At 46.7% G+C, this 124,967-nt stretch overlaps 1 protein-coding gene across 2 annotated transcripts; it reads left to right on the forward strand.

Moving 5' to 3' along the window:
• Nucleotides 1-57,065: 57,065 nt before the first annotated feature.
• LOC119443985 (monocarboxylate transporter 4) lies at nucleotides 57,066-108,154 on the forward strand. Of its 2 annotated transcripts, XM_049663574.1 has the most exons (5): nucleotides 57,066-57,239; nucleotides 76,697-76,971; nucleotides 84,743-84,886; nucleotides 98,543-99,558; nucleotides 107,062-108,154. In XM_049663574.1, exons 2-4 carry the CDS (start codon nucleotides 76,743-76,745, stop codon nucleotides 98,938-98,940), a joined length of 771 nt encoding a protein of 256 aa, XP_049519531.1. In that variant the 5' UTR covers nucleotides 57,066-57,239; nucleotides 76,697-76,742; the 3' UTR covers nucleotides 98,941-99,558; nucleotides 107,062-108,154. The 2 variants fall into 2 exon arrangements, with proteins under 2 accessions (XP_049519531.1, XP_037564459.2); XM_037708531.2 differs by lacking the exons at nucleotides 57,066-57,239; nucleotides 76,697-76,971 and adding an exon at nucleotides 77,153-77,255.
• Nucleotides 108,155-124,967: the final 16,813 nt, after the last annotated feature.

Here is a 124,967-nt window from a genome sequence, read left to right on the forward strand (position 1 = left end):
CACACCTATGGTCGCTAAAGACCATGCCGAAGACGCATGGGCCACCATCATTAAAACGCCGTAATTTGGTGGCTCTGCGGAACGTTATACTCGCCCGTCATTATACGGCCTCGATTGAACTTTTGCTCACCGCGAAGAAGGCACTCGTCAATTTGCGCTATCTTCCGGGGTCAGCGCGTAGAGGTCGCGCCAGCAGCTCGTCCCCTCGCGACATCATGAGGGTAGTTCCTCCAGTCGGCGATGGCGTGGTCCGATAGAGAAAATATTTCGCCGGTCATCTCTTTCAACAGCCATATGTCTACGCTTTTGCTCACGCAGTACGTGAGCCAAATCATTTGCCGCCTGGAGAGGTGGTCGTTCGGACGGCCGAGGTGGTCCGTGTTGTCGAAGTAACTTCCTTCGCCCCTCTGCCCATCGCTCGTCGGCCCATAAAGCGGTTGAAGGCACTTTTGTGCTCTTGAGGACGACGGGCTTGTGTCAACGTCTGTGACTATTAGTGCACTAACATACGCGTCAGCGAACTAACCGTTCATTTCCTTTCTTTCCTTCCCTCCTCTCTCTCCCTGTCATCTTTGTGTTCCCTCTTCCCATTCCCCCGGTGTAGGGTAGCCAACCGGACGTTATTCTGGTTAACCTCCCTGCCTTCTGCCTTTCGCTTGCTTCCTTCCTTCCTTCGCCCATCTGACCGTGCAGTGCGGCGGTACCGTGTAACTGCGAAAATTGCTTTCGGCATACATTTTGAGTCTTCTTATATAACGTGACCACTTCCCCTTCACAAGTTGGCTTATCCAGGTTGAACCCCAGGTGCTCACAGGGGCCCCAGTACTCCGATGACGCCGCCAGACCTGACCTGGGGCTGGGGCACGGTGGATCAACGAACAGCGCTTGAAGCCGGAGATAGACGAAGCGATGCACGAACTTTTCCTCCGCAGCCTTGTTACACAAGTCTGTGCTCGGAGAGCATAATTTGCCCGCCACGCTGTTTCCGTAGACGAAGGCCCTTGCCTAACTCGTCACACAGCCAGCGCACTGATGTTTTGAAAAGGCAAAAACGACGCTGAAACTCTACGTCGGTGATCTAGGTAAACGGGTCCAGATGGTCATATTGACGCTTGCTGCCGCTGGATGCGATGACACAGGCTGCTGCTGCCACCGCCATGTTCGCGAGTTCAACTCGAGGGAGGTTTCGCGATGTACGAGTTTGACACGAGTTCGCCTGTCAATCAAAACCATAGGTCACGCCCCGCGCGAGGCATGTAACTCTTTTGCGCGCCCACCACGGTAGGGCCACGCCCAATTTATTTTTTCGGCAACACCGATGTGGTGCGGCACTGAGAGGCATCCAACAATCTTGACCGCCGAAATAAAACACACACAAAGCACTGTCATGGTGATGTACTGAGCACCACTATCAAAAGCAAAGCGTCGACTTTCGCTGGCTTATGCTGTGATGGCCCCGCAACACCGTTCATTGTCTGCATTGTGGGGACGTAGCCCACAGCAAATAATTATCTGCACGCCACTGTAGCTGCTTGCAAGGTGTCGATGCGCCGTGGTGGGCGACGGTGCAGTGCAGTACGCAGTGTTTTCCAACGACAACGTATTGCAGCTGTCGTTTGATATGGCTGCTCTGTCATCAGTGATGTGTCGGAGCCGCAATGTCGCAAACACTGTCAGTGTCGAGAAACTCTCGCTTTTCTAGACCCAGTGCGATGGCATTTCTTCATCACATGCACGGCACACTAAACAGTTGCAACACCTTCCTGCGTTCGAAGTCGAATTGCCTAACTGCACACATGAGCCTTCACCCGTCAAAATGCGATTGCTGCGCTGTCGTTACGATCAGGGGCGGATCCAGGTTTTTTCTGAGGGGGGGGGGGGGGTCAGCTTCTGTCAATGATGATGATGATGATAGTAGCCTTTCTTATTTACCGAAATTTACCGTTTTTGCTCACGATAAACCCGCGTTTTAAACGGCTAGAGCATCACCTGTAGCCCTCCGTGGTGGCTCAGTCAGCTCAGGCGTTGAGCAAGCGATCGCGGGATCAAATCCCGGCCGCGGCGGCCGCATTTCGATGGAGGCGAAATGCAAAAACGCCCGTGTTCTTGCGTTGTAGTGCAGGTTAAAGAACCCCAGGTGGTCAAAATTAATCCGGAGCCTTCCACTACGGCGTGCCTCATAATCAGAATTGGTTTTGGCACGTAAAACCCCAGAAAGAGGAAGAAGACCTGTAGCGAAGCCAGGTATCGGTTTCTCCGAGCTTATAGGAAAAGGACGTTACCCAATACAACCATGTGCTTGGCGGCTGCGCCTGATAATACAAGGTGTTCAAAACTAAGCTTTATGGTTTTCTTAAAATTAGGCACTGGGAGGCACGCGAAGACCACCTGTGCAAATAAGTTATGTGTCTAAGGGGGCACAAAGTGAGATGATAATTATCGCTGTGAGAAGCCCAATTAACTAAAATTGAACAATTATTTTTGGTTGACTGCAGTAAGTGGGTATGTTTGTATTGAAAACTTAGAGACAGTCGTGTTTCTAAACAGTATCAGTCGGAAGAATTATTCTAGCGTGTCCGCGTGCTCCGAGATATCCGACTCCAAATTTCAATTGTCGTACTGCGCAGAGTTATCGAGTCGACGCGAGAGCGGTTTATGCCTTGCGTTGCTGTGGAAGGGAGGCATTTTGGACATTTTTAGGGCATTGACATCTTGATGGGTGGAATGTTGTCATGAGATTTGTGCATGACAACACCAAACTTAAAGCGGCAGTATGAAATATTCGTTAGCATAGCTAAAAAGGTTTCTGCTGTTGATGGTGCAGTTGTTGCTCTTGATTTCAATAAAACTTACAATACTTGGAAATCAGCAGTCTCTTTATTTGCGTAGGCCAGACAAGGACCATGCCCGGTCGTCTAGTCACCATTACGCACGCGTACTGCCCTCCGGCTTCTCCGCTCGCGCCATTATCTCGGCATGGCAGCTGCCGCCATCTTTACCGGCTGCGCGGTCGCGTGTTACGACAGCGGTTACGGGTTCTTAGATTTTTTTTTCATTTCGCCAGCCGTGAGGGGAAGGTGGACAGTTATTATCTTTGCCAATGCCTCCGCCCCGTTGTCAGACTAAACGCCGCACGCAACAGCCGCGTCACATCACGGAGGAGCTTATTGCGCCGATCCTCACTCTCTTGCATGCGTAATCATGCGAACGACAATTAAAATTTGGAGTTGGATATCTCGGAACAAAGACACGCTAGAAGAATTCTTTCAAGTGAAACTGTGTAGAAACACGACTGCCTCTAACTTTTGAATACAAACATACACACTTACTGCAGTCAATAAAAAGTTAATTATTCAATTTTGGTTAATTGGGCTGCTGACAGCGATAATTATCATCTCACTTTGTGTCCGCCTGGCCACATACCTGATTTGCGCAGGTGGTCTGCATGTGCCTCCCAGTGCATAATTTTAAGAAAGCCATAAAGCCTAATTTTGAACACCCGCTATATCTAGCCTGTATTGTTTCTTAAAATAAAATTTGGGATGATCTTTTGCAGGTTCGTTATAAATGCGTAAGCACGGGTCCGTCTTTGGAGTTCTGTTGGGACACCTTGATTTCCTTAAGGAGATTCTTTGTGTTCGGCTGAGACACCTTCGTTTGCTTTGGAGGACTAACTCCCGTATTCTCAAACAGCCCTCGACTCGAAGCTCTTACTCCACTCTACCTTGTTGAGCACAGCGCCGCTTCTCGACTGATAAAGACGCGACCAGTCTCAAGAGTTCCAGTGAATGATCATGAAGCTCAGTGACCACTTCTGTGGAGGGATGGCGGTGCCATCTTCTCTCTTGAGTCGTGGTGGTGTGTTGACTAGAGGAACGTTCTTGAATACGGGCGTAACGCTCCGCTCCAACGCAGCAACCACTACGCTGGTTGTTTACGATATGCGAATCCCCGCGTATGAAGACTCACGACGCCACCTACAAGAATAACGATGTGGCGTAGTAGCCGAGAGCGCGAGCCAGCGTCTTCATGTTTTGTTTCCCACGCGACGTCATCCTTTTACACAAGGCGTGCATCTGCTCCCGTTTCTCTAACCACGCGACGCCATCCTAGGCCCGCGCACTGGCGTTGGCCGCTGACGTCACGCTCCCCCACTTCGCAGCTGCGGCTCTAGGCTTCGCCCCGCTCCGCGAGAACGCCCACTCAGATAAACGGATCCAGCGGGCTTGAGCCTCCTATGCTTAATGTAGGACAATAAAACTGCGAAGTTACAATGAAAAACTTGTAGCGTACGAACTGCACTGTGCTCGTACTGGATATTGTCAACGTGTAACTGTGATCACAATGAGTGCTACAGTTAAAGAAAAGTTGCATATGCGTAGTTCTTAGTTTAGCTGTTAGTTATTATTTATATATGAACACTTCAGCGAGAGATCTCTTTCATTAAGCAGGTTGGTCGCGGAACCGATGACAGCCAATGAGGCAACCGTTGACACCCCAAGGGGAAACTAAGTTAATCAGGCGCGAAGGCGCTCGAGCGGACCTTGGCGTACTTGGCAAAAGGGACGTCCCCTTGTTCATTCGACGCCACCGACGGGACGAGTAAGGCACGGCAGGCGCCAGGAGGTCCAAGGTGTTCATTAGAAAAAATAACTACGGCAACTTCCCGACACCACATTCCTACGGAATACAACTAAGCTTTTGAGCGAGCTAGCTTTACTTCTACATGGCTGATACCACTGGTACTCGCGAAAAATGCTGGTGGTCATTTTTTTTGCGACAGGGCCATCCCCCTGTCAGTGAGGGGGCGATGCAGAAATCTGAGGGGGGGGGGGGGGTCAGGACATCCGGACATTCCCCCTTGGATCCGCGCCTGGTTACGATATCCATCTGCGATCCTGGTTAGCCCAGCAGCAGAGGCAATTGGTAAGCACATTGGAGTGAATAACACACTCAATTTCAGCACAATGCGTTGGCGGGCTAGGATACACTCAATTTCTGCGTACGTGCGCACGGAGGCACTTTCACTGGGCAAGCAATGACAAGCGAAGAATTGTGTGGCTGGGCAGCACGCTGTTCATCGCAATGCATCGCGGAGGTTTCGAGCACGCAGATAAACTGGTGCATTTTAACTGTGCTGCGTCACTACGGACCCTAGAATACCGCACAGCTTTTTTGCAGCGACAGCCGTTGCTCCCATCTGTATAGTTAGAATGTCGTTTCTGTTGGTAAAGCGGCGGCCTTAATAGCCGCCTCAGTGAAGCACCTGCGGTGAACAGCCATGCCGCAGCGCTGCGTTGCCATTCCCCTAATAGACAGGGATTAAGACCATTATCATGATTGAATTTATCGAACATAACACTACAGCGCCCCTGGCGACTGCTCACCGCATGAATTCCCTCGTGCGTGCTCCCCTCTAGAATGCATCCGCTTGTAAGCTTTCACCCTCACTGTCGCCCCTCACGGCAAAAAAGTGCAAAATTTATTAATTCGCTTGATCTCCTTTTGTCATCGCACATTTAGAGCATGCAAAACGAAAAACCGATACTTTAAGGAATAAAATGTTCGTCATTTTATTTGTTGTACTTTAACGTATTCGATTGAGGGAAAGTGTAGGTGCAAGAATGCACCGCATGAGCCCTGTTCGCATTCGACGCAGGATAGAAAGATTATGCCCGAAAGAGGAGGCATGCCCTTCACGCGCCCTAGAAAGGCGTGGCAAGCGTCTCAAGGCAAGTGTTCAGATAGACAGTGGGACAGTGACGGCATTGCTAAATTGCGATAATACGTTGATAACAATACGCGGCACTGGCGCGTTTTGTTGAGCAGTCTTCTGTGCTTGAAGCACGGATGCACTGTGGCTCGCAGGGTGGGCTCATGTTGGCTTACACGGCTTTATCTCGACATTTATCTTTGCCTGCTGTTCTTGCATGTTCGTTGCTATCTCCGTTCACTGACTGTCATCGACCAAACTCGGGTAAAACTGGTGCGAACGAGAAACTCGGCACATCTTGCATAGCACCCCAATGTACAGCTCGAACCACAACAAAAGTTTTAGGCAAGAAACGGCACCACACAACTACAACTAAGTAACAAAGCACTATTTAATAATAGCGCACTCTACATTAACTATATACTGAGAAATAAAGAACAACATTTCAAATAGGAGTTGCATAATGTTTATTATTAAGTATACCAACCACGGCAGCAGGCCGTCGATTGCAGTTTAAAATGGTCTTGGGGGAAAAAGTGCCTTTGAAAAGCTTAGTTCTACAACTGTATTCCCTAACCTTGAGCTCGTGATGTTTGTCTGCATTTATAATGTGGCTGAAGAATATAGTTATTGCGGTCTATGCCAATTTGGCCATAAAATATACGGTGAAAAAGTTTCATGCGTAATGTCTGCCTTCTCTTTTCTAAAGTGTCCCATTTTAATATTTGTTTTGCAGTAGTAATGCTAAGATTTCTGTCATAGTGGCCGATTACGTACCGTGCTACGATATTCTGAACTCTCTCAAGTTTATCTCGGTCGGTACAAGCAGGAGGGTCCCATACGATGCATCAATATTCTAAAATGGGTCTAATATAGCTTTTGTACACAAGATCACGAGCCTGCTGGGGAAATAGTTTTGTATTGCGCCGTAAAAATCCTAACACTTTGCATGCCTTTGCTGTAAGGAAATCAACGTACCTGTGACAACTTATGGACGGTGTGAGAAATACACCCACCCACTTTATATATCTAGCAGAAATCATATATGGCTACGCGAAATCGCCAGTGTACAAGAAACTATCATCATCAGCAGTGGATCGAGCGTCGTCTTCTTCCGCAGCTGGCTCGTTGGCGCCCCTCGGGTTACGCTCGTGCACGTGCTCGGCACGCGCTCGTGCCACTGCTCCAGCGTTCGTCGTCCTCGTCTTCCACAGCTGGCTGCATTGCCGCTCATCATTCCACCTTAGAATTTAACTTCTGTCGTCGTAATGGGGAAGCCGCGTTTACGATGGTATCAGCTATTGCTTAAGGTGGTATGAGTCATTTATTGTCTTACAGTAATAGACAGATTGAATTTTGAATCAATTTAATCCCAAACAATCGCAGGCTGGAATGGCGGGCGAATGCTGCTAACCACGCCGCCGAGCAAACTCGAGACATCGAACGCAAGCGACACCGGCGGACGGCGGACATACCGTCAGTGACGTCGTTCTCTCCGTCGCAGCCGAGCGTGTGTGAAACCTCATTATTGAGAAATACTTTAATGAACCCTCGGGGTTAACCCAGTAATCAACGCTGGGGCCTAACCTTTCAGCTTCGCTTGTTTACCAGCTTCGCGGAGTAGAAGGGCCAACGACTTTCTTTTTTCTTCACGCGGACACGATCCTGGGGGAACTAGCCCTTAATGGCTTCACTGTAAGACATCGCCGCGGTATGCAGCTTCTTTCTCAGGCGTACGCACCACTCGTGGTCTTCCCATAGCTGCAGCTGGTATGGAATGTGCGGAACCACTAATCCAAAGCTCCGTGTGTACAACCAACGCTAACGCGAAATCCTCTCACACCCCACTCCTCCGTTGACCAACTTTTTGCCTACACCGCCGTCGGATTGCGCCCCTCACTCCATCGCCCTCCCCCTCCCCTCCCCGAGCGCGGGTATTGGAAGGCATGACTTACGTCAACCCCCCTTCCCGTTCTCGTTTTCGTCTGCACCCTCTCACGACATTCTCACAGGGGAAAAGGCAAGAAACGGCCAGCTTACTTGTTCTTTTCCTTTCCTCTCCCGCTAGGTCACGTGGCCCCTTTCTAACGAAGTCGAACAACAACAGCCCAGGATTCGGATAAACAGCTTCGCCGTAAAAAAGGTTGAATGCGCGCGAATTGGTGGAAAACAAAACACACGTGGTTGGCAAGGCACATAAGCCCATCATTTTGCAGAATTCGGTGGCAGCGCCCCTTTTTTATCTCACCTATCAAATATTTATGCATGTACTATCGTGGATTATTGAAACGCCCACAGCGGAGCGCGTGGCGGATAACGCAATCGGCACAAGCTGCTGGGTACACTCAGTTCAGACGGTGAGTGCGACAGTGCATGTCCAACTGCGGTCTGTTCGACAGCCGTTTCCTGTCGGAGCTCCGCTAACACATGCGCCGAAGCATCTGTTTGTGCCACGCGGTGTTTTCGAAAGGCCGCGCGCACGTGCGAGTCGACCGCGTGCTTTGATTTCTCTCAGGCGTGGCGTTTTATTATTTTTTTTCTTTCCCACCATCGCTGCCTCGCTATCACTGGCGCTTTAAGGGCACGAAAGCCGCACTGCTCGCGCCGCTCTCGGCGAATGGTAGCTTGCTATCAAACCACGCTTGACAGCAAACCAGTGTTGCCAGGTTGGACGAGGCGGCGTAGCCCAAAGCTAGCGAAATTGTAGCCCAAATGTAGCCAGACTCAAAAAAGAGCAAAAAAAATTGTAGCCAAATATAGCCATTTTTATTTGCAGTTTTATTTGCAGTTTTATTTCTACATACATTTATTTTCAGATTTGGCTACGGCAACCCTTTTTTGCACAACCCGTCGTAACAAAATGTCCCTCACGGTCGATCCTTGACATCAACGGCGCCACAGTGCTTCCACGCAGAACACTTTTTGGTTGGCCCCGGAAACTCTCAAGTACCAGTAAATCGCCGCAGAGGGCGAAAAAAGAAAGACGTAGTGAAATCGAAACAATTGGGCATGATGCTTTCGAAGGTGATACACAACCTGACGGGAGAGTAATTAGTAATAGCATTTACTCGAATTAGGTACCAAATGGTAACCGAAATATTCAATAGTTTGCGCAAAACGCACTTTGTCTCATCGTCCTATCTTGTTTTCTCTTTCTCTTCCTCAATTAGCTTGGCTCGGGCTAGCTGGGACACACACTATATCGTTTCTATTTAAACCAACCTGGCCGCCATCTAAGGTCTCTAGCACCCCAAGAACATGCAATAAAGAAAGTGAGAGACGATAGATGCCAATCACTGTCTGAATCGGTGTAAGCGAAGCCGTAAAAGATTACTGCTCAATACAACACATCAGTGTAGAAAGCGTGCAGATGTTTTCGGCGACGAGCACATCCCCAACGTAACTCGATCGAAATGGTTAAAGCCGCGACGGCGCACAAATAGTAAAGGCAAACGGCAAATTCATAACAGTGGTAATCCTGCAAAAACCAGTTAGTGTCAAAAATCAAACCATGTTCATGTTCAAAAGCACGATATGATTACGAACCATGCCGCGGTGAGGGACTCCGGATTAATTTTTGCCACCTGACGTTCCTTAAATTGCCCCTCAACCTATGTTTCCAGGTGTTCCTGCATTTCGCCTCCATCGACATCTGGCCGCCGTGGCCCGCGTTCCGCGTCCTCCAACCAGCAACGCGACACCTCACCTGCTAAGCTAACACGGTGGGTGATGTTCGCGTGACGTGGTGCAGTGATGTCGTCGTGGCAAACATGTTTCGATATAAGCACAATGATTACCTGCATCTGTGACATTACGGGCAAACTATCTCTACGAAAAAGCACCAGGACCCACCTTTGAGCTCGGGTTCTTGCTCCCATTCCTTTTTATACTTCCTCGCATACTTGGCCCATCAAGTGAAATACTTACGTGCGTGCAGTGACCGCTTGCATGCACGTCCCCATGGTTCGACTCTCCTCTAGGGACATCGGTTTCTGTTCTCATCGTCTCGACCGATCTTATGAGAATTTTCAATATCATTCAGGTAGAGCGCTGCATGCCTCTGCTTCCTTATAATGCTTCTTGTTGGACTCGAGTGGGCAGATATTTTTTTCCCGCCTCTCCCACAAGACGGCGCTGAGCAGGAAGATGGCTGAAAAGCTTACCGTGAGAAGCATGGAGCAGATCGAAAGCAGTGCCCGGCACGATACTTCGCCCAGAAGCCATAGTCATGAACACACTGGAGCGTGTCATATACCCGTGCTTCCCTTCGACCCTATTGCGACCCTATTTTACTGCTCTCCCTTTCTGAGCATAGCCACGTTAGTACAGTGTGTTGTAACACCTTCTAATCCCAGGCTCATCCCGATGCCCGGGTACAGGGTGTGTGATGACTGAAACCGATAGCACGAAGATGAGACGGTTACTGGCGCAAACGTTAGCACGGTGTAACTTTAAGTGCATCAAAGAAAAAACCACCGGCTCAGACAACGACACGAAGAAAGGGGGAGGGGGGGATTTCGCGCATGGCCACATGCACAGCCGTGCTGCCGGCTCAGCTAGCTAAAAGATAGTCTTCGAGATTTGTTTCTACTCTATTTGCTTCTACTCTGGAGCGTGGATTAGGGCGCCACTTATAGCGCAAACAAAGCCAGCCAGCAAATTTTCAGTAACCCAAATATAGCCACATAGCCAACTAGCGCAAGTTGACGCCAATTTTTTTTTCCTGTAGCCTTGGCTATATATATAGCCAAACCTAAGTACACGCTCGACTCGCACGTGTGGGGTGCTTTTCAAAAACACCAAGTGGAACGCACAGCAGCTTTGATGACCATGTTCCCGGGAGTCCTTCAAAAAAGAGCTCAACTTCCGTGTAAAATAAGGACAACATGTCGCAGATATCGGCCAAAGTTTTTGTTGCATTATACTGTGCGCTAAGGTCTAAGAACTAAGTGGAACGCACCACTTCAAAAACGTATTAGCTCTTGTGCCCATATTTAACATGGAGGCAATGCCGCTTTCTAACGCAGAGAAAGCGCTCTGGCCAATTACAATGGATGCCGATGGGAATCCAGGATGTGTCCCGTTAACGGTCATTGGTCACTGCTAGTAGGGATGTTTGTCTTCATTTTCAACTCCATCATCGCCATCATCAGCCTATATTTATGTCCACTGCAGGAGAAATCCTGTCCATGTGATCTCAAATTACATCTGCCTTGCGCCAACTGATTCCAACTTGCGCGTGCAAATTTCATAACTTCATCGTGCCACCTAGTTTTCTGCCGTCCTCGGCTGCGCTTCTATTCTCTTGGTATCCATTCTGTAACCCTAATAGACCACCGGTTATCCATCTTACGCATTCAATGCCCTGCCCAGTGCCATTTTTTTTCTCTCAATGTCAATTAGAATATCGGCTATGCCCGTTTGCTATCTGATCCACACTGCTCTCTTCCTGTCTCTCAACTTTAGGCCCAACATTTTTCGTTCTATCGCTCTTTGAGCGGTTCTTAACTTGTTCTCGAGCTTCTTTGTTAACCTCCAAGTTTCTGCCCTATATGTTAGCACCGGTAGAATGCAATGATTGTACACTTTTCTTTTCAAAGACAGTGGTAAGCTCCCAGTCAGGATTTGGCGATGCCAGCCGTATGCATTCCTACCCAATAGGTGATCCGTAAAACGAGCAATCGCAGGGAATTGTGGGGCGCGCCGTCTGCTACCAGCTTCCGGTTCGATGGACGACGCGGCGGCATCGGCGGCATGCATGCCCGGCGCACGTGTTTTATTGCGATAGCAATTATATGGACACTTCTACCGGATTTCTGCCGTCGCCGTCGCCATCGTCGTCGCAGTCGCAGTCGCCGTCGCCGTGAGGTTCCCTATAGATAAAATCTTCGCCGCGCGCCGTATGCCCGAGCGGAAGCGTGCGGGGACGCGCGCTATCACGGAGAGCGAACGCACTCAATCACCCACGCGCAAGCAAGGAAGCTGGAAGCCAGCACCGGAGGCAGTGCGGGGGCGGCGGGGGGGGGGGGGGGGGGCGCACTTATACTCTGCCAACAACCGCGCTCGTCCTCGTCCGCACCGGCTCTTATCTCCACACGGCTCTGACCTTTATGCGCCGTGCATTCGCCGCTCAGTTTCCGTTGAAGCGATAGACCGCACGTACCTTCGCCCGCTGCGGCGCATATGCGCTTGCTGCCAGCGTTTTGACAGTCGTTCTCTGCAGTCATTCAGTGTGATCTATTCATGCTTGTTTGTGCGCGCTCACACCACAGTTAGTATTATTCGGGCCACATTTTCCAACGCACGCTACACATGCAATGCTTGCCGGATCGGCAGTGCAGCGCTACAGGCGTGTCCCTTCGCACGCGCTGCCCACGGGAAGCGCTTCTCATCAACACCACCGTTTCACACGCGCATTCTCGTGGTCATCGAGTCTCTCTTCATGTCGGTCTACTTACGCCGCAGCACACCTGCTTACTTAATCAGCTCATGTTTACTACAATTCATATTGCTACCAAAGCCGCTCACCTTAATTCGTATGACATTGCTGTGTTGCTATCGCATTCATTGCTTCGCCCTTAGGGCGAAACTGTGACATTTTTTCTACGCGGTTTCAACTCTCAGTCGTGCGAAGCATTCCGTCCGCTTTGTCGACCAGCAATGTCGTACCATTCATCTAGCTGATTTCTAGGTTTCAGTTCACTCTGGGCGCGACGATGACGCGCCAAGAAAGGCAAGGATACGCTTTTATATTCATAAAGGAACTCTGGTTTTCGTTTCGGTGGCCTTTTTTGTTTCTGCAGGTTTAGCTCTACGACATTTGCCGTTGCTTGGACGCACCGTCACTGACTGCTCTGCCTGCGGGTGAGTCAGACAGGTGAAAAAGTTATCGTTATCCGATTATTTATCAAGCGTATAGAAGCATTACTTAGAAAATCGGGTGCCGAGGCGATGGCTACAGCGCGGTGCATGCTGTTCTGTGATCGTAGCTAGAAACCGATATTCTCGGTATAGACGGTTCCATGCTCGCGATAACAGCAGCGAGCGTGCCGCCCCCAAGAAATTTCCGGTCACGTGCCTTATCAGTCTGCTATGTTTTATCGTATGGTTGCTTCTTTGCTAGTTACATTTAGCAGCTACGTCAGTGGGCAAAACCCAAAGCCGTGCAGGGCTTATGTTTGTAATCAGTGAAAAGGTCTATAACGGCGCAGCTAGCGCTGAAAATGATAACTTTGCGCGCTGTAAACTGCATTTCTCGGTCGAAACTCTATAGGTTCATTTGAAGTTGTACGTAGTTAGACGTTCTCGCTTATTTTTCTCTACAATGGCCGCATCGCCGTCATATTACGGCTGCGCATTATCTCTATCTGTGCTGAAGGAGCTAAGGAGGGCTAGTTGGTTACGTGTATTATGTATCTCGCTGTCTCCCGCTTAAATTCGCGCCGTAAAACCTCGTTTCATAATACCTCTATATGTGCATGCGAGTACTGACATAGTTCTGGTTACCTGAGTCAATGTTAGAGAAAGAAATATCTTGGGGAATCATTACGTGTCGGCCTTTACACAGCTAATCGCCGCCTGGTAAGTGGCACTGTACGTTCATTTTCTTTTTGTTCACGGATGGTCTCTACCTTGTTACAGTTTTGGAAGTGGCAGCCATTCCTTTGATGCTTGTGCACAGCTGACTCAGCAAGGGCTGCTGCAAGGCAGTAGTTACATGCGTTCACCTTTAACGCTTGAATTTGAGCAGCCAACAGCTGAACAGCCGACGATGGTTTTGCTAGGCACCTGCAACCGGGTAATCTTCGAGTGGGACAAAGCCGGACTGCAAGCGCAAGTGGCTCAGTCAGCTAATGCGTTACGCTGCTGAGCACGAGCTCGCGGGATCGAATCCCGGCCGCGGGGGCCGCATTTTGATGGAGGCGAAATGCGGAAACGCCCGTGTGCTTGCATTGTAGTGCATGTTAAAAAATTAAAATCCGGAGCCCTCCACTACGGCGTGCCTCATAATCAGAAGTGGTTTTGGCACGTAAAACCCCAGAAAGAACGGACTGCAAGCGCATCAATGGAATTCAACGGCGAAGCGGTGGCGGCGGCTGCGCCGACTCGAACCGGAAGCAGTTAGCATACGGCGCATCCCACAATCCTTCGCTATTTTACGGGTAACCTATTTTATTCGTCTGTTAATTTCTTTCAGGGTCCCCTGTGAGTAATTGACGTAAATAAACATACCTCTTTACAGACTCTAGAGGCTCACTGGCCATCCTGAATTCTTGTTCCCTTGCCAGGCTATTTAACATTATCTTTGTCTTCTGCATATTCATCTTCAACCCAACCCTTACACTTTCTCGCTTAAGGTCCTCAATCATTTGCTGTAATTAATCCCCATTGTTGATGAATAGGAGAATGTCATCTGCAAATCGAAGGTTGCTGAGATATTCGCCGTTTATCTCACTCCTAAGCCTTCCCAGTCTAAGAGCTTGAATACTTCTTAGCATGCAGTGAATAGCATTAGAGAGATTGTGGCTACTTGCCTGACCCCTTTCTTGATAGGTATATTTCTACTTTTCTTGGGGAGAACCAAGGTTACTGTGCAATCCTTGTAGATGTTTGCCAATATATTCACGTATGCATCCTGTACTCCTTAGTTACGTAATGCCTCTATGACTGCTGGTATCTATACTGAATCAAATGTTCTTTCATAATCTATGAAAGCAATATAGAGAGGTTGATTGTACTCCGCAGATTTCTCTATTACCTGATTGATTGCATGGATATGATCCATCGTAGAATAACCCTTCCTGTAGCCAGCCTGTTCTCTTGATTGGCTGAAGTGTTGCCCTGCTTCTATTTGAAATTACCTTGTTGAATATTTTATACAATACTGAGAGCAAGCTAACGGGTCTATAATTATTAAATTATTAACGTCTCCCTTCTTATGGATGAGTATAATGTTGGCGTTCTTCCAGCTTTCTGGTACACTTGAAGTCGTGAGGCATTGCGTATAAAGGGCCGCAAGCTTTTCAAGTATGATATCTCTTTCATCGTTGATTAAATCGACTGTTATTCCATCTTCCCCAGCAGCTTTTCCCGTGGTCATGTCTTTCAAGGCCCTTCTAACTTCATCGCTAGTTATTGAAGGGGCCTCTGTATCCTGTACATCACTACTTCGAATGAAAGTAGCTTGGCTGCTTTGGGAACTGCACAGTTCAGTATAGAATTCTTCCGCTGCCCTATGTCAACGAAATTGCTGATGATATTACCCTGCTTATCTTTCAGTGCGTGAATTTTGCCGTGTCCTATGCCTAGTTTTCTTCTCACTGATTTCATGCTGCGTCCATATTTTACTGCTTCCTCAATCTTTTCCACGTTATAATTTTGAATATCCCTTACTTTCTTCTTGTTGATCAGTTTTGACAGTTCAGCGAATTATATCTGACCTCTCGAGTTTGACTCTTCGATGTTTTTCCGTTTCCTTATTAGGTCCTTTGTTCCTTGGGAGAGCTTAGCTACTGGTTGCCTTGGTGCCTTACCTCCCACTGCAATTGCTGCATCAGAGATCAACCTAGTTACGCCTCTATGTTGTCTTTATCTTCCTGTTCTAATGCTGCATTTTGGTTTGCGAGCACCAGCCTGAATTGGTCTTCTTTTACCCTTACGGCGTTTATGTTGGCCTGTTTCTTCATGACTAACTTTATTCTTTCTCTATTCGGATTGAGAGAAATTCTAGACCTCACTAACCTGTGGTCACTGCACTTAACCCTACCTAACACTTCTACATCCTGCAGTATGCTTGGATCGGCAGAGAGTATGAAATCTATTTCATTCCTTATATTTTTCATTTGAGCTTTTCAGGTCCACTTCCTGTTGCTGCGCTTCCTGAAGAAGGTATTCATTATTCGGAACCAATACCTTTCCGCGAATTCTACCAATATCTCTCCTCTAGTGTTCCTAAATTCGATGCCGTAGTTGCCAATCGCTTGCTCGCTAGCCTGCTTGTTCCCCACTGTGGCATTGAAGTCGCCCACGACTACAGTATACTGATATTGCACCTTTCTGAATGCTAATCCAACATCTTCATAAAACTGTTCTATTTCTTCATCATCGTGACTGGAGGTTGGGGCGTAGGCTTGTACAAGCTTCATTCTATACCTCCTATTCAGCTTTATTACGACGACTGCTACCCTCTCATTACTGGTGTAAAATTCATGCATGTTTCCCGCTGTGTCCTTATGGACTAGAAATCCTACCCCGAATTCTCACTTATCTGGAAGAACTCTGTAGCAGAGGACGTCGCCGTTAGTCAGCACTGTATGAGCCTCACCAGTTCTTCTCACTTCACTAAGTCGAATAATATCACATGCAATACCTGATAATTCTTCAAATAGCCCTGCTAAGCTGGCCTCACTCGATAGGGTGCGCGTGTTCAAAGTTGCCAGGTTCAGTTTTCATTGGTGGCCTGTCCGGACCCAGAGATTCGTAGCACCCTCTGCCGTGTAGCAGGTCTGACCAATCAATTTATTATTCTGTTCCACACGTTTACGCGTACATCAACCATACGAACGCTTTTGCCATGTACACGTGCCCACTCACTATTTTAATTTTTTTTCTCCGCTGTAAAGGCCCCTTGTCTTAGTACTTCCGTCTTTTTGTTTTCCTTCCTTCTGTTTTTTCTTTTCCTTTCTTTTAAAGGTCCACACCGACGCATTCGAAAGTCGCAGACGCCAGGATGCCTTTTTCGGCGTCTCGACCACACAGGGTCCCGCCACTTCTGTATTAGCCCCGAGAACGAACTACAGGGGCGCTGCGAGCGCCGTTCGCGTGACGTCACGGCACGGACTCGCGCCTGTCGTCTGCTGTATTTCGGGCGGCATACAGGCGCCTTCTCATGCGTTTGCGTTTGTTCGCTCTCGTTGCCTATTCTTGTATACTGATGACGGTCCTCTGAAATATATTTTTACGACGTCGTCGTTCGCGAAAATTTATTCAAAGAGCGTATTTCCTATACGACAATATATTTCTCAACGGCAGCGCTACAATGCCAGCCGAAGGAGCTCAGACCAGCCCAATGCGGGTTTTTCATGCGTGGATCTACACTTTGCTGGGGTAGCTCACGTGAATAATAAAATCATATCCGCTATGACATAGCACATAAGAATATAGTTAGGATACCATACGTGCCGTGGTTCAACAAGCATGTCACAAACGCTGGCATTATATGGCTTCTAAAACATTTACCTTGACGTTAACCCGCTAAAACATGTTTGTTCACGACGAGTAGTGCATGGTATGATATTGAACTTTTTGCATTTCTTCACAGAAATGCCCAGTAGGAACACGAGGACTTAACTAAGCCTGAAATTTAGATTCTGCCAGCACCACCTGCATTTTTAACTGCTTCTCGAAATTAAGCCGTTCTTCACCGGTTAATTTTAAGTGGAGGTAATTTGAAGCAAAGCTCATTGAGGCTTACAGCTGTTTGCGGCACACGGTAAGGAATGTACCAATATTTATTCCCTTTTGCGCACTACACATTCAACTCACTTGACCAATTTACTGGTGCTTGTTGCTTGGGGAACAGACATGAAGAATCTGTTAGGCGAACTGACACATGTTGCTTGGTACATCTGTTTGAGTGAAATGTGCCTTTTGGACCGTATGACTGCATCCAGCAAGAAGCCGAAGCCTAATGCATTAGTAGTATGGGACATATTGAAGATATCATTATTCCCCAGTGGAGGACAAAAAACAAGTGAATTCATGTGAGGCTTGTAGTGCCTTCTTTATAAGGCGGGCTTGCGGGGAACTCTTTTATGTACCGACCAAGCGGATAATCCTCTGTGTGTCTATATTAAACAGCGCAGAATCGAGACATGGTAAGACAGAAGGTGATTGAAATTTCCTTTTCAATGCAGCCTAGGCTCCACTGTAGTGCCTCGAGTTTACTTTAGGCATTGCAGTCCACGCTGTAAAGAACTACTTCATGGCTTCAATTCGAAGTTGTACTGAATTGATGGGTTCCGCGAACAATGCGTGCCTCGCCATTACGACAGTCGGTTGCTTCCATTGCAGGTGGGGTATGTCATATTGTCGATAAAGGCTAGTGAGGGCCACTATGAAACATTTCATGCTTGCAATTGATTGGCTCTCCATCTTGATCGCGAGAGTTTCTTTCAGGTGATTGCTGTTGCGTTATTCGTGAATTATATACATACTATGCATGACGCGCCCACGTGTTAACAGCCGTGAGCAATGTATTTTCTGGGCGCCTGTTTCAGAGAACGGTGAAAGTAGTAGCAAACAATTTCATACAAAACGCGCGCCTAACTCTTCCTTTTACGCATTAATAAAGTGTCCACATTGGACTAGTAATAAGAACCACGATGAAAGCTTCGCTGTGCATTGCCCTAACACGGATTGATAATGTTGACACCAAATACCAATATTTTTCTGCCACGTAAAATGCACTGTCTCTCTTAGCTATAAGCACTAAGGGAATGTTAAGTGCTTAGCGGAGCATCATAAGTAACTTCGCGTGTTGAATTTCCAGACATTCTTTTTAGGCAAAATTTATGGACAGGCACGGTGGAGATATATATGCATTGCAAAACCAGTAGACCCATTCAAGGTTATATAGCTTGCGATATCTAAGCCGCACGTTTTCACGGCTCACGCGGTTTCGAAGAAGAAACTGCGGGTCACGAACGACAGCAGAAAGAAGCCGAAACATCTTTCAACAAGTACGGCTCGAGCCACCAATACTCCGAGCATGCACGAAGGCAACGAGCGCATGCGGCAGCCGAGTGAGTGGAGTCTGCGCCATGACGTCGCTCGCGAGAGGGCGCCACTCGAACTTCTCGCGGCTAATACCGCCGTGACGACGCCTACGGTGAACTACTGAGGTTAACGTCCCTTGATAGACCGAGCTGCTGCCTTACAACTACACCCCCCCCCCTCTCTCTCTCTAGATTTCGTGTTACCATCTTAACATCTTCAAAATTACCCGACGCATTGCTGCCACGCTACTCGTCATTCTTGAAACTTGTCTCGTTGTTACTCGCACACTGACTGACTGACCGGCTCTTCAAAGCCCCCAACGCACGCCGCCTACGACACCTCTGAACGCTCCCTAACCTCTCGCTCCCCCAACACCCTCGTAGTCGTTTTTATGCCGCTTTCTCGTTTGCCCGATCTTGTCCCCTCGTGTTAGAAACCACGCCTAGAGACAGTCAAACGACAGCGCTCATTTTCGTTTTAGTCTTCCCCTTTACAGTCAGCCGCCACCGACATCGACGTGACGTCACTCTACTAACCCGTTAAAACTAACCTGCCGAGGATGGTGAGGCCGCCTTTAATGAGGATAGGTCCTCCTATCAAAACGTTGGCCAGCCTTTCTGAGGTACCTTAACCTTTATATCACGTGAGCTACTCCATCTGTCAGCCCCCTTTTTTGATTTCGTATGCAATACCAAAATGCAGAAAGACCAATTTGTGCAAGGTGCCTCTCCAATGAATACACATTTAAAGGACGTTTACGATCAGAATGAACGTCAGCCGGATTGGTATACACTTTCCTTAGGTGCGCTTAAGTTTTCCTTTCGAGTTTTTGTCACGATGGAAGCTTTTCATGTGACGTTTTCTTTGTATGTACTGCTCGTTGACCTGTCATTGGTCAAGGCAATTTGCTGCTCATAACATTGTAAATAGTTCTGGCAGATGCATCATTTATTTCATTGCAATAAATACTAGGTGAGTGAGTGAGTGAGTGAGTGAGTGAGTGAACTTTATTGGGTCCACAATAGACGCGATAAAATAAATAGGTAAAAAAAAGAGCCGGAGCGGTCAAGAGGTAACCCATCTGACGAGGAAATCTGTCGGTTCAAAGTTTGAATTCTCCCTGTGCGGTGCTTTTGCTCACTTTAAGTTTTCATAAACGTCTCGGAAAAAAAACTTCCGGATTGTTTCAGCGGACTTCCGACAGACTTGGGTCCTGATAGTATAAAATAAATCGTTTTAAAAACAAAACTTAGTGTGCATGTCGGCAAAACACAGTGAGTGAAAGGGTGCAATTACCAGAAATCACCCTTTCAATTGTGTGTATTAGTTCGCCTAAACACGTTTTTCAATGGGTGTAAGGGTGTGAGTTCTAGCCTCCTGAAAGCACCCTTGGGGGTACAATTTTTCTTTGTGTGTAGTCGGCATGGGAGGAGTCGCCGCTCGACTCATTTGAAGCAGAGCAACCGGCGCGCACGCCCGTAGCCTAATCGAACCGCGTATGTGAACACACGCAAGAAAACTCGATGGCTGTGCGCCCGTAAGGACAACCAAATGAGTCAGGAACTTGCAGTAATCCTTTCTTCCATTCCCAAAGAGGGATATTCAGTTTTCTCAAGGTTGAACAAAATACGCGCTGGCACGACAGCATCGTTCCAGTATGACGGCATCGTTTGCAGCTCATTATCAATGTTACGAAACTCGATCCGACCACTATAAACGACAGCGCGGCAGCAACACGAACTTCTGCGGTCGGCGGCGCAAGGTGAATGATGACGCAAACAAACAGCTGCAGATGGTGCCACCAGGTGCGCTGATGACGTTCCGATCCTTATAAGCCGCTAGCCCTCTTCAGCGCCTTGCCCATCCTCGTCGAACCATTATGAACCGTGATCAACAATTCCTCGGCGGCGGCTGCGCATGGCGCGGCCGCGGAGGCCCTATCTTGAAAGTTATCTGCGATGGGGACAGAATGTGCCGAGTGCTAATAGCTTCGTGTGCGCTGTGTTCTCGCCACTTAGCCCGCGTTGAAGCGAGAGTCATTACCAATGTCATAAAAGTGCACGAAGAGCCCTTTGCTTTGTTTTGCACTATCACAAAATCACGCCAGAAGGAGCGTACGTGTGGTATATGCACGTTACACTATGTGAATGTTCTTCAGCGATTCCCCGTTTTGTGACTTAAAAACCACCTACACCATGATTGTTTCGGGGTCACCTACGAGAGTGCCGGTGTTTAATGAACTGTTATAGCATGAGTTTTGCAGATGCACCTATCACAGTAAACATTTTAACACCCTTAAGGGTGTAAATCAGTTTGTCGCCAGACGGGCACCCTAAGGGTGCCGTTGCCTAGACCCTACAGTTTAGGTGCTATTATAGCACCCTAGAGGAAGGGTGTCCAGCAAAAACCATGAAGGGTGTTAGGGTGTTAGTCCACATTAAAACCCATTTTCATAGGTGTTGGAAGGGCGTACACCCTTTTATTTCTACAGTACACGGAAGGCAGGCTCAACTGTACATGCTTCGAATTACGACTATATGGAGCGATCCACGTATAACTCATGTGTGCTCGTGGTTCAAGTTCAGCTACCAAACACGGCGTCCGATAGCCAATCTTGATGCTTCGATGGGCATACACAACATTTGTACGTGTGGATCAGAATAAATATTAGTAATTCAGGGCCAAACCTGTCTTCACTGCACAAATGCAACCTAGCAAATTCTATGCATCTGAGCGTGTATATTTACATCAATGGTTATTACGATTTACATATCCATATATAATGTAACACAGACCAGCAAGCCATGATACTGCATTTTCCAGGAAACTAAATATATTTATTCCATGATAGAATACATAAATACATAATACATACAATTGTCTAAATAACAACCTAAAACGCTCAATCACCAAACACATTTATAAGTACACGAAAATTTACATTTCCTACAGAAGTACGTTTTTTTAAATATAACTTATGAAATCTGTCCTATATACAGGATGTTTCAGTAAACTTGGGCCAAACTTTAAAAATATGCAAATGCTCCGTAGGTCGACAGAACCAAGGTAAGGTTTTTTGCCGTCGCTTGAAATAGACTTAGAACGACAGAAAGCTGAACTAGTTGGTACTGATTCATAATGCAAAAAAGGTAAGGCGTGCAGACACGGACACAAGAGAAGTAGACAACACGAACGCCTACTATAAGCTGAAGAAAGCACTGAGGCGAAAAAAGAAAGAAGACACAAAACTCATCTGCCCATGCAGCTTTGTCAAACTCCTCATGAGCAGATGAGTTTTCTGTCTTCTTTTTTTTTATTGCGATAGCAATTAAATGGACACTTCAACCGGATTTCTGCCATCGCCGTCGCCGTGAGGTTCCGTATAAAGTCCAAGGGCGATAAAATCGTCGCCGCGCGCCGTATGCGCGAGCAAAAGCGCACGGGGGACACGCGCTATCACGAGCGAACGCACGGCGGAAAGCAAACGCGACTGTCGCGCGAAAGGCCGTAGGGGTATGGGAGGGAGGGAAGCGGGGCGACGCTGTGCTCCGGCACCGAAGGCGTATCCTGCAACCGGGCGTAAGGGGAACTTACCACTCAATCTCGCACGCGAAAGTAAGAAAGCGGGAAGGCAGCGCGGGAGGTAGGGGGGGGGGCGCCGATTTTACTCTGCCAACAACTGCACTCGTACTTTGCCCGCGGCTGTGGTGGTCACCCGCACCGTCTGTTATCTCCACACGGCTGTGACCTTTGTATGCGCTGTGCATTCGCCGCTCAGTTTCCGTTGAAGCGATAGACCGCACGAACCTTCACCCGCTGTGGTGGTAGCGGTTGCTGCCAGCGTTTTGACAGTCGTTGTCTGCGGTCATTCAGTGTGATCTACTCATGTTTGCTTGTGCACGCTTGTTAATTCACTTAGTAAGCGAATGTGTCCAAGTTTATGCAGCCAATAAAACTACTATCCCGACTCCAAATAGCTCTCTGCTAATTTGCTATCGCAACTGATGCTTCGCCTTTCGGGTGAAACTGCGACATTTTTTTGCCTCAGTGCTTTCTTCAGTTGATAGTCGGCGTTCGTGTTGTCCACTTCTCTTATCTTGTGTCCGTGTCTGCACGCCTTACCTTTTTTGCATTATGGAGATAGACTATTTTTTGTATTCCACCTAATTAGATAATTAGACTTCATTATTTATTCAACTTCTCAATTTTATAATTAGATGACAAGTGTCAATTAGAAAATTGTACAGAGTAACATGAGAAACTATCGATACAGTTTTCTGTAGCTCAATACGTGCAAAACAAAAGTGTTTTTCCAAGAAAGATGCCCGCGAATACACGTAAAGTGCCTCGAGGGGCAAGTCGCTCGACAATTTAGCGTGTATTCGCAGGCTTATTTCACGCTCGCAAAAACAATTTTATGTTGCACGTATTGAGGAACAGAAAGCTCTATTGGGAGTTTCTCATGTTGCGCTACAATTTTCTCATTGACACTTTTCATCTAATTATAATATTTAAGAAGTTGAATAAATAATAAGGACAAATTGTCTAATTAGGCGGAATACAAAAAAATTGCCTGAGTATCCCCAAGCGACGGCAAACAACATTACTCTGGTTCTGTCCAGCTACGTAGTGATTTGCATAATTAAAAGTTTGGCCCAAGTTAACTGAAACAACCTGTAACCCTGAAAGAGCCCGACTTTGATGCAGTTTAAATGATTACTGTTTCAATATTAAATTGCAAGCATAAAAATACTAGTTTTGATGGCCTTGAACAAAATGTATATCGCAATGGTCTTTTAGAGAAGTACATGAAATGCTGAGCAAGCACACAAGAAACACACCTGTTATTTTGTACAGCAATGTCAGGTCAAATCATTGTGAAAAGTTCATTTGGAAAGTCGATACAAAGCTTGACTGTGCAACATTTTTGATATACTGAAACAATGTATGTTCCACACATGAAGTTGCTTTAAATAAGGTTTGAGCCAGGAGCATCATTATGAATTTTCGCTCCTCACAAGGTTCCTGGAGCACAGAAAATGTTTTCCCAGCCTAAATCTTTTTTTTCCAAATGTAAATAGGAAGTTCTCAGAGCTAAAAATGCTGTGTAGCAGATTTTCCAATTACAATTCTGGTTTCTTTAAATTTTTGTAACACGAAGGCACTGCATGATCTGTTATAAAATATGTTGCTTGAAAATGTTTTTTTCTACTGCAAGTAAAAAACCTATATATTACGCATTTATTACTGTTTAGGTGCAAAGTGCCGTATCAATGGGGGCCTTATAAAAACAAACCACTGTTCATTAAGGTACTCTGCTGGCCACATGCGGATTAAGTTAATATACATTGCCAATCTCTAAATTATTTGTACTTGGTTCGGTAATGGAATATTAGGGCTTCTAACACGTGAGTACATAAATTAGCAAATAATGTTTATTAAACCAGCCATACTCTGGTTACTGAATGAAGCTTCAAGTGAGTGAGTTCACATTTTTTAAACACAGGCCGTTAAATGTTAAACACGCCTAATATCCTCCAACAAGAAATGATTGTACCAAACAGTGCAAAGATATTAAGCAGCATTTATTAGTTGATTCAAATTAGAATAAAGTCTATACATTTGAGCTGTGAAAATGTAATTTATTCAGGAAATCACCTTTAGCTTTCATAAAAGCGAGAATACTGTTCACGGTTAACCACAACAGGGACCCCATTGTCTGAGCAACTTGACCAATAAGTGCAGTGGATGGCTGTGCTGGAATCCCACTTCTTGCATTAGCAAAATAACAACAGAATCATGAGAGTTCACTCTACATTTCATGACGATCATATACACTGCGGGGAATTTGATAAGGCAACAAGCTTCTGAAAACAACACTCCTAATTATTGTGACCGAACACAAGGCACAGCTTAATTGGGCATGACAAATGAAAGGTAGGCAAAATTTCCAGTTTTCAAATTTAGAAACCGCGATCACGGAGTCATAGTGAAAACAAAATGGCATAGAAGCAAAAATGAATATACAGTAGCCTTTTCACTATGGAAAAATACGAGCATAAAATGTAAAGACACCACCAACGACATCTCTCAACAATGGGTATTCCTCCAGGTGCATGGATGTGACCTCAATTTAAAACTCATTGTAAAATCTGCAACGTAGCTGTGCATCACACTTCAGAAGCACTGCAGCAGAAGACTTCATGGGAGAAAACACAATAAGACTGCTATGCTCAAGGCATGAGAAAATAGTTGTTTTTAACTCAACACTTATACACTTCGAGTCGAAGAGCGCTATTGTTCAGAGAGAGTGCGCAACAGATGAAAATGAAGAAACCCCCAACTGCATTCTCACCTGCCCTGCATTACAGTAGAAAAGCAGTACTTGTATCCAGCCCAACAATATCCAACTCTCCACTGCAGTCTATAAGGCCTTTTCTATATACTGAATTATTTTTATTTATTATTGTGTATTTCCTTACTGACTGAGTAAGAATAAGTGTTTCAGAACATTTCCCTGGAAAATATTGCCACGAGACAGTGAAGGGGCTGCTACTGTCGGTCGGACGAAGACGACGGCGACGAAGTGGCCAGAGGCGCGCGACAGCCTTGCATCCGTCGCTGCTGCTTGTCCAAATCCTGTATATAGCCATACTCCCTAACTAAACGTTATCCCCGTAACAATATAGCATGTTCTGTCTACTATTTTCTGCCCTTGTTCCAATGTGTTAGCTCGGAAATACGATGACAAGTACTATTCGTTTATATATACTCACAATCCTTCCTTATTCTCCCAATTTCTACTTTATGCTCTGAACAGTGACGTACGTCCTTTACGCTGTTTAGGTTGGCTTCCTACAATTTACGTGGTCCTTCATATTATAGCTGCTCAACTAGAGCCTAAAATTTCCTGCTGTCTCCTAAAAGCACTATCTGTATTGAATAACATATCTTACGTTTCCCCCTCACTGTGGGGGAGTTTATTTAAGTGCTGACCTATTTATTAAACCGCAGTGCCACAACCATTTCTCATCCTGTGTTACCACTACATGCACGAGTCACAATGACTGCAAATTGGCTTCCCGCCTCACCCTGTCTGATTCAAGGTCACTCTCTCTCCTAAATGTACATTTTGCCACCTGGAGAATATCCAAAAGCCTTGCATCCACGTGAAAAGTGCTCACGTTAATCTTTTTTTATCTTCTGTAATGGCTGTGTTAAATCAAAGCATGCTTGCGATTTTCATGAGCAGCTCAGTAAACGAAATAGGCGCATGGTCTGCTGAAAAAAGCTTTTCAACTACCATAAGAGTAAAGGTTTCTTATAGTTTCTTGAATTCCCTTGCAGTCTAGATTGTAATCAAGCACATTTTGATTTTGATACTGTTTTCAAAACAATAAGAACAGCCCAAATTTTAAGGTTGTGATAACTACGTGAGAATTAAAGGTAGAGGAGTTTGATGTAATGAGCAAAGAAGAAGCGCATTTCAGAGGGTAAACAAATAGTCCTTTACCGCAAATAAATTGGTAGGAAGAGGGCCATTTGAAATGGAGCACTGAATGGACAATATAGAAGATGATGCTGAAATGCCCCAATCTGTCAATATCCTTGCACAAAAGAAAACTGCATTCTGAAAGGCAATGATGAAATTGCAAGTATATAGTACGGAGTACCAGTCATATCCGCAATGTGCACTGCACCATCGGCAATATCTAAAAACTGCACAAAATATCAACCTATGGCTGCCAAAGGAGCCTCGCAGTATTAAATAGAAACTTGGCTCACAATATTAGACTACATGCCTATATCTACTTACAATGTTGTCTTGTTTGAAGGCAAACATAAGTGGCTTGCCCCTGATGGGTTTCTGATGGAGAGCACGAAGGCTGGGAATTGTGAGACTGCTGCTGTCACCTGGATGACTTGCAAGAAATGACACTTTAAGTTCCACATAAACAAATGCTAGCAGAACGAGAGACAAGATCAGTGGCAATAAGGCTGATTTTGGTTTGCAAGAGAAAAACCAATGTATGGACTAGGTGCAGCTTACTGAGAAACAAAAAACAAGCCTCATACTACAGATGTTTCAGTGAAAGTTCATTGCATTGAAATTTCCGCACACATGTTTGCTTGCCTGCTCATACACTGTTGCCAGTGCTGTGCCAGCATTATTTCCATTGCTTAATACTTCATTTAGTGCTCTCTAAGTTTATTACCAGCTATGAAAGTGGCCGCAAGATTTCTTAAGTTGAATGCCATGACTAATTATAGTTCCAGATTGCAAATGTGTACTCGATCACACTAGTAACTTGCACTACTATGCTGGCTATAGTATGAATGAAACGAATTTGATTAATTATTGTGTATCCTTGCCGATTCTGGCCAAACAGCACCAGCGAGTGATAAAATTCAGTGGCAACTTCGTGGTAAAAGCAAGAGGAATGCGTTCAAATGTCACAACCCCTTGCAGGTCTCAAATCCATTATTTAAACCACGTTCAACACATAGCACACTGTTCTTCAACAGGTCACTTTGCTCAAGTGCTACCCTTTTGAGGAGCGAAGTCTTACACACACACACACACACACACACACACACACACACACACACACACACACACGCACACGCACACGCACACACGCACACGCACACACACACACACACACACACACACACACACACACACACACACAAAAGGCACAGACGCTTTTTTGCACTTCGACACTCCCTACTGATACAGCATAAAAAAAACTTTTCTGGGGCTCACTGCAACCTTCTCAATCTAAACCTCCAGCTCAATCAAACACATTCTCGAGTGCCAGGGAATGCCGTATAAGTTCCATTTTTACGAATAATAATTGGGCTACAGGGGACAATTCTCGAAGGCCATGCGAACCACCCAGAGAGACCTAAGGCTTAGCGCTTCATATCTTCAAATTATTAAAAGCTGCTGAAACCAATTGCTATATACGCGGAACATCACAAATAAACAGCTATTCACAATTTAAGCAGTTCTCTCCTTGAAATTCGAGAGTGTTACGTGTCAAAACAACAATTTAATTAAGGAGCACGCGATAGCGGGTGACTCCCCGGGTGGTCCAAATTTCCGAAATCCCCCACTACGGCGTGCCTCATAATAAGATCGTGGGTTTTGGCACATAAAACCCAATATTTTTTTTATAGCGGGTGACTCTGGCTTGATTGTGACCACCAGGGGCTCTTGAACGTGCCCCTAATTCACGGGACACGGGCGTTTTTGCATTTGTAGGCAAAACTTTTTTTGTGCGGGCGAAAAGCGGCGGCAGCATTTCGCCCGCCGCTGCCTCCATAAGCAGTTGCCTAATTCAAGGAAATGTGGGCTAACCCAAGGTAAACGTTTCACGATCGTGATTCGTTTAATCGTGAAACACAATATTTGGATTTCTGATTAATGTATTTATGCTGTTGATGAAATGTTTATTTCACAACAATCGAGGAAGTGGATTCATCAGGGTAGAGGAGGGAAAAAGGAGGAAACTTACACCTGAAGCTTTCCCACTGGTCCTCCGGCGCCTCCATATATTGTAGTCTTCTAGGGTGGCTCGACATCAAACTCTATTTTCAGGGCGGGGAGAGCCGCTGCACCAATTTTGAAGAGGTTTAATGCGTGTAAAACTACCGACCTTATGCAATACACACACACAGACAAGCACGCACGCCCACTCCAAACGCTCACAAAACACGCATGCACGCACACATACAAAGCGCTCACAAAACTCACACGGACGCACGAACGCACACAGATACACTGTAAACGAAAATACCCCCACATGGGAATTTTAACAAGGTGATGTGCCCTATATACGCCCATCCTTGAATATTTATTCCGATGTATGGGAGGAATACAACGGCATTGCCTCGTTTACTCCGCTCACAACCTGTGGGAGGATAAGGGCGGACATGACGTGATTTTATTCGGCCTTCAAAATTTTGTTCTCCTCGGGAACTCCGCACAGGGAGTTTTAAAAAACTCCCCCACGGGAACAGGTTGGTCACGTGGTGCTTCCCATAAGGCTGTGCGCCGCGCCAGCGACCGCCCGCGTTCGGCGGAGTCGGCGGTGCTCATGGTTGACGGTTTGTTTACATCTGTGAAGTGTCGTTCCGTGCCAGCGTTTCGCCGATTTTCTTTCCTATACTTCATTCCAGAAAGTGTTATAGGCGTGCCTGAAGCTCACTGTATCTCATATTTATGTGCGTTAGCTGTGATCACTCTGCTGACAACGATGAATGCAAGAGCAACGATTTCAAGTGCGGAAAAAGGCTTAGATGTGACCACGAAGCTGCCGGTTGACTCGTGATGTCGGCTCGGGTTTCTGGCTGTGCTTCCGTGTTGCGTGACCTTGAATTGTGTTCCTCAGTGTGTTCAATACCACTTTTATGCCATTTTGAGTATATTCTGACAACGTCCGGTGTAAAGTGCCGCGTAGCAATGGCAACAGCAGCCACTGTTCGAGCGACAACGACCGTGATAGCCGCACATGAATGCCATATTCCGACTTCGTCACGGTGCTGTGCTGCCAGTAAGTTAGACCGTGGTGCAAACAACTCTTTTATGAATCTGTGTACGGATATCCTCGCCCAAGAAATACGGTAGGACGTAAGTACGTACTGTGATAAAGCTTCTTACTGAGCGATGTGAATTGAATTGTTATCGCGCAGTTCTGTTTTGATCACATCGTTGCTTCGGATATTGCATTAACATCATGCTCCATCCAACACACTGATTTAGGAGCATACCTGCTGGCTCCGAGCGTGAGGATTCGTTTGCCAGGTCAGCGATATGGCTCCGTTTCACAGCCGAGAGACATTGCTTGGACGCTGAGCAAGTAGTGCGGTAAAAAATATGTATGACTACGCAATTTTCGCTGCTACGTAGGCTGCTAACGGGTCATGCTCACATGTAATAAATTGTTGTCCCGCCACAATTCTTTCGCACGAAGCTAATTTTGTCATGAAGCACGCGCACGTACATTTTTCTTGCGTACTGTAACTAACGCGCTACTTTTTGGCCGCGGACGCCGGCAGTGTGCGAAGTCGCTTCAGCGCTCACGAATTGGCATTCTAATTTTGAAAAATTATGCCATGAACGTTTTTTTTTTTCAATATTCTAATTTAACAGTTCCGTGTGGATTTAGGTTTCATGTTACTTTCAGAGAGGCCGATCTCATATGTGCGAGCCTGTGAGTCGTAATTCTGAAAACACTACAGCTGCTCGCTAGGCCGTTTCGAGGCCCACATTATCGTGGCTATATATACTGGCAGGGTTGCTTCTCTTGTTGTGTGTCGAGTGTGCGTTGGATGTCTTTCACAGCTTTTCGTCGGGTGTTTCTCAAATGTTTGTGTTTATGTATTGCTTGGTCTGTCTGGTCTGGTTCACTTGTTTCGCAGAATTTGGCTTATTCTTGTGCGTATATTTCGGAATTTGACCCGAAGCCTCTACATAAAATTCTCCACGCAAATTGACGTGTCTTTTTTTATACTCCCGGTGCACCTCGAAAAAGCTCCGTCCAGCTCGAAGTAAAAAAATAAAAAAAATAAAAAACTCCGAAGGCACCACGCAAAAATTCCGCCCGCACGGAGTAAAAATTATACTGCGATCATTCGGAGCATAATAAACTCCCAACCGGGGGGTCGCTAGAGGACAAGCATTATACTCCCACCTGAGAGTTATTTCCGTTTACAGTGTAGATACCCGCATACAAGCACGCCCGCACACGCAAAGCGCTCGCAAAACACGCAAGCGCGCGCGCACGCACACATGCAAAGCACTCACAAAACACGCACGCACGCACATACAAAGCGCTGACAGAACACGCACGAACGCACGCATGCGCGAGCACATAGAGACCCGCATACAACTACGCGCGCACATACAAAACGCTCGTAAAACAGTGCGCACGCACACATACAAAACACAAAACATGCACGCACATACAAAGCGCTTAGAAAACAAGCACGGACGCACGCACGCACACATAAAGCGCTTACAAAACACGCACGCGCGCGCTCACACACACAAACAGAGAGAGAAAGATAGCCCAAAACAAGCGAAAGGAAGCCGTCCGACAAGCAGCCACCGTTGCAAGCAGCAGCAGTACGCAAGCGCGCCAGGTAGAGCCAATATTGCGCCGGTACTTTCGAAAGGCGAAGCCAGTCATCACTTCTTTTTCTACGCGATACAAAACGAACGAACGTGTTACAAGCCGCGCTGAACTCACAAGAGCACCTGCTTTTCCGATAGTTCAAGCGCTAAACAAAGCGGGATTATGCAGGCGCACCACGCCCGACGTGGCCACAGAAACGTTAGTCACACGGGGGCAATCGAGGTAGCCATCTTGCCGTAGTACTTCGTGCAACTACTTTTGCGCTTACATTAGTGAATTATGCTGTGGGATCACAGTGAGATAGTTCTACAGCCAACAATAACACGTAATCAAATAAATAATGAACGGGCACTTGCCTGAAACTTTCCATACTGGCAGTGCTACCGACCGCCGACACCGGGCACGTTGCAACTGCTCGTATCTGCCTCCGTGACTCAATCTTTCAGCGCGTGCCAAGGCTTTGCGTTGAGGTGGGGCACGATTAATACACAACGCACGGACCATGTCTCTGATTAGACCGCACATAAACCAATCACACGTTTAAAACTATTTCCCAGAGCGCGAGACGCGAACAAAGGCATATTGTGAAGCAAGAGCCATTGAGTGAGGTGACGAAGCAGCTTTCGCCTTCCCGCCCGGCCCCGCACCGGGTTGTCTAGGCAACGGTACAGCGTCGTAGCGTCAGTTCCGGTCGCTTTTCATTCGGGAGGGCACAGCCGCGTAAATTGCGCTGCGCCGAACTCAGTCGAACAATAAAAAATTGTCTGCCGCTACCCGTTTATTCTCACAGGTTTGCTTGCTGGCGTGGCGACCTGATTGCTGCCACTTCGTAGTGGACTCTAGCTGTAGCGGTGAGCTGGCAGTTGCGAATACGTTTCGTGTCGAGCGTTACTTTTAAAATGCGAAGCATTTCTTGCCGGCGGCTCTGTCTGTTGTCCCGCGTCGCACACCCCCGCAGCGCTTGCGCGTCCCCTCCCCCCCTCTCTCCTCTCCTACGCTCCCCCCTTTCTCTCCTCTAGGAATCCTGTACGGAGCGGCGCCGGCGTCCCACACCACCACAGCCCATGCGCGTCCCCTCCCCCTCTCTCTCCTCTAGGAATACTCTACGGAGCGGCGCTCGCGTGCCACACACCCACAGCGCATGCGCATCCCCTCCCCCTCTCTGTCCTTTCCTACGCTCCCCCCTTCCTCTCCTCTAGGAATCCGGAGCGGCGCGCTCAACAGGTGGTGCGACAGCTGCATACTCCGCTGGGGTCGCCACGGTAGTTCCGCGGTATGAAAATGACGGAGCGCGCGCGCCTCATTCTCTCTCCTGTGCAGCGCTGCGATGAGCGCTCGCGCCGCTGCCGCGAAACCATCTCCCGCTCAAGCTAACCATCTCCCCGCTGCTTCGCATCCACACATGGTTCCCTTTAGCAGGAGATGGAGTAATTTTTTTACGATCTCTGGGCTGCATCACTGTGAGTGCATCGCACAAATCGTGACCGTGAACGAGCCGATCAGCGCACTTCTACAGGTGCGATCAAATTACCGGCTGCGTCCGATCAAGGCGACCATGCCAGGTCACAGCATAATGTTTCAGCGAGATCGTGGCTCAATAAGGGCGCTCACTTATTGGTCGTGCCACGGTGAGGCGTAAGCATTCACATCACTCGTGCCCGTCTGCCAAAGGAGTGACCGTTGTGCTCTTCCGCAGTACATGTTTCGGTTTTCCCATATTTCCATAGTGAGGAATTCATTGCACTGAAGCAATAAGCGGCGCCAGTTCTTTGCATTCAAAGAACCATTTATGAACTATATCGATGATGGACTTCAAGTAAGTCATCAGGATCCTCTGACTTCGTTGGTTGACAAGTGAATTAGCCTAATTTTTATGCCTGCGAGTCTAATTATTACCTCGAATCGTTTAAAAAGACATCTCATCGTGGTTCGCCCCCTTTTGTTGGGCTGTTAAGGGCACCGCAAGATTCCCGCAAAATATTGCAAGTTGTTTGCGCGTTTTCATTCAACTACTGCAGTTTGTATTAAAAGTGTTTAATTGCATTTTAGTAGCACAGTGGGCAAAATCTAATGATATTTAATGAAATTTTAAGTGAATGTGTGTACTTTTTTGGGTAATACATTTTGGAGTGGCCGTCATACCAGTAACATCAGTATCTTAGAAAAAAATGCTATACATAGACACATGGCTCATTTTGCGGACATATACGCGTTCTTATTCCCAGATTTATGCTTGCATCCTTGTGTTCAACACCCTTCAGACGTCGATTTAACACCCTTCTTTAAGCAACTTCACACCTTATGTGTGCTATTCACCCTTATGATAGGGTGTTTTTAACAAAATTGGTGCTAAAAGGGTGTGCATGGGGTGTAAATGCGGAAAACACCCATTTTAACACCGTTAAGGGTGTTAAAATGTTTAGTGTGATAACGTGCTGATAGTAGACAGAGAGCTGCAAAGCAGGTACAAGAACATTTGTATTGGCGGGGTAAAAACATATGAAACTATTGTACGCATTGTAGCAGAAAACTAGATTGTGCTGCGCTGTTCATTTATTGCACACTATTTGGTCCTGGAAATGTTTTTCGCAGACATAGCCTTTCGGCAGAAGGAACTTTATCAACCGACGAAGGACGTATTAACTCTGTGTGACTTTCTTGCATTTTTGTCACTATAAGATCACCACCTCTTATTAAAGGGGACCTGAACCACCTCTCAGGCTAGGTGAGAAAAAAAAAACACACACACACAGTCCGCGCATAGCGTACGCCGCTATGAATACCTCAGCCAAATTTCACAGCTGTGCACGGTGCGTGGATCTCGAAAGCGGCTCGCGAAGTCACATTTCTCTCAAACGCTCCCTTTTCGACGGAAGCCTACTCCTTGCTCTTTTTCGGCGCTTTCTTTCGTAATATAGCGAAATCCCATACCCTGGCTACTATTGGTTAATAGTTGACATCAATCAAGAAGGGAGTATGGATCAGTTCGCTTCTTCATACTGTTACTGTGTATATCTATTGACGCAGCTTAATAAACAGGTGGAAGTAAACGGAAAATGACTTTGGAATTTCGATAGTAATTACGTACTTGCGGAAGAAGCCGACTATCGTCAAGAAGTCAAGTCAAGGAACTCAAGAAGAAACAGGCCAACCTAGACGCAGTAAGGGTAAAAGCAGACCAATTCAGGCAGGTGCTCGCAAACAAATATGCAACTTTAGCACAGGAGGGGAAGAAGAAGAAGTTTCGGCAGAACACGCTCTTTTCACATGGGCTCCGCCGACTGTCAACGTTTTAGCCGAAAACTCGTCAAGTGCACTTGCCTCGAGTATCCGATCGAGTTCCACTCGACAAACGCTTCGTTTCAAGACCAAATTCAAGTCCGTGAGTGAATTTTTCGTCATCCCACGCGACCTTGAAATTCGAAGCGGCGGAAGCCCTGTTAGGCCTCGACAGGCTTAGCGCGTGAGCGACCGCCTCACCAGTTGTTAATAACAGGATTGCTCCTGCCGAGCGTAGGAGATGGCTACATCAGAAGATATGGACCTCCAAATAACTCCCCCGACTCCGAATACCAACGCGGACGAAAACGGGGACACAAGACTAATTTCCGAAGCGGGGACTAGCAAAAGTCAAGGGATCGCCGCCCACAACCAGGCGACGGACGGCTGACAGTTAGTCGTATCGCGGCGGCAGCGAGAGGCTGCCAAGCACAACGACAGGGAAAAGGCTTCCAACAACAAGAATAAGATTACCGGACAGCCATCAGCAGACGACGCGAGAGGAGACGGGCATAACGGAGAGACAGGCACCGGTCGTCGCAACATGCGCCCGACGAAGTGGAAGCCTCTACCACCATTACCGAAGAATGACATCAAGATAATACTGAAGCCCCACAAGGGACTAATGCTCAAGGAATATCTTAGAACAGAAATACCACAAGCGATTATTCGGGCTACCGGGACGATAATCATAGGAAACGGACCAAACCAACGGAAAATCAAAGGAGAGGATTTCATACTGCGAATCCGAGAGGGAACGAATATCATAATCGTCTCCACACCTTCACTGGAAGTGGCGGACGTCATTCGGCGAATCACATGCATTGAGCTGCGAGGCAAACGACACCCCTTCAACGTGTATGTAGCGGATCCAGAAGATAGCTACAAAGGGGTAGTGCACGGATTCCCAGCACACACCGAATCAGCTGATCTCGAGCATCACCTGCGAGTCAGGACCCAAGGAGTCAGCACAGAAAGGGCAGGAATGCTAGGAAGCTCAAACACCGCTCTCCTCACCTTCTCGGGAGGCACGCGCCCTAAATGCGTGTACTACATGGGAGTAGAGATGCGGTGTACGGAGTACAGACCGACAATCCAAATGTGCCGGGAGTGCATGCAAGAGGGACACCGCTCGGACGTGTGTCCCAACCTCAAGAACATATGCCGTGACTGCGGACTCGAAAATACACCCCCACAAGGACACGAATGTGAACTGAAGTGCGCAGTGTGCAGGGCGGCGGGGCACGAGACGCGTCAGTGCCCGAACAAACTGATTGCCGCCAAGCGCGGGAAGACGACTCGCCAGTCTCGATCGCGGGAGCGGTCGGGACAGAACACGAAAAAGGCACCGGGGCGCTGGTTCGAGTCGACGGAGGAGGAGGACCTCTACCGACGCCGATCGAGATCCAGATCGCCCCACGGAAGCAGAGCGAGGAGAAATACTCCCTCGAGGGACCCCTCCAGCTCCAGGGCTTCGCAGCGGTCGAATTCGCCACTGCCTAAAAAACAGCAGGTGAGCTGGGCGAGGGTTGTTTCTCCCACTGCTCCAAAACAAAATGCTGGTGAAAATGATAAACCTATTCTGAAATTGGAAAAGGAAAACGCGCGACTAAGAGAACAGCTCTCAGGAGAAGAACGCAAACGAAAATCACTTGAGAAACAAATGTCAGAGTTAGAGGCACGCCTCAATAGCACAATACAAGAGGTGGAAACGCCGCGTCAGTCTAAAGAAATAGCCAAAACAAAGGCGGCGGCAGATATAACCTCGGTCTCCGCGCAGTCTCCGACAACCCAAATCTCAAATAGCGCACAGATAACGGCAACGCAGATCCAAACAATGATCGCGGAAAACCTGAAAATATTCATGCATGAAATGATGACGTTAGTTAACCAAAAGCTAACGGAATTTCAGCAACTATGCACAAATGACTTCGAGAAACACAAGGTATTCGTGGCGGAACAGCTTAAGGCAGTCTCGAAGGCTGTTCCCACCAAAAAACGCGCAATTGCGATAGGAGCGGGTTCGGCAAAAACTAAAATAAGCCACTGCGTAACAGAATCCGACGGCTCGGACACGGAAACGTCACGGGCTTAAAATGCAACATGGTTAATCACGCTGAGAAATCCCATCGAATACAAAATTCAGAACAATTACAGATATGGCAGCGGAACTGCCGCTCCTTCTCCAGGAAAGCGGCAATGCTCCACCAGTTTATCAAAAACTCCGAAGTCGCTCCGGACGTGATATGTCTGCAGGAGGTCGGGGCCAAGCCGGCCAAACTGCAGGGATACTACACTCTGAGCGATCCTCAAAATTCAAAGGTCGCCACGCTGGTGAGCAAGTCGATAAACGCTCAATTTTTAACACTTCCGAAAATTGAGGGAGATACTAATTCCATAGTTATCAGTGTGGTGCCAAAGAAACGAAGTAAGGCACACACAATAATCACAAATCTGTACAGTCCTCCCAAAAGCAAAGGTAACGACCTACCCCACATTCTCTCAGCAACGAAAGATTTAGCGGGCACCAGGGATAAGGCTGTGATAGTGGGTGACTTTAATGCGCCCCACATACTATGGGGATACGCGAAAACGTCGCCCAAAGGGTTCCTACTCGAGCGCACCGCAACGGCCTTGGGCTTACGCGCAATAAATCAAATCGGCAAACCGACGCGCACGGGTAACAGCGTCAGCAGAGACACGGCGCCCGACCGTGCCTTTAGAATTAACGTCAGAGAAGCACAATGGGTTTCCTTCGACGAAAATCTGGGAAGCGATCACGACATAATCCGAATAGCGCTCTCGACGCCCAACATACGGAGAACAATAGGAATCACTAGGTTAACCGACTGGCCTCGTTATAGAGCACTTCAGAGGGCGCTGGAGGAGTCGGATGCCACCCCGACCAACATCCGGGAATGGACTCAATTCCTTCAACGAGCACACGGGGACACCACCAAAGCCATTGAGCGCACAGCAGAGGTGCCGGTGATAGATTCTCACTTGGTCAGCCTATGGGAAGAGAGGCGGAAATTGGCCAAGAGGTGGAAAAGACAACGTCTAAACAAACACCTGAGACAACGCATCACTCTCTTGGCAGAGCAAGCCCAAGGCCACACACACCAACGAGCTAGCTAAAAACGAGTGGGCGACGTTCTGTGGAACCCTATCAGGAACTCTGGGAACGACCAGTACGTGGCGAATATTACGGAGCATGCTGGACCCGATGAGCACGCGTACTGAGAATAACAAGAAGCTCCAAATTATAGCAGACAACTTCGAGGGTACAGACCAAGATCTAGTCGATGCTCTTCAGAACAAGTACATAGGATCCTCACCCACGATGGGATCGTCCTACGCGACGAGACAATACGCGGGGGAGGCCAACCCTATAAATTAGACGAAGAAATAGCGTACGCGGAAGTGTATGAGGCGGCACAATCCGCAGTTAAAAACTCGGCACCGGGCCCAGACTCGATCACAAATTCAATGATTCGAAACATGGATTCGGTAGCCCTAGCGAAAATAACAAAGGTTTTTAATAGCGAGTGCTGGGCCAAGGGAGACTTGCCCCAAGAGTGGAAATTGGCTAAAGTAATCATGATCCCCAAACCAAAAAAGAATCCCTCGATCGATACGCTCCGGCCGGTATCGCTCACGTCCTGCCTGGGTAAGCTCTATGAAAGAGTGATCCATAGCAGATTGCAGCGATACCTGGAATAGCGGAGCTGGTTCCCGGACTCCATGATAGGATTTCGCACGGGTTTATCTTGCCAGGACGCGTTCCTCCTACTTAGAGACGAAATTCTAACTAATATACCGTACGGCGACGAGAGATTAGTCCTAGCACTAGACCTCAAAGGAGCCTTCGACAACGTCTCTCACGCCGCAATATTGGAGGAACTCGAACTCGCGGGTTGTGGTGAGCGCACATATAATTACTTAAAAGCGTTTCTTTCCAACCGCGAGGCGAGCATCAGTATTGGCCAAATCACATCGGATTTATTTAAAATGCCTAACAAAGGAACACCTCAAGGAGCGATAATATCTCCTCTGCTCTTCAACATGGCGATGTGTCGTCTCGCGCGCGATCTGGATCGGATACCCGACCTAGGTTACACGCTCTACGCGGACGACATCACGCTGTGGACGAGCAGAGGTTCACTAGGGGATAAGGAATATACGCTCCAAAGCGCTGTATTAGCGGTAGAAAAATTTTCCAGATGGAGCGGCCTGAAGTGCGCGCCCGAAAAATCTGAAGTCATCCGGATACACCGAAAGGCTACAAATCCAGAGGATCCATTAACATCGTAGTTGAGGGCCAATCAGTCCGAGAGGTACGCACGATGCGAATCCTGGGTTTGTGGCTACAGAGCGACGGGAGAGCAGTACAGACGCTCAAAACCCTAAAATCCACAACCCACAACATAGCTCAAATGATACGTCGCGTGACGTATCGAAAAGTAGGAATGCGAGAAGACGATACCCTAAGGCTCGTACAGGCCTTAGTGGTTAGTCGAATCACGTATGGCTTACCGTACCAAATCCTGAACAGGGAGGAGGAAAGGCAGGCCAACACAATAATCCGAACCGCTTTCAAAGCTGCTCTGGGCCTGCCTAAATGTACTTCCACGGAGCGCATGTTAGCTTTGGGAGTGCACAATACTTTCGACGAACTGAGGCAGGCCACTCCAATGTGGCAGAGGGAACGCCTCAGCTTCACAAAAACTGGTAGAGCAATATTGGCTAGACTCAATATCCCAGCATACCCCATGTATCTCACCGAACAGGCCGTACCTCTCCATCCTTCGGTGAGATCCAAAATTACAGTAGCCCCAATTCCGAAGAATATGCATCCCGAGTACAACAAAGAAAGGCGCAAAGCACGCGCACAACACATTCAATCAACGTACTCTAATAACCATAGGTACAACACGTACTACACGGACGCAGCTGTGTATGCAGAGGCGACCGGCCAGCTCTATATCAAAGGAGGTACGCACTGGCAGTCGTGAACGTGATCTGCCAGCAGCAAATAACCGCATCGGCCACGGCGGGATCCCCCACCTCAGCAGAAATATTAGCAGTGGCGATCGCACTCGCTCATGCGGAGCGTTCGCAAAGGGACTCGGTCGTTGTTACGGATTCGCAGGAGACGTGTCGCATGTTTCTTAAGGGGCACGTGACTGCGGCTAGCCTTTAACATCCGTCATTCTTTTAACAACCGTCAACGCCTACTATGGTGCCCGGGCCACGCGGGGGTACAGGGGAACGAAAAGGCTAACGCGTTAGCTCGAGGGTTTACTAACCGAGCGACGGCGTCCTCTTCTAACCCCAACAACTCGCTCTATCCCTCACAAAATCCTACCAATTTAAATGCCAAAGACATGCTTGCTCATCAGCACGGAGTCCGCAGAAAATACCTGCCGCCTCACCCACAACTTAGCGGGGAAGAGGCCGCCGATTGGCGTAAAATACAGACTGGAGTATTCCCCCATTTAAAATTGCTAAATGCCATGTATCCCACTCGTTATAGGGCCAACTGTCCTTGGTGCGGTGGCATACCTACCCTAATTCATGTAACTTTGGAGTGCGCTAGGCACCCTCATAGACCAAATACCAGTGACACAATGGAGCAGTGGGAGGCACAGCTCGCCCGCTCCGACCTGGCAAGACAAAAGTCTTTAATTAGCCAGGTCAGGCAGGCGGCAGAGGCCAGTAGGGCCCTGGACTGAGAGGCTCCGACCACCCCTCCTTAATATATTTTCCATTACAATAAAGTTTCTATTAAAGTTTCTATTATTAGAACTGGAAGATGAAGACAACATAGAGGTAATGAATGAAACCGTAACTCGGCTAATCTCAGAAGCAGCAATTGAAGTGGGAGGTAAGGCACCAAGGCAACCAATAGGTAAGCTCTAAAAAGTAACAAAAGGCCTAATAAAGAAACGCAAAACACGAAAGCGTCAAACTCGAGAGATCAGATGGAATTTGCTGAACTGTCGCAACTGATCTACAAGAAGAAAGTAACGGATATCCAAAATTACAACGTGGAAAAGATTGAGGAAGCAGTAAAATATGGACGCAGCATGAAATCAGTGAGAAGAAAACTTGGCATAGGACAAGGCAAAATGTATGCACTGAAAGATAAGCAGGGTAATATCATCAGCAATTTTGATGACATAGTTAAAGCAGCGGAAGGATTCTATACTGACCTGTACAGTGCCCAGGGTAGCCAAGCTACTTTCATTCGAAGTAACGATGAACAGGATACAGAGGCTCCTTCTATAACTAGCGATGAAGTTGGAAGGGCCTTGAAAGACAGGACCAGGGGAAAGCTACCGGAGAAGATGCAATGACAGTCGAATTAATGAAGGATGGAGGTAATATCATGCTCGGAAAGCTTGCGGCCCTTTATACGCAATGCATTACGACTTCGTGTACCAGAAAGCTGGAAGAACGCTAACATTATACTCATCCATAAGAAGGGAGACGTTAAAGAACTGACAAATTATAGACCCAGTTGCTTGCTTTCAGTATTGGATAAAATATTCGCCAAGGTAATTTCCAATAGAATCAGGGCAACACTTGACTTCAGCCAACCAAGAGAACAGGCTGGCTTCAGGAAGGGATATTCTACGATGGATCATATCCATCTCATCAATCAGGTAATAGAGAAATATACAGAATACAATCAATCTCTCTATGTAGCTTTCATAGAGTATGAAAAAGCATTTCATTCAGTAGAGGTACCAGCAGTCATAGAGGCATTGCGTTATCAAGGAGTAAAGGAGGCATACGTGAATATCTTGGAAAATATCTACAAGGATTGCACAGCTACCTTGGTTCTCCACAAGAAAAGTAGAAAGTTACCTATCAAGAAAGGGGTCAGGCAAGGAGACACAATCTCTCAAATGCTATTCACTGCATGCTTAGAAGAAGTATTCAAGCTCTTAGACTGGGAAGGCTTAGGAGTGAGGATCAACGGCGAATATCTCAACAACCTTCGGTTTGCAGATGACATTGTCCTATTCAGCAACAATGGGGACGAAAAGGGTAGATAATGCTTTATGCTGCCCACATAAAGAGCCAAAACATCTTACAGACAAATAATGTATACATTTTTTACCCGTCTACTGCTTTATCGATCGCAGTACACAGCATACATCGCGTCATATGCGTGGAGATGAGCAAGTGGCACAGTGCTTACGCATATTTAGAGAGCTCCAGTGGAGTTTCTGCATAATATTTTTATCGCAACACGTGGCCGATACCGGCAATGACGCAGGTGTTACGCTCTGCCAGTCAATGGCAAATGGGAAAAATAAGGAAGAATAAGGAGAATGGCTACTACATGCCTCCCAAGCTCAGACAGCCACAGGTTCGGGAGTTCCACGGTAAAGAGAGTAGGCCTACTTGTAGTATAATTTAGCGAGATACGCGTGTCAAACAAGGACCGATATCGCCACTAAATTACTCGTTACCAAGAATGCCCAGACTGGTCAACCATGCTGTAGCAAAGTTGTGCGTGTGAAGCTAGCTGCATTTTTTTTTCAAAGTCTGAACGTACCGGAGTGTAACACATACCCCAGATAAGGAGAACATTGTAGCTTCCCGTCCTGCGTGATAACATGAGCGCAAGAACAGGCAAGCATCGTCACGCTAGCTCTTGAAGAGCCTCTTAACGCGGTAAACGACTGTAGATAGCGGTTCAGCATGCGGCGTTCACATTCACCCTCTTTCTAGAGGCTGAATCACAAAATAGATTGCTTTTTTTTTCTCTCTCCCACGAAGCCATTCGCTTGAAGGGTCACTGAACATCGTGCTTGAAGCCACAGGCCTGCAGCGTTCGCAAGAAACACGCAATCTCACATGACCACGTCGCTTCCCTCTTTTTACTGGATAGCATCGGAGCTATTGCCATCGCGTCGCCTGTCATCTTCCTATGCGTCAGCCACTACCTTCAAGTCGCAAAACCTACAGGTAGGCACATTGAGAGAATATTTTAGATAGGAGCCTTCATTTGAAGAAATGAATCCATCACAAGGCACTGATCGAGTCAGAGATTGATTCTTTCATTGTGTTAAAATGCTATACTGGGAGAACAGCATTTTTGCAATCCCGTGTAGTCTTTACGTACTAAATTTCTTGAAAGGAAATAAATGACACATTAAGTACAGTTGCTATGATTTTCAGTTATATACTGTATTTCCAGATCACGCTGCGTGATCTATTCAGAAACAATCCCTGAATGTTTTCACAATTTGGCAGGCTACGTGTGTGTGTGTTGGCGTGTGTTTGGATTGCAACAGTATAAGTATAGGTTTGCTTTACAAACAGACCGAAACAGACACAGACCATGTCGAAGGTTATATAAGGTTAACTTTGTCCTCATCTGTTTTGGCGCTGTTTGTCCAATATGATGCACCTATAGCGTCTTGATCAATTATTTTTAAATGATAAAAATGTTGCGCGGCCTCGGGCAAAAATGAAAAATCCATCCTATCGTCATGCTGCGTTGAAGGGAAGGTTCCACAGAAGTATTCATTTTAGCTAACTTCTTCTATTATGCTTAGACATGAGTGCTCTGAGAGTGCCAAAGCCTGTCCATGTATTTTGAATTCCAAATGCATTCCTATATAATAGAGAGAAGAAGTTGCGTGCATCAAAAAGAAGATGAAGTCAGAAGGTCTTTGTATAAACAACACGTTTCTTCTTGTTACTCCAGAAATTATTCATAATTTTTCTGCAAATCTTACTCAACTTTTTCACCTTTTCCAAACTCTTACGTTAAATATGCATTAGTTAGGGTACTTTTCTTTCTTTCTTCTTTCATCTCTTGCTAGTGGCACTTGTAATCAATTTTATGTGATAGTGATGTTACATGCATATTTTCACTGCTAGTTGGAGTTTCCATTTCTTGAATAAATTTCTGGCTTTCACTGTTACACTGTTACTTTGGCTTGATATGTTTTTCTTGACTCGATTCTTTTACCGTTGTTATTTACTCATTATTTACATATTTCTACAGTTGGTTCGGTTTTCTATTGTCTTGCTTAAATTTCGATTTTGCAGCACATTTTTCATTTGCGTCTATTAAATATGGTAGAGGGGCCCGGTACGGTTGTCTGACCTTGAGACCCTCTTCTGCATATTCTAATCCATTAATCTATTTAGAGAGGACAGTTGGGCTAGTTTCTGATTATTACAGGCTTGAAAAATATATCGGACGACAGTGGCATGTCGAGAGAAATATTCGAAGCGTTTTGAATAAAAAAAAAGGCGGGCGATATGTATGTAGGCACCCCGTCCCGGGGCTCTCACCAAGAAAGATTGCTAGTATCTGGAAAATAACCCGTTTATCGATTTGTCCCCATAGCTAGTGTGTTACGGGAGGAAACCAAAAATGAATATTGCTTCCCTGCGTCGAGGTTGTGCGCATCCCATCAATCCTATGTTTCTTCTGTTGTAAAAGTTCATTTCAAGTCTAGCGTTCTGTCCCATGTGCTTCTCGCTGTCATCCAATGTCATTTTCGCGCTAGTTATTGATCTCTCAAGACCGTCAATCATCTTTTCATAAGCCTAAACAAAGCTGTAACTTGAAACTACCTTCTTCGTCTGGACCCCCCACACTAAGCCAATTTGCTTATAACTGCTGGTTTCTCGTCCATTCCCCCATAATGGGCTAGTGCAAGTATCCGAGAAACAAAAGCGGACACCTAAAAAACTATAAACAAGATGGTGATTCACTGTGGGAGAAAGCTGCTGTCGCAGTAAATAAGTTCAGAGCCGAAAACATTAATGAAGTCTGCCGTCTTTCTTTTTTTTTTTTTTTTGAGAAGTCGCTGGGTACTAACGACGTCGCAAACTACTGGTTTTACGCGAGGCAGCACACACTCGGGCTGTAAAACGCCATGTTATTTGCGTAAGCGAAAATTTGGCATAAGTCTTTCACCACTCGCTCCACACTTTTCCACAATTGTCGTAGACGGCAGCGGCTGCGTTGTGGCTTTGTGGGCTTCCCGATTGTTTACTTAGGCGCAATTGTTTACACCCAATTAGGTGCTCAATTGACTACGTGTTTAAACCTACTTTTGAGGTTGTCTTACATTGGCTTGTATATTTTCGTTACTCCCTTAGCATTCACGAATGACCACCGCTGTAACCTAATAAATGGGGAATCCTTCCCCGTATTTTTTTTTTTTTCATTTCAGGAACGCCATTGTAGGATGCGTGAATCAGCGCTCTATTGGTCATTAGTAGGGCTGCACGTGTAGTTAAGTTCAAACTCCAATAGAATTCGAATCGAGTACTGCCAGAGCAAGTTAATTCAAATATGGATAATTCCGAAATATTGCCGGAATATTTATTAACGAAGTACTCCTCATGAAAAACCAACGCATCAACATAAACAAGTAATAAGACTTCTTCAGAGCTTGCGTGGCCGCGCATTATCAGAATTATAGGCCTTAAATGGCAGTCTTGTGAACTGTGTTGGCATCTACCTTCGACACGAGCGGAAATGCGCACAGAATGCACCGATGGCGGAGTGACAACATCACTTCAACGGATGCCGGGGTTATATCAAATCATGTTGCAAGGAAGCGTATTCACGGGTAATCTCAAAAAGAACGCTCATTTTGCCGTCGTTTCGGCTGTCGGATCAGTGTAATCTACAGTGACGGCTCTAAAAAATGAACGAGCGACATTTATTTATAGGGCGCGGTGTAGCACACAGGCGCAACAGGCTATAACAATGCCCTGAATACAACCTAAAGAAATATCGCAATCAACACTCACATCGTCCTTTGTAATAGCCTTCCAATCGATCACTCCTTCTTTCTACAACTTACGCGCTATCCTGTCTCCGTTGTGCTCGGAAGGGCGCCGTTTTATATCTTTTTGTAAAGTCCCTGTATGTTCCAAAGCTGGCGCAAACCATTGTTCAAATAGGAAAGGAGAATATCCTCCTCGCGTTCTGCCCCTCTCCTGACTTCATCGCCGTTTTCCGCTCTCCCATTGGACGAGGCTTGATACGTGACGAATAACCTCCGATCGCACCGCGCGGCCTTCGTTCTCACGGGAAAACGGCGCCATTAGTGAGTGTAGAAACCGGGACACATGTGCGCTGTGCGTGAGCGTAGGCTTTTTACATTTTTGAATACGCCCTCGGCTGCAGCACGATGCCGACCTGCTGTGCTGTTGGATGTTCGAATAGTATTGCCAAGGGGGGCAAGCTTTTTGCGGTTTCTCGTGGCAAACGAAACCTCAAACGGCGAGCGATATGGCTCCACCGTATCGGAAGAAAGAAATTTGATTGCCACCGAGGGAGGCTTTGCAAGGTCGATCGCTACTAAACCCTTTTGTGTATACGTGCTCCCGGAAGCCTTTCAGATCAACAGGGGCTTTATACTGACGCTTCGCTTGAACGAAAAAAAAAGCAGCGTCACATTACCGGCCGCGTTTTCTCGTGCGGTTTCGATTCCTATGAAAGCGAGATTGTTGTAGCTCGCTCGTATTGGACACCGGGTACCTGAAACTGCCGACAGTGATTACAGCAGAATCTTTACTGTTCGCAATTTTCTTACATTTGCGAACAGTTCTGCACACGCCCGTGAATCACTTACTAAAGAAGTCTCGTGTCTCGCTCAGCCACCTCGCAGCCCATAGATTTCACGAAATTTGGTTGCCACAAGTCGTTTGAAACGGATTCTGCAAAGGTTGGAGGCTTGCTAAACTGGGGGCTTTAAAAGTATTCACAAGTTATTTTAAGGGTTTATTTTGCCACAGTGCATAAAGAGAGGGTGATGATCAGATGCGTACGATAAAAAAGGAATTGGCACGTACATAACACCAATTCACCAAAGCATTGTAACTTGCAATACAGGCTGTGTCATTTAAGCTGCGCCAAAATTTTTTTTAAATTGCCTGTGGCAGATAGCGCAATTATAATCCTTGATCTAAACTACTCGATGAGGCGGCCATTACTTCCACGAGAAATCGGAATGCCCAATTGAATATTTAGCATAATTATGATAATTAACTCTTTACTTAATTATTTTACGGCAAGTCTTTCAATCTACGAATAATAGCCGCTGTGTTCGCAAGGCGCATCCACTTGGAAAGAATTCTCAGGACTAAACCAGTTGCGAGATAATATTTTCAAAGTGTCCGAGGAAATGCATGGGTGTTGCAGTTTGCTTTTTCAGGACAACGCTGTTTTATACATCGAAGCACAAAGTGAACTGGGACGCCCATGCATTTCCTCGGACACTTTGAAAATATTATCTCGCAACTGGTTTAGTCCTGAGAATTCGTTCCAAGTGGGTACGCCTTGCGAACTCAGCGGCTATAATTCGTAGATTGAAGGACGGGCCGTAAAAGAATAATTAAAATTTTAATTATCGCAATTATGTTAATCATGCAATTAGGCATTCCGATTTATTGTGGAAGTGATGGCCGCCTCATCGAGTAGTGTATATAAAGGATTATAATTTTGCTATCTGCCACAGGCAATTTTTAAAATTTTGTGCAGCAAAAATGAAACACCCTGTATAATGCGAAGCGGCCCATATGCATTTTGGACATAAACAAAAAAAAACACAGCACGTTGGGGTATTTAGCACATAAATGTCTCCGCCGTGTTGTGTGTTCATAGTTTGATGTAGCTCTTTGTTTTCGTAAATGCGTCAGGTAAACAGAACACTATTCGATTCTGACAAACAATCAGCAGTAGTAAAGACTGCTTAGGATTGCGTTTAACTTGTTCTACCTTTCGTTTTCCTAGCCTGAGCGACGCAGATTCTACTAATATTTGAAGCTTAGTGGCTATGGTGTTGGGCTGCTAAGCCCGAGGTCGTGGGTTTAAATCCCGGCCACGGCGGCCGCATTTCTATAGGGACGAAATGCAAAAACACCCGTATGCTTAGATTTAGGTGCGCGTTAAAGAACCCAGGTGGTGGAAATTTTCTGGAGTCCACCACTACGGCGCGCCTCATAATCAGATCGTCGTTTCGGCACTTAAAACGCCATAATTTTTTTTACTAATAATTGAAGGTACTACATATCTTACGTAGATATCTTACGTACAAACAGCCTTGTGAAAATGCGCCCAGAATAGTCGCGTTTCAAGCAAGCGCTTCAACGCGTTGCATGCGATGCAAATGAAGCAGGCGGTAGCGGCCGCTCGCACTTCGCTCACTAATGGCAGCCGAGAGGGAGGGGCGAGGAGGAAACGGGGCGGATAGGAGGAGTTTGCGCTACCTTTGAAAAATACAGGGACCTTATCTTTTTGCCTCGATGGGCACCACCTCGGGGCATTCGCAGTAAGCAGGTGTACTTGCAGGTGGCGTTAGGAATGTGTGTCCCACATCCCTCCAGTTTGGATAAATATAAAACCATGAAATAGCTCAAACAATATATTACGTATCTATTGCTCTTTCCAGCTACCCAATCAATCGTTTTTACTGTGCGCCATCCATATCAATGATATGCACGTCAAGTGGCTGGATGGAACTTCTTCATTCCTGGCATCGCCGACCTGGTCATGTGTTGACCCGGAGTAAAAGGCGCTGTATGCACCGAATCACCTGAAGGGACACCGGCAGTGTTGCGTCTAGGAGAGGTCCTGTGTTCTAATTCGGCAGTCGGACAATTTATTTATTTACCCGCCGTGGTTGCTCAGTTAACTAAGGCGTTGCGCTGCTGAGCACGAGGTTGCGGGATCGAATCCCGGCCGCGGCGGCCGCATTTCGATGGAGGCGGAATGCAAAAACGCTCGTGTGCTTGCGTTGTAGTGCACGTTAAAGAACCCCAAGTGGTCAAAATTAATCCGGAGCCCTCCACTATGGCGTGCCTCATAATCAGAACTGGTTTTGGCACGTAAAACCCCAGAGAGGACAGGAAGCAATTTATTTATTTATTTTATTACCTTAAGTATACATATTGTAATGATTCTCATGAATCAGAGGCACTTGGGCTGGGGAGCTCGGACCGCGTGTGCGAGGAGAGAGAAGAAATAAACCAGGCGTTCGGCGTAACAGCACTTGGTCTGCTTGTCTCCGTTACACCGAAAACCCGCATACCGATAAGCACATATCCGCTCACATTTTTAGGCTGGACAATCTCCGGATAGTGTCAAGAAGCTAAAAACATACCCGATGCTGAAAAGAATGAATAACTCACCAAGAGAGATCTTTGCTTAGAACACGATGGGGTGTGAGCATCGAATAACTGAGCTTGAGCCATCTTTAGTGGCCGCGGCGTGAGCAGAAAGAGCAGGTGTGTCTTCTAACGCCGCTTTACCACATCACACGCTCTGCGCTTTCCAAAAATGAAGTTCAGCAGTACTGTTACCTGCTTGATAAAAGCACATATAGCTCTTGCCAAGTTCTTACCTGAGAGAACCGCATGCTGGTTTTTTAACCTTCCTTCCCAAGGTAGTAAGCGCATCAATTTGAAAAAAAAAAAGCATTCAATTTGCACGTACCCTTTCCGTTCCTTCACGAATTGTATTAACCGATCCATTTAAGACCTCAGTCATTTCTTCCCAATCATCACGCTTTTCCGTCAGCCCATTATGCGACTGCCTTCAGGCCATTCTCAACATAACTGTTCTGGGTCTGATGGTTGGTTTTCCGGCTGGCACCATTTCTGCCTCACTGTGCAGTCGGCCGTGGGTGAAATTTCGCCCCAAGATTTTAGTGGCCACTAGTATGGACAGGACGAGCAGGGGGTGTCGCCGTGCGTCTTGTCTAGCAGGTTGCATACAGCGCCTTTGCTATCGGATGCGGCTTTTAACTTCGGTTCCGTCAAGCTCCCCCCACAACGGCCGTATGTCTTTCGTCCCTATAGCCGCCGATTGCACTTCACTCGCCGTCCGTCAAGAGTTTTGTTAACACTTTATGTGGCGTCACTTGGAGTTCACCTGCTCCTGCTGCATTTCGAAGCTGCGCTTGGAGGCCTTGTATTAGTGGGCTGCTGCACTGCAGCTCAGAAATTATGGCTGTCACTTCATCGGTGGAAGGCATCAGTTGGCTTGAACTAACGCGTACGATGCACGGTGACCACACGCCTAGTGAACTGTGAAAATTGCCACCATTCACTGCAGTAAATTCATGCCGAATGCGCACAAGAAAGAAAAGTAACGTGCGAATTATAGTAGCAACATTGTGTTGCCAAGAATGTGGGAAAGTTGGGTGCCTTCGAGCTATCTTGCCGTCGCATCTGTCAGTCATAGGCTTGAAAACACGGCTCCAGCTTAATGTTTGTTAAAGGAAGGTTCAATTGTAGTAAGCGAATAATATTACACTGTATCACACCGTTTAATTCGTTAGCATTGCGACTGTCAAAGTGGAAAAAAATGTGTGTGAAATGTGGAAAGCTAGTCACAGGATAAAGCTAGCACATCGCTCTTCTTCAAGGAGCAAAGTGCTACCTCTACCATGGGCACGTGACTGCCAAATAATTTTTTTTTCTTTCTACAATGTTACCGACCCTATGCTACTGTCTTGAACTGTACAAGCTTTAATGATACCGCGCACGTTGGGAGTCACGGCAGCTGTTTCGTCTGTCTGCTCAGTGTATTCAACTGCGGTGACTCAAGAGAACCAGCGTCACCTATTTAAAAGCCATGGTTTAACAAACGAACGCAGTTGTCTAGAACAATGCTTTGAATAAAGCCTAGAACAATTTTTCAAACGAACCCACTTCGTCCTCTTTCGTTGTCTTTTATTTGACCACCCCTTCTCTCCGCAGCCCCCTCGGTAGCCGCGCGTTTTATGTCTGTTTACCTCAGTTGGCGCCACTTAGGGGCATTTGTAGTAAGTAAATGTGCCTCCACATGGCGCCACAAGCATGTTGCCCAAGTGATGCTGCATTATAAATAGCACCCATTGCCGAACGTCTCGTTTACGCGAAATTCGAGTGCGAGTGATTGCGGTTTAGCTGGAAATGTCTGCATCCCAGAGAACGCAGCTTGCTCATGCATTTTCTCCTTCTTTATGTGCACTGGCAAGGGTTGGAATTTGCTTCATTTTAAGTGCGAAGCACTTTAGGGGCCCTGGCTGTCGGCGTCTGTCGCGTGATCACGCTCAAGAACACCGACGGATCACTGCTTTGCACTTCCCCAGGTGTCACGTTAGTGGAGCTGCACTAGCGCTGGATTTGCACTACACAAGCGCAGGATTTGAGCAGAATTGGAGCTAAATATAGCGCTCGATTTGAGCAGGATTTGAGCTGGATAGGAACTGCATGCACTTGAGCTACATTAGCAGGATTTGAGCAGGACTTTAACTACATTAAGCGCAGAATTTAAACTACGCAAGAGCTGGATTGGAACTAATTTAGAGCTACATTAAGCGTTTAATTTGCACAGAATTAAAGGAAAATTAAGCACGCATTATTTAACACATTTTGATGTATGACTTGCGCAGATTAGCATAAATTTCCAAATTTCTGTAAAGCTTTTTTTGATACAGTTGCATCATGAGCAGTGTACAGCTAGCAATGTGCATTATTCAAGACTTTTTTTTTGTATTGATACTTATTTTTCTCGGAGACTAAATTTCACCCGCTAAGAGCCTAAATTTATCGCACAGCGCAAACGCGTCTGCATGATTAGAATTTACTGGAATGTTATCGATGGCTCTATCCGTCATCTGTTGTCACCGAAGCTTGTGTAATCTGATTGTGTGCGCGATGCGAATTATGTAGTACTTTTTGGAAGACACGCGGGCACCAGCGATTACTCTAGAACCTTCGGTGACTCATGTATACAAGCCGACCTGCTTGACCGGCAGATCAAATTTTGGACGATCGCCGACTGTGTTCGTGTAGCCTGTTTTTTTTTTTTTTTGGCATGGGGTTCGCCCAATAAAGAGTTACTTTTGCCATTCACAGTTTTTCTACTCAATTTTCTTTCCGTCCCTGCCACGTGACAATATCGGCACTTGCGAATAGTGATTTTCAATTCGAGGACGGAATCGAATAACACAACATTTCAGTCATTATTCGAAAATATTCAATTCTACTAAACAACTAGCTGACAACCAGCTCTCGTAACTTCGCTAATTTGTATGGCATCGTAGCAAATAGAGCACTGCACGGGCTCATTTATTCAGCCCAGACCCGGCCCGGGCTCGTTTTTACATTGGGCTGAGAGCCCAAGCCCGACCAAAAATTATATTGCGAGAGCCTGGCCCGGCCCAGGCCCGGAAATAGTCTTCGTGACGCGCCCGGCACGGTCCGTCACCCCTTTGCCTTAGGCCCGAGCCCGGGCCGAGACCGAAAAAAAAGCAGCATTAAAAAAATAAAGAAGAGAACGAAAATAATTTATTCCTAAGGCATAAATACATGTCGTATGCAATTATGAACACCATTTCAGCGTTCTGAACGCAAATGCCAGCGCGCGAAGTAGTACGAATGACTCTGCGGAGCAGTATCGCCAGCAGTTTCCAACGGCACGACCTTGATGTGGCCCAATCCACTTCTATCGCAGCGCCGCCACAGTATTTTTCACATCGGGCGCCTCACTGCAAAGTATACACCGCCCCAGCCGCTCGTCCCACTCAACCGTATGCTAGTAGACTCTAGCCGAAGTGCAGCCACGACCGGTCGTGAGCGCAGCGCATGGATGGAGTCAACGAAGAAAGAAAGCTTCTCGTTCCTCCATGGTGCAGCCTAATGCGCTGCTGCTAGGCGGCCAGTTGAGAACATGCGTGCAATCATGGATGGACGCAGTGCCATATTTTAGCCGCGTGACGAATTACCTCATCTTACCAGTCATAGTTTTACCAATTCGCCTTTGAAGAATCAGCAAGTCCCGTGTGCTTGCACCGTGCTGAAAGCATTAATTACATTGATTTAGGTAAGGCACACAATGGCATCCTTTGGTTTGAGGCGACTTGTGTCTTTCTGGTCTTTTACATTCTCTTCAAACAGCGCAAAATACGACGAAAGAAGAAAAAGGAAGTACACAGGCCGCTAGCTAGCACTGCTAGCTTCCAGCTGTGCCGGGGCAACAGGTTTTTCAGAGTCGATACACTCGAGGATAACTCGCTGCACGTTACATGCACATCACCAGAAAGTCCGAACCCGGCCCGCGCCCAGATCAAAAGCACATGCCGTGCCCGAGCCCAGCCTGAGCTCGTGAAATAAAAAGTTGCAGTGGCTTAGCTCGGCTATGCCAGGATATACGTAGCGTTAGCAAAGGTTCAGCTGATTATTCTTAGCTTTCCTGGTTGTCTCCTACGCTCAACCGCTAATTGCCAGGCAACTACTTCGGGATCCGATGAGTCAAGCTTCTCCGTTCTTCTGCGCTGTTGAGCAGCATTTGCGCTCCCCTTCTACATGGCTATACCACACTGGCAAACGCCAGTCAGAAGCGCAGTGGCTCCAGCGCAGTGTCAGACGGCGACTGCACAGCGAGCGCGCGCCGGCGCCAGTGCGTCTACCACGGCTACGACGTCACTCCTCTGGAATGGGCAGACCGGCGGCGGTGAGTCGCGCGCGGCGGCGGCGGAGTGCGCGAGAGGTGCCGGCTCCGGTGGCTCCGGTGCGCAAGCCGTGTGACATCACTGATCCTTGCTCATGCGCAGCGCGGCTCTTGATTTGCCGCGCGAAACGGGCTTGGCTAGGCCAGTGTAGCTAACGCTACAAAAACTGCCCTGCCCACCCCAGGCCCACGGCCAGCCCGGGCCCGGGCTTTCAGGTAAGCCCGAGCCCGTGCAGTGCTCCAGTACCTGACGTCTAGGTACTTCGCAAGGATAGGTTCGCTCGACGAGTTCTGTATGAAGAATCTTGCGTTGTTCAATTTCCAGTGGTCAGTTATCTGAATACAGAGGTGGTTAGATTCGTCTCGCTTGCAGAATGTATGACCACCCCATTGGTCAGATCCTCCGGAGAATCCGGGAACTGAGGGACAAGTTGGCCTTCCAATATTGCAATTCCTACAAGTTATCCTCTAATCAGGCGATGCAGCCTGTTTGGTCACTCAGGGAACCTCTCTTAAGGGTTCACGAGTGGGAATTCGAAAATTCTCTACAGAATGCAGATGAATAAGTGTGATTCGAAGCAATGACAACTAAAGCCATTTCAGATCGCTGTCATAGATACACCAGTGTGCATGGTAGGAGGTATAAAGCGCTTAAAATAACCTAAATTTCATGTATATCTCTATTTGCTCATTTTCCTGTATATTGCACAATATCAGCCTATGATTTATCTATCTACCTATCGATTGATCAATCAATCTATCTTGACTTTTTCATTTGACATATCCTGAAGCACCGAATCATTTTGAGAAAGTGGCTTACATGTTATATATAAAAAAGAACAATATCATAATGAAACACGACGTGCTGTGCAATATTAGCAGACTTATCATACATTCAACATCAATATCGAACAGACCACATGCATCGTAACTGAGAAAACAAAGATGAACAAATGAGGGGAGAGGGGGTAACGCACCAAATGACCACGGAGAATCACGAAAGTGAAAATACGTAAATAAAGTGCGAAAAAATAGACAGTGAACACCTGTAAGTACAATGTCGACGGGACGGTGATTCTAATCGTTAGATTTGCGCGGCAAGAAGGGCTTGGAAAAGTGTTTGTGTTCAAAAAGTTTTTCTAACTTTGCCTTACGCTGGTTGTAAAAAAAAAAAAAACATCGAGGACGCTTAAGCTTCGCCTTGAAGAGTAGAACGCGATATCGTTTTTGGGAACCGTTCGCATCGCATCGTTCGCATACGGCAAGTAGGCTTCATTCACTGCTACACTGCTACAAGCCAGCTTACGAAGACTAAGCTTACACCGATCCCCTTAAAGTCGGCTTCACTTTTAAACTGAAATGCATTGCTAGGAAGACGTTTTTCCAGGAGCAATATAAGTGGTCTTATATTAAAATGTGAAGGCCCTAGCACCTTTTTTATTACTTTATCAATTGTTTGCTTTTGCCCCGACCCACGCAGGTCTAGTAGAAATGTTTGAGTTTCCTCGTAGTAGAATTAGGTTTTCTCGTACATTCAAATTACAATCCGACGCCGAATGGTGAAGTCGTACTTCACAATTTTTCTGATGGATTCCACTGTGAGAAATTCAATTTTTGTTCACGAAAACCTTGCACCAGGTGGACGGCCTGCACGGTTGATGTGGTTGCATGATTTTCTCCGCCACCCGCGATCACGCGCCGGTTGGCGACGCCGGATTTTCTGCGACAAGGGGCCCTAAACGATATCGCGTTAAAACTGTCCTCCAAGCTTCCACTGGGGTGGAGATGGAAGACCAGCGAAGCTGTACTATGGTGGGAATTATGTATTTCCAATTATGACTATTAAGATGTGATGGCGTAATTGGTTACTTGAACTATTAAAGAATGAGAAATCTATATGATCCGGTGGTTTTCATTTATCTAGTGACCACAGGGACCATGGCCTTATGGTCGCTAAGGTACACCGCCACAGAGTGTACTGCAAAGGTTGGCACGTTCTTCATAAATACGTCACCAACGCCGCGCACATTCGGTGCCAAAGTGCGCAAAACACTGCCGCCGTCGACAACAGTTGTGCGCGTTGTTTGTGTGACCGCACACAACCACTGTCAAAACGCTGGCTGCAGAGACGGCAGAGGCGAGCAGGGCTGCGCGCATGCGCCGCAGTGGGAGAGCGGCAACGCACACGCACAGTCTAGAGTGCCTCGATGGCCTCCTCGCCCACCGCTCCCCTTCCACTGGAAAGTCGCGTTTGCTCTCCGCCGAGCGTTCGCTCCCCGTGAAAGCGCGCGTCCCTCGCCCTCGCGCACTTTCACTCGCACATACAGCATACGGTCACTGAGAGTTTTTTTCTATTGCCGGACGCAACCATAGAAGAGTGAGCCCTTAACAGGTTTGCTTTAAAAATCATCATTGCCTAATAATCTTCCATTGCCATAATATTCGTGTAAAGGGACACTAAAGATAAATGGAATTGGAGATCGCTGTGAGATGCCTTCGTCAGCAATGGACTTAAAGTAAGCTGATGACAAATTTCACCACTTTTAGTAAATTACCCTTCCACAGTATTAGGATAGCCAGTCTTGGACACTAAAATGACGCTTGGCAGTCCGGAACCGGCGCAAAAACAAAATACGGATGTAATTTAATTTTTTTAATTAGGGGTTTTACCTGCCAAAACCACGATCTGATTATGAGGCACGCCGTTGTGGGGGACTCCGGAAATTTGGACCACCTGTGGTTCTTTAACGTGTGCCTAAATCTAAGTACACGGAAGTTGACGCTGCCTTGAAATACACGCACCAGCTAGACGTAACGTCACAGATACGGGAGCCGTCCTCTATGGCCTAGTTGAATCTTTATCAGTAAAAATGAAAAGCATTGTGTTGAAAATAGCCAAAAGCTCAACTTCCGAAGTTTCAAGAACTTTCATTTAAGCACAACGGCTGAAATGCGACAACATACTTTGCAATCGGTGACGTCACATCGACACACCTGCCCTGGCGTAACGGCACGAAGTTCAATATGAAAATTTGACCGATATTTTCTGGTATAATAATGAACCTAGTTCCGCGAAATCAACAATCTTCAAGCATAATTTGTCAATTTAAACTGATTCACTGCTTCTTTTTTGGTGCCCCTTTAGGCATCCTAGCAAGTGAAATCAGCCCATTTACAGATGCGGTGACTAATGCGGTGACTAGAGCCACCTTGGGCCTGTGACGAGAAAAGAGACGAGGTATTTGAGGAATATATTCACTCGCTACATTGCTCGAATACTATTAGCATTACCGTTGACAGTCATTATTGTGAGATGAGTTCTGCTGTGATTCATTGTTTGCTTTTCGAATGCCGAAAGAATTACGGAACTTTGCACATTTCGTGCGCAGGCTTACACATGGCCATCCACAATGAGAGTATAGGCATAAATGTTCTTGCTGGTTACAGAAGCGTTCTACATGCACTTCGACTATTGTGTATGTTTTCCATACAATCATTCGGAAGTTTTGCGCAATTCATATGAGTCTATACACATGCCGTGGGAATTACATGGAAAACATAAGGGAAATAATGGAATTGCATGCGGAGCGTTTCAGTAGGGAGGACACTACCATCTAGTGGGATCAGATCTCTTTAGGAGAGGGAAACAAAAGGTAAAACACATGGGCTTGTTCCGTTATTTCTACATTGAGTAGCGAAAACCGTCACATCTGCATTGTACATCTTGAATTGTCAATGCAATATAACATTGCTTTAAACTGCAATGGTTTAAAATATCGGAACGAACAATGTAAAACGCTAAACAGTTTACTAGCCAGGGCAATACCGCGGCATCTGCAGCCGTATGGTAGCAGGGAATAGAGCACTGCACGGGCTCGGGCTTACCCGAAAGCCTGGGCCCGGCCCGGCCCGTGGGCCGGGCCAGGCCGGGTAGAGCAGTTTTTTCACGGGCTCGGGCCGGGCTCGGGCACGGCGTGTGCTTTTTGACCCGGGCCCGGGCCGGGCTCGGGCTTTCTGCGAGTTATTCTCGGGCTTCTCAACTCTGAAAAACATGTATTTTTCGGTCTCGGGCTGGGTTCGGGCCGGTTTCGAGCCGGGCTCGGGCCGGGCTCGGGCCGGGCTTGGGCTTAAGGTAAAGGGGTGGCGGGCCGGGCCGGGCGGGTAACGTAGATTATTTCCGGGCCCGGGCCGGGCCCGGGTCTCGTCATAAAAGTTTTGATCGGGCTCGGGTGGGCCGCCCAATGTAAAAACGGGCCCGGGCCGGGCCCGGGCCGCAAAAATCGGCCCGTGCAGTGCTCTAGCAGGGAAGTCTAGGAACACCGTCATCGTCAGCACAGGCAGCGGCCATGAGGCACACTAGAGCATTGCAATGACGAACATGTCTGGCGTGCTGCCTCGCAAGCACAAAGAGATTTATGCTTGTTATTTTCTGCATGTTTGGAACATCCCGGTCACAAGCATAACCAGAGCTCTATGTGTTTGATGATTTTACCTCCCTAACAAAATAAAACAAGCAAGTGGTGCCAACAGCTGCAGCAAACGCACATTTCTGCTGCAGCTATGCACCGATATTACTATATATATATATATATATATATATATATATATATACATGTTTTGAAGCTGCTTTCGAGCGAGTGCAGTGGGTATGTGGTTTGATCCTCTGCTGCGTGGTTATGCCTGAGGACGTGCTTTCTGGATTCTCGTTTGTGTTATCTCAAAAATAGACGAGTGAATGTTTTGCTACAGGTTCCGTCATTGATTGTCAAGTTAATCTTCCCTAACAAGATGAGCGGAGTTTACTTCGTGATGGCCTAATTCAGAGGTTTATCAGGTAAGCAATAGTCTCGTGTGGTGTCTTTTGGCAGGCTCTGACCCGCTTTGTAGTTTCGTTGTACATTCTGCATACGATGTACCAGCTAACGTTACCAAGCGGTTCAAAGGAAAAGAAAAGATTAAAAAAAACGCGATGCAAGGTACGCTTAAAAAAGCGACGTTGTTCACTTGTATAATTGTATCTTGCATTGTGTTTTTAAATATTTATTTTCGTTGATCAGCTCGGCTAATGTTAGCTGGACGCTGGCATACGTGAATTATGCTAAAGCCCCAACCACAGCGAATAAGATTAGGATGGAATTTCGGCTTCAGTGCCGGCGGGCGTCAGGTGGCGTCGGCCAGCGTCGTCAATAACAATGTCAAGCTAGGAGTGACGCTCGCGAGGTTAGAGTGCCGACAATTCCAGATTTGAAGGCCGACATCTGCTAACACTAGCAAAGCATGAAAGCCGGCTATCGTTGGCGCCCAAAATCAGTCAGCATCTCGTTTCTTCTGGATGGGCGCTAAGAGGCAGACATGTGCTGTCTTTTTACTTAGAATATATTAACAATATTTAAGGCCCTCGGGACCATCGTATTGCCTCATTTACTTGACCAAAAGAACGCATTATTTATGCTGTATAACTTGAAAGCTATAACCCTTTTCTACACAACGCTTGACTTCTTCACCAAGAATGGTACGTAAGTGCGTAACATGGGCAGGTATCTGTGTGCAAAGGGCACATCTTTGTGGGGTTTTCTGACGCTGATGCTAAAGACCATGTCAAACCTAGGTATTGCATATCCCTGAATTCAATAATTATGAGCCCTTTAAAGCGGATAGCCGCATCAGACTGGCTGCACGATTTTTTTTTCATCGAAGTTCCACCACCTTCTCTCAGTTTCTTTCATTATTCAGACAATACGGCACATCATAAACGTTTTTTTTTATTCACAGGGTCATTGCATTGAAGGTGCAACAAAATTACCGTTATATAATATCGGAGCGAAATTTTACAACAGAGGATCACGGAAATGAACGTTTAACGGCAGACTTTAAATAAGGTACCCCCGTCTACGTGGCTAACTAGATATTAGCCTGTCAAAGGATTTAATGTGTTCTGTGCCGAATTCTTCACTGCAGATTGGAAGCGCATTTTGCATCGTGATCTCTTATAGCCGGTCTCTTTTTCAGAGGGGAGGGCGTGTACAGGCCTCGGGCTTAATCCTAAAACAAACTTGTTTTCCTAACAAACTCCTTTGTCTGAAACAAAAAAAAAACAATTCTATATCCACCATAACGCACACGGTTGAGCTGCCGTATACGTACCAGGTAGCGTAGGCACGCGAGAAAATGCTTTATATGAAGAGCACTTATCACATACCAGAACAAGCGATTGCTTGCGAAAGCGCTGACATTGAAAAAAACGCACAAATAGCAATTCCCGTGGACAGGCAATTTCCATATCAAGGCTCCCAAGACTGGCGATAGCAAGGTATATAGTATTTTCAAACAACATGGCCTAAGTGTCTTTACATAGCCACTTAGGGCTTTAGTCCTTTTTGTTACGAACCTTTTTTTTTTACTTCCATTTTTTTATCATGGCCTTCTATCGCCTGAAGAGGCGAAACACATGCTAGCTGAAAGTAATCGTTTCCTGGCACATTTTAACGCACGAAGCCTCTGGAAAAATTCAGATAACTGACACTTTAGAACAGATATATTAGCTGGTATACCCCCTCCCTCCCGCGGTAAACGGGAATTGCGTCACTACCGCTAGTATCTTCCCTGTGGATTGGTAAGCCGTGCTTCTTAGACAGTAAAAATATAGGCCTGCTGTTTCAAGCGCGAGGTAAGAACGGCCATCCCGCTTGTCGTCTGCAATGATCACGCCGAGTGCGCGATTTTCTCCGCAGATGCAGAAGAAACTATAGCCGGGTTCAACTTAACCTCTTGAGTCCGTAGGTACCCATACGGGTACATTTGAAAAATGCGCACTGTGCTGGTATAGTTGAAGACCGCTAGGCGAGAATGAAAGTTTCTACTAGCGGAAGGATCAGATAACAAAATGCCCACGAGGTGTCGCCGTAGGCCCAAGTACCCGCTCGCAGTAGATACAAGTATGGCGGCATCACGCAAAGCAAGCTCGCGGAGGTGACCAGGTGAATTTTACTTTTTATTCCTACACGAAATGCTATATAATGTTAAGCCATGAATATTGTTACGGAAGGATAACAGAAGAGAAAAGAAGAAGATCGCGAGACGATGGCTGCGGCGTGTTGTTGCTGGTCAGCCATCTTGACACCAATAAATCTGTTTGTATATACATTCTCAATACATTCTGTCTATACTCCCAACATCCCCGTAACAGATTGGTGGAGGCGCGGGGTATAGGCAGAATGTATTTACAATATATATATACCGAGGTAATGTGGTCAAGATGGCTGACCCGCAACAACACGCACCAGCCAGCGTCTCGTGATTTTCTTCTTTTCTCTGCTTTTATACTTCCGTAAAATTATTCACTGCTTAAAATTATATAACATTTCGTGGAGGAATAAAAAGTCAAACTCCACTGGTCGCCTGCGCGAGCTTTCCTTTCCTTGCCACAGGAGCTTTCCTAAGCACCTGTCGGAATACTCTTTCCAACTGAAGTTCCCTCGGAACCTTTCTATCTTGTAGGCCTTGACCTGCTTGGCCGTTTTCCGACGACGACTAGAGGGAATAAGTGGATCGCCGTCGCTACCGATTACGCGACACGCTACGCGATAACAAAGGCGTTGCCAAGTGACGTCGCAGACTTTCTCCTCCATGAAGTCCTCCTCCACCACGGTGCACCTCGACAGTTACTTACAGACTGCGGTCGCTCGTTCTTGTCCCAAGTTGTCGACGACCTCCTCCGCTCTTGTGCCACAGAGCATAAGCTGTTCACCGCCTACCACCCACAAACCAACGGTCTTACGGAACGTCTCAACCGAACACTCGCAGAGATGCTATCGATGTACGTTTCCAACGATCACCGCGACTGGGACGCCACGCTGGTATACGTGACATTCGCGTATAACTCGTCTCAACATGACACCACAAGATATTCACCCTTTTGTCTTTTGTATGGTCGCAACCCCACATTGCCATTTGGCACCATCCTACCTTCTCTGCCACGTGTTGCAACTGAGTACGCTCGTGAAGTCATCGATCGCGCTCACATGGCGAGTCAAGTCACCCGATCTTGTCTATTGGCATCGCAGCATATACATAAAACAGCGCTACGATCGGCGCCATCGCGATGTTAAGTTCGCCCCAGGTACTTGGGTGCTCTTTTGGACATCATGTCGTCCTGTCGGCCTCTCCCAGAAGCTTCTCTCTCGCTACACGGGTACTTATGAACTCCTACGCCAAGTTAACGACGTCCATTACGAGATCTCGCTGTTACAGTTTGATCCGTCTCCAAGTCCGACGCCTTTTGACATCGTGCACGTTTCGGAGCTGAAGCCATACTTCGCTCGCAGTTCTTCGCCTGACATCCATAACTACGGCCGAGCAGTGGGAGACTTTGCTGCTCAGCTTGGACCCAGAAGAGCAGCTCTGGGCCGTCCGGATGGCCGAAGAAGCCGCCAGAAAGCAAGGGCTGGCCGCCGTCTGTGGAAGGGGAGGCCTGGGGGTTAGTCTCCCAACCCCCGCCGCCCCTAGACCCCATCATGGACACAATAAAGTTTTATCTCTCTTTCTCTCGCCTGACATGCACCGAGACGGCGCTTCAGCACCGGGGGGTCCTGTTACGAAAGGATAAAAGAAGAGAATAGAAGGTCGTGAGACGCTGGCTGTTGCGCGTTGTTGCTGGTTTGCCATTTAGACCACATTAACTCTGCTTATATATATTGTAAGGTAGGCTGAAGATGGAGGCTTGCAAAATAGACGCGTCCCTTTAATGGCGCGTCAGAAGAAGAGCGTGCAGCTTATGCGCTTTGTCGTCTTTCATGGCGCCGACCTTTGCGCGCGCTGTCTGGAAGCCCCTTACTGTGTAAATTACCCCTCATGCAAAAAAAAAAAAACGACCGTCTGGGTCGCGCCGAAAAGTTCTGTCAACAAAGTTGACGGCGAGGAATGGAGCTTCGGAGGTGCATCTTAACATTAACGTACGCGCATGCTATGGTTTAATGCGCACTACATGAACAACTTCAGCGCGAGGACGACCTCCGGGGAGAAGCGGGGTCAAAACTGCAGGGGACGACTTCGTAGGTTACGCTACTGAGGCGGTGTGTAACCTTGAGGGACTAAAATACCCGCGGAGCAACGTTTCCGAGAGTCCACGGCGACGGATTGGCGTCCAGGCCCACACGCAGTCACTGGTATGGTAATGGACGTCGCGTCGACCCAGGTTGTATTGAATGGTGTCGGTGCGCTGTTGGATCCTGATACGATGCGGAGCAAGCTGGCGTGCGCTGCTTCGGCTTTTTGGATGAACTCTTCCACGTGTTCGCTTATCGGGCTATTATCAGCCACAGCTAGCATGGCGTCAAGTGTTGACGTGAAGCGGCGCCCATTTACAAGTTTAAACGGCGTAGACTGTGTGGTCTACTGTACAGCAGTGTTACAGGCGAATGTCAAATATGGCAAAATCTCATCCCACGTCTTCTACTGCACGTCGATATACATATAAAGCATATCAGACAGCATTATGTTCAGTCGTTCCGTTAGTCCATTTGATTGAGGATGATACGCAGGTGCTCTTGCAGTGAGAGCTGTGCGTCAGTTGGAGAACGCCCTGCATAACTTCGGCTGTAAATGCTGTACCGCGATCGGTGATGAGAACAGACGGTGCACCGTGTCGTAGGACGATGTGGGGGACAAAGAACTTGGCCACTTCATACGAGTTTGCTTGTGGAGTAGCTTCGGTTTCACTGTACCGGGTGAAGTAGTCGGTAGCGACTACTATCCATATGTTGCGCGAAGCGGTCACTGGGAATGTACCAAGTAGATCCATTCCTAATTGTTGGAACGGTGCTTGAGGATGGTCCACAGGGTGTAGAAAGCCGGCAGGTTTAACAGGTGGTTTCTTGCGGCGCTGAAAATCGCGGCAGGGCTTCACGTACGTACCATTGCACAGAAGAAAAAAGCCGGGGCCAGTAATACATCTGTCTTATCCTTGCTAATGTCTTAGCGAATCTCAGGTGTCCCGCGGATAGCTCATCATGGCAGGCTTGCAAAATGTCTTGGCGCAGCGCGGAAGGCACGACAATGAGGCACGTATTTGGACCGCTTTCGCTGTTTTTCGTGCAAAGGAAATACATGCATTCGGTCTAGACTCCCAACATTCCCTGAAGATATGAACAATAACGAGACATAAGAGAAGGCGCATGAAAAGTTCAAGCTAGTTAGTATGCTTTGTCTTCGAAATAGCACAACGTAATTGCAATTGTACCCAAATGGGTACTTCAAGTCGTTACGTTAAAAAAAGTCACTTTTGTTCTGCGCAGGTCACTCGTGTACAGAACAAAAGTGAATGTTTTTTGAACGTGTGTAGACTTTGTGCGAAGGAGAGAGATACCGCGGCTCACATCCTTTCGGACTGTAGCGTAAATCCGAGAGAAGCTTCTGAGAAGACGACGATCCCCCTGCAGCTAGAGGCTACAACGAGGATATTGACCCTTTTCGCGGAGCAGTTTGCTCCAGAGAAACAAGATGGCGCTTTCATCAGCGCGCCATAGGTTGCCTCAGCCAATGCGCACGAATACGAAACCACTACTGCTTCTGCCCTGCTACAGTGCGATCAGCTGTCGCAAATGCAACTGGGTGTTCGCTAATGCACTGTGCCCAATTCATGCTGCAAAAATGTGTAACGATAAAGAGAAGACGGTGCTGTAGTTAGCTACCAAAAAAGTAATTCGAATATTAAGGAAATAAATCAACCTGTGTCGCCACTGCTACATTAGGACTGCCTGTGTTGCCAGCCATTTGCGATGCACGGCTTTACTCGTAGATAAAAAGAGATAATTCATCCGCCAGGGCTGTATAGCTAACCTCGAAAGAAAGGACCTCAATTCCGCAACGTCGGCACCTAAGAGTGAGTACCGCTCGTTACAAAAGGAAGTAACGCCAATTGCAGGCGTAGCAAGTTTCTCGCCCGTTATTTACACACATCTACCCCTACTCGTATGCAAACTTACACCCACCCTATCACGAACGTGTAATAATAAATGGGTGAAGTTTTGAATCAATGTGCCGAAGCATAAGTGACGGCGGCTACACCGACAAGACACGAATGTTGCAAGCTGAAGGTTTCGTGACGGTCCACAGAGTAAGCGAGGGACTAGCGATAATAATACGTCTTCGCTACAAGCTATCACAAAGTACAGAACATTTACATTCCAAGCTTTGTGCGCCGCAAGAACGAATCTATCACAGCAGAGCACACCTGCGAGCGATTAGGCTGAAAATAAACAATGAGATATTGGCCGCACCGAGTAACCGAGAAACTTTACTGAGTCAGGAATATGACAAGGCGCTGCTTCAAAATGTTTGCCAAATAAAGGACGAACACATTGATCTTGATTTAATTCATAAGCGGAAAGTTTATAGAGCTTGGAATACATTTATAGCCCCGCCTTTAGTACATGCACCGTATACGCTGCTCGCGTCGTTTAGACAAGGCGTAACGAGCTCTAAAAGCACTTACATGGCCTCTAAAGCTGTGGCTAAAGCTTCCTGTAGTCCACACAGTCACCGTCTACGATACGCCTCGAAACGGAGGTTTGCTGCGCCGCACCGGCATCACGCGCTTGCATTGTAAACACGGAGGCAGCTGAGATAAGCAATGGACGTGTCACCACGTGATAAAACATGGCAGCGCCCACAGGAGCGACGAGAAAAGGGTCAATACGATCAAGAGACACAACTCAAGGCCGTCCAGCAGGTCTCGGGAGCTCTAGAAAGGCAGCGACCGAACGAAACCGAGGAGAAGGTGTGCGGCAACCCCAGGAAGAGGGCGGCAGCCCTCTCGGACCCGCGGAAGTAGCGAGGGAGCAAGACCTCGAGGAGCATAACGCACGAGACTGACGTAGTGGCCGCGTCGCGATGAAAGCTCGTCCTCCCTGCGTGGAGGGAGCCTAATCGATTCTGCAGGCATTCTCAATAAAGTTGTTCTCTCTCTCTCTCTCTCTCTCACACTTTTGTTTTGCGTTGTAGGCAAATTCCTGAGTGACAAGGAAATACAAGAGCTACACTTGCAGGGCGTTATTGACTTGTCTGATGAAGACGACATTCTGGATGGCCTGGACAGCAGTAGTGAATGCTCAGATAGGAGCACTGATGATGATGATGACAATGATTCACCAGGAATCCACGAAGTTCAAGGCTGTGGTTCACTTGGAAGATGACCGAGCACGTTCTTCGTTTCAGCAATTTGTTTTGAAGATACTGGCATCATTCGAAAGCGACTTCTTGAATCCCATATGTGACTGATAGATTTTAACACGAAAGTGTTTTATGCCGGGGTCCACCAAGACTTCACTGACGTATTTCCGTCACGGAAATACGTCACACGAACATACACGAACATAATACAAAGAAAGAAACCAGAAGAAAAAGTTCCACAAACATGCAAAATTTGGAAATCGAACCCACGACCTCTCGGTCCGCTACGATAGATCGCCGAGCGTTTAACCCATTGCGCCGCAAACGCATTTGCAGAGAGCTACACAGACGCGCCTTATATATCTAACACTCCTCCGTGTACCCGCGCTCTTGCTCGGGGCGGTGCCGCCGCCTACGAGCAGAAAAGAGAAGTACTGCATTATGACACTAACGCGCACCGACAGTGAACGCTTCGGTGGTCTCAGCACTACGACGCCTCGATGCCAGCATTCGAAGGGACGCTGGCATCAAGAAGCACTACCAACGTTCACTGGTGGCGTTCACCGTACTCAGCACAGCGGAGCGTGGCCTCCGCAATTAGCTCTGAAAATGTTTCTGAAGTTGATCGCGGAGGCTGCAATTACGACGCGCTGTACGCGCTGATTTGACTCGGTGACGATTCAGTTACGTGCTTTGTCTTGCGCGTTGTATTAGTGTGTCAGTTACGTGCTTCGTCTTTCGCGTTGTGCTAGCGTGTGCAGCGTAGTGCAGCTTCCATATGCACGACGGTTGCTCATGGTCATCGACGTTGGTAGTCGTGATGGAGGAGACGTGCCACCAGGCGTCAGCGTGGGTGCATCAACGCCTAAGGGCGCTTTAGCCACAAAACACCAATAGACATTATATATCAATGTGCAATAAACATTACACTACTTCTGTGAAGACACGTTTCACTTTCGTGTTCTACACCGATTCCTATATAAGAGGGATCAACCACATTTTTTCTAGTTTCCCTCCCAGGTACACTTTAGAAACCACGCCCCCTCAAGTCCGTTTGCCTACTTTACCAAGTACATTTTGGAAACCATTTGAAAGCTATGCGCGGAGCAAACAAGTCGCTATTCTGTTCAGATGCGTGGTCACAGGTCTGTGTGAATGTCATCCAGTCATTTCGAAAGGCATGTCTCGAGCTGCCGCGCCCGAATTTACTATCTGTCGATGAGTAAGTAGATGATCCCATTCAGCGGACGCTGTGCTGCCCAACAATACGTACCAAGTAATCCAAATCCTGTTTGCCTCAAGAACTTTGGTCTATCCAGTAGTCATAGACTTGTGTTAAATTTCGTCATCTACACAGGTAAAGGAACTGTTCTTGAAGCCCACACGAATGAACTTGGTCTTGCCGGAGCAGTTGTGAAGTTCCCTCTGGGAACAATGCCGACTGACCAGCCTATCCATGTGTTTATAGACCGAATTTTTACAAGTATGAAGTTGTAGAATTATATCTCAAAAGGAATGCATATCTTACCGGTGAAATTAAACTAAACAGAGCTGGAGGTGCCGCATCACAACTTCTATACTAAAAGAATGTGAAGCAAGGTGAATCAAGTTGCGTTGTCAGTAATGATGGGGAAATGTGTGCCACCAAGTACCACCTTGTCTGCCTTTTTCTCAGGTCTGAAGAGGTTAAGAAGGCAGGAGAGGCCCCGCCCAGATGACTGAAGCGCGGCAGCCAATTGGCTACACGACTAAAGAAATAGTCCCGCCGACACGACTAGGCCCAGTTCGAAGCGCGATCTACCATGTTCTCCGTTGGTGGGGTCACCAGCCATCCGGCTCATGACGTCAGTCTAGAGTGCAGGCCCATTAGTGGAGGCTCGTGTGCATGCAACTTTGAGGGGCAAATACCGCTGCCTTCCTAAGTATATCTCACACCCCAATCATGGTGTGAGATATACACTCTTTAGTTGGGGACACTCGCGAGACACGATCGACCAGATAATTATGAACGGCGTGCACCGTTCGACCCAATGACGGCCGCGGACACCTATCGGCGGTGCGACGCAACTTCAAGACCGACAAGGTTATATTGGTTTAATCTCCCGATGGTATAGCAAACGGCGCACGGCGCATCGCGGCCAACAGACACTTTTAGTTTAGCCTTTGCAGCCAAACGTAAGCGCATTACATACGTAAAGAAATAGCGTGGTCCTCACTGCGCATGCTCCGAACATTACTCGGTTGCTCTGGTTTACGTGCGCTATGATAACGTACGTTATTTGGCCAGTTTAACGTTCGTAATGTATACGGACGCTAAGAAATAGCGTTGTCGAACATAGCGGCACCAACGTCTCCCGCTTCAGCGTGAATTCGCGTGATGGCTACGCTCTCACTTATGTTCAGGGCCAGTATATAACTAGAGAAATGGCCTTTCGCTTTCTCTTAACTAACCTAAAACGTTAATTATGAGCGCATAGCGCTTCTAATTTCCGAGACCGTTCGGCGATTCTAGCGCCCGTAAGCCTAACGAAACGCGTCCTTGTAGCAACAGCAAGATGGCTGCTAATGCATTGTCTTGGCTTGAATACGTTTGGCACGAGGCACCAGACGGCGCCCTATTTGATAACGTCTTCAATACCGTTTGCGTTACCGTACAGTAAACTAAAAGTTTTGAACGGACGTGGACCGTAACGTGCCGAAAAAGTGCCTACGTTTAACGTACATAAGGCGACAAGCGCTATTCTGAAAATGTCTTCCTAAGAATATCTCACACCGCAATCATGGTGTGAGATATACACTCTTTAGTTGGGGACACTCGCGAGACGCGATCGACCAGATAACTATGAACTGCGTGCACCGTTCGACCCAATGACGGCCGCGGACACCTATCGGCTGCTGTGAAGTCCTTAGGTGTGCGTCCGACTCGTCCTGACGTGTGTAGTTCTTAGTATTCGTGGAGATATCGGCGTGGTCCTGCAGTGCTAGCTATCCATCATCGGCGCTTGATGACCCGTTGCGTGCAGTTGAAGTGTCCAAGTTTGAGGCCGAGATAGTAGGTGGTTCTAGCGGAAGCGGGATACTAGCGGAAGCGGTGGAAGCCATGCGCTTCACATCATCTGGGGTGAAGCAGAAGGCGACCCCGGTGAGCTGGCGTCTGTGGCGGGGCAGCCTGCGGATCTCTCTGTCGGGGCATTGCTGGGCACACCTGCCGCAGGATCGAAGCAGTAGCTCTCCGGAACGCCGTGCGTAGAACTTAGCTGGTTGGACTTACCGCAGGCATCAGGAAGCTGGCCTAAAGCAGCTATCAGAGCTGCACTCCATTCAGGCCACGACCGCTGCTTGATGCCTTCGTAGTTTTCCCATGCCTTGGCGGCACCGCAAAGTCGTTTTGCAGCAATCAGCCATCTCGTTTGTTCTGTGCAAGCATGACGATCGCCCAAGGCATTGATAGTTTCAACCCAAAGGATGACATCATCGTAAAAGCCGCGGAACGCTGGTATTTCCACGAAAGCCGCCTGCAGGGAAGCGTAGACGGCGTTCCCAGGAAGGACGCAACAGCTGACGGATGCGAAGGCGGTCCTCATAACCTTGAGCTGTTGTGCCAGCTTGGCCATGGCCTTGATGAGGTTATCGGTACATACCGGTCCTAGAGTCACCGAGGAGGCTTGAACGCCGTCCCCGGACGGTGCAGTGGGTACTTGCGACGGAGGTAGGGTGGCAGACTGCATACCTGAGGAAGCCTGCACGGCGTTCCTTGGCAGGGGGGACCCGGCACGCCGAAGAACCGCGCGAGGAAACACTTAAGTCTGTAACGCCTTAAGGCAGGTAAATAATTTACTGCAGATACTGTAATTAGTCCCCTCACTTCGAACTTCTACGCATTACTTATAACCAGGTCTGTTTATTTAGGTAAACATCAGCAAGACGTTTTGTATAGTTCACCGAGCACACCGGGGAAACCTACTACAACCCTCTTATAACACATAAAGAAAACTAGAGTTCAGTAAATACTTGCAACGCTTGTAGGTATTTAGTCCAAGAATGCTACATTTTCACGATCACATTTCACTTGACGTGACGCCAATTTCCACGAAATATAAATCTGAGTTGACAAAGAGTTATTTAGATATATTAGGAACCATAGCTGATAACGGCTGTATGACACCATTGAATACTTCATCAAGAATTTTTTTGTGAAAGCTGTATTTTAAACACACACATTCACTTTCGCAAAGGGATTCACCATGTTTTTCCCAATGTGCAGTTCTGACAGTGCAACGGGCTAATTTTTCCATTGCTCCTGAGACGCACTCTTAACACTCCATTTATAGCAAAGGCCGCACGCAATTAAACCACCCGATTTGAACTTTGCCTACACATCACTCGTTATCTGGTCCTTCTTTTTACCAACCCAATAATGAAGCCTCGTTTAGTGATCTGATGACACAGGCCGAACGTCATATAACGCATGAAAATAGCGAGAGCACAAAGGTTTAATAAATATTTGCAGCGCTCTTAAACCAGAAACAGACACATTTTGCCACAGATTGCACTTAAAAATCGCAACCCAATCTGCACTAATAAAAAGTCTTTTGTAGCGCAAACTTTCCTGGGGAGACTAGGAACGTAGCCTAAAAGGACCATCTAATGATATCGAGCACAGGATGAATGAACTTTTTACAAAGGCTGTACTTGATCCACATATGTTTGCCTTTGCACACAATGTGGTCATACCATTCCCCATACGATAGCTAAATCTGATTTTGGTGGTATGTGTAGTTACGTCATAGCAGTGGACTAAATGTGGCGCCACTCGTAAAAGACACTCATATACCGCCCCGGAGCACTTGTAAGGTATTACAGATGCCCCAGTAATCCCAAACGATTCAAACGTTTCTTGAAGATATCGTTTCCATTTCTTTCGCCAAAATGTAAACAAGGTGTCTTGTTCAGCCGGCCGAAGACATCGGAGATTCCAGATGTATACCACGTGTGACGCATAAAAATAGGGAACAAAATGACAGTTCAGTAAATGGTTGCAATGCTTGTGTTAGGCCAGGAAAGTGAATATATTGCCACAAATTACACTTAACGCTCACCTAATGTTCATTTCATTTGAAGTCGGTGTCTCGTACGTTTGACGACTCTGAGAAACGTTGAGGATAACGGCAGTCGTCACTCTGGAACGCTTTAATAAGTAACTTTCTACAAAGGCAGTAATTAGCGTACACAAATCATTCCTTTATCGTTCATCCCTCACAACATGCTTCCTACTTCAACGAAATATAAGTACCGTGCCCTATAGCTCACAGAAGACACCGGGGAAAATTAACATGCTTTCTATAACGCAAAAAAATTGGCAGAAGTGGAGTATTCAGAAAATATTGTTACGCGAACGAAGGATTAAGCACTGGAGACGATTTACAAAGTATATTTACAAAATACAACTGCAGCGCTGGCCAGTTCAGCTGACAGCTCGAGAGCAAGCAACAGTTCGTCTTCTTCGTCGGGAAGCCTGCCGCATCGTCCGCAAGAGACAAGCAATATGCATGTAGCATTATCCCCGGCGGCAGAAGCACCGTCGCGATGCGCCTAAATACCGGTGGTAACAGGAGAGTAACACGGTTTTTGGCGTGCGACATGCGCTACGTCAGTGAAATTTGGGGCAGATGAGGCACTGGTACTGACGGGGGCGATTTCATAAGTAACTGGAGTCACGGCACGCAGCACTCGATAAGGACGTGTGTACCGAGACAGTTTTTCTGTCAGGCCAATGTGTCGAGTAAGGGAGCACAGGAGTACCACAGATCCAAGCGAAAAGTGGACGTCTCTGTGTTGACGATCGTACAAACGACGTTGGTTCTCTTGGGAGTCCAGGAGGCCAGCGCGGGCAATTTCGCGCGCTTGTGCTGCCCTAATGATCGCGTCAAGGACACATTCGCTGGTCTTTGCTGCCGCGGATGGAAGAAACGTGTCCAGTGGCAATGTGGGCTCTCGGTAGAACAACAGTAACAATGGGGAGTAACCGGCAGTGTCGTGACGCGAAGAATGGTATGAAAATGTGACATAGGGTAGGGCAAGGTCCCAATGCCTATTGACGGACGACACATGCTTTGCAAGCATGTCTGTAAGGGTTCAATTCAGACGCTCCGTGAGACCAATAGTCTGTGCTTGGTAAGACGTAGTCAGCTTGTGCCTGGTTGAGCATGACTGCAGGATGTCGGCGATGACTTTAGCAAGGAATGTCCGATCACGGTCATTGAGCAGTTGGTGTGGAACTCCGTGCTGCAGAATCACGTCGCGTAAAATAAAATCGGTGACATCTGTGGCGCAACTTGTTGGAAGCTCTCTGGTGATGGCGTAGCGCGAGGCATATTCTGTCGCCACAGCGACCCACTGGTTGCCAGACGTTGATAGAGGGAAAGGACCAAGTAAGTTCAAGCCAACACGAAAGAACGGCTCCGACGGAATGTCAAACGGTTGAAGGCACCCGGCAGGGAGTGTCGATAGTGTTTTTCGGCGCGAGCACTTCTCACACACCGCAACGTACTTCCGGCCAGAGCGGGCAAGGCCTGGTGAAAAGAATCGTCAGCAAATCCGGTCGTAGGTGCGGGAAACGCCGAGGTGACCTGCCGTTGGTGAGTCGTGAAGTTCTTGGAGAACAGCTGACCGGAGGTGCTTATGAATGACGAGGAGTAGGGCAGGACCGTCGGAGCGTACGTTGGGGTGGTATATTACACCATCCAGGGCAACAAACATGTGAAGGGACGAAGCAGAAGGCGAAGATTCTAAGCGATCAAGCGCAAGGTGGCATCACGGCGTTGGTAGTCGGTGACGTGTAGCAGGTGAGAAACGGAGAAAACGCAAGCGTCGGCATCGGCGTCAGGGTCGGCTGGTGGCTCGTCCACTGGTTAGCGTGATAAACAGTCTACGTCTTGAAGTAGGCGGCGTGACTTGTACACTACTGCATAGGAATATTCGTGCAGCCGCAGAGCCCAGCGACCAAGCTGGCCGGTAGGGCCCTTGAGTGAGGAAAGCCAGCAGAGCGCGTGGTGTTCCGTGATTACAGAGAAGTTTGTGCCCTACAAATACGGGCGGAATTTGGAAACCGCCCAAACGAGAGCCATGCATTCACGATCTGTAATCGAAAGCGTGCGCTCCGCTGCGATGAGGAGGCGGCTAGCGTAGGCGATAACATTATGTTGACCCTGTTGGCGTTGGGCTAAGACGGCTCCGATACCGTGACCACTGGCATCGGTACGGGCCTCTATAGGAGAGGACGGGTCAAAGTGCGCCAGCATTGGTGGCGTGGTGAGAAAGTTGGTAAGGCGGGCAGACGCGGCAGTTTGAGCAGCACCCAACATACAAGGCACGACCTTCTTCAGAAGATCAGTAATTGGTTGGGCAATCAGTGCGAAGTCTTTAACGAACAATCGGAAGCAGGAGCAGACTTCTACAAAACATCGGACGTCTTTGATAGACTGAGGTACATGAAAAGACATGAGAACACGAATTTTCTCAGGGTCTGGTTGAATACCGGAAGCCTCGACGAGGTGGACCAGCACTGTAATCTGCCGATCACCGAACTTCGATGAATTTAGTTGGAGTTCAGCCTAGCGGACGACTTGAAAAACAGCTGATAAGCGCCCAAGGTGTGTCTCAAATGAAGGCGAAAATACAAGAACGTCGTCTAGGTATCCGAGGCATGTGGACCATTTGAACCCTTCAAACAGAGTCCTTCATACGTTCGAACGCTACTGGGGCGTTGCATAGACTGAATGACATAACTTTGAATTGATATAGACCATCAGGGGTGATGAACGTAGTCTCCTCTTGGTAATTTTCATACACGGAAATATGCCTATAACCAGACGGAAGGTCTATTAATGAAAAGTAGTTGGCACCGTGGAGACAATCTAGAGCGTTGTCAATGCGAGGAAAGGGGTAGACGTCTTTTTTGGTAATTCAGTTTAGATGACGATAATCTACACAGAAGCGCCATGTACCATCCTTCTTTCTAGCAAGTACTAAGGGTGAGGCCCAGGGGCTTGACGAGGGTTCAACAATGCCTTTGGCAAGCACCTTGCTCTCTTCATCTTGAATAACCTTACGCACTTAGGCAGAAACTTGATATGGCGGGCGATTAATAGGACTGGCATCAACAGTATTTACGGGATGCTTAATTGAAGTCTGGCCCAATTGTCGATTGTTGAGGTCGAAGATGTCATGGTAGGAAGGCAAAAGGCGAAACAGAGCTGCTGCTTGTTCAGGCAATAGGTCCGCAGAAATCATGGGACTAAATGTTGTGTCAGGGCAAATAGCATCCTGAGGATATGCTGAAGAATCGGAGCAGACGCCTAATGAAAACGTCGTGACGTGGTTATCTCCGATAGCACGCAGCGTTGCAGCCATTATGCCTTGGGGTAGAACTTGCTTTGTCAGGCCAAAATCTACGACGGGGAGGCGTGTCCGGTTATCGTGCGACGGTTACGACGGAGTGGGGCACAGTGATATTGCGCATCAAAGGGGCTTCAGGAGCAGGTGTGGCGACCTAATCGACATGGGGCACAGGGAAAGATGATAGCAAATCGACGAAAGTCAAGACTTTAGGCGGCAGGCGGACGAAGGTCGTCGTACTAAAGTTGTTTGGCAGTTCAGCATAAATATGCGCAATTAGAGGAAGTGCGAGGCAAAGAGTACCGACAGAAAAGTCGATCAAAGCTGAATGCGGCGTAAGAAAGTCGAGTCCGAGGAATTGGTCATGGGGACAATTGATCGGCACTGTAAACAGAACTGGAACGTGGCGGTCGGCGATACTTATACGGGAAGTACACATTCCAGTGACGGCAACAGTGCTGCCTTCTGCGACGCGTACGACGCGTGAAAACCTTCGTCAATGGACGACGAAGGTTATAACTAACTGTTGACACCTGGACTCCAGTATCTATTAACGCCGCCAAAGGGGCACCGTCGACATGAACATCAAGTGAGTTCTGTTTCGCTGGGCGCGTCAATAGAAGATTTCGACTCGACGAAGATAATGTAGCACTACCCCCAGGAGCTGCATGGTCTAGTATTCCGTCCGGGAGGGTCCATAATTGGTCGGCGACGAACAGCGGCGTGGCTGGGCGACGAGGACCTACGGCGCCGAGGTGACGGCGCGCGAGCGGTTCGATTGTCATCGACGGATACGTCAGAGGTAGGAGGCATAAGGCGAGTCGAGTAGCGGCGAGGGTCGGCATATGGGCGAGGAGTCGGGGAAAAATAGCTCGAACACGGGGACATCCAGGAGGTGCGGCAGGGGCGAGCTACGTGGCCAATTCGGAGGCAACGGAAGCACATTGGCTTTACGTCCGGAGTTCTCCACTCTGTAGGGTTGCGGTATCTGGGAGGGGCATACAGATCGCTGCGAGGCGCAGCTTTCGGCACAGGCCTGGCATCAGGTCGGGAGACAGAGCAGGCAGCAGAAAAACCGGGGTTAATTGGCAAATTCTTGCTGCACAACTGCCTAAATAAGGGAGATCGCTGGGGCTGGTTAGTCAATGCTGGGGTCAAGAGGGCGTGGATAGAACGGGGCAGACTTGCATACCTGTGACCTCAATGAAGGGGGATGAAGTGGTAAGGTCGACGCAGGTCGACTTCGCAGCCGTGTTAGGGAGCCGGGAGAACTGTTGAACAACGCGGTGGCTTTCGGTGAGCTCAAAGCGGCGGCATTCCTTGACAACGACGTCGATTGTGGAAACATTGTTGAAGATCAAGTTGAACGTGTCGTCCGCGATCCCTTTGATAACGTGGCCCACTTTGCCAACCTCGGCCATTTTCTCGTCGACTTTCCGGCAAAAAGTGAGCACGTCTTGTAGAAGACTGAACTCGGGTAGCGAGCTCTTTTCTTGCAGCCAGCTGCCGACCACTCGGATTTCTAAAGAGGTCAGAGAGCTTCTCCTTGATAGTATCCCAGCTAGAGATCTCGTCCTCGTGCGCCCGGAACCAGACACGGGCTGATCCGCCCAAGTAGAAGAGTAGATTCGCTAGCATATAGGTAGGGTCCCAGTGGTTGTTTCGCCTAACACGCTCACACAGGATGAGCCAGTCATCAATGTCGACATTAGCTTGGCCGGAGGATTGCGGGGATTGGTTACCGTGACGTACGTTGTTGTCGGGGTCGCAGGAGTAGAAGCATACGAGGTGTCGTAACCGGGAGCCATGGCGGAAAGCAGGACGTTGCGGCAGCTGCGGAGCACCGTGGCGAGGACGGGAAACGGTACTCTCCACCAAAATGTTACGCGAACGAAGGATTAAGCACTGGAGACTATTTACAAAGTATATTTACAAAATACAATTGCAGCGCTGGCCAGTTCAGCCGACAGCTCAAGAGCAAGCAGCAGTTCGTCTTCTTTGTCGGGGTGCCCGCCCGCATCGTCCACAAAAACACGCGTTATGCATGATTCAATATATTCCAGGCACATAATTAGCCTACACACTTCTTGGTTTCGGGACACATCACCGTTGTAGGGGGCCTATTTTCTCGAAACATAAAATATCTGCCATTTTGTATTCACCAAGGGAAGCGGAGAATCTTTTTGGGCCGGGTACACAGGTCTAATATATTTCATTTAACCCCTCTTCCCATATACATTTCAACACTTGCCTTCACATTGCCCCTCGAATTAGCAACATTTTTTTTAAAATATGAATTTCGTGAGTGATTTAGATTTTTCAAAAGACCTGAAAACGGGTATATACAGGGTGCCCCAGCTATCACGCAGCACGATTTTAAAGAAGAGGAACGGCGTTAGGCGAAGGAAACCTAGTGCGTATTGTTTCCAGTGCAATTGAGTAGCCGCCAGTAATTTTTTCGTTGCTGAGATTTAATTAGCTAATTGTAATTAATTACCTAACTCGAGAAGTACTGTGCTAATTATCAAAGTGTTAATGAGAAAATTGTAGGGCAACATTAAAACTCCCGATACAGTTTTCTGTTGCTCAATACGTGCCACATAAATGTGTTTTTGCGAGCGTGAAAGGAGCCCGCGAATACACGCAGAATTGCCGCGCGACTGGTCGTTAGAGGCACTTTGCGTGTATTCGCGGGCTTCTTTCATGCTCGGAAAAACACTTTTGTGTAGCACGTACAGAGCAACAGAAAGCTGTATCGGTAGTTTTTCACGTCGCTCTACAATTTTATCATTGACACTGATAATTAGGGCAGTACTTCACGAGTTAGATAATTATTTGCAATTACCTAATCAAATATCAGCAACGAAAAATTACTGGCGGCTACTCCACTGCACTAGAAACAACACGTACTAGGTTTGCTTCGCGTAACGCCGTTCCAGTTTTATTAAATCGTGCTGCGTGAGAGCTGGGACACCCTGTATAATTGTTTCGAGTACTTCTAGTCGCATTGTCAGTTTGACAAGAAATATGAAAAATTAACGCAAGATTATGCAAGGAACGCCTTGAAAATACAATATTGAATTATTTGGGTTTCCTAATTTCATCAACTATTGTTAGCAGCCGAAAATATGTAAACGTGAACGTTGCCCAACAGCATCTTGATCCTTATGGGAACACTTATTGGGCACAATGTAAAACAAAAATATGTGTCCTTCCATGCTTTTCCCAAGACCTTTTTTTGAAGAACCTTGCAAACGTCTAGCTTGAGAGCCATTTTTTGCTTGACGAGTGATTGTGGGTAATCAGTCGACTCGTTGGTAATAAAAGGTACGTTTCAAGTTAGCAGGCGAAATAGGTTTCGTCTTCAAGGGAGCGAGAAAATATGCGACTATGGCTCTCGTATTATGTCCTTCTCTCTCCTTAGCCGCTTTTTTCCTTAAAATTTTGAGTTACCTTAAGCTTTAGATATCTTAATGAGTGTTCGCTGGTGGTGACCAATAAAGCTACCTGAATTTATCAACGCGTTCCTTCTAGCACATTTTGTACTCATTGGATGCTACAGAGGATGTATAACTTGTTTCATTCACTTTTGCAGTGAATTGTTTGCGTAATTACCCTTTGAATATGAAAAGAACCCATATTTGTTTTGTATTGTAGATATTCAGAAGTTTTCAGAAGTACGCTTCCGATTACAATATGTTTACACTTCATTATTTTTTTTCGCAGGAACACAAGCACTCGGATTATTGTTCTTCCGTTCCTGTCTGGGAAAATGTGTCCAACCCCATGTTCTTCGAAACCTATGCATTCCCAGGGGCAGCAGCACCCAGTTGACAGATGCTGGGGCCTTCCAGTGCTGGGAGCAATCACCACTCTCATAGTCTGCTTGCCAGCCTCTTACATGGGCCTCCTATTCGTCTTCTTCATCGAAGAGTACGGCTACAGCAGGGCGCTTGCCTCTTGGCCCCAGAACGTATTGATTGTAGGGTCACAACTTTCAGGTAAGTGCATGGCTGGCGAGGATATGACTGTACAGATTTCATGCTGATGTAATGACAATGTCACGTTTTTGTATTTGTTCTTTAATGTCTACATTTAAAAAAAAACGAGAGTACACAGCACTTAGAATACATGCTTCTTTTTGAATGAAGAGTTGTACTCATAGTCTGCTTGCCAGCCTCTTACATGGGCCTCCTATTCGTCTTCTTCATCGAAGAGTACGGCTACAGCAGGGCGCTTGCCTCTTGGCCCCAGAACGTATTGATTGTAGGGTCACAACTTTCAGGTAAGTGCATGGCTGGCGAGGATATGACTGTACAGATTTCATGAAGATGTAATGACAATGTCACGTTTTTGTATTTGTTCTTTAATGGGTACATTTAAAAAAAACGAGGGTACACAGCACTTAGAATACATGCTTCTTTTTGAATGAAGAGTTGTACTCAACAACCTGCTATGGCAGTGGGGAAATAAATAGGAGCTCTGTGAGCTCGATATGTGAGTTAGTCCTTGTCCATTATGTAGGTTAATTTGATAGAGCTCCTGTGCTTTTTTTGGTAGTGCGGCTTTGCGAACAGAGCCTGGGAATATAACGAATATCGCGAAATGCTTTCCGTTGTGTGGAATAATTGTTTTTTGGAACAGAGGACAAGTTCAAGCATCTGTGGGATTGAGAGCAGTAATTGGTCTGTCTTGCATCTGGAGGCAGCAGCCATGACCAGCTATGGTCATGGCTGCTGCGTATAGTCGTGAGTATAGTCGCACTATACTCATCAGAAATGGTGTAGCCTTATGGAGGCTGAGAAGTAGTATATGGAAAAGTCTAGATGCCACAGAGAAACGTTGAAACCATTTGCTGAGCGAAAACACTTCACAGGCGCAGGTTTTTCGTCACCTTTTTACACAACACCATGAGGTCTGTTTTTCTTGCAGTCAACTGCCACGCCAACTTGACAAGTATATAATTCATTACGATTAGCAGTGTTAAAGTGTGACCTTTTTCAGCGGCTTTATATTGTGAACTTGCGTGCATTGGACACCTTTAGATACCTTTTGTAGTCTTTTATTCCAAGACGCCTCTCTCTGTATTGTTATGGAAAATGAACATTCAGTTCGGTAATAAAAAAAGAGCATATGAATACTTTTTTATCAAGGTTTTCATCAATTTATTTCTTCTTCATTTCACTGGCCAGCATTAAGAACAGGCTACTTGTTAGGCTGATACACTGGTCGATGGGAACTTTGTGCACGTGTAGTCTGGAAAGAAATACAACATACGATTAGTCAAATTCTATCCCGATCTTAAGTGCCCATTGTGACACCCGTACAAAATGGGTGGAAACGTTGACGTGCAATGTTTTAACACATGGCCCGTCACCGTTCCAGACACTTACTGAATCCAACTTTCATGGCGATACAACAAAAGACGGACGGGGACTTTAAGGTTAATAGCAAAGGATGCGCGGCATGGGTCATACTGCAACAGTACCACGTACAAAGCATTTAAGTGAAACATTAAATCTTGCTGTATTACATGCCGCAATCACGATCTAATTGTAAAGCACGCGGCGGCGGCGGACTCCCGGATTAATTTTGCCCACCTTCTGTTAACGTGCCGATAAATACGAGCACACAAGCGTTTTCGCATTTTGCGTCATCGAATGCGGCCGCAATCGAAACCGCGACTTCGCGCTTAACAGCGCAATGCCATAACCACTAAGCTACCGCGGCGAGTGTGCGGACGAGCATCAGAATACACGAACCGGCGTCCCTGTTTTAACCGGTTGGTTGCAGTTAAATTCAAGTGGTTTGATCGTGACCAACCTGCCCAATCTGCAATCCTGCAAGCCAGGCAGGAAACTATTCCGTTTAAACCGATGACATGTCCCACAGCTTGGCGCTCGACTGAAGGCGTTATACATGCACCACGGACACCACGCCTGCACTGCACCGCCGCCGCACAAACTGTTTTGACACCGGTGCCGTGCACCACACGTGAATCAAACATTCAGCTGGGAGAGCCGTATGAACACACAACACGAAAAAGATGCTCACCAAATACAAGAACTATAGTCGGGACCGCCGTCGTACCACTCCTTCCTTCGTGCACGCTTCCGCACAGCAGTCGATGGCAAACCTCCACGTCAGCCGATTCTCTGCTGTTATCCGGAATGATTGCGGCAAGGACATCTCATTATGTCGCACGGACATCTGAAATGTGTCTCATTATTGTGCAACCGCGAACACACGGACATCGGAGCGTACCACACCGACAACGCGCACAAGAATATCACAAAAATGTGCAAAATGGCGACAAAGCAAACACCGGTGGAAAACAAGATATCAATGTTGCCTGTTCTCTTTTTAGATATGTACGAATTCAAACGTTTAAAAATAAGTTTTTTATATATGCTCTAGTATTTTTTTTTTCAAAGCTGTAAGCCGTGCACACAGGCTCATACAATAAGATACATTGTTCTGCGAATGGCTGTTGGCTGCGATGACAGAATCTTTAAGTATTGAGGGGAATTTAAAGCATCTAGAGGCTTGGCCTCCGAGATTTGTACACGTTAGGCGCTTAAGTAGAATTTCCAAGGCCACTACAAACACACGGGGAATAGCGAGTATGACAGCGCTCACATCGGTGATTTCACATGTTACTATATATATATATATATATATATATATATATATATATATATATGTAAATCAAAGCACCCAAGCAACCTTGTTTTTCTTCTTTTGCTTTTGGTTTAGTCAGCGACAGCGCATACCTGCGACCACCAAGACGCCTCAGTGCGATTTCCCTCTCCCACCTCTCCGCAGCGGGAGAGAAGGAGGGAATGCAGGCACGCTGGCTAACTACACCCTCTCCTCTTCTCCTTCCACCCTTCTGGCGAAGCCTCGCATGCTTCCCATTCTGAGCGGAACGAACGTCTTCCTTTGTATTCCAAGCGATGGTGCGTTTTCGGCTGCTCTTGGAGTAACGAGGCTTCTTCCTTCACGCGTGGATATGTCACCCGCGTTCCCTCTACGCGCCACCAGCCGCGTCCTATGTTTAGGAGAAGCATATACGACGGGGCCAATTTTACGGTAATTGAACCTTATAGCAGGGCCAGAAGTCGTCGAGCGCTATTCAGCACTCACATAAATAGGATCACACAAGAGCTCAGTACACTTTATACTGACTGAGGAGCTCGCTCTGAACCGGCGCACAGTAGAGGTGGTTGGGAGGGGGGAGTTAACTTCGTTCATGTGAACATAAGTTCATTCCATGTCACACGTTAAGTAAAAAAAATTAAACGGTAAATCAATGCAAAATTGTCAATGGAAAACTTATTGAGCAATACACGACGGAAGTTTCATTGAAGTCTCGTTGTGCTGGCTCAGTGAGTGTTGAAATTCCATGTAATTTGAAGTCAATCAATGATGGTACAACAGATCGACAACGGAAATTTAATACCCATTTTCGTAAGGGGTAGTTCAAAGCTCGGTAAGGTAATTACTCGTAATTAAACCTATCCGATGCGACAAGCGCAAACCATGTCTTAGATCTTACTCTTAGTCTCAGTCTTCAAAATGCAAGAAAACTAACATCGGTTCAATGCCAGAGTCTTTACTGCTATTGGCTACTTGATTTGACTCCAACCTCCTGCCATAGTTTTCCAGCTGCATTTTATTATTTCCTATTGTCAGCAGAGGAAACATTGGCAACTAAATTCCCACTCCCTCCGCCACCAAGCACAATCGATCAAATACTCAAGTAAATATAGTGGATCCAGCCAAACCAAGTCGAACCGAACAACCTCCGGAGGGTGCGGCCCTCGATTGCCCCGTTCTTCAGGAAATCGAGTGCGGCCGTTAAACCTTCACGCTGTCTCTAGTTAATATAGCGGCTATTACTGCAATGGCGAGCAGGTTATCTGGCCTTAAATCTTGTAATCCTATAGAGCAAGCATCATCGGAGGATTCAATTCGTTTGAAACTTTGCTACTGTTCGCGCTGACTTCAATGAAATAATAATTTGGTGAACAACCAACACGTGCGACACGTGTGTTCGAGCAAATGCTTCTGTGGTTTCTGTTTTACATAAACGCCTACATATACATATACCGTCATACACAATTTACATAGACCGTCAAGAATTAGTATTTGGAGTTCTGTTGGGATTTTGCCAATTATTGCGTTATCTACGTAAAATAAATAATCCTTCTGATTCCACAGCTCTGCACGTTCACCTTCATAATAAATTTCCTTGGTCTACGCAATGGCACAATGAGATTAATATTTCTAATTTTAAATCTATGCGAATCTCCCGTACTAACTCACCTAGCCCTGAGTACTACACTAAACATTTCTTGAATCAGTTATCACTTATAAATATCTGGGTGCAAACATTCCTTCTTCTTCTTCTTTCTGGGGTTTTACGTGCCAAATCCAGTTCTGATTATGAGGCACACCGTAGTGGATTCAAGAAAGATTTTAGAGGAGTACTCAGGGCTAGGTGAGTAGGAGAGATTCGCATAGATTTAAAATTAGAAATATTAATCTCCTTGCGCCATTGCGCACACCAAGGAAATTTATTATGAAGGTGTTCGTGCAGAGCTGTGGAATCTGATGGCTTAGTTATTTTACGTAGATAACGCAATAATTGGCAAAAGCCGAACAGAACTCCAAATACTAATTCATTACGGTCTATGTAAATTGTGTATGACGGTATATGTATATGTAGGCGCTTATGTAAAACAGAAACCGCAGAAGCATTTGCTCGAACACAGGTGTTCCTAATAACCTGACATGGTATAAGCAAGACACATACATAATATCCAAAGCTAATCGCATGTTTCGCAACTTAAAACGGAATTTTTCTCTGGCACCAGCTTCTCCTAAAAAGTAATTGTATGTCAGATACCTACCAATAAACCTTGAAGATTCCTCTTCGATATGAGATAATGGTCATGATACAATCACATACTTGAAAGTGAACAGAAACCGTTCACCCCGTTTCATCCTATCAATCTTTGCACAGCCAGTAAACAGCCAAAACCTAAGCTTATTCTCCGATCTCCTGTCACTCGTAGGAAACTGTTTCATCGTTGCCTCTTGCACGAAATCTACTACCAAAACAATGGCTTAAGATTGATCTGCATCTTTCCTGCTTCTGGCTTTTCTTCTTACATTGATAATGAACATAAAGTACGCGTTCTCGGACCTAGAACGGAAACATCTTAATTCATTCCTTCAAGAAACATGCTGTGAGTGGAATAATCGACCTGCATCTTTGTTCAACAAAACCTATTCCCATGGCTTTGGCACCGCGCTGATTTAATCTCGACCGGGTGAGGTGGGTCGTCACCGCAGGAATCAGGAGACGACGATGCAGGCGGGCTTCGTGATGACGAAAAATAGAAAAGATTGTATTCACTTCATTGGTACATGGTTTTGACTCTATCCCAGTCTCGAGCGGTTCTGTCTAACACGGGGGCCAGGACGGCCTTAAATCCCCTCGTGGTGGCCGATGTTTCCTTCGGGGAAGTCCTCTCTCCGGTGGTCAAGTTGACGACCTCCTCTCTCTCGGGTCCTCCTTCTTGGTAGCTCGCCGTTTTCGTCTGCTCCGGTCGTAGAGGTGAGACGCTTTCTCGGGGATGAAGGGGACTATCTCGTCACGGGAAAAGCGCTCGGGCTTGCTTCCCGCATTTGAGAGATACAGTTTCCAGGAAGATCATAACCTGCCGATGTCTCCTTCGGGGAACTTGTGGAAGTGTCAGTCCTTTGTCAGGCGGTCAAGTTGACGACCTCCTCCCCCTCGGGTCCTCTTCTTTGGTAGCTCACCCTTTGCGTCTACTCAGGTCGTAGAGGTGTGACGCTTCCTCGGAGATGAAAGAGGATTATCTCGTCACGGGAAAGGCGCTCCGGCTTGTTTCCCACATTTGAGAGGTGCAGTTTCAAGCCGATCATAACAACGCTTACTGATGACATCTAACACATACCTCACAACAAATCCTTACTGACGCTTACTTCTGCAGACGATTGCGCGTGTTACTTACTACTTTCTACTGTAATTTTTGCCGCGCTATTCTATACCTTAAATGTAATTTGTTATAATGTAACCATTCATTTTGTTTTATTGTGTCTTTTGTCATGTATGTCATTTCTAATGCTTTGTTAGCGGATCCTCTCTATAATTATTTTCTTAACCTTTGATTGTACATAGATGCAATAAATAAATAAAAATAAACGCTACTCACTTGGTTTCATCAATTTTCCCAACGTTTAGGACATAAATATAGGCTGATGATGATGGTGATGATTATGATGATGAAGTAGCTGCATGTGGTAGAAAGTTGGCCATACGGTACGTTATGGAGAGTGGAACCATTTACTCTACCAACATTCTTTGTGGCAGTATACTTTGAAGCAGATGACTGTCCCTTGAGCGTGCAATTTTACTTTGAATCAGCTTATCTAAGGTCATAAAATTGCCTGTCAAGCAACATATCTTCTTTTCTTTCTCTACGCCCCCATTATAGCGCTTGCTTTGTCGAGTTGTCAACGACTTGAACTTTCACTCAAAACTCAGTCCTTTTTAAAGCACGTACAGCATCAGGAGACGCGGACACTGCGAATAATGTGACAGGATGGTAGGTTTTCCTCTGTTGCTATGTCTCCTTGCTCTGTCTACTCGCGCTGTGCATAGTTGAATTGCCACACCACTTAGACCTAAGAAACGGTTTAGCTTAGTATTTTTGTGAGACACTGATGCCCATGCAGAGACTAGTTTGTGAGTCATCGGTGTTTTGCCTTTCACTCCAATCTGACGATTTTTGAGCGCATCTCTTAGGCGCCCGGTCCTGCGTTGGGCGTCAGGCTCCCTCGTCCCATGCAAATCGGCGTAACGGATTGAACGAGCACAGCGAAAGATGAAAGAGCGTACGCGAAGCGAGAGATGAATGACGGCGAGAGTGAAGAGAGAGGGATGAGAAAAGCCGAGGAGGAGGGTGCAGTGGAAGCATGTGGAGGAAAGCGGAGGAGGAGGTTATGGCGAAAGGTTGAGGAGGAAACCGGAGTGCCGCGCAACATGCAGCGCAAGACGTGTTCTGCGGCGACGATCGCTACAAGAATGCGCCAGAGCAGCACGCGACATCTGCTTCGGCGAGCGCTTTAATACAAAGCGCTGCATGAGCGGAGGTCTTTCTGCGGCGGGTGCTGTGAATCGCGCCCAAGCGTCACCCGCGCGCGGCTTCTCGTGATCTCCCGATGAGAGAGGCAATAGCGCCACACTTCGCTCCGTTTGCAACGTGCCGCACGAGACAGATTGTCCGCGCCAGCCAATATATCGCGAAAAGAAAGCACGTATAGAGCTGCGCTCAAATTTCGCATTAGGGAGTATCATAATCATCGGTCAATTGTTTTTATTTGCCCCAACTGCCTTATAGCTTGTTCCAAATATGCTATCGTTTTTTTAAGCTAAAGGTGCGCGCTAAAGAACATAAGCGCATTACAAATAGCACACGTGCAAGCGGCACATTCGAAAGTCTGCCAGAACGCTAGAGCGAGATATTACGTCTTCAAAAGAAAAGCTCCGTGAAAGTAGGCACCGCAAGAAGCCGTGCGAGATATTGCCTATTACCACCACTTGGGTATACCGTCTTCGTCTACCATCATGAGCGTTATATTCATCGTTCGCTCTTGCTTAATTTTCTCGATGAAGCAGATGTGCGTGGTGGAGAACGTAAAACCCGTGGAATCAATATGTGTGCACTCTTGTTTCAGGCCTGGTTGTCAGCGAACTGCAGCAACATTTTGGAGTGGCCAACATTGCTGTGCTGAGTTGCATTCTCGCCGCCATCGCACTCATAGCTGCTGCATTCTCCAGGAACGTTGTCTGGGTCTCCGTCACGTTGGGAGCATTTTACGGTAAGTCATCGGTGTATTCGTGTCTCCCTTTTTACGGATAATGCCTGCGCATGTGGAGAAGCTTAGCCAAGCCACTATCGTAAAGTGGGTAGGCATGTTCGATAGGTTCTGTTGGTGCACGAGTATGCTCGACGTCGCGAGTTAGGTTTCCTGCCTGATTGCCTGTAGATTTGTGAAGGCTGTAGTGGAAGAACCGAATTTTTTAACGATTATTATGGTACCGAACGAATGCAGGCCCTTAAAGCAATCTTTGCTGCTTATATGTGGCGCTCCTTGTTAGATCACAGACGACCTTGTTTCGATAGACAGATAGTGAACAGGCGTGCACACAGACCGACGAGGACAGGCGAGGCTTAACATCCCCAAAACGGGCCTTGAGCTGAGGAGAATGATAGAGCCACTGAGCCCCTGCGCCTGGTCACAAGTGGCCTGAAGAAATGATAACCCCGAGGTTGAAGTGAAATATTTCAATGAAGATACTCTGTTAGGTAAAAAATGCTCAATCGTTTACTGCTTAGAAATGATGCATAAAGGGGCTACAAATTTTACTAAACTTATTTTCCCTTTTCTTTCTTAGCTCTTACAACCCAATCTCAAGACGCCTACTGCGTGAATAATAGTAAGGTCTAAAGTTGTTGTGCGATCACCAGCAGCAAATCCAGTTGGTCAGTCAAAGCTGCAATTACGCAGTGTAGCTGCGTAACCACCACTTAATTTTTTAAATATATTTTTTGCTTTGCACTGAAGCTAGAAGACTTAACGCTACCTCTACCACTTTCCTGTTTTACGAGGGACGTTCCGAACGTAAGTTTCGTCAACTTTTCTTAAAGAGAACATGGTACACGAGGTGAAACAAACAGTCGTCATAAGAATCCACACCCGTTACTGTTTCAACGACGGAAGGAGCATCAGCGGAGGAGTAATGACGCATGCGCAGAGCGCCGAAGAAGAGAGAGTAGCAGCAGACCCCAAGGTTATTCGAGTACAAATAACGATGACAGACAGACGTGTGCTGACAACGTGGTCACCGACTGGAAGTGTGTTCTGGTATCCGGTATGAAAGGGCACGTATGACTAGTGTATCCGTCATCCATGAACGCCTACAGATCGCGTATTGTGAAGAAATCATGTTTCGTCAAATGGTTGGTCGCTGGTGTTGCCTGTTCAGTGAAGGAAGGCCGAGTGGGGAGGTTGAAGGTTGAAGTGGGCGTCCCTTCACATCCACGAATACAAACAGCATTACTAGAGTACAGGGCAAGCCGCACTCTGGGGACGCCCTTCCAAAACAAAGCTGAGGTGGAGCAGGCTGTGCGACAATTCCTTGCATCGCGGGGCGCCGAGATTTATCAGAGTGGTTTCTTCACACAGATTGTACGCTACGACAAATGTCTGAATGTCGGTGGCGACTATGTGGAAAAATAGTACAAGGTTTATAGTTCATGATGCTATGCCATAATTTTTTGGCAACAAAGTTTCCAAGAGAAAATGAATGACGAAACTTACTTTCGGGACGTCCCTCGTACTTTCGATGCTCCTCAGTTTGTGTCAACGAAATTGAAAAATAGGGAATGTGGCAGGGGGAACTGAGCGGTCTGTTTTCTTAGGACGCAGCACTAAAAGATGAAGCAGATGCTGTCAAGGACTTGTTTGATTTGACACCACCAGCTGCGGTAGGAAAATGAGCAGAGCCGAACGATAGAGCATACGGAAAAGCTACGGTGGAACGGCATTGCATGTCTGTAAGCAAAAGGTAGGGCACTGAATAGATAAAAACAGCCAAGATTACATGTCCGTGGCAGCTAGCTCCCAGTTGACGCGCAAATAAATACTAAAGCACGCATGTCATTTGTTGTACGGCAGACTCGTTAAGAAAAGTAAATGAATATACCAAATCTCTCCTAGTGCATAACCTGCTCATATGAACTCTGAATACACTTCTCATAGTCATCTTCGCTCTCCGACTGTCTTCTTAGCTAGCGAGTTTCTCAGTAGCTTCTTCGTCAACAGAAAGATGCTGCCTTTCTACACGAATGAGCTCGTTCTACCGCGTGATGCCTGACTCCTTACGGAAACATGGTGTTGCGAAGCATCGAAGTTACGAAGACAGTGACTGATTCAGTGCCACAGCATTGCTCGTAGAACGTCTGTAATGAACGTGTCTTCACTGGTGACAATACAGGACCGTGCAAAACTGTATTCTTGCATTGTGGACATCCGAGGCATTATGTAGATTACTTTGATTGCTAAGCACATGATAAAGAGCCCCAGGTGACCAAATTTATTCCGCAGTCACCCACTGTGGTGCGCGTAATAATAAAATCGCGGTTTTTGCTTGTAATGCCCCGAAATTTATTTTATTTACCAATATCATTAGAGCATTTAAGAATGCACAGTTCTAAAGAAATAGTACAGGGACATTCAGAAGAACTAAACTGCTGGCGCCCTTCAATACATAACACCAACTAGCAGAAAAAAAAACATTACTTGCATACTAGCGGCGCCAATCATCGACAATATTTCTGATATATACTTGCGTGCGAAGATTTTCCTCAGTAAACTTCTCGGTTTGGACACCTGCAAACAATAATCCATTAGGTTAGTTTGACATATTTACTAATACTTCCTCTATCGTTGCAGCACAATTGGCATTTTTATTGCGATAGCAATAATATGGACACTCAAAAGCAGATTTCTGCCGTCGCCGTCGCCGTGAGGTTCCGTATGACGTCAATGGAGATGAAATCGTCGCCGCGCGCCGAACGCTGTATGTGCGAGTGAAAGGGCGCGAGGGGCACGCGCTTTCACGGGGAGTGAACGCACGGCGGAGAACAAACGCGCGTTCTGCGCCGTGCTCGCTTAAGGGCTGCAGAAGTAGGCGTCTCTTTCCTCCTTTACAATCACCATATATGTAGAGCAAACGCGCCTTCTTCCGACGCGCGAGAGGCCGTGGGGGAGGGGGGGGGAGGGAAGGGAGGCGACGTTTAACTGCGGCACCAAGTGCCTATTTATATAAGAGGCTTCGGCAACAGTCACCAACGCCGCACGCATTTTGAGCGAACGCGGGCAAAACGCCGACGGCGTCGACAGCAGTTCTGCGTGTTGCCGGTGCTGCTGCATGTCCAAGGTTATACAGCTGATAAAGCTAATATCATTACTCCGTATAGCTCTCTACAAGTTTGCTATCGCAATTGAGGCTTCGCCTTTTAGGTGAAACTGCGACAAGTTTTTTTTATGTATAACTGGCATGCCTATTAAAAAATGTCACAGTTTCGCCCTAAGGGCGAAGCAATGAATGCGATAGCAACACAGCAATGTCATACGAAGTAAGGTGAGCGGCTTTGGTAGCAACAACACGCAGAACTGTTGTCGACGCCATCGGCGTTTTGCCCGCGTTAGCTCAAAATGCGTGCGGCGTTGGTGACTGTTGCTGGAGCCTCTGATATAAATAGGCACTTGGTGCCGCAGCTAAACGTCGCCTCCCTTCCCTCCCCCTCCCCCACGGCCTCTCGCGCGTCCGAAGAAGGCGCGTTTGCTCTACATATATGGTGATTGTAAAGGAGAAAAGAGACGCCTACTTCTGCAGCCCTTAAGCGAGCACGGCGCAGAACGCGCGTTTGTTCTCCGCCGTGCGTTCACTCCCCGTGAAAGACGCGCCCCTCGCGCCCTTTCACTCGCACATACAGCGTTCGGCGCGCGGCGACGATTTCATCTCCAAATGACGTCATACGGAACCTCACGGCGACGGCGACGGCGACGGCGACGCCGACGGCGACGGCGACGCCGACGGCAGAAATCTGCTTTTGAGTGTCCATATAATTGCTATCGCAATAAAAATGTCACAGTTTCGCCCTAAGGGCGAAGCAATGAATGCGATAGCAACACAGCAATGTCATACGAAGTAAGGTGAGCGGCTTTTGGTAGCAATATGAATTGTAGTAAACGTGAGCTGATTAAGTAAGCAGGTGTGCTGCGGCGTAAGTAGACCGACATGAAGAGAGACTCGATGACCACGAGAAGGCGCGTGTGAAACGGTGGTGTTGATGAGAAGCGCTTCCCGTGAACAGGGCGTGCGAAGGGACACACCTATAGCGCTGCACTGCCGATCCGGGCAGCATTGCATGTGTAGCGCGCGTTGGAAAATGTGGCCCGACTATTACTAACTGAATGAACAAGCACCACTGGTGTGAGCGCGCACAAACAAACATGAATAGATCACACTGAATGACTGCAGCCAACGACCGTCAAAACTCTGGCAGCAAGCGGATACGCCGCAGCGGCGAAGGTACGTGCGGTCTATCGCTTCAACGGAAACTGAGCGGCGAATGCACGGCGCATAAAGGTCAGAGCCGTGTGGAGATAAGAGACGGCGCGAGCGAGCGACGAGCGCGGTTGTTGGCAGAGTGGAAGTGCGCCCCCCCCCCCACCACCCCGCTCCCTCCGGCGCTGGCTTCCCGCTTCCTTGCTTGCGCGTGGGAGATTGAGTGCGTTCGCTCTCCGCGATAGCGCGCGTCCCCGCACGCTTCCGCTCGGGCATACGGCACGCGGCGAAGATTTTATCTATAGGGAACCTCACGGCGACGGCGACGACGACGGCGACGCCGATGGCAGAAATCCGGTGGAAGTGTCCATATAATTGCTATCGCAAAAAAAAGTTGTCGCAGTTTCACCTGAAAGGCGAAGCATCAATTGCGATAGCAAATTTGTAGAGAGCTATACGGAGTAATGATATTAGCTTTATCAGCTGTATAAACTTGGACATGCAGCAGCACCGGCAACACGCAGAACTATTGTCGACGCCGTCGGCGTTTTGCCCGCGTTCGCTCAAAATGCGTGCGGCGTTGGTGACTGTTGCCGGAGCCTCTGATATAAATAGGCACTTGGTGCCGCAGCTAAACGTCGCCTCCCTTCCCTCCCCCTCCCCCCCCTCCCCCACGGCCTCTCGTGCGTCGGAAGAAGGCGCGTTTGCTCTACATATATGGTGATTGTAAAGGAGGAAAGAGACGCCTACTTCTGCAGCCCTTAAGCGAGCACGGCGCAGAACGCGCGTTTGTTCTCCGCCGTGCGTTCACTCCCCGTGAAAGCGCGCGCCCCTCGCGCCCTTTCCCTCGCACATACAGCGTTCGGCGCGCGGCGACGATTTCATCTCCATTGACGTCATACGGAACCTCACGGCGACGGCGACGGCGACGCCGACGGCAGAAATCTGCTTTTGAGTGTCCATATAATTGCTATCGCAATAAAATCCCAGGACACCTAAGCACTTCTTATGAGTTGGGAATGAGAAAGCATTATTGCCGATTTGAACAGCGCTGACCAGTCGTTCGAATTATGAACTCCACGCAGGCAAGTGAGCGCGTTGAGACGCTTGGCGGGTCTTGATTTGGACTTATCGAGCAGCAGTTGGAACGCAGGCGAAAGCTTGAGTGAACAAGGAACGCGTGGATAACGCAAGCATCCGAGAGCGAGAGCGAGGGTGATTTGGCATCGTGGCAATGCCCTTTTCGTCTCACGCAATACTGGGTACGCTACCGCGGCAGCAGGTGTTTCCTTTTGCCCGCTGTGCTACGCCGAGGTGCGCTCGTGACGTGGGGTCGCAGCCAATAGACATTTAGGTGCTAGTTGGCTGGTACAGACGCCGGACGCCGGCTTTTCCCCTCAATGAGCCATTTGACGCTTTCACATAAGAAAAGTGTACACAAGTGACCCGTGTGCCAAAGAAAGTTCAGCGTGTGCTTCTGTTATACGCACATTTGGAGCACAACTAATATTTAAGCCCTTTCGTGTGACCACAGCAGCGGCAGCAGCACTCTACGGGATTTCGGAAGCAACAGATTTGTTGCGGCAAGTTAGCCTACAGATAAATGAGTATTGTTTGCGCAGTTTCACAGTCTGCACTTCAGCTGCTTTGCAACGTTCCCGCAGAAAGTGCACAAAGTAATATAATCGTAAATATGTCTGAACTGACACACGTTGTGGGAGCTTGCGTTCACAACCACGCATATCGGTGGTTTCTCATTAAAAAACAGCAATATTGGAAACGAATGAGTGCGCTAATTGGCGAGACCTGCACAATAGAAAGGACAAGAATACACAGTCGCCTGGTTAGAAACAATGTTAGAAAAGGTGCACAATTTCAAAATCTGCTCGTGTAGGTAGTGCAAGTCTCACCTGGCAGCTGTGGTCTCTGCGCGTTTCTTTGTTTTGCGTCCGAAGCACCGAAGCATTCCTCTGGCTCATGGACGAAACGTTCCCACGTCGTTAATAATTCTTCGTGATTCTCAAACCACATCAGGGCAGTGTCAGTGAGGGCAAATACAACGTTTGTTAGTTGGTCAGTAGTGTTACGGAAGTTAGATTTGCTTACTTGGTAGTGCCTGAGCCACTCCTCCACATCTTCACCTGCTTTCCCGGTGAAAACCCGAGGTTCTCGGTAGTAGTGCCAAGTACCAGCAAGCATTGATTCCGGAGCGGCAGGCACTGGTCCCTGAGCGTCTCCGTCGTTGGACGTGTTAACAGAAAAAGGTGGTTTCCCCCGCACATCCACCAAATTCCATTCTCCGCACATCCCCAAAAACCCCCGCACATCCACCAAAAACTTTTGCGACGCAAAAGAAACGGGGTTTATTGAACAGGCTTCAGGGATAAACATTACATTAAATGTAGCCGCATGAATTGAAGACGAAGAAGTGTGAGCGGGAAAAACGAGAACGAGCAAAAGGACGTTTTTGCCCGTCTGAGGCTCGCCCTTAAGCCCGTTAAGTAAACGCCGTCTCTTTCGCGTCGTAACAATATTACGAAACACTTCAGCTAGATTATCAGTGCTATAGTTCGAGGAAGTGTCAAAAAAATTAATTTTATACAGCATAGTATATAGTATAAGCGTGTATGCGGCGCAAGCACGAAATATGGAAACTTAATTCACTAAACTAAGGTCTGTATTCGAGCTAGTTGATAAGGCAACATCTTAAGACAGGTGAAGTGCTAACAAAAATACGGACAGCGGAAATAATCAGATCACAAAGAGTGCTTTCGCCTTGATGAGGCCTACGCGAAGCTTTTCTCAAGATACATCGTACAAGCTTCGCGTGCTGTGCGTGTGAAGCGGCTCACGAATACCTGGCCAACGTATTGCTGGACACGCCCCCTATGTGTTCAGAAAAGAACAGATTCTCTTCAAGCTTAGGTCTCTTAGCAATCACCTATTATCACTCGGTGCAATACTTAGACCATGTGTGGCCAGTTAGTGGACTAGAAATAAGAGCTTTCACTGCAGTGAACAATATTTTTCTATAATTACGAATATGTGGCTGGAAATACTAGGAATGAGTTTATGCACACACCATGGCAGTGACTCGCCGTCGTTGTTGAAGTCTAAACTTTTTGTCTTTCTTCCACTTTTGTGCTGTTTTCTCATGCTAATTTGTCTTTCTAATTGTTGGTTTTATTTTATTTCTTTTTAACCCTTTATTGACGAGTGTTGCCTACTGGCAACATACAAGACACATTTTCTTTTCTTGCCGAATTCCTGTATTGAGTGTGAAGTTTTGGGCTAAGTGTCTTTGACAAGCCTGAATGACAGGCAGCAAGCGTAATTTGTTGGTTTAGAGCAGGAGCGCAGGACAAGGAAGAACAAGTATGGCACGTGATTCGTTGTCTTTTGAAAGCTCGATCAGAGTGACAGACCAACGCAGATATCTGGCTGCAGTGGTGTCACACTTGTGATGTAAAGCAAATGAAATGTTAACCTAGCTATGGTTTAGATATGACAAGAGCAGTCTATCCAAATTCCAAACGAAACCATACGTGGCTTGGGGTGAAGTCACTTTCGGTTTACTGCGTGGGGTTCCCAGCCTATTGCTAAAAAAGCTTCCGCAAAATATTTTTTCTTTCCTTCATGAGGATTAGTCTCGATGTGTTTCCCAATTTATTCATAAATTGAATATTTTATCAAATATTTCTATGTGCCCCTCATTAAAGGCTTAAAGTATATTGAACCTTTGCGCAGAAGGGAAATACGTACAGAAGGGAAGTACTAGTAGCCACAGACGTGATGCTTCTATCCTTTCCAGTTAGGCGCCATTATTTCCTGCCTACATACCTACTCCCAAACTCACCTATACTTTGAAATGAAGGTACAGTGTTGTTAAGCGAATCATACTCGCACATTACAGAAGGTTGTTATGCATATTTCTGAAGGAAAAAGCTCATTTGTCTTCTACTGTACATTGAGTCAGCAACAAGAAAGCCGCGAAAGCCTTCCATGGACGACCTTAAAAAAGCAGGGCTGCCTGTGGTGCCAAGGACACTGTGGGAGCATTGACTGTAAGTTTCGGGTTTGGAAGCTATGCGCTGCACAGCTAGACACCGTAGCCGCCGCGACAAGCCCGCTTGCCACAGAGCGCCTAGATGTGAGCGCTGCTGCGCAGGGTGGAGACGCTGTCTAAGCCAGTTCGTGCCACCGTTCTAAAGCGCCAGCGCCATATTTGTTCTCCCTGGCACAGTCCTCTACTTCCCGGACGCCTTTCTTCCTCTTGTTTTCGGCTAGCCTTTCTGTGCGCCTTTGCGCGCGCGCGAAGGGCACGTGTGTGCGTGCAGGTTTGTGCGTGCTTGTTGTGTATCAGGTCATCGTTTATATGTGCCTTGGTGTTCGTTCGTGTTTGTGAACGCGTTCTTGTACGTGTTTTTACGGCGTGGGTTACCGTATTTATGTGTTCGTGCGTGCGTGTGTGGGTGTTTTTGCGTATGCATCTGCGTTTGTGGGCGTGTTTGTGTACGTGCGTGTCTGCGTGTATGTGCGCGCACGTGTGTTTGGCGTTTGTGCGTCTTTGTACATGTGTGTGCACGCATGTTCGTATTTACGCACGTGTGTGTGCTTATATGTCCGCGTACTTGTGGGTATGCGTGTGTGTTTTGGTGTGTTTTTCATACGGTTGGCAGAGACTACTTTTGCATGCAACAAACGTCTTCAAAATTGGTGTAGTCGTTTCGGATAAAAACAATTTCTCCGTTCATGTCTATTTAGATAGGAATAAACATTCCTGTCAAATGCGCGATTTTGTGTTTGATAGTTCCTTGCGAGTATATGGCGAAACCCAACACATCTTCTTACCGAGTTACAACTTATGACTGGCTTTTCCCGGGCTAATGGCGACGATTTCGGCAAAATCACCACGGCATTCATACATCATACATGCTCCAAGACGGCGCGGTGCAGGTCAGAACCAATATGGCGCCGCCGGAGACCGTGTCCCTACCCTGACAGCCGGGCTTGGTATCGAGGCGCCCTAATCATAGGAGGCTATGCCCTAACTCATAGAAGCGGCATGAAAGCGCTCGGAGAACTTCCTACTCCGATAAGCGTCTGTGGGTGAGCGTTTCGATGCGAATCAGCTTAAGCTCTTGCAGCTTGCGCTTCGACAGGCACGAGATATCTCGTGTTGTGACTGCGCATGCTGGCCATATGCACGGAAATGTGTGGGGTCAGCTCTTGATACTTTTTTTTATCGGGCACTTCGGCTGCACTTGCCGACGCAACCTCCGTTCTGTGAGAAATGTCTGACAAGTTATCCACCCGCGAAGCATGCTAGAAGCTTGCAAACATATTGCCGGACGGCGGCTGCAAGTATTACGGGTTGTGCAGCGTTTTGTGAAACCGTGTGCTGTAACGTGCTCTTATAGGACAAAAACACACGTGCAGGCACCTGGGAGCTGTGGCCAGTACATCAAGGAGTATTTTTAACGCAAGCTTGGAAGTAAGCGGTAGCTGCAAGCACTGTTCATGTTCGATCCGTCGATGTTCCCCGGTAAATTGTCAAAACGCGTTGAAAGACACATTAAGAGATACCAGTTCAAGATAACATGTTCGGTGTGTTAACCGGAACCAGGCATATTCTTATGCATGTAACACATGCGGGAGAGCCCCAAAATAAAGACTTTATGCGCCGAATCGCTTTAAACGGGATTCCGGCCTGAATATTTCCGCGCTTATGGACACCGAAATGCAAGTCAAGTAATAGCGTAAGCAAACTTTCATGTTCTTATGGCGAGCCACTCTCATCTTAGCAGTGCGTCTTGACCTTGCCTGTTGTGCGTTATGCAAACACAGCTCCTGACTTACGAACTTAGCGGCATATCATCATCATCATCATCATCAGCCTATATTTATGTCCACTGCAGGACGAAGGCCTCTCCCTGCGATCTCCAATTACCCCTGTCTTGCGCTAGCGTATTCCAACTTGCGCCTGCGAATTTCCTAACCTCATCATCCCACCTGACTTTCTGCCGTCCTCGACTGCGCTTCCCTTCTCTTGGTATGGATTCTGCAACCCTAATGGTCCACCGGTTATCCATCCTACGCATTACATGGCCTGCCCAGCTCCATTTCTTCCGCTTAATGTCAACTAGAATATCGTCTACCCCCGTTTGTTCTCTGATCCACACCGCTCTCTTCCTGTTTCTTAACGTTACTCCTAAGATTTTTCGTTCCATTGCTCTTTGTGTGGTCCTTAACTTGTTCTCGAGATTCTTTGTTAACCTCCAAGTTTCTGCCCCATATGTTAGCACCGGTAGAATGCAATGATTGTACACTTTTCTTTTTCAACGACAGTGGTAAGCTCCCAGTCAGGATTTGGCAATGCCTGCCGTATGCACTCCAACCCAATTTTATTCTTCTGTAAATTTCTTTCTCATGATCAGGGTCCCCTGTGAGTAGTTGACCTAGATAAACATATTCCTTTACAGACTCTAGAGGCTGACTGGAGATCCTGAATTCTTGTTCCCTTGCCAGGCTATTGAACATTATCTTTGTCTTCTGCATATTCATCTTCAACCCAATTCTTGCACTTTCTCGATGAAGGTCCTCAATCATTTGTTGTAATTCCTCTCCATTGTTGCTCAATAGGACAATGTCATCTGCAAACCGAAGGTTGCTGAGATATTCGCCGTCGATCCTCACTCCTAATCCCTCCCAGTCTAAGAGCTTGAATACTTCTTCTAAGCATGCAGTGAATAGCATTGGAGAGATTGTGTCTCCTTGCCTGACCCCTTTCGTGATAGGTATCTTTCTACTTTTCTTGTGGAGAACCAGGGTAGCTGTGGAATCCTTCTAGATATTTGATAAGATATTCACGTATGCCTCCTCTACTCCTTCATTACGCAATGCCTCTATGACTGCTGGTATCTCTACTGAATCGAATGCCTTTTCATAATCTATGAAAGCCATATAGAGAGGTTGATTGTACTCCGCAGATTTCTCGATTACCTGATTGATGGCATGGATATGGTCCATCGTAGAATATCCTTTCCTGAAGCCAGCCTGTTCTCTTGGTTGACTGAAGTCAAGTGTTGTCCTTATTCTATTGTAAATTATCTTGGTGAATATTTTATACAATACTGAAAGCCAGCTAATGGGTCTGTAATTCTTCAATTCTTTAACGTCTCCCTTCTTATGGATAAGTATAATGTTGGCGTTCTTCCAGCTCTCTGGTACACTTGAAGTTGTGAGGCATTTCGTATAAAGGGCCGCAAGCTTTTCAAGCATGATATCTCCTCCATCTTTGATTAAATCTACTGTTATTCCATCTTCTCCAGACGCTTTTCCCCTGGTCATGTCTTTCAATGCCCTTCTAACTTCATCGCTAGTTATAGAAGGAGCTTCTGTATCCGGTTCATCACTATTTCGAATGAAAGTAGCTTGGCTGTTTTGGCTACTGTACAGGTCAGTATAGAATTCTTCTGCTGCTTTTACTATGTCATCGAAATTGCTGATGATATTACCATGCTTATGTTTCAGTGCATACATCTTGCCTTGACCTATGCCTAGTTTTCTTCTTAGTGATTTCATGCTGTGTCCATATTTTACGGCTTCCTCAATTTTTCCCACGTTATAATTTCGAATATCCCTTACTTTCTTCTTGTTGATCAGTTTTGACAGTTCAGCGAATTCTATCTGATCTCTTGAGTTGGACACTTTCATGTTTTGTCGTTTCTTTATTAGGTCCTTTGTTTCTTGGGAGAGCTTCCCTACAGGTTGCTTTGGTGCCTTACCCCACTTCAATTGCTGCTTCTGAGATCAGCCTAGTTACGGTTTCATTCATTACCTCTATGTTATCTTCATCTTCCTGTTCTAAAGCTGCATATTTGTTTGCGAGCACCAGCCTGAATTGGTCTGCTTTCACCCTTACTGCATCTAGTTTGGCCTGTTTCCTCTTGACTAATTTCACTCTTTCTCTCTTCAAATTGAGAGAAATCCTAGACCTCACTAACCTATGGTCACTGCACTTAACCTTACCTAACACTTCTACATCCTGCACTATGCTTGGATCGGCAGAGAGTATGAAATCTATTTCATTCCTTGTTTCTCCATTAGGGCTTTTCCAGGTCCACTTCCTGTTGCTGTGCTTCCTGAAGAAGGTATTCATTATTCGGAGCCTATTCCTTTCCGCGAATTCCACCAACATCTCTCCTCTTGCATTCCTAGAATCGATGCCGTAGTTTCCAATTGCTTGCTCGCCAACCTGCTTTTTGCCCACTTTTGCATTGAAGTCGCCCATGACTACAGTATACTGAGTTTGGACCTTTCTCATTGCTAATTCCACATCTTCATAAAACTGTTCTATCTCTTCATCATCGTGACTGGAAGTTGGGGCATAGGCTTGTACTACCTTCATTTTGTACCTCCTATTCAGCTTTATTATGACGACTGCTACCCTCTCACTAATGCTGTAAAATTCATCAATGTTGCCCGCTATGTTGTTATGGACTAGAAATCCTACCCCGGATTCTCTCTTATCTGGAAGACCTCTGTAGCAGAGGATGTGGCCGTTAGTCAGCATTGTGTAAGCTTCACCAGTTCTTCTAACCTCACTAAGGCCAATAATATCCCAGGTAATGCCTGATAATTCCTCAAATAGTCCTGCTAAGCTAGCCTCACTCGAGAGGGTGCGCGTGTTGAACGTTGCCAGGTTCAGTTTCCATTGGCGGCCTGTCCGGACCCAGAGATTCTTAGCACCCTCTGCCACGTCGCAGGTCTGACCGCCGCCTTGGTCAGGTGCTCCGCAGCCACTGGGGACTGAGGGCCATGGCTTAATAGCCGGCCGCAAAAAGTTGGTGCAGGGGCGCGGATGCACTCGGCCCACCGACTGTTCTGATTCGTTATGGCTGAATCACCAAGGAGGTTATATTCTTAATTTTGTATAACCTCCCTAAAACGTAGGATATTTTCAGGCCACTTGAGTCCCGCTTGTCTTTGTTGGGCTATGTAATCTGTTGTGCTATGGTCAGTTAAGGTGGTAGAAGAAAAGTTGGGCTACAGTTAGACGAGGCACGCCCTATACGGTTGGCTGCAAATGAAGCAGACGAGGGAACCCCTTCACTTAAAATTCCCATAATGCCTTATCGGCAGCTGCTTGAGGGCGCGCACCACGTTCAATTGTGTTCTATTACCTGCTAACTGCATTATTTATATATGAGATGTTTTGTAATATGGGATGGAACAGCAAGCTTCGGTTGATGCCGTTTCCTACGAGAGAGAACACGTGAGAAACATTGGCCTTAGTGCAGTCTTATAAAAGTGTTAAACTGATATATTGAAATGGAGTTTTGAAGGCAGTTTCTTTGTAATATGTGGCACCTCTTTTTCCTGTCCACGACCTTTAGGTCTAGGCATGGGGATGTTCCTGACGTGCGTCTGCGTCTACAGCCTGATGTTGTTTAGCAAGTACAGGGGAACCGCCACGTCTCTCATCTTCGTCGCTTGGAGTGTCTCCGGTGTTTATGCCCCGGCCGTGTTGGCGCTTCTGCGTGAGCGCTATGGTCTCCAGGGCAGCCTCCTAATATCTGGCGCTGTGCTTTTGCACGCGGTGCCTCTCAGCATGCTCCTCAGGAATCCGTTAGCTATAAGGCTGAAGTTTCTCGAAGCTCTATCACGCGCAATTTGGATTCGAACAGCAACGAAACAAAAATACGATACCGCGAAAACAGGACAGTCTTTTTGGATGCTCATTCAGCCGTTGGTCGTGAATGCGCGGACGACCACATCAACGACTGTCCTCTGAAAACGCCCAGTGGGTCACTTCTGACGCTTCAGGCTTACTCAATCACTGCGGAGCACAAATCTTCGGCAAGCGGTTCAAATTTGCAAAAGCGAGACGTTTGTTTTTCTACTCCTGCGAACGCAGACTCAAGACAACCGTACAGTGTTCTTAAAGCTAGCATAATTTTGCTTCGCTCTCCCGCATTTTATGTGTTTCTCGTGGCTACTGTGGTTGGCGAGTACTCCCTCATGGCCTTCGCCATGACCGTCGTTGACTACACGATAGACAAAGGCGTAGAGCTCAATATCGCCGCGCACCTCGTGATGTGCGGCGCAGTGGGCCAGATACTCGGCCGCCTCTTCATCGTGCCCCTCTCAGACTGTGTCCCCAGCACCCGTTGCCTGCTATTTGCTGGGGCGTTCGTGACAGAAGCGCTCTGCACTGCAGCAATGCCGCACGTCTTCTCCTTGCCCACCATAGTGGCGCTGCGCATGACAGAGACAGCTGTGCAAGGGTCCGCCATTGCCGTACGTGGTATCCTGCTGGTCCACTACGTCGGGCTGGAGACCATAACTACCTGCACGGGCCTCTTCGGCCTGCTATTGATACCAGTATCCATCAGCAGCGCATCAATGATAGGTAAGCGGGTATTCAAACGTGCCACGCCTTCATTTGTAGAAATTCTTATCCGCGGATGAACAACGACAAGCCAAAATCTGTGCTATGGTGGCTAGAAAGGGAGGTAGGAGCGTGGCGGCGGGCAGCGCGTGACGCTGAGTGTAGCAGTATTCCATGACGACGACAGGTGATCCTTGCGCGTCTTCACAGATGCCTGTTTTTGGGTGTAACCGCAGTACTTGCCTGTTCAGACGCGGATTCTCCTATTTTCGCGGTGTCTTCCGTGGTGTCATTATTATTACTGTTCAAATAAAAAAAAACAACGAAAGGTAGTGACCCTATAATATCGACGGCTATGCGTTTTCGCGTACCAGAAACAACACTAAACACTAACACCAGAACGCGTCTGACGATTAAAATTCGAGCAGTGTAGCTAGTACCTGTATTTCTGCAGTCACGTGTACTTAACATATGTAGTGGCCATTGTAAGACTTTTGTTGGTTCCGCTGTATGTGACAAACTCGGGTATCGTCCCCCTTGGCTGTGGCACTCGCTTGCCAAGGTTGCTCATGGGTATGGTGGCATTAATATCACTGTGTGATGATGACGCAGTGACGACAATAGAATGACGACGAAGGCACGAAGGAAAGTGTGCTCATGTGGCTCATGGGTAGGCATATATGACCTGTGGTGCATGATGACGCAAGTGACCGACAATAGAAATGACGACGACGCACGAAGGAAATGTGTCGCCATTTGCCGGTTGGCGAGTGCTCGTTTTCTTCAACCATCTCGCAATTTTTATGCGTTATACATGGCATTTAGGTGTTCTTTCCCGATATCCTCGGCAAACTATGTGAGGAACGTTGCTTATATTTCATCGAAGTATGAAGCAATGCGCTGAGTGAAGAGTGAGAAATGTTTATTCTGTGGAGGTTCGTTACAGCTTTTGTAGAAGGTTACTGATTCAAGCATTCCAGGTTGCCAAACTGCCACAAATCGAAATGTTTCCCAGACTCCTAAAACAACTGTAGGTTATACCAACTTGAAATTTTGTCATAATATAGATAATTTCGAGTGAGATACCTTGTTCGACGTTAACGTTCCTGTTTAAATGGGATCGCTGCAGACGATTGTTAAACGTTCATTTTTCCATGTATTTCTTGTGCATCATATGAGATTCGTATTTGTTTCTCCGGTGTCCTCAGTGAGAGAAACAAGACATCTTGTTCATTTCTGGGAAAAGCTAGGGGCACGGTATGGGTAATGCGTAGGGGATGTTTCAAATGAGTAAGTTAAATGCGCCTTTTTCAGTAAATTACGCATGCAAGTGGTCCACAGTGTTATTAATGTGTTTTACGAGCACTGTAAAACTTAGACTGCTGTGCTGGCATAATTCCAACAACTGAAGTCCAATTTACGAACGTAAGGGGAACAATATGCCAAGTTTAGGTGCGGTGGTAAATGCGTGTTGAATAGACACAGCTTTGAAACATTGCAAGCAAGTATATGAATGCATAACACTACTTTTATTAGAGCGATAGCTCTACTACTACAGGTACAAACCACGAAAACGCCTGGTTCCGTAAATCTGACCTTCAAGCTCAGCCAAAGTCAAACTGGGACTTAGCCCGTCTCTAATGACGGCTGCTGTCTACGCCGCTTGGGCTACCTTATCTTGAAAGCGATCTGCGATGTGGACAAAGTGCGCGGTCGCGCGCGCCTTATCTTCAAAGCGATCTGCGATGCGTACACAGTGTGCCGAGTTCTGGTAGCTTTGTATGAGCTGTGCTTTAGACGTTTAGTTGGCACTGAAGTGAGACACAGCGTGAAGGTCAATCCGCTCGCTGCTACCGCGGCGCCGAGCAGCGTCTGTGTCCTTTCTCAAAGCAAGCAAAACCGTGCTATCGCTCGACCAACTTGGTTTAACCACGTTGAACCACGCAAATATTTGGCCAGGTTTCCCAATGTCCCAGGAGAACTCTGCGTTCCAGAAATTTTATACTTTGAAAGAATAAGCACCATTTTAAATGCAATGTGTCGCAAAGTTCTAACGTAAGTGGCTTATTTACAAGCGTTATCAATGATTATTGAGCCCTCTTGTTTTTCTTTTTACTTTTTAATGCATGATATATTAGGTTCGCTTGTTGTCCACATTGAACTAAAAAAGACAGCTTCTTTATGTTTGGTAACTGTAAGGACCGGGTGATGGGTGATGTGTAGGTAAAGCTTAAAATAGATAGGTAATTCGGGCTTTCGCAATAAATTCCCTATGCAAGAGCTCTAAAGTGTTATGAGCCTGGGTAACGAGCGGGACAGAATGGAACCCACTGCCCTGGCACATCTATGGCAAATGTTCTGGCGAAGTCACATGTGTGTTGATGAATTACTGGCTTTTTAAATTTGATCCCAACACGAAGAGCTCCAAAACATTACATGTGGCCATTGTTTCAAACGGAACAGTCATATGCGGAAAATATTTTCAAGTATGCGATATAATTACGGGAATCTGATACTTTTATTACAACTGCTTGAAAGAAACAGTTTCGCTGGAAATGGGGTAGCAATTCTCCAAGGTCGCACACATCTGGTATCTTTTTTTCTTGTGAATATTGCAAGTAATTTAGGTGTATTGTATTTTGTTACCTAGGACCTCAGCAATGATATTACGTTAACTAGCGATACATTCGTGTTGTGGGCTTAAAATCAAGTACAATTCTTTGTTTATTATTAAAATCGTTTGTATCAAACGTGCAGGTTATCGGGGACCTGTGTGAGGCACTCATTGCCGTAGTACCTGCATGATCTTTAACTTTTATATAGTTACAAGGAATAAATGCGAATTAAGATACTTTTTTGGGCCCTCTTGGTTCACCATGTGTGATTGATAAATAGGCCATATAAAAAGAACTGTCAGGCTTATCACCTAATACAATAGTAATTCGCAATATAGTATAGAGAGGGTTAGGTGGTTTGCGATCCCCCCCGCCCCCTTTCACTCGAGAAATAATTGGTACGCCACTGAATGAGACGATGATTTTTAAATAATTGCGATGATATAACGACCACGGTGGGGAGGACGACAGCATCACAACTATAGGATAATGACGAGTGTATAGCGAGGATGCTAGGACAACGACGGTGTCACGTCAGCCGCATGACGACACTGCAATAAGGATGTTAGCACGACTTCTAGAGCATGATGACGTCGGAATGACAGCGGATGCCTGATTGCGCCTGTCTGACGACGGCGAAAATGACGATAATGGCAGGACACTGGCGCATAATTTTGATTAAATGCACGATTACGATGCGATGCTGAGGCAGGAATAATCGACGAAGGTGGTATGATGACAATGGCACGCCGACAATGGGATGCCGTTGCTGAAGTCCGGAGGACGGTAAAACGAGTGTCGCGAGGACAGCATGACGACAATGGTTTGAAGATGACATTGCGACAACGATGGCACGACGACGGCATGACGAGAGTCGGGTGACCAAGTAAGAATAACGAGGATAGAAACGGCAATGGCATCGGCGCGACGGTGTGACTACGGATGTATATTACGACTGTATGACGACGACGCAATGAAGACAAAGCATGAGAACGGTATGTGGACAACAGGATGACGACGAGAGACGACAACAATGATTTGACGACGACTCTATCACGAAGCCTATATGACGACCGTGGCGACGACGGCCTGACTAGAGTAGGATGTCAAAGCTAGAATGACGACAATGGCAAGAGGACGACTGCTTGGTGACATTTGTATGAAAAGGGTTGCACGATAGCGATTGTTTTTAGGACGACGCATTGATGAGCATGGTATGATAACGGCGACAAAATCACACTTGAATGACGACAGCATGGTATTGTAGAATTGGGAAGAATTGATGGTGATTAAACGATGAAGGAGGTATGCCGACGGCGGCAAGACGAAAATCGTATCGCAAGCTAATCATTGGTTATAAAATTTATACACGTGACTCAATCACTGCAAATAAAAATTTGCAAAACATTTGCAGTGATTGTATAGCACTAGGGGAAGTATACTCCAAGTAGTTATTTTTAAGCCAGTTCTCTGGAAGGATGCCCGCCACAATTCGCGCCGCAACATTTACAGAAAACTAAGGTATAATACTAAAAACTCACCCAAAAAATAGCATACCAAATTCCCCACTTCCTAAGCTAACATCCCTTTGCAATCACGTTAATTGATGAAGTTGTTTCTACTCATCCTTTTAAAAAGAAAATGCAAGCTTATTTATTAGCAACCCAAAGCCAACTGCACAACATGTTTACAGCTTGTTCCGTCATACATATTTTGGGTTCGTTTTCACAATTTTTTTTCTTTGCAGTCCTAAGTTATGTGTGGTGTCATTTCCATTATGTTTTCTTATGCAAGCCATTTGTATATATTTTACGAATAATTGATTTACTTCTAATATTTAGTTGCCATGTATTTCTTTTTACTGACGTCTCTGCAAGTTTTGTTTTGGTTCACGTAATGTTCCCATGTATGTAAGTAGAGTGAGAGTGAGGGGGGGGTGGGCATAGGCGCTACATCAGGCTTTGGAGCGTTTACGTCAGTCCCCTAGGCAACTATGTACTGGGTTTCTGTATAGAGATAATTCAGGAAAAAAATGCAAGAAAATGGGATGATGTTAATGTTTTTTACGCGAAGTGATGACGATGGGGAACCGACAGCGTGAAGACGATGACATGACGTCAGTGGTGTAATGACGACTGCGTGACGATTGTGGCGTGAAGACGACGGCATGACCAGAGTCGGATGAAGCAATTACAATGAGGATGATGGAACGCCCACGACGTCATCACTTCAGTATGGCAACGAATCCATGACGATGGCAGTATGACGACAACCATGTCATGACAATTTTATGACGACAATGCGATGAAGACGTGTTTGACAACAATGGCATGACGACGACTGGATCACGAAGCCGTTGACGATGGCGTGATCGCGATGGTGTGATGACCATGGCATGACCAAAATCGGATGATTAAGCGAGAATGACGACGATGCAAAGACGAGACAGTATTACGACCACCAGCCGATAGCTAGTGGCCCAAACTATTAGACAACTTGGGCCCCTGTGTCGTTGTAGAAGGCCTGACAACGACGGCAGCTGGTAGACAACCTGAGCCGCCGATTCGACGTAAGAAGGTACATAGAAAGATAGACAGGCTCAACACGCCCGAAGTAAGCAAACAGTGCTAATCGCATTAAACATATACATGTTGTAAGAAAAGGAAACAACGTCACAGGGCCAACAATCTACTGCTGTCAAGCCTATACACACACGAACATATAGATATAAAAGTCGAAGGCATGTCGCACCACGCTGAGTTCGTACACATAGGCGTATGCATAGTCACATACACACATGCGAATATCCAGACACACACGATGCCGCGGTGCAGTCTGCGTCATGTCACTTTGTTTAGAACAAATTAGATTCACGATCAACACAGAATGGATAAGAAGCGATCAGGAATAGGCGCGTCACAGTTGGTTGTAGCAGTTGTAGCACAGAGATGTAGCTGAAAGACTTATAAATATCAATTCGCGGACACGGTAAAATTTTCTCGAGAAAAAGGAAAAACGAGGTGAGGAAAGGTAGGAGAGAAAGAATGCGCTACTTGAAACTTCGCCTCGGGATATATTACAGTCCCTGGTGCAGCTTCCTTATGGTGTTTTTAGGGTTCATGTTTTCTGATCCTTAGTACACATCTATCAAACTGAGTTTGTAATCTGTCATGTTTTCCTTATGTATATTTTCCTGGGTGCAAAAAGTAGTAATAGGGTTCATGCACCCCGTGTCCAGCCAATTTCCTTTGATACGTAAAAACACAGAGTTGGACAACGCTATCTATAGACTATGAGTACTACACGAATTTCATTTTGAACAGACGTTCACCGATTTGCGCTACGCTCACGTTGTGGAAGGAGAAGTCAAGTGAAGCAAGGGCGAATGATTTAATAAATCATTCTCGTGGTTTATTACGGCGACACAAAGAGAATGAAGTGAATGGCTCAACGTAAAAGGATAGCCAGTTGACTGTGCATACGGGCGCAAATGTATCGAAAATATTTAGAGAGAGCGCGGTAGGCTAAAAGTAGATGCTTTATATGCTTTGCCATTACGCGTCCCGAGAGAAAAAGTAATTCGAGTGCATCTCGTACACGTTCTACCAGCGTTTATGCATGTCGTGCGCACGTCGCTTCGTGTTTGTTGCAGACCGGCTATATTAGCATATGCCTTACAGCGCGCTCCCCCAGCAATCCACGCTAGTAGTGCGATCTAATCAGCGACAACAGCGCCGCCATGCTGGAATGATCCGCTGCTGTGCTCTACGGCTGCCAATCTCTCCCACCTTCCCTTCTAGCCACCGTGCCTGTGCCTAGAGATCATACTAGTATGACTGGTTATGGAAGTCAGATAGGACAGATACGGCTCTGTACATTTGGGAAATGGGTTTTTATTGTATTTACATGCATGACCTGTGCAAAGAGAGATTATTGCAGGAATGGCGAAATATAAAATATACAGAAGAAATACAAATTAAGGATAGACAAAAAATCGAAGTAGACAAGTTTTTTTAAATATTAGAATGTGAAACATATGGTTAGGTTATTGTTTTCCGAACACTAACCAAATATAACTAAAAACAAGAAAACGAACAAAATGAATGCAGGGTCAATCGAATAATAAAACTATATTTTTAGATGCATAGAGGCCTAAACTGGTCGCTTTATAGATGCGTAAAACATGTACTTGGAATAAAACTATGACAATGATTACAGTGAGGTGTTCTATGTGTATAAATGACATACATTTAAAACATTCAGTATTTGATAATTTTCAAGCAGCACTACTGCCTCCCCAGGACCCTTGTGTGCGAGGGCCTGGAGGCGTGTGCTATAGATGCTAATGCCGCAACATAGGCATCTATTGCGAGGCCGTGCTACGGATCGCATGGGTATATAACATTTAGTAGACGAATATCATTAAAAAAACCTAGCATCGATTTTATGTCAAAGAGCTGGGTCTTTGTCAAGAAACAATGCTGGGTATCTACTCAGCGATAATTATGCTATGGATCTTATACCACTTCTTGGCGCTCTTTGGCCATACCTGGCCCTTGCACCAGTAAACACTATACATCATCATAATTATATTTTAGATGCGACGCCAATACATGCATTTCGATTACAGTGCATAAATACATGCAGTAAATGCACTTACAAAACTCACAAAATACTATAATCATTACATATTATGTACAAAAACTACTCGAAAATACCGGTCTGTAAGGGATGAGCGCGAGGCTATAGGTAATATGTTCCACTGTGTTTAAAGTTGGTAATCCGGGGGAGTCAGAATTACAGTTATCTTGAATAACGAAATTTAGCAGTGCCAAAGCGGCTAGTCAGCGTAGTTTCTGCCAAGTTCAATTAAATAATTTACATTTCAACGCCGTTTTTCACTTCGCAGGACACTTTCGAGACAGCATGGGGTCTTACGACGGCTTCTATCGACTTCTTGCTGGTGCAAACATCGCTGTAGCGACTGGCTTGTTCTTTTTTTTCGCTGCTGACTGGAGGAAAACCCGGAGGCGGCACCTATCGCATGCGCGCAAGACTTATCCTGCTGAGACTGCGCCCGGTTGCAATGAAGCGCTTGCGAAGCCTAGCTAACCACCGTGACCAACCAATAATGCTCATGCACATATGTTCAATAGTAATTCCCGAACATCGGACTTCGAGAGCTGAATTCTACAGAAACAGATGGCCACTGTGATAAGCTCACTGCCATTTCGGCTGCGATAAAGACAAAGGCCGAGAGAACGCTGTTTCCACTTCGCAAGTGTAGCAGTGTGGCTTCAGATATAGGCTGTTTTTCCAACGCGTGCGACGCTCCTGAGCAACAAAGCTCGTGCAACAAAAAATCTAAGAACCTGGAGTCTACGCAAGGACATCTTCCTAAAGCCTGCGGTAGTTGCTGACGTGCGGGGTAACAAGGTATCACATCTGGCGCGTTTCTCTTTCACCCAGGTAGAAACCGACAAAGAAGTTTCTCGTGCCCACACAACCCTCGATCAATGAATCAAAAATCTACTGAAGCATCGAGCGTCTACGCATGAAGGAAGAAATACGCGAACGGGGGCACAACCGTCTGCTTTTTACCTGAGTGTCGATATGCACTAATACCGGTGGTAATGCAATTTTATCAGCGAAAATAAATCTCGCTGCTGGTACATCCTTTCTCTTTCTTTCTTTTATTGCATAAGTGACATTTTCTGGATAAGTCGCACCCCGCACGTCTTGCGAGTTCCAAAGAAGAATTTGGTATATAAGTTCCGCCAATGTATCAGACGCACCTATTTTAACTTGACCGGCATGATGAAACGCGAGTGTGCTCTGTTGCACATTCATCAAAAAATGCCGTATTTATCCACTTGAGGGCGCTTAATTTACGTCAACAGAATTTTGACGAGCACAAAAACACGCACCAATACTCCTCTACGATGCAGGCAACCAACATTTATTGCACTTCACTCGGAGTCAAAGATGGCCTCATCGGCCGTCGCAGTGAAAACGTTCAACCTCTGTGGCCATGAAAACCGCTAAGCCGCCAAGGAAAAAAACGAAAACGAAACAAAAACGTTTGTATTGGTCCCGTCAACGTAAATGGTTTTCTGTATATATGTTATACCGTTGTATAAGACGCATAAACGTCAATTTTTGGGAAAAATCACCACTTCTGGTAAATACGGTGTGCACTGGTCCAGAAAATACGGGTGGGCACTTAGAGCTGTGAAAATGACTATTGGTGCATGTTGCAAGTATTTCTCTTCTGAATGAGGAAGTAAGAAACACAAGTGCTAAAACATAGACGAAAAAGAAAAAAAAATACACGAGGAGCGCCGAGCTCCCCTCCTGTCTTCTTCCCTTCTCATCCGTATTTATTGATACAATCATACCACCTAGCTCGCGCTCAAACCATCTTAAGGAACACCATTGTGAGAAACTTAATATAATAAAATACACGGAGAGAATCGTCGCTGGAACGTTCAGCAGCTTGATTATAGAAGACACAGCAAACAAATATTTATATAGTGCGAAAGAAAGCTTAGTACAGAGAGATTAACTGTTTGCTAACCACTGGATAATGGAACAACTTCGGTAGTTTTCTTGTCTTGTTTTGATTTGCGACGAACTAACGAAGAAATTATGTGTCAAATGTATGTACCTCTTCAAATGCGCTCTTACGAGCGTATTTCGGGTTAACCTCCCTGCCTTTCCCACCCTGTTTCTCTATATCTCTCTTCCTAACGTGACAAGTACGCAGGAAAGCACTTAAAAAGGAATTAATCATTTATTTCTAAAATATACATCTAATCTAGAAATATATTACCGTAAAAATACGCATTCGCTAAGCAGCTGTAGTTTCGCATTCAAGAGATCTAGAGTATGTAAACTAAGTCTTTACCTGATTGTACAACTTCTCAGTTAAAGCAACTACAAAAATCAAGTCGAGCTGGGAGGGCCGCGGAAGTAATGCTTGAGACACATATGGTTTGTCAGAAAATTCTTCTATATGTTTGTCGTAGCAACGATGTAGTCCTCGAGTAATACGGAAAGCATGAACGATCGGCAATGTCGGTTTCTATTTTATTTTTTTGATGCAAGTAGACGTCTATAGCAATAGAGGTCGACTTGCATGACTTGTTTCGGAGCGACGATGCGTCTCAGCAGCACGCCGTCAGTGCTTCCACCCAAAAAATTAGATGTGTTAACCGGGATAGGTCTGATCGTTGATCCGAACCTATTTGCCTTTCTTTGTTTTGTTTTTTGCGAATGTGTGAAGTTCGAAGCAAGAAGCAATAAACTCAAATGGTCGCTGGTCATCGCAATATGTGGGTTGTTGTTCTCTGTGTATTTCGTCTAAACACTGGTCTTCCACAATTATTAATGGGTCACTTAGTATATGGCGAGATACACAATCTGATAGACATTCCGCTGATCTGTCTGAATACACCGGCGCTTCATTCAACGAATTTAAATTCTAGGTATAGTATGACGAGGTCGCCGATGCCACCTAAGCTGATGGTTTCCCTATTCTGAAGTTCAATGGCACCGAATTTAACAACGCCCTCTTCGATGCAAGCAAGCAACTTCTTGTGAGGCTGAAAGTAGTATAAATTGTATATGTCCGTGAAAAAAGCACTTAATGCGCCAAGCGAATGTCGACTACTTGCCCTGAGTTATGGATGAGAAAAAGATCTCCACTTTCAAAAGCTCGAGCTTACCTGGTGAGAAGAATGCTAGCTTCTTCTGCCAGAACCCGTTATCTTTTGCCCTACGGCTTGCCAAAACGACGTCTTAGCAACGGCCGACTACTGAGCCAATTGCCCCATAAGCCTTATCTAAAAAGATATTGTTAGGGGAGATAGCGAAGTCACACTCCTTGCCGGTCGCAACACCGTAAAGTTCGTTGTCTCGTAAGCAAGCTGTGACTTTCTACAAGGGTGGTCTGTTGCTAGAAGGATTACCAGGGAGCACCACGTGGACGCCTTTGCACCAGACAGGTACACGTTGCAGAAAAAGGTAACTGATTACAATAGGGGATACTCAAAATGCATAGTTGCCTCTTAAGACGGACCAGGTCCAGCATCTTCCCAGAGGCGTAGCTGCGAAGTGCTTGTTTGTTGTCCGGCTCGGCGATCGTCACCGTATGATTATTGAGGACCTAAACATGCAACAGTAGCCTTCATCGTCCTGCGATTAATGAAGAGCGAGCTCCACTGTGCCCTCACCAATTAATGAAACCATGCCCGCTGGATTTTGCACCCTTAGATAGCCATCCGGACGGCATTCTCAAGGGGAGTACTGCTCTCAAACCGAAAACTTCGGCGAGCCTCTTTTTGCAGCGACATGTGCTATAAACTGGAGCTATGTGCCCCCAACAATTGTTCATGCGCTCCGAAGTTTTCAAAGGAAGCGTCTAAAACAACCTTGCACTGCATTCAAATTCCCAAGGTTCGCTGCCTCCCCAAGAAAAAGGGTAGCATCTGAAAAATCAAAATTCCGGTACAAGTGCTAATCGTCGAAGCTGATGGAATCTGCGTGCACACAACCAATGAGCACTGTAGTTTCTACATTCACGTTGGAATTCTCGATTCCGAGCACGCACCATCAAAACAGAGGACAAACGTTTTGGGCCAGTTGTAGGTCCGGAGTTAATGTGTTCCGTGCTCTGTTTTCTGCCGTTCGCTGTCGCCAGTATCACGTTGTCGCACAATAAGGCACTGCGCGTATTCTCTCACTTGTGTTCCGTGCATTGCTTCATTCTCGCACTGCTTTTGTGCATCGGGTGTTCGGAAGTTGAGGACATCGCTTTTTCACAGACGCTCCGGATTCAAGCACAGCACTATAGCATGAGCAAACAGGCAAACGGACCGGTTAGGCGCCGTATAAAGCTCGGCCTCTCAATACCTGAAGCGAAAGCGAAGAAACACGCAATAGTTAATTGTCAAGTGGAAGTAAGGCAAACAAACGAACATACGATTCACACGGGCGCCACGTTGTGAAGCAGTGACAGCCTCCGTTTTTATGTATGCCGCTGGAATAGGCGTATTTTTACCGAGAGAAGGGGGCACTGCTGCTTTCTCCTCACGGCAGGAACTGTGTGTGGGGGGGGGAGGGGAGAGGGGAGGCGAAGTATTCCATTTGCGCCACGGCTTTTGAACGCGGGCACTCTCCATTGTACACTGGCAAATCCTACGAAACGAGAGCTGAGGCCAAGCTTTCTTTCAGAAAATATCTGCCACCTAAGGTGTGTGTGTGTTTTAATTCTCGCTTCCCACGATGGGAGAATTATCTTTCGGGCCTCGCCACGACGCGCCGTAGCAGACGAGACGCGGACGGCCGCCCTGTGCATTTTAGCGGAAGCAGGCAAGAACAAAAAGCAGACAGACATGACGCTTGGTTACTTCAACAGTTTATGATCAGTAAATACATTCATTTATATACCATGCGCATTCGCACCACTCTGGTTTTGGAAACTTGACACTGCTGCTTCTAAAAAGGTCGTCGCTTTATTAAACAGGTCGTCAGAACCAGTGCAAGCACACCTTTTACGACCTTTAGCCCTGTCAATACGGCGCGCTATCTTCAAGAGATCGGGTTAAGGCATCAGTAGTTTTTTGAGTCCTGGATACAAAGAGCAAAGTGTCTCGGTTGACAAACACTTGCCACAAAACTGCTCCTGATGATTCCAAGAGGCATAGAAACCATCGAAAACAAAGAAGCTGCGCGCTTCTTTGTTTATTTGTTCTGTGGTTCTTGCCAGACACAGAGATAAGGACGTGCGTGAAATTATAGAGCCACAATCTACCAGCTGAAATATGTGATAGCATTGCGTCTTTCGGGCTGCTTGATGAAGAAACGGCCCTTTAAGAAGCAGTAGGATGATGTTTTCACCAGGAGTGACGCGGTTGTAGATGGTTCTAAGCGCATGAATCTCCCTGAGTACAAATTGGTGGTGTTAGCGCATTTTGTTTCCTAGACCTCCCTTTTGTCCTTGCCTGCTGGCGCTAAAATGCTATGCAGGTTCAAATACAAAATGCCGGCGGACCCCATGCCCTGTGGGAATGGATGTTATGCGAAGTAATGTGCGGGTAGCCTACGAAGTTAACGAAACCACCATGAGAGCACCAGGATGTAGGCGGCTCTTTCATGACCTAAATGACACGCATGTCATGACATTCATGTCATGAGTCCTCAGGAGTCCCTTTAGGTACACCTAAGAGACCTTAAGGCGAAAGCCACAGTCATGCTCATGACTATGACGTCGACTATCAACCTTTAGCCTTTTCTTTACTTAGTACCACATCCAAACCCATTCCATTTGCTTTTGAGTGTTAATTTCCTTTCGCTGGGTTACTCTGATTTTGCCTGAGTCATGGTCACGTCTATGACTTCTACCACCATTCCTTAGTGTTTCCACCACTTAGTACCCATGTCAGAACCCATTTCAGTAGTTTCTGAGTGTTCACGTTTTTTTCGCTGAGTAATTGTCATTTATGGTGAGTCATGCTTATAACTATAATTTCTACCATTATCCTTTAGTGTTCGCTTAACTTAGTGCCCATGTCCGAACCCATTCCAGTGGTTTTTGAGCGTTAATTTTTTTCGCTGAGTCATTGTCATTTTTGCTGAATCATGCTCATGACTACGATTTCTACCAGCATCCTTTAGTGTATCCTACACCTAGTACCCACGTCCGAACCCATTTCAGTGGTTTTTGAGTGTTAATCTTTTTTCGCTGGGTCATTGTCATGACCTACATGACACGCATGTCATGATATGAATGTCATGACATATAATTTATGTTCGTCATATACGCTTATCATAGTATGCCAATTTTGATACATACCAAGTTAACGAAACGACCATGAGAGTACAAAAACGTAGGCCGCTAGATAGATAGATTGATAGAAAGATAGATAGATAGATATTGTCAAAATAGCAAATGTTTGCCAAGAAATTCTCCGCATTTGAAACCCATGGAATTGGTTCGGATGTGGTACTAAGTGAAGGAAAAAGCTAACGGTTGATGGTCGAAATCATACTCATCAGCATTACTGTGGTTTTCGCCTTAAGGTCTCATAGGTGTACCTAAAAGGACTCCTGAGGACTCATGACATGAATGTCATAACATGAAAGAGCCGCCTACATCTTCTGCTCTCATGGTCGTTTCGTTAACTTGGTAGGCTCCCAGCACACTGCTTCGCATAACATCGATTCTCACAGGGTATGGGATCTGCCGGCTTTTTATCTTCGGTAGTTTTGCATAGGTTGTTCTGACGTGACCAGAACGTTTTATCCACTTAAATTCGATAATGGCAAAGGACAGCGATCGGCGCATATTCATTACTGATTAACATCCACATTTCTTGCACCGTCGGGTCAGCATTTTTTGGTAGAAAAGCGAGCGCCTATCGACGTTCGCAGTGCTTGCCATCGAACCGAGCTACTGCCTAAATATTTTCCATCACGTTTGCACGGAACTGTATGTCTACAGTATTCACTGATTTAAGTACACGAAACAGCATCAAAGCAGGAGTGTGTATAAACGACATGGCCGAAAATGCTTTTAAACATATGCTGAACCACGGCATCTCACAGGACGCCATAACTCACACTACCAATTATAAAGTTTTAATTAGTGGTCTGCATAGCAGTATGATTCAAGCAGACTTCCGAAGCGTCACGAAACGATGGCTTTCAGCGACAAATCTACGGTATGACAAGGGTCACTCGCGCCTGTTCGCGAACGACAACTGAAGGCGACTTGAATAGTGGTTAGCGGAGCCAACCGTTCGGTAAAACGGTAAAACTAGCTTCTATTGCTCAGCTTTCCTGTAATTTCTGTAGATTGCAGTTGCGACTTCGACAAGTTCGTAATTGTTAAGCGCTGCAACACGGACGCACATCCACCAATCACTTAAGTGGATTGGCTTGCGGAGCTTAATTGCGTCACTCGGGATATAAACGAGAAGCACACGCTACCATAGTACCACGTCGAGACTCGAGGGGCGCCGAATACAATGCGTTTTTTTCTTGCTGTGAAAGCGCGCATTAACGCTATGGAAGCAGATGTGGCATTTGCTGCAGCAGTGTTGAACACATCAATCGGGGGCGGCCGCTCCGGCGCCCAGAACTGAAAGACACACAAGATGAGCTTTGAAGAGATGGATGCATGTACTGAACAGCTGAGCGTGCTTCTCACCGATGTATCGTAAGATGAAGCTTTTGCTCGGGTGCTAGTAAGTGCATGTAAAAGGAGAATTCGATTTTCTCGGTATTTGAGGAGGTTGATTGCATTTAAAAGAAAAGCTTAAAATCTGGTGACAGTTGGTTTCTTATTTTTGGTCTAGGACGTCAAAAAAAGGGCGAAAATCGCAAATTTTCAGAAAACAAACTATCAAGATTCCAACTGTTAACTAAGCAAACAAAAATGATATCACATTTCTGTACATTGTATCTAATAGTACATCTAAAACGGACAATTGATATATTATACATGAATCTGAAAAAATGGCAATATGGAAATACAGCTTGTACACAACGCAACGAATTCTCGAAACATTTATATTGAGGTATCAAATTTGTCCGCTTTGAATGACCTAATGGATGCCGTTTACAGGACCGCGATAGCTGTTTTTGATGCAGAGCTATCCATTTGTAAACTTCGTACTCCTATTTTTCTCGAACTTTCAAATTTTCGAAAATGCTTTTCAAAACATTCAGGTCCTAAATCGAAATTCCGCTTCCAACAGGCAATATAATTTAAGTTTCTCTCTCAAAGGCAGCAAATTTGATTAAAATTGGTCCAGGTGCCGATGGATGAAGACGACTGTGAGAAGACCGCTTTCGTCACGCCCGACGGCTTGTATGAATTTACCGTAATGCCATTCGGGCTCTGCAACGCGCGCGCTACTTTCGAGCGTATGATGGACACTATCCTTCGTAACTACAAGTGGAAACATGTCTGAACTACCTTTATGATATTGTCGTGTTTTCGCCCGATTTCCCGACACACCTCGTTCGCTTGCGTGAGATCCTGACGTGCCGCACCTCTGCCGGCCTTCAACTCAACATCAAATAGTGCCGTTTTGCTGCCCGCAAGTTAACAATATTTCGACACGTTGTTTCGAAGGATGGTGTACTTCCTGACCCAGCCAAGCTCCGCCCTGTCGCAGAGTTTCCGATGCCCACTACTCTTAAGGCACTCCGCAGCTTTATAGGGCTCTGCTCTTTCGGCGTTTTGTGCGCAATTTTGCCACTATCATCGCACCACTGACCAATTTGTTTACCGCTAGTAGCGGCACCTCCGCGTGGTCAACTTCGTGTGATGAAGCCTTCAAGCAACTACGTCGTCTACTTGCTTCGCCACCGATTCTTCCGACACTACGATCCCACAGCGCCCACAGAGCTACACGGACGCCAGTGGCATCGGACTTGGTGCAGTCCTAACGCAACGGAAAGACGGCTACGACGAGTACGTCGTCGCATATGCAAGCCGCACTTTAAAGAAGGCAGAAGCCAACTACTCTGTCACAGAGAAAGAGTGCTGGCCATTATTTGGGCTCTCGTCAACTTTCGTCCATAGTTATATGGTCGCCCTTTTGACATTGTTACCGACCACCACGCCCTTTGCTGGCTGTCCTCGTTGAAAGATTCGTCAGGTTGCCTCGGCCGCTGGGCACTTCGCTTACAAGAATATGACATCCACGTTGTCTACCGATAGAGCAGAAAGCTTTCCGACGCCTATGCGCTTTCCCGATCACCGATACCTTCCGTTGTGGCTTCAGTGTCAACGCCCTTCGCATACATGTCGACCATCAACGTCGCTGATATGCCGGGCGCAGCGTAAGGATCCTCTGCATTCAACTATACTGAATTTCCTCCACGATCCATTCGTCGCACGCTCTTCTAGAACACTTCGTCGCCAAGCCACTTACTTTGCTGTCCACGACAACGTTCTTTACCGCAGAAATTATTTGCTTGATGGTCGCCAATGGCTGCTTGTGATACCACGACACATGCGTACTGACATATACGCTTATTTCCATGCCGCTCCTCATATTGGTCACGCCGGCGTTTTGAAAACCTACACTTGGCTGAGGCAGCGTTTCTACTGGCACGGCATGTAATCACTTCGTGCGCGAGTACGTACGCGCTTGCACGGCGGGCCAACGGCGTAAAATTCAACAGCGCCCTCCTGGCGAGTTACATCCGCTCCCCTGCCCAGCCCGGCCATTTGATCGCATCGGCATAGACCTATACGGGCCACTTCCCTGCAGTTCCTCGGGTAAACGATGGATAATTGTAGGTGTCGACCACTTGACGCGCTGCGCCGAGACTGCCCCACTTCCGGCGGCTTCTGCGCGTGACTTTGCCTTCTTCATCTTGCGGAACTTCGTTCTTCGACATGGAGCACCACGAGAACTGCTCAGCGACCGGGGGCGCGTGTTCCTGTCCTAAGAAATACAAGCCTTTCTCGCTGTATGCAGCATCGTTCACCGCAAGTCTACCGTCTACCACACGAACGACAGTGTTTTGCCGTTCGTAACGTATGCCTATAATACGGCCACACAAGCTACCACTGGCTTTTCCCCATTCTTTCTGCTATATGGCCGCGAACCCTCGTGTACAATGGGCCCACTGCTTCCATAGCGACCCGACGCTTTTGAATGCACACCGGTGTCTGAAGCCGCCAAATACACAGATGACTGTAGGCTGCTCGCCCGTACCCTTACGACCGCCGCCCAAGGTCGCCAAAAGCTGCGGCATGACAGTAACGTTCCTACACTACATTTTCCGACTGGTTCCCTTGTTTGGTTGTGGATCCCACCTCACAGCCCTGGCCTTTCAACCAAACTTCATGCACGCTATGATGGCCCCTACCGCGTCATCGACCGTACCTTGCCTGTCAACTACGTTGTCGAGCCTGTGACGCCATCACGCGACCTTAGACGTCGCGGACGTGATACGGTTCATCTCAGCCAACATTAAACAAAAGAACATGCATAACAAATTGGCATCCGCGACAGGACAAAGTCGTCCGTGTGGGTTTTCTCGTTAAGTTTAACGGCTTGACACCACGGCTAGCACGCGAGTGATGTTAGCATTAGCGGATCTCATGGGGCTGGAAGGAGCAGAGTTAAAGGCGTGGTTAGACGAGCGGGAAGCGCGGGCGCGAGAAGAACGGGCTGCGGAATGAGAAACGAAACGAGATCCGCTGGAGCGTGAGGCACGTGTGTTGCAGTTGCGTCTCATAGTCGCGGAGGCGAAAATGGCACGCTCACAAATAGATTCGCGAGGTTAAGTCGTATGCAAGCTCTATTGAGCAAGCGTTTGACGTGGTCTCCAGACTCAACGGTTCGAAATCTCTGTCTGCCCCATTACCCCGATAGCCGTTGCATTTTTTATTGTTAGAATTAGACACGCAACAAGAGGGCAACAGAGAAGTAGGCACGAAACGGACCAGCATAGGTCCTGACATGAACCTCAGGAAGGTTGAGGATATCTCGGGGACCAGGGAACAGTCAAATTCCAATGAAATCGAGGCACCCATGCACACCTGTGCTAGTAAGAGCACATTGGATAAAGAGGCTCAGATGCCCTCAGAAAGCCCTACAGACTGGGCAACGGTGCGCATGAGCAGTGACCTCGAAGAGGACAAGACCAGCAAGGAGGTACGCTTGCGAACCGGTGCAGAAAAAAGCACATCAAATAAAGAGGCACGTAGACCTCTAGAGAGCCAGACGGACTGGGCAAAGGTTCGCATAGCCAATGACCCCGAAGAGTGCGAGGTGAGCGATGAGACGCTCACCAGTGTACCACTTGTAGTTGTGACAAGTGGCCTCATCAGGTTGCAGGACCACACAGATGGCTCAAATCAAGAGCGGAAGAGTGGGACTTTCTCTAGCTCAGGGATAATGGAACAGATAAGTTTTAGAGAAGATGGAGTGGGTGATTGAGCCTTTGGAAGGCAAAACACTCTCTGCAGAGAGGGAATGATACCTCTAGAGAGCTTCAGTGAAAGAGCAATAAATTATCGCATAGACAACGCCCTTGGAGACTATCAGACGAACTGTGGAAGAGTCGCCAGGTTTTCGGATAGATAATTTATAGCGGGAACAAGTGTCCCTGTCTTGCTTGAGGACCACTTGCAGACCTCATCTCAAGGGATGGTCAGGGCAACTTCCGGTGTCCATGAAGGCAGTTCAGCTGGTAACAATGACCAGAACGAGACCAGTGAGTCAACCAAGCGTATGAGTCTGGTCATCCGAAAGAGCAGACGTTCGCAGTCGCGAAATTCGATCGCAGTGGAACTGGCACCACAGCCGTCGTTTCAAAAACAGAAGAGACGTGCTGTTCGCCATATGTGTGTGAGGGTTACCTGTGGGTACGATAGATTCCCGGTTGCGTTTTATGGATCTTTGACCCTGGACCGAACAGAATGCCGTAAACTATTTTGTACTTTTGTTTGAATTGTTTTTTTTGTGAGTGTTGTGCTTAACACCCTTTAGACTGTGTTTGGAACTAGTCAAGGTTAGATGGTGGACCCACAGCGAACGTTGTGTTAAAAAAAGAAAAAAAATGACATTTGTGTCAATGTGTCACGCACTAGCGGCAGTCTTTTTCTTGGAAAAACTTTTTCCAAAAAAATTCAGAGCATTTCCACTACTGTGAAGATGGAAGCCAGCAAAGCTGTGATTAAGGAGGGTCTGCTGTAGTAAATATTGATATAGTGAATTTATATATTATCATTATATCTTTATTTTTTCTAAATACTGTCAATCCTTTCACGAGGATTGTTACAGGAGTGGGAACCAAATACCAACATTAAAAAGCATAGGTAACAACTCACTCAAGTAAAAAGTTCGCTACTGTCTCTTATTTGCTTGGGAACATTTGTAATGTACATACTATATATATATATATATATATATATATATATACACATACATATATGCATAAAATATAGAAACATTAGAAGACATTGGTTTCAAATGAGAACACAGGAGCGGACGAAGAAAAAAAACCTCAAATGAAAAGCCTACAGATGGAAGTAAGTGGCTTAGTATTAGGAGCTTGGGAGCTACGGGTTGATATCCTCAATTCTTTCTTGAAACGTTTCTAGTGTTGTCTGGGCTACAGTACGTGGGTCAAGCGCATTCAATTCCCTTATTAATTGAGGAAAAAAATAAAAACGAAATGTATTGTTGCTACAAATATATTTTTAAACTTTTGGTCATCTTTCTGGCGCGTTTTCACTTTTTCTTTAGCAGTAGCGAAGGCTGTGGCATTGGTTTTAAAGTGACCGTTTAACAATTGATAAAAGAAATTCTGACGATGTATTTTGGCTCTGTCACAAAGTGTAGACAACTGTGCTCGGTTCAGTAGCTCAGTATCAGTTCAGAATATGTTCGATAATTAAACCTTGTTGTAGTGCACTCTACGGCTTCCAGCATAGAAATGCTGGTTTTTCTGTAGAGGAACCACACTATACTCGCATATTCCATCATCGACCTAACAAAAGTGATGTACGATAAGCGCTTTGTATCTGTGGCAGCGTAACGTAGTGTTCGTTTGAGGACAACCAACTTTTTCATTGCTATTTTTCGTCACCTGTTGCACATGCGCTGCCCAGATGAGATCAGATGAAATTAAAACCCCCAAATATTTGTACTGAGTCACTGTACGAAGGGTGACACCATCGAAGGTATACGAAAATAATAGTTTACTTTTTTGCTCATGTTCATTGCGACCGTTTTTTAAAGAAAAAAACTACCGTCTGCCAGTCCCGGCACCACTGGGCGACATTGTGCAGGGAATTGTTAAGGACGGTTTGGTCGTTAATGTCTTTATATTAACTGCAGAGCATGGAATTGTCTGCGAATAATCCAATTTTAACGTTTACTGTTTCAATAATATCATCTATAAATAACAAAACAAGAGAGGGGCCAGAACAGAAACTTGTGGGACACCAGAAAGAACCTTGACTGTGTCGGAATTATGTCCGTTATATTGCCCGAACTAGTTGCGATTGAAAAAGGTTGTCGCTCATCCAGTGAATTATTGTACAATGGTCAAGTTTTTCTGTGGGTTTACTGATAAGTGTAGAGTGAGACACATGGTCGAAGGCCTTAGAAAAGTATAAAAAAACTACATCTTTCAGTGATTGCTCGTTTATTGCTAGCCCAAAGTTGTGAGAAGCCTGTACGAGTTAGGTGACGGTAGATAGTCCACTTCTGAATCCGTGCTCAGAAGGAGAGATCAGATTGGTTTCTTCCACTTGCGTAGTTATTGATTTTAAGAAAATGTGCTCAAGAATTTTACAGCTAGTGCATGTCAGAGAGATAAGCCTGTAGTTAGATAGGGCTGAAGTGTCACCAGATTTATGTACCGGTACTACTCTCGCGATCTTCCAGTCCGCTGGAAAACGGCCATCGCGAATTGATTTTGTGTGTATGACATGAATATATTTGCTAATGGGTGCAGCAAAGCGCTTCAGGAAACTGTTCGGTATGTCGTCCGGACGACTACTTTTCTTTTAGTCAAGCTGTAAGAGCAGCGAAACGATACCAGGTGCTGTGATGCTTAAATACGGTAGTGATCTACTTCGATCTACTTGACTAGAACTTGGTGCAATCTTTACGCTGTTATCGGTGCTAAAAACAGAGTAAAAGCATGAATTGAAATTATTCGACTTAATCTTGTCCTCCGCAGCGGAAGACGCAGCAGGTGTCGTCCGTTTTAACTCATGTACTCATGTATTGAATATATTGAGCGTCTTCGGCATGTTCGTCAAAGAGCAAAGACACAGGCGTCTTGCTTTCGCCCGGCGCGATGGCCAAGTACTGCGTTTGCTGTGCCGAGTCCGCCCGGGACGCCGACGAGATCCCTCCCGCTCCTGCTCGGCGGCTCATACCCGCATACCCAACGCGGGTATGAGCCACACGTGATTTCTTTCTTACCTTCCTGCTATCCTTCTTTCTTTATTTCTTTCCTTTCTTCCTTCCTGCTTTCTTCGTCTCATTCTTTCTTTCTTATCCCTGGCTCATACCCGCATATCCAATGCGGGTATGCGCCACAAGTCATTTTATTATCGTCAATCATGACGTAACTGACGAGCATGTGATGTTTTTGATGTCATGACCCGTCAATCATGTTAGCCATACATTTGTACCCTTCCATGCCAGTTTTTGTGTATACCAAGTGAACGAGACGCCACAAGATTGCTGCCTACTTCCGGTGCACACGGGGGCGATCTCCTGGAACCTATCCTTCAACAGCTTCGCTGTAAAGGGAGGCAGCGAACTTTTTCGCACCACTTCGCCAAGGCTTCATCTATCATGATTTTTCTTAGCGCTCATTTCGCTTGAACCGAATATTCGCGTTTGGAGACCTTGATTTGATTTCGTATGCGCTGGTAATGTGATCGTTCCGAAATTTTTTCACGGCAGTGCTTGGAAGCACCAGCACCAGGCAGTGCTTGTCCCGGGCAAAGGCCAGGGCACTTGACAGCACAAATGTGGCTCGGAAAAAAGAACGCTTGCAGCTATTGTCAAAGTACAAAGCCGAAGTGAAGAAGCAGGCCCAACGTAAGCTGCAGGGTAACTTTCAATTCAATTTGAATAAGGTGACATACTTCACAACTTTTGGAAACGTTTTTTATAGTTGGTGTTCTTTCCCCAAAAGTTCGTGATTTGGAAAACTACCGTTCTTGTATAAAAAAAGAAATCCTAATCAGTAAGGCGTTTATGGGCATAGAATTGCATGCAAAATGCAACTGCAGACTAAAATTTTTGAGATTCCTAAATTTGTTATATCAAAATTGAAATTTTACCTGCAAGGCAGAAGCTTAATTTTTGGTAAAGCCAATTACGCGATTTTTTTTTTCAATAAAAACTTCGTAAATTGAACAAAATAGCTCCGTAGTCGCAAAGTTTAAGCCTTTCTAGTAATATATTACATAATAATTGGAGGACGCTTAAGCTGAGCTTTTAAGAGTGGAACGCGATAGCATTCAAAGATCCTTGATTGCTTCTCACGCTTCCCGACAACTGCAGCTTAAGCAACCGTAATGGTTTCCGGAAGACACTGGCGGCGAACGCTATGCAGGAAGGCGAGCTTTCTGGTAGGAACGCGGCCTCTTGCGTGGGGCGATTCCGGAGATATTGCCCAGCCGCGCCAAAAAAAAAATTGCATAATTTTCAGGTTCCCGCTTTTGTTACGTACTTTGAATAGTTCAGTCTGAGAAGATTTAGCATAAAAGGCATGTGCTGTTGGTGTTTTGTTTCATGACATTTGTTTGTGGATTGTCATTGTCAAAATTGCGAGGAATAGCTTTGCCACGCATGCAAGACAAGGTGTGAGCAACATTAATGATAGAAGCATATACATGTACCTAAATATATTCGGAGGGCCTGCGTGGTTGGGGGTGATTTTATCCGCCACCTCTTCGCAGCCAGGCTGCTGACACCGGATTTTCTGCGACACGGGGCCCTTAACGCTGTCGCGTTAAAAAGACCGCGAAAGTGACTACGCCGGCCAACATTCGCTTTCCGCTGACGGCAGAAAACGACAACTTTCGGGAGCGAGCTAAGGTCGGCGTCGGCACGGCGGCGGGCGCCCGCGGCGGCAGTCGAAGGTGAGGGAGCTACGAAGGAGTTGACTGGGAGGTCGAAGGGGAGCGGAGTTTCGGGGAGGGGCGTGAGATGAACTACGGCTTCCTAGATTGGCGCGCGCCGGCGCGCGCATATCTCGGAAGCCATAGAAGAGCAGATTTGCTTTCCGGATCGCCTGATGTATGGCGCTAGTTACCTCTGCCATCGAAGCGGCGGAGATTCCGAGGCCCGTAAACAGCATGTCACATAGGAAGGCTTGGCATATAAATATGCCTAAATATATACGAAACGTTTCGCTCACGGACAACTCCGCCGACGCTGGCTCTGATGCGGACACCAACACCGTATTTTCTGCGACAAGGGGGGAGGGGGGGGGGGCACTTAACTAATCGCGTTAAAGGAGGGTAAGGCACAAGGTCTCTATTGCAACTAGAGTGTACTAGACAATGGTAATGTGGGCCGAACGGCGCTCTACCGCCCAGGCGCAGCGCGAGGTCGATCCAAATGGTCGCGAAGCTTCGGGCGAAAAGCGGTTGAGAACAAACTGTCACCGACATCAGCAATTAAGGGTGGTTATGGGAGCAGCGATTAAAGCGCCACTATGTATGGAGGGAACAAACATTGGGAAAGGAAAAGCCGTTTTTTAATTAAAGCGAGATACAGTTAAATTCATTCAACGAAAATAGAATTCCCAATCAATTTTATATAGGCATGGCGAAAAAAGAACAACTCTATTTTACTTCATCATTATCAAAAAATGTCACAGTTTCGCCCTCAGGGCGAAGCAATGAATGCGATAGCAACACAGCAATGTCATACGAAGTAAGGTGAGCGGCTTTGGTAGCAACAACACGCAGAACTGTTGTCGACGCCATCGGCGTTTTGCCCGCGTTAGCTCAAAATGCGTGCGGCGTTGGTGACTGTTGCTGGAGCCTCTGATATAAATAGGCACTTGGTGCCGCAGCTAAACGTCGCCTCCCTTCCCTCCCCCTCCCCCATGGCCTCTCGCGCGTCTGAAGAAGGCGCGTTTGCTCTACATATATGGTGATTGTAAAGGAGAAAAGAGACGCCTACTTCTGCAGCCCTTAAGCGAGCACGGCGCAGAACGCGCGTTTGTTCTCCGCCGTGAGTTCACTCCCCATGAAAGACGCGCCCCTCGCTCCCTTTCACTCGCACATACAGCGTTCGGCGCGCGGCGACGATTTCATCTCCAAATGACGTCATACGGAACCTCACGGCGACGGCGACGGCGACGGCGACGCCGACGGCAGAAATCTGCTTTTGAGTGTCCATATAATTGCTATCGCAATAATAAATACCTCTTTTCAGCGCCCACCGATAGCGGCGGGCGTTGACGCCGCTATGACTTGCAATGCAATGCAGCTCTTGAAGTGGACTAAAGTTCACGCACCCCTCACATGTTGTGCTGCTTTGCTTGTCGACGTTTGTCTGATTTTGGTGACGCGGGTAGTTTCATTGTTTCTTAATCTGTTCAGTCAAAGGTAGTGAGTTGCTACAGCCAGATAGTTGTTTAGTTGTTTTCGTGGGACAGCGCTGGCCGACAGGCTTGGCTTCCGACGAAAGGACGAGCACTCTACTCCCAAAACGGTCGTCGGCCTCCAAAGTAATTATCTTCTGTGCAGCGATGCGATTTCGACGCCCGAACGGCTGAACTTTTCCTGCATCACTCTCCACGCTGAAAGCTCGAAACGCTCATGAAGTCGAATGGCGGGGCATTTGAATATACAGCTCTCATGCCAGGCTTTCGAAAACAAATTTCGCGCCTTTGAGAACAAAATGACGTGACTTCTGGTTTTAACGGATATGACGTCAAAATATTTTTTCTTCCGCCGGACGTGTTCCCTCACACAGATGGCGCTAAGCCCCATGAACCGCCGATGAACTGCCATGTTTGGAACGTATGGACTTCCGTGGAAGCTTCGCTACCAGGTATATTTACCTTGCGCAGCGTGCGGAAAAAATGTGGTTGATCCCTCTTATATAGGAATCGGTATAGAACACGAAAGTGAAACGTGTCTTCACAGAAGTAGTGTAATGTTTATTGCACATTGATATATAATGTATATTGGTGTTTTGTGGCTAAAGCGCCCTTAGGCGTTGATGCACCCACGCTGACGCCTGGTGGCACGTCTCCTCCATCACGACTACCAACGTCGATGACCATGAGCAA

The sequence above is a fragment of the Dermacentor silvarum genome, chromosome 3 (genome assembly GCF_013339745.2).
Source record: "Dermacentor silvarum isolate Dsil-2018 chromosome 3, BIME_Dsil_1.4, whole genome shotgun sequence".
In the NCBI taxonomy this organism is placed as follows: domain Eukaryota; kingdom Metazoa; phylum Arthropoda; class Arachnida; order Ixodida; family Ixodidae; genus Dermacentor; species Dermacentor silvarum.

Excerpts from the sequence above, each read along its gene's own strand:
- LOC119443985 (XM_049663574.1), top strand. The coding sequence starts at position 76,743 with ATGTGTCCAACCCCATGTTCTTCGAAACCTATGCATTCCCAGGGGCAG. Across the intron at positions 76,972-84,742 it reads TGTAGGGTCACAACTTTCAG|GCCTGGTTGTCAGCGAACTG; the intron begins GTAAGTGCATGG and ends CTCTTGTTTCAG. Across the intron at positions 84,887-98,542 it reads CACGTTGGGAGCATTTTACG|GTCTAGGCATGGGGATGTTC; the intron begins GTAAGTCATCGG and ends CACGACCTTTAG.